General features: G+C 47.5%; 4 protein-coding genes across 4 annotated transcripts; 1 reads left to right on the plus strand and 3 right to left on the minus strand.

Moving 5' to 3' along the window:
- Nucleotides 1–8071: 8071 nt before the first annotated feature.
- LOC125943435 (spidroin-2-like) lies at nucleotides 8072–10502 on the minus strand. Its single transcript, XM_049662750.1, has 3 exons — nucleotides 10423–10502; nucleotides 9265–9411; nucleotides 8072–8638 (listed from the first exon to the last, which is right to left on the minus strand). The coding sequence occupies exons 1-3, from the start codon at nucleotides 10432–10434 to the stop codon at nucleotides 8072–8074; spliced, it is 726 nt and encodes a 241-aa protein (XP_049518707.1). The 5' UTR covers nucleotides 10435–10502.
- A 28812-nt stretch (nucleotides 10503–39314) lies between these two features.
- LOC119440101 (spidroin-2) lies at nucleotides 39315–58648 on the minus strand. The gene is made up of 4 exons (XM_049662751.1): nucleotides 58625–58648; nucleotides 50086–50232; nucleotides 49003–49545; nucleotides 39315–39413 (listed from the first exon to the last, which is right to left on the minus strand). The coding sequence occupies exons 1-4, from the start codon at nucleotides 58646–58648 to the stop codon at nucleotides 39315–39317; spliced, it is 813 nt and encodes a 270-aa protein (XP_049518708.1).
- Nucleotides 58649–72314: 13666 nt separating this feature from the next.
- On the minus strand, nucleotides 72315–73715 carry LOC125943436 (protein tramtrack, beta isoform-like). Its single transcript, XM_049662752.1, has 2 exons — nucleotides 73057–73715; nucleotides 72315–72413 (listed from the first exon to the last, which is right to left on the minus strand). The coding sequence occupies exons 1-2, from the start codon at nucleotides 73579–73581 to the stop codon at nucleotides 72315–72317; spliced, it is 624 nt and encodes a 207-aa protein (XP_049518709.1). The 5' UTR covers nucleotides 73582–73715.
- Nucleotides 73716–73889: 174 nt separating this feature from the next.
- LOC125943437 (spidroin-2-like) lies at nucleotides 73890–97910 on the plus strand. The gene is made up of 3 exons (XM_049662753.1): nucleotides 73890–73895; nucleotides 94382–94528; nucleotides 97359–97910. The coding sequence occupies exons 1-3, from the start codon at nucleotides 73890–73892 to the stop codon at nucleotides 97908–97910; spliced, it is 705 nt and encodes a 234-aa protein (XP_049518710.1).
- Nucleotides 97911–144179: the final 46269 nt, after the last annotated feature.

A 144179-nucleotide genomic window follows, 5' to 3' on the forward strand; every position in this document is an offset into this window, starting at 1 on the left:
AAAATCAAGGCAAGGTGCTATGAGAACTAAAATTAAAAAAAGAAAGACGAACCAAGAGGAAGAGTTTGCGACTCATCTCAACTGAATTATGGGCTGCACTGTTTGGATCCGTTATTGCCTAACGTAAATTTCTTTTTCGCTATAAATGCTTTATTTAGCCTGTAGGTAGTAGTGGATGGTAGCTAAAGTTGGGTTTAGCCTGGAGATCTAGGCCGTTTCACTTGAGCGTCTCTTGCAGTGTCGAAGGGGCATATTACCAAACGTAAAACACGTCAGTGGTTTCTATGAAACAAAAGAGGACGTGTAACTTCACTGGGAGATGTATAATTGTTCCGCCTCGAAACACAATGTAATGCAGCAAGCCCGCAGCCAGGAATGTTTTTTTTTTTTTTTTGGGGGGGGGGGGGGGGCTTGACCTAGAGAAGGCCTTCGACAACATATCACACCGACATATTCTGAAATCCATCTCGGATCTTAACTTAGGACAAGCCTTTCACGGTTACGTAAGATCATTCCTGGAGAACCGCTAAGCCACGTTAAAGCTTGGAGACCACAAATCAGAAGGGTATTCACTCGGACCCAAAGGCACGCCTCAGGGAGCAGTGCTATCGCCCTTGTTGTTCAACCTAGCCCTCAGACAACTGTCGATATCCCTGTCGGGAATCGAAAGAGTTCACCACACGATATACGCCGATGACATCACTATCTGGTGCACCGGCGGCAGCGAAGGGCAAGTGGAATCGAGCCTACAAGAAGCAGTCGACCGTACTGAAACCTTCCTCGATGGCACAGGCCTACGATGCTCGACAACGAAGTCTGAACTACTACTCTACAGACCGGTCCGCAAAGGTCCTAAACCCAGGGGTTGGATGCCCCTGGACGAAGTTGACATAGAACTACACACCAAAAGCGGGGCGAGCATTCCTAGGGTCGACACGCTAAAGGTGCTGGGAATGTTCATCGAGTCTACCGGAGGTAACATCACGACGCTCAGAAAAATCACGGCCAAGACGGAGTGCATGATTGGATTAATCAATAGAATCTCCAACAAGAGGAGCGGTCTAAAGGAGGACAATCTCCTACGGCTATTCCACGCATTCTTAATGAGTCACATAATTTACGTGGCTGCAATGCACAAGTGGTACGCTTCTGAAAGGCACAAGCTGGACACGCTCATCCGTAAAAGCATCAAAAAAAGTGATAGGAGTACCAATGAACGCCAGAACGAACCGCCTTCTTCAACTAGGTGTACATAATACACTCGATGAAATCATCGAAGCTCAGGAAACGGCTCAAGTATCACGACTCTCTAGCACCCCTGCGGGGAGGGAGATTCTCGCGGTCTTAGGAATCGGCTCCACTGTAGCGATGGAACGCACATGTGAAATGTCAGATTACCTACGGGACAACATTTCGGTTGCTCCTTTTCCCAAAAACGTGCATCCACAACAGAATGCGAGCAGGCGCCAAGCTAGGTCTGTGGCATTGCTCCGGAGGATAAAAGCCTCGCCTCACACGGTTACATTCGTTGACGCGGCCCTGTACGAGCACACATCAGACTTCGTCGCAACGGTAGTCAATCACGACGGACACGTCACTTGTGCGGCCTCCATCAGAGACAGCACCCCGGCTAGGGCAGAGCAGGCTGCGATCGCTCTTGCACTTCTCGACGATGAGAGAGCTGAAATATTTACTGACTCGAGGGCGGCGGTTCGGGCATTTGCCTCTGGTGCCATCGCCAAGGAAGCTCATCGAATTCTCAAAGGCAAAGTCATCCAGCCACATACAATCACGTGGTTCCCGGCCCATCTCGAGCCCCAACTCGACTCCCTCCGCAACCTCAATGACATCGCACACGTCCAAGCGCGCGAACTAACCCTCCGCGCTGACGCCACTGCAAGTCGAGGCTCCGTCGATTCTAGGCTCGTCGAGTTCCGTGACACTCTCTCCACCTTCAACGAGGTTACCAAACACTACTACCTTGGTAGAAGACTATACCCTCCCCCACACGGGACACTAACCAGACCTCAAGCTGTCACACTACGCATGCTTTAGACGGGATCATATCCCAACCTGAATTTATTTCACTACATCAATCCAGACTGCTTTAGTCCAGACTGCCCTAGCTGCGGACAATGTAGTACTTTGGAACACATGCTCTGGGGTTGCCCCTCGTTACAGAGGGGCCCGCATCGATGCACTGCATAGGAGTCCAGTTCTGCTCTTCGGAGCTCCGACCAGTCACGCCAATTTTGGGCTGTCCAGAGAGCCCACGATGCGGCGCTGGAGCTTGGTCTCCCCGTCCCGACGTGGGTGTGGCCCGCGGCTTCGTCGCCTCCCTGAGAGGGGGCAACAGAGCTTCTCAGGACCTTCATTAAAGTTCTTTGTCTGTCTGTCTGGGGGCGGGGGGCGCACATGCTGAAGGTCTTGACTGTTTGAGGAAGCACCTATTTTTGAGTAATTATTTTCGCTAAAAATCGCAGTATGTAAACGATGTGACTGTTTAAATACTATTTTATAAGTAGTTTTATATTTTATTGCGATAGCAATTATATGGACACTCCAAAGCAGATTTCTGCCGTCGGCGTCGCCGTCGTCGTCGCCGTGAGGTTCCATATGACGTCAATGGAGATGAAATCGTCGCCGCGCGCCGCCGAACGCTGTATGTGCGAGTGAAAGGGCGCGATGGACGCTTTTTCTCGGGGAGTGAACGCACGGCGGAGAACAAACGCGCGTTCTGTGCCGTGCTCCCTTAAGGGCTGCAAAAGTAGGCGTCTCTTTCCTCCTTTACAATCACCATATATGTAGAGCAAACGCGCCTTCTTCCGAGGCGCGAAAGGCCGGGGGGGGGGGAGGGGGAGGGAAGGGAGGCGACGTTTAGCTGCGGCACCAAGTGCCTATTTATATCAGAGGCTCCGGCAACAGTCACCAACGCCGCACGCATTTTGTGCGAACGCGGGCAAAACGCTGACGGCGTCGACAACAGTTCTGCGTGTTGCCGGTGCTGCTGCATGTCCAAGTTTATACAGCTGATAAAACTACTATCATTACTCCGTCTGGCTCTCTACAAATTTGCTATCGCAATTGATGCTTCGCCTTTCAGGTGAAATTGCGACAACATTTTAGTTTTCAGATGAATCTTCCTAATAGTATAATATTTTTATACGGACGATTCGGCTTGATAGGTTTCATTATTCAAAAAATGTCGCAGCTTCGCCCGAAAGGCGAAGCATCCATTGCGATGGCAAATTATTAGAGAGCTATTCGGAGTAGGGATAGTAGCTTTATCGGCTGCATAAACTTGGCCACATTCGCTTACTAACTCAATTAACAAGCGTGGTGTCAGCACGCACAAGCAAACATGAATAGATCACACTGAATGACCGCAGACAACGACTGTCAAAATGCTGGCAGCAAGCGCAGCCGCTGCAGCGGGCGAAGGTGCGTGCGGCCTATCGCTTCAACGGAAACTGAGCGGCGAATGCACAGCGCATTCAAAGGGCAGAGCCGTGTGGAGATAAGAGACGGTGCGGGCGACCGCCACTGCCCCCCCTCCCTCCCGCGCTGCGTTCCCGCTTTCTTGCTTTCGCGTGGGAGATTGATTGGCCAGTTCCCCTTGCGCCCGGTTGCAAGGTACGCATTTGGTGCCGTAGCACAGCGTTGCCCCGCCTGCCTCCCTCCCTCCCACACCCCCACGGCCTTTCGCGCGACGGTCGCGTTTGCTTTCCGCCGTGCGCTCGCTCTCGTGATAGCGCGCGTCCCCCGCGCGCTTTCACTCGCGCATACGGCGCGCGGCGATGATTTCATCGCCCTTGGAGTCTATACGGATCCTCACGGCGACGGCGACGCCGACGGCAGAAATCCGGTTGAAGTGTCCATATAATTGCTATCGCAATAAAGGAATATTGGAAATACCTCTTCGACGACTCGGCCTGCACTTCACAAAGCCAGTTATGGCCTCCACTTTGGGATTCATCCACGTGGACGTTCGCTCCGCTGTCCAAAGATTTCACATGGAATCCCACCGAATGCTCTACTAAATCCTATATTTTCTTTTTTTTTTGTGTACATTTAAATTATTTTATTGCGATAACAATTATATGCACACTCCAAGCGGATTTCTGCCGTCGCCGTCGCCATGGGGTTCCGTATAGAGTCTAACGGCGATGAAATTGTCGCCGCGTGCCGTATGCTGTATGTGCGAATGAAAGCGCGCGCGGGACGCGCGCTTTCACGGGGAGCGAACGCACGGCGGAGAGCAAACGCGACTTCTGTCGCGCGAAATATCGTGGATGGACAGGACGCAGGGAGGGGAGGCGACGTTTAGCTACGGCACCAAATGCGTATTTATATAAAAACGTTGCGAGGCGAGAAGGTGGTAAACACTTCCGACGCTGCTCGACGAGTGTCCCGTCCTGATCTCGTCCAAAACTTCCTAGCCGCCGCCAGAGGCACCGGCAACAGTCACCAACGCCGCGCGCGTTCGGTGCGAACGCGGGCAAAACGCCGACGGCGTCGACAACAGTTCTGCGCGTTGCTGGCGCTGCTGCATGTCCAAGTTTATACAGCTGATAAAACTACTATCCTTACTACGTATAGCTCTCTACTAATTTGCTATCGCAATTGATGCTTCGCTTCGCCTTTCGGGTGCAAGTGCGACATTTTTTATTCATTCGATCTGACTTTACTGATTTTACTTTAACAGGTAATGTTACGTTCTCCAACGCTAAGTCCATAGATATTCGTAACTTTATTCTTTATTACAAATTGGAATAATCATCCATTTCTTGGTCAATGCCCCATAGTGGGTAGGAGCCGAATACTTGATAGCAAACAACAACTACTACCATGAAGCAGTGCTATAGTGAAACACAAGCGGACATTTTGAGAGCGTCATTTCATCGCGAAACAGCCACTGCTATCCTTGACAATTCAACAGAGATAGCATGTGTAGGTAGTCGCGTCTTGAAGTTTGCATGACATGTCACGCGAAAAAATTTCATGCACATTATACAACGCGTTAGATTAGCAATACGTGAAATTTGACTCATACATGTCATCTCAAACAACGCAGAGAAGCGCCGGGGTATGCGACTAGCCTTCCGTAATGGTGGTGGGCTGGCCGGCCACTCACCATTTTTTCTGACATGTAAATAGTTTATTTTATATCGGTATTGTGAAATCTACAAGTAACTTAAAAGCAGCCTTTTTTTCTCACCCAAATTGCTTATCCTGAAGCGAAACACGCGCCTGTAATGGGCACACAAAGTGAGCGGCAATGCTTAAGGCTAACTTCTACTAAACGAGACCGGCATCGTATGTGGAACTCGCAATTGTTGGAGTCTGCACAATCGAGAGAAAGAGACAAAGTTTATATCTTAACGACTCTTAGTCTGAGTCGTCGCTGTCGGCGTCCAGTTGATTCCCCAGTCTTGGTGGTGACTCCGTTTATCTCGATGTATTGATGCATTTCATGTGGGCCTCCACCAGTGGCCATATTGTTGGGCGCATCTCTTACGGTGAAGTTGCCCCCTCCTGCCTGGTGTAGTGAAGGGAGGTATAAATAAGTGGTGTAAAGAAGGGGAGAGTGCGCTGCGGTAGTCCCAGTGAGCATGTTGGGATATTTGCCACATACTTAACACGCTGGTGTACCGCATCTGTTCTCAATGTGGTGTTGGATAGCATCATCGGGCAGCGTGATTGTTTATGCTTGGCGGATACACCAGCGTCCTCTCTGGCGTATGTGCGTGTGTTTGCGATAGCGATTCTAAGAGGAGTACGTTGTTTTTGTATTCCTTAAGCTGATTAAGGCGTTGTTTCCCATGTTCGGCACTGACGCCTCTGGTGCAATAGGTTTTGAGCGTCTGAATGCGGTTTCTCGGTGTGATTGGATCGTGAGGTAAGCCATGAACTCGTCCATTGCCCTCTATTTCGTGGTGATCTGGTACCCACGCCCACACAGCCTGTTTTTGTAGGGTGTTTGTGCATGCCTTTGCTCAATGTTGTTCGGATATGATCTCGAAGTTCATTTTTTGTAAAACCACGTAATGCTCCCTCAATATTCGAACTGATTCGAGGATCAGAAACTTGGTACGATGAATTCTGAGGGCCAGATTTTTAAATACAAGCGCTGAAACTTTGACAGACTAGGCAGAAGCGCTGTCAGGTTTACTCGGTTGCGCATCCTCTGGGTATACCGGTGTATTGACCGTACGCATTAGAGCCGTTTGCAAGGAGGATCATCCTATTGCTAGAGCTTTCGGGCATTGTTGCGTCGGCAATGTAGTCTACCCTAAATGAGGAGCTCTACTTTCAGTAGTACGTTTTCCAACAAATCGACAGACCGTTGGCGTCGTATCGTTACTGTTTTGTACGTGGTGCTTCCACCAAGACGGGTTCATTTCTCCAATCTTTGGCAGAGAACCTTCTGCCAGAGGACGCGGGGGGCAGTGTTATCAAGTGGCAAACATGGGGCAATTCATGACGATCGCTTTATTTGCAGAGCTTATATTGGTTATAGGCTACAAAGTACGAAAGAATGCAGCGAACACGTAAAGCGTGTTCGTTGTATTCTTTTTTTACTGCAAGAGAGTGGTGCCTCATAATAAGATGGTGGTTTTCGTGCGTAAAACCCGATAATTTTTAAGAGAGTGCGACTTTTAAGCTGAAAGCTCGTGTCGTGGGCTCGCTTGGATCGTGTTGTCTGCTGGTATGCAAATGCTAGCGTGCCTGTCTGCTGGAATACACAAATAAAGCTAATGACATATCACTAGGACCATCCATTGCCATCAATACGATTCACTGCAGATAATGATGATGACCGCCAACAGACACCTGGATCATAGCTGTGACGTTGAATTCACACGTTGGGGATTCTGGCAGAACACATCTGGCGATGAATGTCAACAATAATGCGATTAGGATTAAAGCAATGTAGCAACGTACCATATTATCACCGACGACACTCATCATGTATGAGACGCATATGGAACGAGACGAGGTCTCCTCTGCCCTCTTCGAGCTCCCGCTACTGCTTTTGGCAGTGTACAGCTTGGCCAATGTACATTTAGTACAACGGAGGAGAATCTCCTAGATTAGTTCTGGAGCACAGCATATGAATGTTACGATGTGTAATGCTAACCGTATTAACGTCGACAGCAATCTTGTTCGAAGAATTCTGCTGCTTGCGGACAACAAGTAATAGTGATCTAAGTGGGCGTCAGCGAGGTTGATTGAAGAGCAGCGCACACCCATTGGCACATACGTACTCACCCAAATTTGCCTCAGATAGGATTATTGAAGTTCGGCACATATCGCTGGAACATACCAGGTGACCCTAGTTAGCGTGAAAGAGGTTCACTGAAGATCGGTCAAAACTCAGTGATACATATATATACCCATCCGGTGACTCAAGTCAGTCTATCGGTTAGTTTTTAACCCGGTTCCCCCTCCGTACAACAGATATATTCTGCCCATAAACTATGGCATATCCTGTGACCCAAGTTGGCGGGAAAACGCGGTTAGGCCTGGACAAAGACGTACGCCAAATTGGGGGAGTTCGCAAAGAATGCTAATGGCATTGAAGAAGTTATGCAAACCCCATCGACAATAACTGTCAATGTAAGTGAAGAGTCCAAACGGACGAACCAAAAAACGAATGTTTTCCTCGCCGAGCGCTCCACTGCCGTATCTGAACTTTCAGGCATATTAAAGCTCAAGCGCAATAGCACACGTGCGTAAAATAGCTATAAAGTTGGCCTTCAGCAACGAATGCGCCCCAGAACTGGGTTGTGTGAGAACACGCGGCCTTCGCAACAGCGCCCCATGGCAAGTCCGACCACCGACCTCCGACAAGCCACGAAAACGAACGAAAGAGGCAAAGAAATCTATTCGCCTTGAAGCTTTACAAGAGCCACCATGACAATCCCACAATTAACATGTGCTTTCAATTTTTTTATTTTCTTCTTCAAGTAGTATGTTCGAGATACTGTACGTCGTGACCGTCAATTCACCACAGTCCTCGTGCTGCTTTTTGTTACGCGTGCTGCACTTGGCGTTCTTGCCGCGTTTCTTAGCGACGGCGGTAGCCCCGATGGGCGGCAGGTCGGCTTCCATACCCGGCCTGTTCACCATTAACACCAGGAGTGTAGCCGGCAGTGTAGCCAGCAGGACCATAGGGATAGCTGCTGTAAGCTTGCCCACCGAGAGACGCCTGACTGGATCCATAGCCGTAACCTCCGTACGGAGTGTACTCGAAAGCGCCAGCAGTTAGTGCATACGGGTTGGGTGCTGGCTGCCCATAAGCACGATAACCTCCAGCGTTAGGTGCCGCAGGCCTTGGACCGTACGCTGCAGCTGCAGCCTCCTGGGCAGATGCTGTGGGAACAGGGCGGACGATAGGCGCTGCATTGAAAACCGCGTCACGGGTGACGCCAGGCGCAGTGCCTGGCACGGTGGCGCGGAAGCGTTGTACGGCGTCCACGTAGTTCATCTGGCGGTAGAGACCGATGGCGTCTGGGTAGCCGTACAAGCCGGCCTCGGCAAAGTTAGAGCGGCCCTGCCCCGCGCCGAACTGCCGATTGTTGTACTCGCCCGCCGATTCGTAGCCGAAACTGTACTGTGCCGGAGTCTGGAAAAACTAGAGGTAACAACACTAATAGCTTCGACTATTTTCCGTAATGGTTGATACTTCACAGGCATTCATTGACTCTTCCTTCTATGATTGCCGGTAAAAACAATTAAGGCTTGATTTCCCTCCTCATTGACATTCGAAGCTTGCTTGTTATTCTTGTATACGAAGATAAACTTAGTTTTATAGGCGATGTAAACCATCTGAAATGGCGTTGAACTTCTAGCAAACTATGAAAAGCCATCCTCAATGAATTCGTATTGGCGCATATTCGGAATCATCAGATAGATTCCAATGAAGGAAAAATATGACATGATTAGCCAGTGCTTCTCCTATTTTATATGGGAGTTGCTACTAAGCACACCACTCCGATTGGTCCTTCGCACAATCAGCCATTAACAGTCGTTACGATTTGTACATTTAATTTATTGAATACCTCCGCAATCATATAATAAGAATCAAAGACGACCACCAGCTGTGCTAAAGAGCTTAATCGGAGAGGTCATGCGAATCTCAAATGTGCTTTCACTGGTCTGCGCACCTAAGTGCAAACGTCTAAGCTCACAAATCTAGAACACCGTTACCTCAATATAATATTGCGGAGTGGTTGCATAGGCACCGTAGTTTACACTCACAGAGGCGTAGGCATCGTATCCTCCTCCGTAAGGGGCTGCAGGAGCAGGGTAGTTTGGGACTCCGACGCCTCGTTGTGCGGATTGAGTCGGCTGGTTGTGGTGTTGCGCGTAGGCTTCACCAACGAGCCAGACAAGCAGCACTTGTACCTGGTGTTTGAGAGAGACAACAATATTGTGCAGCAAGAACAGTGCATATCCCTTTGTTCATATGAAGATAGCTGTCTGGTTGTTATAATAAATATATGTGTAACTGATCAGTTCGAGATGAAAGAAGAGCGTACGAGAGGTGGTTTTACTATGAAGGAAATGGGAGCACTGTTTACACGCTAGAAGTCAAGCCCTTACAAAGGGTTTCGCGTATTGTATACTGTTTTTTTTTTTTTTTTAGCGATGACTACGCCATCTTGCACTCCTTTAGGTAGACGACGGTTGACATTTAAAGGAAAGCCGGAAGACGTAGATAGAGGAATCCTACTCTCGTGGAATCGTCGTGGAGTCGCCCAGTTAAGTTATTATACGTTAAAAGAAATGCATTGAACAAACCTTCTAAAATATCAACAAAAGTGCACGCGTTGCGGGTATACGGGCCGAAAGCGTTCGCTTAGCATAACGTAGGATACAATACCTAATTGCGATAACATATTCGCACTCTATGAAAATCTAGAATTCCCATTATCGACTTCCGACATTCGAGTGTACTTCCACTCTTGTTTGTTTAGGCAATGAAAAAAAACCATGTTAGCACGCTATCGCAGAGCAGGGAGCTTACAAACAATACCGACGGCGCTATGGCCTAAACCACTTCCAGTTAACTTGCAATGCACGTCGCTGCGCTGCAATTCTTGAAATTACTGAACTAATTGACTTTGCAGAGAAATGTAACTAAAAAAGTTCAATTGTTATTCGTAGCTGCTCCCACGTGCAAGAAAGTATGATAAGCAAGAGTGCTATGAAAGGGGCTCCCGTTGGGGGCTCTTCATACTTGCTCATGCACTAGCACGTTACTAAAAGCGCATACAGTGCTCCGTGCCTGTGCTTTTAGTAACGTACTAGCGCATGAGCAAGTATGATAACCAAGGAAAAAAAAAAGGCTGAGCTATGAGTAGATAAAGCTCGTGAGTTTCGTTGACGTATAAAGAGCGCCACACTGTGTCTCACCGCAGGAAACATTTCGAGTCTTATGAAGCTCCCACTTCTGTGCAGAGACGCTGTTTTCCACCAAACAACGCTGAAGCGATGGCGAATGACTTCTGCTGTCTCCCTGCCGACCGCAGCCACCTTTTATACTCTCGCCAACGACGCCTGTGAACTTGATGCGCATACGTAACGCACATTCCAACCCGTTGCTTTTTATTACTGTACACTTTGCTACCGCTACTTGCAGAACCACAATGTATTGTGTTGTGTCGACTGAAGTCGTTTATCACGAAAAACGTGCGTTTCACGTGAAAAGCATTTCGCATCCGCTACGCGAGCGTGTACGTTTAAGCGGGAGGGGGGGGGGGGGGGGGGGGCGTTAAACGGGATTGCAAGCACTTCGGAGCTTCTTACCAGTTGTAGTAGTTTCACAGGACGGCTGATATACCCTTCCGTTTTCCAAGCAGTGTCGTTGAATTGGTCGCAGCCTCTCTCGCAAACATATTCTTGCGGTATTGTACATAAATTTAATGATGCAATTTTTAGTTAAAAAGGCCCAAGGTCAGTATGTAAGTTTTTTGGTTTTTTTTTTTTTTTTTTGTTGGGGGTGGGGGGCAAATGCCTGTAGGTATTTTTGATGGCACGTATCGCTCAATGTACCGAAATAATGTTTTCAGAATGGGTTTTGGGTAAACAGAAGCAGAAATAAAAAGGAGTGTTTATTAATGTCGTATCCTTCTTCAGTTATTTATTTTGTAATGTGCTTTTCTTACTGCTCTAGATACTCCAAGAATTTTATGGCCGAAAACATTTATTGTATTTCCTATTTTGTATGTCCACATGCCGCTTTCTAACCATTGCGTTCATATAAATCGGTCCTTGTACTTTTTCTTTCTAGTTGTCAAATTAGCAGAATATATTGCAGTATTTGCTGAACAAATTTGATTCTGCTACATTTATTTGTAAATGTAGGACAATTAGCTTTGCGTTTAGTGTTCAAGTTTATTGAAAACTAGCTACGTTGTAGTTGTACCTGCGTAATATATCAGACTCGCGCACAGCTGGATTTTGTTACTTTTGTATTTTTGTCTTCTGGTGCGTGTGTTCCTGCTTGTGCTAGCTACTTAAGTACCCTTTATGATGTCCTACAAACAAGCCAGCATGACAGCTGATTTCGAACAGTGCACCATACGGCGTGAACTCTCGGCAACTTTGAGCATTAGAGGGCGAGATGTAGTTATGTTGCCGTTTTATGTGTGTTTTGTACAAAATATGTTTTATGCTTCTTTGGGATTCGTAGTGTTTGCAGTCAACCTTAGGATGTGGTGAGCTCATGATCAATGGCGTTCTCGTGTAAAGAAAAAATGCACCGACGATTCGATACTCCCTAAAGCGAAATTTGACTGCAGCAGTGTACGTGTTTTCATTTCGCGATATATTGGCTGGCAAGGACAATCTGTCTCGTGTGGTAACTTGCAAACGGAGCGAAGTGTGGAGCGACTGCCTCGCTAACCGGGAGATATCGAAAGGCAGCGCGTGGGTGACGCGTGGGCGCGAGTCACAGCAGCCGTCGCAGACAGACCTCCGCTCATTCAGCGCTTTGTTTCCATATATGGTATCGTTGGACACGCTCACCGCATGTCATATCGGGGAATAGATGACGGCGCGCTCCTCTGGCGCCATCTCGTGGCGGTCGTCGCCGCAAAGCCCGTCTTGCGCTGTTCGAGAAGAATTACGCTGTTCTCACACTTTCGCCATACCCTCCTCCTCCGCTTTCCTCGTTGCGCTCTCTTCGCTAACGCCGTCTTTCATTTCCTGCTGCGCTCCGCGTTCGCTTTTATATTTCGCTGTGCTCATTCGCTCGGTTACGAGGCACAACACGGATGCTCGCCGTAGGCACGGGCGCCTAAGGCCGAACCACACGCAGCTAGTCGTATGCGCCTGGCTACGAGTCACCCGTCTGTGAATCCGTGCGCGCTTGTCCTATACGCATCTTAATAGGGGAGACGCGCAGCCCGCGTGCGCGTCAGGCAGGATTTTGAGCGTCAGGTTGAACGTGCGCGACTGAAGTCGCAGCCTGTGCGCCGTCGTCACGTGGCCGGCATGTAAACTTCCGGAGCGGGTTTGGAAACGGGTTGTTGTTGGTTAGAAATTGTGCTGAGACTCCGGGAGGGACCGCTGGTTCCGTGTGCACAAAAACAACGAACGCTATCAATAATGAACTGGTCGCCTGGTCGCCGGTCTTGACGCTCTGACTACACTTGCGAACCACGTGCATCATAAGAATAAGCATATGGCTATGTGCTTGTTGGCCGAGAAGACGAGAAATGGGATGCCCAACGCTGCGGTAACAGCCAAGTGCTCAATTGTTTATACTGGTGTCATACGCGGACCAGTTTCAATCGTGATCGAGCTCGATTGGTATGATATTTCTGCAAATAAAGTGCTTTCTCTCTCTCTCTTCATCGCGATTGCCTCTTTTGCGCAAGATAAGAATAAATTTCTTTAAATTTTAGTCGCTATAAATTTTAGTCGCTGAAGTCACGTGGCATCGTTCCATGCTCCTTTCGAGGGTTCAGAAGAACAGTCTTTTCTATGATTTATGTCATCATATTACGTTTTACAGCGCGAGTGAGGTTGTCGAGCGATCAATTTAAAATTTCATACAGACATCTGAACTAAACGGCGCAGCTAACTCAATACTAGTAACACGCGTACCTGTTCGTCTTTTTGCGGTGACCATTTATCACCTCCTAAGAACAGTTAAAGGGGCCCTGAATTACTTTTATCGAAGTGGAGAAAGGCATTTGAAGTGAAAATAGGCTATTTCAGGAATACATTACCGCAAAAAGTACTTAAATGCGTTCAGCAGTTATTGGCTCTGAAACACGGTCTCCGCTGTGCTCCCGTTCCTTGTTCAATTCCTTGCTCTGCGAAGGATAAGGCGGATTGGGGCGTGCCTACAACGCTCCGGCTTCGAAAAGTCATCGTGGCGCGCAGTTCAAATTTCATTTTGGATGTTAACGTAGACGCCACGATTTCCGAATTTGGTGCCTACGTCGCTCTAAACGTAAGCCAAACGCAGTTGTTATCAAGCCGTAGTGCGCTTAGCCAGTGGACTCCAGGCGGCACCCCGCGGCGGCCGTCGTGTAGCCGACCGCAAAGACCAATAGCAGTCACGTATGGGAATCCGCTTTTCAAGCGAAGCTTGTATTGCGTTACAGATTTCGGTGGTGTCGTAGTCACGCAAAAAGGCACGTGTGGCGCATACCCGCATTGAATATACGAGTATGAGCCAGGGATATGCGGGTATGCGCCAGGGACAAGAAATAAACAGAGAAAGAAGGAAGGAAAGAAAGAAAGGAAGAAAGGAAGAGCAGGTGCGGGGAAAGCTGCGCCGGCGCCAGATCACGTGTCGCGCGCGACCGATCAGGTTCGTTTGGTGTGTCGCGGGGAGGTAGAGATAAGGAAAGGGGGTTGGCGCGCGCTTCGACGGGCTTCCCTCGCCTCAGATCAGTCTCGACGTCCGAATAGGAAGGGCGCGCGTGGTGCGTTCCGCCGAGAAGCAGGTTGCGTTTGATGAACGGCGCCGTGAACTCGCTCGGGAAAGGGCTTGTCGTCGATGTGCCGATTCAAGCATGAGGGATTCCGAAGCCCAGGCGAAACGTCAGCGGAGAGCCGCTGAGCCCCAAGTTGCGGGAGCGCGATGGTGAGGCCAAACGTCAGCGAAGGGCCACCGACCCTGCGTTAGGGCAAACAAAGCGGAACGCCTGCGACATTGTCGTCTTGCTACAATCTTCGCTTACCGCCATTTCCTCGACAGGGGAAGGGCTCGGAATTTTATTACGAAATGATGCGTCCAGAAAAACGTGCGGATCAGGACTTCCGTTGAAAAGAGAGCGTTTGTTGTCGAAGGCCATGGTGCCAAATTTGTAGAAAACACATTCAGGCCGACCGTCTCTGCTTTCTGTAAATAGGTTTTTCTCTCTCACAGCCATTACACGTTTTCGCCGGCTTTCCTTAAGGCTTGAAAAAAAAAAACTTTTATGCAGCCCGCATTGACAACAGAAATCTGAATCGGAAACTTTTAACGATGATCTACAAGTTCCTCTTTGATACTTTTTGTCTGAACTTGTATTTAATGAAGTTGATTCATTATTTATAACTAAATATCTATAGATATAGGCCAAATACAAAAAAAAATAGTCTGACTTGCTCCAAGTGACGGTAAACAACATTACCTTGGTTCTTGTACAGCTACGTGGAACTTGCGCATGTTTTTATAATTTGGTACAAGTTATGTGGGACACCTTGCATAAGATTTCGCAACAACACAGGCGTGTGTGACAGGTGTCATACTTACGAAGGATGTTCTGTTTTGTACCACCAGCAGCCGAGCTCTAACGACGCATCTATGCAAGTAGCGTTATTTTAAGGGGTTGAAACTTCGACGCTGTCACAGGTTCTTTGCGTAACCGTTTAAATTATCGCGCCATCAAGCCACATGCCTTTGCGCCATTCTGTAGTTTGTTGTACAGTTGATGGAGTTCATGAAGTTATTACAGCAAAGCTGTTATAGGCTAGTTTCCAGGAGATCACTGCCGGGCAACAGACGGAAGTAGCTGAACAATTCCAGATGTGTCGCGCCCCCTTGTGTCGTCGTATGAGAACGTCGGGATGGCGGCGTTTTTAAACTTCGGCACCACACCGCGCTTTTCGCAGGACTTTATGTTTGCTTATTCATTACGCCAGGAAGCTCACCCTGGCGGCCACGTGAGCGCGTCAGCGCTAGTACGCGCGCTGCGATTGGCGTATCCATCTTTAATAACAAATGTCATAGCCTCTCCTATATCGTGTGTCGGTGCTTTGTGCATTAGCGCACATCGCTCCGGAGCGTCGCGACGCTAGCCCTTGCGGCGCCGATAGCACCTTGCGATAGTAGACGATAGCTCCTTGCGGCGCCGGCTAGAGTACGCCGGCTGAAAGTTGCATCGCTCCAAAGCGTAGCGCCACCTTGCGGTGCCCACTGAAATCTCCGGGGTTTTCGTATAACGTGAGGTAGCTTCCCCCCTGGCGGCCGCGCGTGTGTCCCGCTAGTACGCACACCGCGATTGGGTAGGCAGACTCAAATAAATTAAAACAGTCTGTCTTCTACAATCGTGGATGTATGTGAAGTTTGCGTTGAGCGCCGTTGTACATGGCTCTAAAGTCCCTTGATAATTTCAAAGTACCGACATTCTTTGAACTCTGCCGCCGCGCCAAAGACCCTCGCACGCCCTCCTCTCCCGCCTCTCGAATAGGTGCTTTTCTGAGCGATGATTAGCCCCTCGGGCCGTTGCCAGGGAAACGCGCCGCGAAATGACGCTTTGTTCGTGTTTTCATTTTTCGTCGGCGCCATTAGCGGGCCGCCTCCCTCTGTGGCCAGTCAAGCTCCGTCGGAGTACGGGGAGTACGCTCGGACTCTTGAAGGTCTTCTTTTTATCTGCGTTTTGTTATGCCCGGGTGCAGACAGCAAGTGAGGAAGCAAGAGTATTGGGATGCGTGCTGCGGTATCCAGAATACGGAAGCACCTTCGAATCCTTCCTATTGATGCTGATGCGTATGGTTGTAAGGCAGCGCGTGTCCCCAGCCAGGGTTCCACAAGTTTCTTCTGCAACTGCCTTTTGCCTAACACCTTTTATTTCCCTATGCCTTCCTTTATTTTCCCGTATGTTTCTCGTGCAAAGCTCCAGGAGGCACCTCAAATAAAAAGTGCACCTGAGCAGTTGTGAGTTGTCGTTTTATTGCGGTTGTGCAAACGATGCTCCAGGCTGGTACTCGGGATTCGAAATTTGTTTTGGCAGCGCTGTATATTTTCTACCAGTACCTGAACAAACAGGGAAAATGTCAAAACCCTGCAGCTCTCTCTCGGCCGGTGCTGTCAGCCTTTTATGCTCCCACTAGCAGTTTTACGGGTGACTTGCAAGAGAAATGGCACCTGGATGAATCAGTAAGACGATAGTTTGGAAGAATAGACCGAATAAATCCGCAAAGGATGACCAGAACATAGCGAAACGGATCTTTACACATTTTGTAACATAGCTATGTGCATCTGTTTAAACCGATGACGGCCTTCGCTCCACCGTCGCGGCACCACAACGCTAGCGCTCTTCTGATATCTAGCGTCATGTAAGAAGGAAGTCAGAGAAATGCCTTTTCCCGCGAGCCTTGACTCGCTGCAGGTGAGCTGCAAACAAGGGGAGGGAACTGAGACCCTCGTTATTGACAATGACTTTATTTCCAACAAACATTGTTGGGGGTCCTCCAGGCGAAAAGCTGCGATATACAGCTTGAATGTGCCTGAAGGCCCTCACATGGCAGCAGTAAGTCCCCTATCGGCATACGTACGACATATCAAACACTCCTTTGTTACGATAAACAATTAAAGTGTAGCAGAAAAAATGGAACATGTAAAGCAACATTCATCCTTTCAGATAGTTATATAGCTTTTATTAAAAATAATGAATTACGCTAAGTGAACAACAAAGCTAAGACGTATTTTGTATTATACATCCCAAATGACGTCTATCAAATTTGAAAAATAAGCACAACAATCAACATGTATAGGATACACCACATTATGATACATAGGATTATGAAACACAGTGCAAACGCATATTACATACACTAAAGAATGTAAAAAATAAATCTCTTTTTGCTTTCTTTATTGTGTATTCAGTCCAGTTTACAAAAATATCCTGTAATTTGTTTTCGAGTCAGTTATGACATACACGTGAAGGAAACCATAAGTCGGCGAAACCCAACTTACCCAAGGCAAGCATAGGGGAGTGTTTCTATTTTTTCTTTTTAAGTTGTGTTAAATAGTTCGAAATTGATTGTGTAATCATTCATGACAGGAATATTTTATTAAAAAGTAGAATAAAAAAAATAACCATGCGTCGCCGGTGGGATCCGACCCACGACCTCCGAATTTCGCGTCTGGTGCACTACCAACTGAGCTACGGCGACGGCTGTCGAATCGTCAACTTTTCTGGGTATTTATGTCTAGTGTAAGCTAATCTCGAGAGCGTTGACCAGCGCCACCCTCCTCCATAGTGGCGGACGTGGTACGTCCTGTATTACTGCGGGTGTCACGTGTACCATGATAGAACTTTCTAATCAATTATTTCTTTCATAAATGATTGCAATTACAAATTCGAAGTATTCAACACCACAACTTTAAAAAAAGGTTGAAACACTGCCCTATGCTTGCCTTGGTATTGCCGACTTTTGGTTTCCTTCACAGGTGATCTGAGTTATACATACACTGCAATATATTTGAAAAATATTTCCAGATTCATGACCTCGGTAATTTAGAAAATGGTACGAATTATTTCCGTCCAGCTATAATTCGCAAAATGACTACGTCCTTTATGGTGAGGCTTTACAGCGCTCAGTATTGATTCGACTCGGGTACTTGAAGGCCTCCTAAAGTGCCATCGAGGGACAAGCCTAGATACTTCATGCAGAGAACGTAATATTTCCATAACTTAATCTAATTATCTGTTGGCGTCAGTAATCATCCAGAGATTTCAAGTCAAACCCTTGGCCTGGCCACTTCTCCAAATGGTTGGTAAAATTGTTTCTCCCTCGACATCATGAATAAAATTTTATTGTCTTTCAAGCAGCTGTGATTGTTTTTATTCAACAAGTAATGAAGCAGCTGCATGAAAATCACTCCGAGGCACCAAGAAACTTCCTGCCTCTAAAACCACTCGGGAGAAGGTTCATAAACCGCATTCCTGCGAAAATCCTGCACTAGATAAAATCTACATTTAGCATAACGTCACTGGGCGGAAAAATATTGAGGAATGTAGAAATATATAACGTAAATGTTCTACCATTAAAATTGTGCACTATTAATACGACCGTTATTAAAATGCCAAAACCTATGTGGGCTATAATAGTACGCAGTTATTGTTCATGTCGCAAGCATTACCACTTAATGCTTTCATTGCGCAAACGAGAAGATGATTAAGGGGCCTCATGGTAGGGTCAAGCATGTCCTACCACTTTCTCGTATTTTTGTTTTATAGTAGAACGTAAAAAAAAATGTCAACTTAGGCGCGCTCGCGGGCGCCAGCCAACGCATAGGGCCGTCGCCCGCACGGTGGCCTTCTCAGCGTGCCGTGCGCATAGCGCGCAGCCGGCCGGAAGAGGATGTCGAGAAGGATAGCGTGGGAGTGGAGGAGAGTTTCCTACTTTCTATTGACCCTTTTTGCTGCGATCCCGTGGGCGCTGCCATGTTTGATCACGTGGTGACGCGTCCATTGCTTGCCTCAACTGCCTGCGTTGCCTCCTTGTTTACAATGTAAGTGTATGACGCCGGCGCGGCTTAGAAAACCGCTGTTTTCGGAGATATCGTGGACGGTGACTATGTGGACGACACGATGCTTTGATCACAGCTTCATAGAACATGCAAAAGCGATTTCGAAGCTGATAAGGCTATGTCCAAACGGCGCAAGCAGCGTATATGGTGCTTGTTCTAAAAGCGGGGCTAAATATGTGTTCTAAGCTATCCAAGCTTTCCGATTATGAATTCAGTCAGGATTTTGCTCTTTGTTCCTTATTCGGCAAATATTTTGAAGCAGTGACTGGTCAGTTTCTGACTCAGTGAAGTTCCTCTTCCTCGGTGCGGCCACTCTCTGCTTATTTTCTGCCTAATCGCTCGATCGCGGGTGCGCTCAGCTCCGATAGATTTGTTCTTGCTGCGCTCAAGGCCTGAAACATAGCTGTTTTGTACATTGAGTACCTTGTAGCAAATATATTACAGCTAGTAACTCGCATACTCTTGTGGACCGTCACGAAACATTCAGCTTCGACCATTCGTGCACCATAGGTGTAGTCCGTCATTTATTGTGCGTATACGGTGCGCATATATTCAAGTGTGCGCCCATTCACTTATTATTGATACGTGGGCGATAGAGTGGGCGTAAGTTTTCCTGCCATTTGGGACAGATGTGTATATATAGATAACGTGCGCGAAACTTACTGTAACAGGAAGCGGCGCTACTCCCTTTGTCATTGTTTAACGAGTGGTACTCACTCTTGCCGACGTTCTGGAGATGAGGCCCTTTTTTTGAAGGTTAGCAATACAAGGCTAGCGGATGAGCAAATTTCTGTATCCTCGAGGAAAGCCGTACGTACATCACGAAGTGCCGGTAACACGTTCGGACAGTTGCAGCAGCGGTCCGCGAACTAGGCCACGCAGATTCATTCTATTCCTTAACATGCCAGTCACTATTTTTGCAGCCAACTATTGCACACGTCTTCAATCCACATGATTCAATCTAGCATGATTGGAGCACAGTGTGTTAGCGAAAACTCAGTTGCACTTCCGACAGCTGATCGCACAGAAGCAAGGTAGAAGCGGTAATGGTTTCGTATTCGTGCGCAGTCACTGAGGAGAGCTATGGCGCGCCGCCGTGAGCGCCGTCTCGTTTCTCTAAAACAAACTGCTCCGCGAAAAGGGTCAATATTAAGGGGCTTTACATGGCTCCGGAGCGTAGCGCCACCTTGCGGCGGCTACTGAAGTCTCCGAGGTTTCTCGGAGAAAAGGGAATGGGCGCGGCGGCGGCGGAAACAGACCGCCGACGATGAGCGCGCCGCGGACGCCAAGCTGTAAGCGTGCTGCCGGCCAGGACCGCGAGGCGGAAGGAAATGCGGTCCGTCCATGTGGCCCCGGTCCCGCAAACTTGGAACGTTTCACCGGAGCGACGGTCAATCACCACATACACAGCTTCGCTGGTCATCCACCTTCCCAAAATGGAATGTCAATAATTTTTTCATGGCCATTCGGTGCACTGCAGCCAAAAAGCTGCTACATAGGTCGCTTTTCTACTCTTTATTATTTCAAGCCAAATGCACTAGCCGGTTACTAGACCCTCTCCAATTTCTCTTTTGAACATCGTGGACAATTTCTTGATCTAAATAATTGCATTCGCAAAATATTTTCTGTGAGGAAATTTGTAGAATAAAATATAATTGAAAAAAATTTCAATCAGTGAAAGCGGACATTTCGTCTCAATACCTTACAGACGTAGTGTTGTACTATACACTCTGCTTTGCACAGACCTCGACTTTGTGTTTAATATAATAATGCGGGAAAAAGTCGTGACTGCGGCATTTTTTTCGATTTTTATACGAACTTTAGATTCATCCATAGTTATTTTGTTTACTATTCTTGCCAGCCTTATGTCCGAATAATTGGCTAGATTTTCTCGGCATGCAACAGCGACGAATATTACAGAAAAGTATCCCAAATTTGTAAAAATCACCTTTTTGTTAAGTTTTCATTTGTAAGTTTCCAATTGAGGCGGTCAAACTAAACAATATGAGAGGTTGCGTGTTTCATAGAAGTACACCTCACAAATGTTTTAGAAATTTTGATCAGAGTAATTCTTGTTTTAGGCGAGAACAATGTTTTTTAAAAATAAATTCGGTTCCTCCTCTATACAGCGCGGTTGACCAGCAGTGCGCGTTCACTGTACTACATGCCTCGGAGTTGGGAAGACACTTTACGCACACCGTGTTTCTCTAAGCAGGGTGTATCAAACGTGCTTGAGAATGCCGTGTGTCCGTGTGTCCGTTCACCTCCAAATCCTGTGACGATGAGTAGTAAGTCAGCCCTGCGCAGATCACGGATAGTGACGATGGTTGGAAGTGGTAGAGTAGTGGTGTTCCTGTGACTGACACAGCTCTTTGGCAACATGGCGAGTTTGATTTTTAACAGCGGAGTTGTTTAAGCCTGCCGTAAGTTGTGCCGCGAGCCGCAAAACCTCGCCGAGCTATGACGTCGCTGTTGTGCCTAGCAACCCCATACCAGCTGTGCGATAGCTTCGCGGAGCTGCGGGAGAGAAAGCTGAGAGAGAATGAAAGCAGAGATAAAAACAGCATCGCGCCGCATAGCCGATGCGAGGTGGAGCGGAGGGTGAGAGATATGGTAGTGGGGCGTGTAAAGCTGCTGCCGACGCCAATCGCCTTTCCCCGCGTTGTCCATTATTGCTTGGTGTCCGGACTGCTTAGAATCACCTGGTGTCCGTGACTGCTTTTTTGTGTCCCCAAACATTAAGAAAGTTAAAAAATAAAATGGAGAAGCCCGCACCACCAGATAGGTACAGCCTGCGTGAGTGCCAATAGTAAAATAAATAAAAAGAGGATGCAGCAGCATCCCAAAGGAATTTGAAAGAAAAGCCAATTATTAAAAGGAAGAGCGGAGGCAATTAAGCCTGAAGTATATGCCTATGGCCTCTGGCGGCGGCTCGGTAGGTTTCGACCAGAGAACTGGGGTGCTATGCAGGATGCGCCGAGTTTCTTGTTCACCTGAGTTTTACCTGAGTTTGCTCGATTGCAGTCAGGGAACGAAGATAGCAAGGAACGTGCAATAACAGCAGGCAAAAAGAAATGTCGAGATAAAGCCGCGTATGACAACATGAGCGCACACTGCACGGCACAGTGCTTCCGCGCTTCAAGCACAGAAGACTGCGCAACAAAACGCACCAGCGCCGCGTATTGTTATCAACGTATTATCACAATTTAGCAATACCGTCAGTCTCCCGCTTTCTATCTGTACACTTGCCGTGAGCAGCTTGCCACGCCTTTTTCGGCCGCATCAAGGGCGTGCCTCCTCTTTCGAGCATTATCTTTCTATCCTCCGTTCAATGCGAACCGGGAACATGCGGTGCATGCTTGCACCTACACTTTCCCACAATCGAATACATCGAAATACAAGTAAACTAAAATAACAAATACTTTATTTCTTAAAGTATCGGTTTTTCGTTTTGAATGCTTTCGGCGATCGTCGATCGTCGGCGGAATGTTTCGGCGATCGTCGAAATCTGATCCGCGGGTGAAGCACGTCGGCTACTTTAATTATCACTTGTCGAAGGTTCCAGCGTAGTCGGTGGTGCTCGCGTGCCTTCCAGAGTTTCAACATTATTCGCGTTGATAATACAGTTGAGAATGTTTCGGTACACGCAAGAGCGTTTTGAGCTGACCGATAACATTAACATTTGTTAGCAGGTGACAAACGGTCACCGAAAAAAGACAATCGCGCGTGTCACTATTGTAGAGTGAGCAACGCCGTTTACTTCAGATGTTTGTGTGACATTATAAATTGATCGCTGGACAATCGCCCTCGCGCTGTAAGACGTAATAAGACGATGACATAAATCATCGAAGGCGTGCTCTATGGAACCCTCGAAAGGAGCACGCAACGATGCCACTTGACTTTAGCGGTTAAAATTTTACTTTGCAGCGCGTACAGGTCAGTCCAGTGAACACGTGAGCGCGTGGCTCACGCTCCGCGCAGCGCCATGCACAGGAAGCGGCGAAAACTAAGCGCATGCGCGGAACCGCGCAGGGGCGGCGCATGCCGCGCGTCGTCTGCTTCTCCCCATTGCTTCCCCTGCGCGCGGTGTGAGGCGCGGCTGGACGACCACACGTCTTGAGCCGCGGTTACGATTAACGCAGTCAAAAGGAGCAAAGTTGCGCTTGACTTGCCAGCCAGCTGCGCGCTAAGAACATAGCAATGTTCGACTGAGCTTTCAATGTTTAACTGAGCTTTCAGAACATTAAAGGCGATATGAAGCGTTGTTTCTCTAGAGGAAACTTCGCGTTCCAACTTTATAGCACGGCAGATCGAAACACGTTCACTTCGTGGATGGAGCGTGGCGATTGACCTAACGAAACCAGCGCGAGTCACACCGCAGTTTATTTTCGGAACTGTTGTGCGCGGCATCTTTCAGTAATGTCTGGCTATGACGCGCTCAGTCTGTCTAGTTGCTGGGAGATACGAAACACCGTGTAACGCTACCGTTGGGGAATCAAGTGCAGCCACGACCGGTCGTGAGCGCAGCGCATGGATGGAGTAAATTGAGAAAGAAAGCTGCTCCTCCATCGTGCAGCGTAATGCGCTGCTTGTAGGCGGCCGGTTGAGAACATGCGTGCAATCATGGATGGACGCAGTGCCATATTTCAACCGCGTGGCGAATTATCTTATCTTACCAGTCATTGTTTTACCAATTCGCCTTTGAAGAATCAGCAAGTCGTGAACGCGTTTGCACCGCGCTGAAAGCATTAATTACATTGATTTAGGTAAATAATACAATGACACCCTTTGGTTTGAGGCAACTTCGGTTTTTCTGAACTTTTATATTTTGTTCACACAGCGCAAAATACGACGGAAGAAGAAAAGGGAAGTGCACAGGAGTAGCACTGCTAGGTTCCAGCTGCGCCGGGGCAACAGGCTCTTCAGAGTCGAGACGCGCGAGGATAACTCGCTGCACGTTACATGCGCACCACCAGCCCGGCCCGGGCCCGCGTCAAAATACCTGAGCCCGGCCCGGGCGCGGGTCAAAAAGCACATGCCGTGCCCGAGCCCGGCCCGAGCCCGTGAAAAAACTGGCCTACACGGCCCGGCCCGGGAATTCGGGTAAGCCCGTGCAGTGCTCTAAAGCTCACGCACAAATAGTACACGTCTATGAACAGCTATAAAGTTGGCCTTCAGCAACGAATGCGCCCGAGAACTCGGATGTGTTAGAGCACGTGACCTTCGCACCAGCGCCCTATGGCAAGTCCGTCCAGCGACCTCCGACAAGCCACGAAACGAACGAAAGAGGCAAAGAAATATGTTCGCCTTGAAGCTTCACAAGAGCCCCCATGACAATCCAATAATGAACATGTGCCTTCAATTTTGTTTTTTATTTTCTCCTTCAAGTAGTATGTTCCAGATAGAGTACATTGTGACCGTCAATTGACCACAGTTCTCGTGCTACTTGTTACTTGTGCTGCGTGTTTCTTAGCGACGGCGGTAGCCCCGATGGGTGGCAGGCTGGCTTCCATAACCGGCCTGTTCATCATTAACGCCAGGATTGTAGCCGGCAGTGTAGCCAGCAGGACCATAGGGATAGCTGCCGTAAGCTTGCCCACCGAGAGCCGCCCGACTGGATCCATAGCCGTAACCTCCGTACGGAGTGTACTCGAAAGCGCCAGCAGCGTACGGGTTGGGTGCTGGCTGCCCATAAGCACGATAACCTCCAGCGTTAGGTGCCGCAGGCCTTGGACCGTACGCTGCAGCTGCAGCCTCCTGGGCAGATGCTGTGGGAACAGGGCGGACGATAGGCGCTGCATTGAAAACCGCGTCACGGGTGACGCCAGGCGCAGTGCCTGGCACGGTGGCGCGGAAGCGTTGTACCGCGTCCACGTAGTTCATCTGGCGGTAGAAGCCGCTGGCATCTGGGTAGCCGAGGAAGCCGGCCTTGGCAAATTTAGAGCCGTCCTGCCCCTCGCCGAACTGCCGAGTGTTGTATTCGCCCGCCGTTTCGTAGCCGAAACCGTACTGTGCCGGAGTCTGGAAAAGCTAGTGAACACAAAACTAATAGCTTCGACGATTTTCCGTTATGGTACAGATCACAGGCATTCATTGACTGTTTCCTTCTATGACAGCAGGTAACAAATAATAAGGCTTGATTTCCGTCCTTATTGAAGATTGTAGAATTAGAAGCATCCTTGTTAAACTTGTATACGAAGATAAACTTAGTTTTATAGGCGATGTAAACCATCTGAAATGGCGTTCAATTTCTAGCAAACTATGAAAAGCGATCCTCAACGAATTGGTATTTTGCGCATACTCGGAATCATCAGATAGATTCGAATGAAGGAAATATGCGACATGGTTAGCCAGTGCTTCTACTATTTTAACTGAGTTGCTGCTAGCCACACAACGCCGGTTGGTCGTTCACACAATGAGCCAAGAACACTCGTTACGATGTGTATTTGTAATTTATTGAATACCTCCGCAATCATATAAGAACGAAAAACGACTACCAGCTGTGCTAAAGAGCTTAACCCGAGAGGTTATGCAAATCTCAAATGTTGCGTTTGCTGGGCAGCGTATCTAAGTACAAACGTCTAAGCTCACAAATCTAAAACACCGTTACCTCAATATGCTATTGCGGAGTGGTTGCATAGGTACCGTAGTTTACACTCACAGAGGCGTAGGCATCGTATCCTCCTCCGTAAGGGGCTGCAGGAGCAGGGTAGTTTTGGAAGCCGACGCCTCGTTGTGCGGATTGAGTCGGCTGGTTGTGGTGTTGCGCGTAGGCTTCACCAACGAGCCAGACGAGCAGCACTTGTACCTGGTGTTTCAGAGAGACAACAATAATGTGCAGCAAGAACAGTATCCCTCCTTTTCATATGAAGATAGCTGTCTGCTTGTTACAATAAATAGGTGTGACTGATGAGTTCGAGATGAAAGAAGAGTGTAAGAGAGGTGCTTTCACTATGAAGGAATAGGGAGCATTGTTTACTCGCTAGAAGTCACGCCCTTGCAAAAGGTTTCGCGTATTGGATACTGTTTTTGTTTTTTCGCAACGACTACGCCATCTTACACCCCTTAGGTAGACGACGGTTGATATTTTAAAGAAAAGCCGGAAGGCGTAGATAGAGGAATCCAACTCTCGTGGAATCGTGGTGGAGTCGCCCCGCTAAGTCATTATACGTTAAAAGAAATACGTTGCAGAAACCTTTTCTTCTAAAATATCAACAAAAGTGCAGTCGTTGCGGGTATACGGACCGAAAGCTTTCGTATAGCATAACCTAGGATATAATAGCTCATTGCGATAAGATATTTCCACTCTCTGAAAATCTAGGATTCCCATTATCGACTTCGGACATTCGAGTGTACTTCCACTATTGCCCGTTTAGGCAACGAAAAAACCACGTTTACACGCTACCGCAGAGCAGAGAGCTTACAAACAATACCAATGGTGATATGGCCTAAGTCACTTCCAGTTAACTTGCAATGCACGTCGCCGTACTGCAGTTACTGCAATTACTGAACTGTTTGACTTATCGCAGAAATGTAACTAAAAAAGTACAATTTTTATGCGTAGCTGCTCCCACGTGCAAGCAAGTATGATAAGCAAGAGTGCTATGAAAGGGGCTCGATGGGGGCTTTTCATACTTGCTCATGCGCTAGCACGTTACTAAAAGCACATGCAGTGTTCCGTGCCTGTGCTTTTAGTAACGTACTAGCGCATGAGCAAGTCTAATAACTAAGGAAAAAAGAGGCTGAGCTATGAGTAGATACAGCTCAGGAGTTTCGTTGACGTATTAAGAGCGCCACCCTGTGCCTCACCGCAGGAAACATTTCGAGTCTTATGAAGCTCCCACTTCTGTGCAGAGACGCTGTATTACACCAAACAACGCTGAAGCGATGGCGAATGACTTCTGCTGGCTCCTTGACAACCCCAGCTAGCTTTTATACTATCGCCAACGACGCCTGTGAACTTGATGTGCATACGTAACGCACATTCCAACCCGTTGTTTTTTGTTACTGTACGCGTTGCTACCACTGCTGGCAGAACCACAATGTATTGTGTTGTGTCGACGCAAGTCGTTTATCACGAAAAACGTGCGTTCGACGTGAAGACCATTTCACATCCGCTACGGGAGCGCGTACGTTTAAGCGGGAGGGGGGGGGGGGGTTAAACGGGATTGCAAGCACTTCGGAGCTTCTTACCTGTTGTAATAGTTTCACGGGAAGGCTGATATACCCTGCCGTTTCCCAAGCAGTGTCGTTGTATTGGTCGCAGCCTCTCTCGAAAACATATACTTGATGTATTGTACATAAGTTTAATGTTGCAATTTTTAGTTAAAAAGGCCCAAGGTCAGTATGTAAGCTTTTTTTTTTCTTTTCTTTTTTTTTTGGGGGGGGGGGGGGGGCAAATGCCTGTAGGTATTTGTGATGGCACGTATCGCTCAGTGTACCGAGATAATGTTTTCAGAATGGGTTTTAGGTAAACATAAGCAGAAATAAAAGGGAGTGTTTAGTAATGTCGTCTCCGTCATCAGTTATTGATTTCGTGATGTATTTTTCTTAGTGCTCTAGGTATTCCAAGAATTTGATGGCTCAAGGCATTTATTGTGTCTATGACTTTGTATGTCGGCATGCCATTTTCTAGCCATTGCGTTCATATAAATTAGTTCTTGTACTTTTCTGTTAATGGCTGTCAAATTAGCATAATATTTTGCAGTATTTGGTGAGCAAATTTGATTCTGCTACATTTAGTTCTAAATGCAGCCCAATCAGCTGTCATTAGTGCTAAAGTTTATTGCAAACTAGCTAAGTTGTACTTGTACCGCCATAATATAACAGTCACGCACAGCCGTATTTTGTTGCGTGTATTTGCGTCTTCTGATGCATGTGTTCCTGCTTGTGCTACTTAAGTACCTTATGATGTCGTACAAGCAAGCCAACATGACAGCTTGTTTCGGACAATCCACCATACGACGTGAACTTTCGGCAATTTTCATCAATAGAGGGCTTTATGTAATCATGTTGCCGTTTTATGTATGTTTTGTACACAATCTGTTTTATGCTCCTTTGGGCCTCGTAGTGTTTGCAACCAATCTTAGGATGAAATCAATCTTCCAAATTTACTGGAGCAATGAATGACCTCAGGTTAGATTTGAAGAAACGTAATTGCTCGAACAGTGCCATAAAAGCTGAGCTGACATCCCTAAAGATGTCAATGAGCTTTATAAATACGAGTTTTGAAGAATTTAAGGAGGAAATCAAGTCGCTTCGACAAGAACTGACTGAAGTAAAAAAAGAAAATCTTGAGCACCAGATAGAAAACAAGAAATTAAGCAGTGACATAAAAGAAATCAGGAAAGAACTCACAGAACTAAAACAGTATGCAAGGAGGAAAAATGTCGAATTGAAGGGTGTTCCGGTTGCGGAAAACGAAAACATGCGCGACACATTTGAAAAGGTTGCGAAATGCTTGCGCATTGCACACTCCGACCACGACATTGACGCTGCACATCGTGTTCCCACAAAAGGCAGCACGCCCCCAAATATTGTCCTAAGATTCGCCTCAAGAACCTCCAGAGATAACTTCTTAAGAGCAGCCAAGAAGCACCGACTGAATAGTTCAATGCTTCGTTTTGAAGATAACACGCCCGTATACGTCAATGAACATTTGTGTCCTGAGAACAAGGTATTGCTGGGAAAAGCCTTCCAGGCAAAACGAGAGAAGAACTGGAAGTTTGCATGGGTAGCCGATAGAAAGATACTAATCGCTGGACCGGCGTAAAGTCATCGGCAATAGAAGAATCAAACACATCACTGGACGGTCCCTCACAGGCAGAAATAGCGGTGAGCGCGCTAGGACTAGCGCAGTAATTTTCATCTGGCACGTCCATAACTTGCACGTCTTCAATCGCTTCGACATTGCCTAGACATTCCCGTCGGAGCAGCATGACAGGGTATGGGAACGGGTTGCAAACGAAAATGGTGCGGTAGCCCTGCTTGATGTCCACTGTCGCAAAAGGTAGCAGCAGGCCTGTCCGAGTAAGGAAGCGGTCAGATGGAGACAGCAGCGCAACAGCGTCTGAGATTCCGCTGCAGTACATGGGCACGACTGTTGACGCGCGGGGAGGAACGTGGGTGTCGTCGTGGACAATTAGCTTGCTCGACAGGGAAGTATTGTCGGTGATCGGCAAATCTAACAGTGGCGAGAGTTCCATCTCGGCCCGTGCAAAATTGATAACGGCATTGTGGCGCGAGAGGAAATCCCAGCCGAGGATAACGTCGTGAGAACACGAGCTGAGGATTATGAATTCTATGGCGTACAGAACGTCGTCAATAACAACACGAGCAGTGCAAGCCGCTAAGGGGTGGACATGCTGAGCACTGGCTGTGCGGAGGGACAGTCCAGAAAGGGGCGTCGTGACTTTCCGAAGTAGGCGGCAAAGCTTAGCGTCCATAACACATACGGCGGCTCCAGTGTCCACGAGTGCAGATGCGCGAACACCGTCAACAAACACTTCAATCACATTTGAATGACTGCGTTGAGGACTTTCACGTTTCGACGGCGCCGCAGCCCTTGCCTCTTGGACTGCGACGATTAGTTTTCCTCGTCCCGAGTTACGAGACGGGGTCGCATCGGCGACACTGAGCGACGGCGTGGAAATGGTGAACGGCGGGTAGTTGGCGTCGGGCGCGAAGTCGGTGACATAGGCGAATGGGATTCGTAATATGGACGGTTGAACTGGCTTGTCACGGATGATGCAGCGCTAGGCGGCTGAGCGCGATTACAATAACGAGCGATGTGACCGGCATAGCCGCACGCAAAGCATATCGGCAGGTTTTCGGAAGTACGCCATCGGTTCGCTGGGGCAGGTCCCATCCACGTAAGAGGTCGCGTTGTACAGGGCGGATGCTGGTATGATGGCATGGCGGGCTGCGGTCGGGGCCTAGCCGCAACGTCGCCATAACGGAGAGGCACACTCGGAGAGAGTGGTTGAGACCTCGCGACGACTTCAGCGTAGCTGAGTGGTGCAACCGTCGGAACATGTTAGGGCGTCGCGACGACATCGGCGTAGCTTAGTGGAGCAGCCGCAGGACGATGGTGATGCTGGTCTGGCAAGACCTCGGCGATTTCCTGCTCGATCACGCGACGGAGCGTGGGCATGACATTCGTTGCGGGCTGTTGCACATGCAGGTGGCTGAGCGAAGGTTAGCAAGGAGAGCTGGTGTGCAACTTCCTCCCGAACGAACGCTTTCACTTCTGTCAGCAGTGCTGTCTGGTCGGAGATGGTGACCAAACCAGCAATGTGTCCGTCACGCGATGAAGGGCGACGTGTCAAGGAGCGCTGCCTTCGTAGCTCCTCGTAGCTTTGGCATAGAGTGACGATGTCAGTCACGGACTGAGGACTCTTCGCAAGCAGCATGTTGAACGCATCGTCTTCAATCCCTTTCATGACATTTCTTATTTTGTCGGATTCCAACATCGTCGCGTTGACTCGTCTGCAGAAGTCCAGAACATCTTCGATGTTGCTGGTAAATGATTCACCCGGCTGCTGTGCACGTTCTCGCAAACGCGATTCCGCTCGCAGCTTGCGCACCGCAGGGCGACCAAACACCGCCACCAATAAAGTCTTGAACGAGGAGCACGTCGGAAAATCGGTCTCATGGTTGCTGTACCAGAGACTGGCGACACCCGCGAGATAGAAGATAACATTGCTTAGCTTTGCGGGGTCGTCCCATTTGTTGTGACGGCTGACCCTCTCATACGTTGTCAGCCAATTCTCCACGTCGGTTCCGTCCGCGCCACTGAAGATGGCAGGGTCCCTGTGGCGAGGCACACCAGAGCACATGACAGACGGAGGAGGCGCTTGCTGGGATGGAGTAGGTGGCACTTGCTGGGATGCGTCTTCTGGCATGGTTGAGCGAAGGCTACGGGATCGAAGCTCCAGGATTCACGCTGTAGGCAGAAGCACCTCCACCACTTGTAAAGGCGTTTATTAGGCACCAGCCTTTTGGACCGACCGTTAGTTCAAGGCCCGAAATCTCAGCACGAGCGGCGTTTCTCGAGGAGAGCGCAGGAGGGATCGACCTACTAGAAAGGGCTGGAGAGCATGACCCACTATGGGGTTCGTATCCTTCGCTACGATATAAATGATATCACAACTATACATGGATCCCCGCAATTAATAATGCATGCAGACGATACTAATGTTTCTTTCACCGGAGAAACCATGCAATGTTTAGAGACCTCTGTCAATGACTACTTATTACAGTTATCTGCATGGCTTCATAGAAATTGTTTGAGTCTAAATATCAATAAAACAAAGTACGTCATTTTTAAGCCAATTAATAAATCTGACTGCTACCCAGTTAACATTAGTTTTGAAGGACGTTTGCTGGAACAGGTTACTGAACAAAAGTTTTTAGGTGTCTGGTTTAGCCACAACCTCCCATGGAATACTCACGTTCATCAACTAAAATCAAGCCTGTCTCGCACCATTGGGTGCATTTACAAAGTACATCTAATACCCAAACGTTTAAAACAAGTACTATACTACTTACTAACTGGTTTACTCTAGAATGAGCTATGGAATCTTGACTTGGGGAACAACAACAGTTACTAACTACCACAAACTTAATGTATTACAAAAGCAAATATTGTGCATACTGGAAGATTTTAAAGGTAACAAGCAGTTATTGAGAACAGAGCCGTTATTTAAGAAATATAACATGTTAAAGGCCGAACAGGTGTACTACTTTAAGCTATTGCAATGCAGTATTGCAATCAATATTGCAATGCAATGCAATATTGCAATGAAATATTGCAATGCAATATCCATACATACAAGTTACACATTTCCACAGTGCCCAGCTCAAGTTCATACAGTACCCGAAACCCAAAACGAAAAATGCCGCAAGTTAGAACCAACTATGGAAGGCAAGCATTATCTTTTCAAATAACCAATGCTCTAAACAGAAAAGACATGCAGGTAGACTTTACTAAAGCTGTACATACATTTAATAAATACGGTAGGAAGTTTCTTGTGAACAGTGACATTATGTTTTCATTACTATAAATTACCTCAAAAAGTGCGCTTTGTTCTCCCTTGCCATGCTCCTCTCAGCTTCTGCAATTTGATAACACGGCTGTGAAATTGTGCTTTGTTCTTGTGTCTTGGTTCTTGTGATGAGTGCCATGGCTATGAATGATGGTGTTGAATGTGCTAAATTGCTGTGCTCTGTATTTATGTTGCAGACATTATGCTGCGTATGTAAATAGTTTGTACTAATTATTTGCTGTGATGAGTTCAAATCCCAGCAGTGACTAGTCCCCTTTTAATATTGCCCACTGTCTGAACCTATGATGTCTGTCTGACTGAACTTTGTTATTGTATCTTGTCTGTGTATATTGTGCAAGGGGGCCGGGGCCCTAGTCAGGTGCTCTGTCGCCTTAAGCCTCGGCCCCCTCTTAGACTGTGTCTGAGGAAACAATACAGAAAGAAAGAAAGAAAGAAAGTAAGAAAGAAAGAAAGACAGAAAGAAACTGTCCTTACAAATTACGCATTTTGTGCAGATACATGGCATTACACTTTTCGCGTGACGGGGCTGGGGTACTCTAAAGAATGTTTGTACATGTAAAAAAAAAAAAAAAAACATGGTCCAGGTTAGGTTATGGACCTGCGGAGTTCGGTTGTGTCACTTGTGACGAACGAACACCATAGGTTTCATGATTGCATTTTGTAACATGTTTATTCCTTGATTATTTTTATTTGAACAGCTTGGCTAGCGTTAACTGGAACACACAGGATAATGGGTAGCATCCGTGCTACCCAATGACGCCGCAATGACGCGCACTGACGCAACATGAAATGACAACATGAATGAAAGCACTAAGGAATATTACGCAGGAAATAAAAAAAACACACACGTTTACGATATTTCCCTGATGCGAAATTGGAGCGCAGGTATTTTTGTGTTTTGATTTCGCAATATATTGGCTGGCTCGAACAATGTCTCGTACGGCACGTTCCACACGGAGCGAAATGTGGCGCGTCTGCCTCGCTGATCGGGAGGTCGCAAGAGGCAGGCGCCGCAGACAGGCATCAGGTCCATGCAGCGCTTAGTTTCTGTACAGACGACGCGCGCTACTCTGGCGCGAAATCGTAGCCAGCCGTCGCCGCACAGCTCGTCTTGCGTGGCACCACGCTTTCCTTATTATATTTTCGTTCCACTAACTGACAAAGCAGGCCCTCCGCCGCGGGGAAGTCGTGCCACCAGTGTCAGCAGCGACAACACCCAAGAGAGCGTCACATGGGCTCTTCGTAGCCGCGCGCCATCGTCCCTTGCAGGAGCAGTGATCCCCGTCATATAGCCCCGAGAACGACCTACAGGGGCACTGCGAGCGCCGCTCGCGTGACGTCAGGGCACGGACTCGCGCCTGTCGTCTGCTGCCGCTCGGGCATTGTCCGGGCGGCGTATTATTGCGATAGCAATTATATGGACACTTCAACCGGATTTCTGCCGTCGGCGTCGCCGTCGTCGTCGCCGTCGCCATGAGGTTCCGTATAGATAAAATCTTCGCCGCGCGCCGTATGCCCCAGCGGAAGCGTGCGGGGACACGCGCTATCACGGAGAGCGAACGCACTCAATCTCCCACGCGCAAGCAAGGAAGCGGAAAGCCAGCGCCGGAGGGAGCAGGGGGGGGGGAGCGCACTTCTACGCTGCCAACAACCGCGATCGTCGCTCGCTCGCACCGTCTCTTATCTCCACACGGCTCTGACCTTTATGCGTTCAGTTTCCGTTGAAGCGATAGACCGCACGTACGTTCGCCGCTGCGGCGTATCCGCTTGCTGCCAGAGTTTTGACGGTCGTTGTCTGCAGTCATTCCGTGTGATCTATTCATGTTTGTTTGTGCGCGCTCACACCACGCTTGTTCATTCAGTTAGTAATAGTCGGGCCACATTTTCCAACGCACGCTACACATGCAATGCTGCCCGGATCGGCAGTGCAGCGCTACAGATGTGTCCCTTCGCACGCGCTGCCCACGGGAAGCGCTTCTCATCAACACCACCGTTTCACACGCGCCTTCTCGTGGTCATCCGAGTCTCTCGTCATGTCGGTCTACTTACGCCGCAACACACCTCCTTACTTAATCAGCTCATGTTTACTACAATTCATATTGCTACCAAAGCCGCTCACCTTACTTCGTATGACATTGCTGTGTTGCTATCGCATTCATTGCTTCGCCCTTAGGGCGAAACTGTGACATTTTTCTATTTGCGCCCCCGTACAGCACTCGACCGCTGGCGCCGCGCTGCGCCGCTCGCGCGTACCACGTTTCTAGCCGCCGCCGTCGGAACGGAGGAGGCGTTGACGGAGAACACGCTGGGTTGGGGGTGACTAGCCTGCTGTTAGGGGATCGGTGGTATTCCTAAATAAGCGCGTCACTGTTTTGATGATCCAAATATAATCTCACTATCAGGGAGGGAGCAGTCTACCTGACTGGAGCAGTATTTTTTTATTTGTTGCAGACATAGTGAAATGCTCGTTGCACCAGTGCAGATATGGTATCATAACTGGATTCTTATGTGCTATGTTTATGCGTTTATGCTTTTATTAGTCCCGTGCTATTAATGATTTTTTATGTTGGGTGTTTGATTTTTATGTTGGGATTTTTTACGTAGGGTGTTGCTACGCTGCGCTCCGCAACACTCCAACGACCGCCGCTTCGCGTCGGCGCCCGGCACCACGGCTTCCGCCGTGGCGCCGGGGTTCAAACGACCGCGCTGGCAAACAGACAGGAAAACAAAAGGAAAAGCGTGATATTAAACTTTGAAAAAAAAAACGAGCTAAGGCAGGATTCGAACCCGCGTACACATAATCCCGAAGCGAGCGCCGTAACCACTCGGTCATGCAAACCATATCCTTGCGTTCTTGGCAAGCTCGGCAAGCATGCAAACCATATCCTTGCGTTCGAGCGCCCTCGGCGAAAGCAACCACCTAAAAACGCGGTACGCGCGAGCGGCGCAGCGTGGCGCCAGCGGTCGAGCGCTGTACGGGGGCGCAAATAGTAATACGCGTCCGGGCGCTTTCTGCAGAGTTTCCGTTCGTTCGCAGTCGTTCCTTGTGCTTGGATACTTATGACGGTCATCTCAAATACATTTTATTGCGATAGCAATTATATGGACACTCAAAAGCAGATTTCTGCCGTCGGCGTCGCCGTCGCCGTCGCCGTCGCCGTCGCCGTGAGGTTCCGTATGACGTCAATGGAGATGAAATCGTGGCCGCGCGCCGCCGAACGCTGTATGTGCGAGTGAAAGGGCGCGAGGGACGCGCTCTTTCACGGGGAGTGAACGCACGGCGGAGAACAAACGCGCGTTCTGCGCCGTGCTTCCTTAAGGGCTGCAGAAGTAGGCGTCTCTTTCCTCCTTTACAATCACCATATATGTAGAGCAAACGCGCCTTCTTCCGATGCGCGACAACTTTTTTACGACGTCATCATTCGCGCAAATTTATTCAAAGAGCTTATTTACTAGACGACAATGTATTTCTCGAGGGCAAAGCTGCAGTGCCAGCCGAAGAACTCAGACCAGCCCATTGCGTGTTTTTCATGCGCGCATCTAGACTTTGCAGATTGAGGGACTAATAAAAAATCATTAATAGCACGGGACTAATAAAAGCATATACGCATAAACATAGCACATAAGAATCCAGTTATGATACCATATCTGCACTGGTGCAACGAGCATTTCACTATGTCTGCTACATATGACTGCTACATTTACCTTGAATTTAGCCCATTAAAACGTGTTTGCTTATGACGAGTAGCTCATGGTATAATATATAATTTTTCATTTCTTCACAGAAACGCTCGGCAGTACCACGAGGACCTGACACTACAGTTTGGAGTCAACCAGCACCACTTATTCCTTTAACTCCTTCTCAAAATTAGGCTGTTCTTCCCCGGTTAAACTCAAGTGGCGGTAATTTGAAGTAAATCTAATTGAGGCTCACAGCCATTTGCAGAATACGTAAAGGAATGTAAAAATATTTATTCACTGTTCCGTGCTACACGTTCAACTCACTTGTGCAATTTACTGCTGCTTGTTTCTTGAGGAACAGACATCACGAATCTGTTTGGTGAACTGACACACGCTGCTCGGCCGAAATTTTTTAGTGAAATATGCCTTTTGAACCGTGTGGCTGCAGCTAGAAAGAAGCCGATGCCTTATTCTTTAGAAGTATGAGGCTTATTCAAGATCTCATTATTCCCCTGTGGAGGTCAAAAGTCAAGTGAATTCATTTGAGGCTTGTGGTGTCTTCTCTATGAGGCGGGTATGTGAGGTTCTCTTTTATGTACTCACGAAGCGAATTGTTCTCAGTTTGTGTAGTTAAACAATGCAAGATCCAGACATGGTGAGGCAGAATGCGATTGAATTTTCCTCATCAGCGCAGCCTAAGCTGCGCTGTTTAGCCTCGAGTATACCTTAGGCATTGAAATTGGCGCTTAACGAACTGCTTCATGGTTTCAATTCGAAATTGTAGTAAACTGATGGGTTTCGCGAATAATGCGTGCCTCGCCATAACCACAGTCGGTAGATTTAGTTGCGTAAGGGCTGTGCCAGTATGTCGATATAGCCAACTGAGGGTCACTATGAAACATTTTCTCGCGTGCAATTGATAGGCTCTCGATCTTAACCACGAAACTGTTCTTTCAGGTGATTGCTGTTATGGTATTCGTGAAGTATATACATACTATACGTGACGCGCCGTCGTGTTAACAGCCATGAAAAATGCGTTTTCTTGGTGCCTGTTTCAGAGAACGGTGAAAGTATTAGCAAACGTTTTCATGCAAAATGCGCGCCTAACCCTTCCTTTTATGCTATAATAAAGTTGCCATATTTGACTACAACGATTCACCATAGTAATAAAAATCATCATAAAAGATTCGCTGGGCAGTTTCCTTCTAACACGCATTTATAATATTGACATCAAATACCAATACTAAGATGTTTCTTCCTCGTAAATTGCAATGTTTCTCATAGCTAAGCACTAAGGGTATGTTAGGTGTTTTCCGGAGCATCATACACATCTTCGTGTGTTGAAATTGCAGACATTATTTTCACGCAAAGTTTATGGACAGACACTGGGCATATACGCATTGCAAAACCAGTAGACCACTTCAATGCTACATAGCTTGCGATATCCACGCCGCAAATTTTCCCGACTCGCGGTTTTGAAGAAGAGACTGCCGTTGGGGCATGACAGTAAAAAGAAGCCGACATATCCTTCAATAAGTACGGCTCGAGCCACGAGTTCCCAAGCATGCACGAAGGGAACGAGCGCGCGCAGCAGCCGAGCGAGCGCCGTCCTGGCCGTGACGTCACTCGTAGAGGGCGCCACTCCAACTTATCGCCGCTCATTACCGCGGACTAGAGTGTACTAGATTCTAGCACACTCTACCGCGGACTTACCTCAGGAGCTGACGCCGCGGACGAGGGACTTCCCTACCTCACGGCACCCTGGTATCCCCTTGGAAGCGAAGATGAGATCGCCCACGAGGCTGCGTATGCCGTGGGTGCGACTTTTTTCACAACAAATCCGTGTAGGGGCGGGGCCTCGCCTCCGATGTCGTATCACCATTTTCTTTTTATTGCGATAGCAATTATATGGACACTCAAAAGCAGATTTCTGCCGTCGGCGTCGCCGTCGCCGTGAGGTTCCGTATGACGTCATTTGGAGAAGAAATCGTCGCCGCGCGCCGAACGCTGTATGTGCGAGTGAAAGGGCGCGAGGGGCGCGTCTTTCACGGGTAGTGAACGCACGGCGGAGAACAAACGCGCGTTCTGCGCCGTGCTCGCTTAAGGGCTGCAGAAGTAGGCGTCTCTTTTCTCCTTTACAATCACTATATATGTAGAGCAAACGCGCCTTCTTCAGACGCGTGAGAGGCCGTGGGGGAGGGGGAGGGAAGGGAGGCGACGTTTAGCTGCGGCACCAAGTGCCTATTTATATCAGAGGCTCCAGCAACAGTCACCAACGCCGCACGCATTTTGAGCTAACGCGGGCAAAACGCCAATGGCGTCGACAACAGTTCTGCGTGTTGTTGCTACCAAAGCCGCTCACCTTACTTCGTATGACATTGCTGTGTTGCTATCGCATTCATTGCTTCGCCCTTAGGGCGAAACTGTGACAATTTTTTCCCTCTCTGTCTGGCGGCGCAGTCGGTGTGCGGCGCCTCAGTTCGGATCAGCTCATTTCACGTGAGCGAGAACGTGGCGCGCGTATCGCAATCGCGGCGTGCGTTGTTTTGTTTCGCTTGTGAAAGCGCGGAATGCAACAATGAGCGAGCCACCTGACCGACAGAGGGTGATCGAAAAGTACCTCCAAGGGCTACATCATCATGAAGACGGCTACTCCCATGGATTCCTGAAGTCAGACGATGAGCTTAATGTTTTTGAGAGGTCCTTGGCTGCCGTCAACGAGAGTTAGGCTGTGCGGACATCAAGAGACCTGAACAAGCCGTCTAAATGTACAAATATATCGACCGCTTCTTAATGTTTCGCTCTTCGCGTAGATTTATCATTGAAAAACGCAGTAGTAATTTTAACTAGGCACTCAACCCGGCAGAATGGCTTGTTTACAGTTGCGGTTAGTGCGCAACACTAGACAATTGATTTATCTTGATTCTTCTTTTTGAAGATCGGGTTATCATTGCTCTGGTTACCAGTTCAGAGTTCCCCTGGCACCCTTTTATTTCGGTTTGAGTGGAGTATTGTTCTTGTGACCGCGACATGACCCGATCCTCAGAAATTTTGATAAACGTAAAAATAACTGAACTGTTATTTTTTGGTTTCAGTCATGATTATAACCACGCATCCAAGCTAATTGCGACTTCAAAAATGAGAAAGTCAGCCCCTGTGTTCTCTACATAAATGCTTCAGATCTGCGCTTGGGCGTTTGTTTTGTAAGCATCTGCGCGTGTTTTTTTAACATTGAATTCGATACATTCATTGAATACATTAATTGAACATTGAATTCAATTCAAGTCATTGAAAATTGAATTTTTTTAACATTGAACAGTTCAACTTTAGGCCTATGCCTTGTAGCAGGACCACGGATGGCACACACGGCCGTGTCACTACATGGAGTACAGCTATGGTGGCCCTTCTAGCCACCATAGTACAGCCCCACCGCAATTCGTGTCTAGTGTTGCGCGTGTTGCGCACGATTGCTTGTTCAAGGTTAAAAAAAAGAAAAAAACATGCGCAGAGAACAGATTGATAGAAAAGCAGAGAAAAGATTGATAGAACCGTAGCATCGCAAGTGCAGGTACCGTACGTTCGCTCCGCGTGAAAGCGTGCGTCCCTCGCGCGCTTATACTACTAATGGTAAAATACAGAGATAGAGGTTTGAAATACTACTTTAAGATCGAGAACACATACGCGAAAGCTACGTAGCGATAGATGAAAAACCTGATTAAATAAAGCAGGTTATAGGACTATTTCTCCCTGCCCCGTTGCAAAGAGCATGCGAACAAACATCATCATCAACATCGCGGCTAGAGCAGGCCTTCAAGCCGTACAAAGACCACTTCACGACCCACTACCAGGTCTTCGAAGAGGTGAAGGAAAAAGTGAAAGTGATGGTCTTCTGTGTACTAAAACAGGTTGTAGCAAAAAACTATGCAGAAACTCCACTGGAGTTGTCTAAGTATGCGTTAGAATACCGTTGCGCTCGCGCGCATGCGTCTCTTTTCACCAAGAGCTGAAGCAGGGCGAACCTGTTCGGCGTGATAATGCGCCGCCGCGCATGATTGTTATCTAAGAGGCGGTTGTGTTTCCCTCTCCTTTTGTCACGGCGAGGCTTTGAAAAGGGATAGCGAAGCCACGCTGAGTGCATCCTAAGTATCCTCCGGTGGTAGTTCGGCAGGATTAAAAGAAATTCACCGACGATTGCAATACTCCCTAATGGGAAATTAGAGTGCAGCTCTATACGTGTTTTCATTTCGCGATATATTGGCTGGCGCGGACTATCTGTCTCGTACGACACGTTACAAAAGGAGCGAAAGGGGGTGCGACGGATTCGCTAATCGGGAGACCGCGAGAGGCAGCGCGCGGATGACGCGTGGGCGATTGAGAGTAGTCGCCGCAGACAGACCTCCGCGCATGCAGCGCTTTGTTTTGATGCGCTCGCAGCATGCCTTATCAATGGCGTCATCGGTGAAAAGACGACGCGTGCTACTCTGGCGCTATCCCGGAGCGATCGTCGCCGCAGAAAGCCCCATACACACTAGCGGTAAAGCGCGTGCGGCACGACGCCGGCGTTAAAACGCAGCTGCGCCAGAGCGACCACACCAACTGGCGGCGAGCCTAGCGTCAGTCACGTGACAGCACAAAAATCTCGCCTCCTTTCTTTAAGTGCGAGATGTCGCGTGCTTTTTCCTTCTTTTGCTGACAGGTCGGCCCTGTATTTACGTCTTGGTCCTTCGTTTTTAACGCGAGTCATGTGTTATGAAGAAGACGACGTCGTTGCCACTGGTAATAATCATGTTAGTGTCCTCTTTCTAGTGCGGCGAAGCCGCGTTCCAAAGTCAAGGACAATGAGGTACCGGGTGACGCCTCCGCGTCCTTGTATTCAGGGTCCGTCTTGTGCAGAATCGGGTAAGCACACGTCTCCAAAAACCTTTCCATCAGGACGTGTTGGTTTAAACTCATCATTGTTAAAAAAATGTGAACAATTGCACTAGTGGTGCAAGGCTCGAGCAAACAGCGGAGCTGTTGATCGACCCAGCTTCTTCCAGGTTTTACTAGGCTTGGCTAAGTTTGCTAGGAAATGCTAAGTGCTGCTAGGCACGCTATTCCGAATTGGCTAGCAGCCGACGCGCAGATTCTCGTTTGGCCGCGCGACGCGCTTCAAGATGAGCGGCTTCTTTTCCGTGCGTTCGGATATTCTTTGGTCGTTCCATGTCAAGGCTACATGTACTCGCCACAGAGTCAACTAAAAGCTTTGCCGCCGTTGCGGTGGCTCCGACCTTCAGCTCCCCATTGACGTCACGGCCAAGCTATGTTACGTTTGGCCGAGTTCGGTTCCAAGCCGGGAGAAGAAGACGCCGGGAGAAGGAAGAACGTAGTTTTAATGCGGCATGCTTGCCGAAATAAGGTGTACAAAAGAAGCCGCCAACGGCGTGATCCGCAGTCCTTTATAAAGGAACGCCGTGATCAAAGGGCGAGGGAAAACATCAGCGCACATGCGCGAAACAGATTATCGTCCGGAACAGATGAGCCAGACTTGGGCGCCGGCTGATAAGCGGTGCGCAACGCAACAGCCCCTCCCCACGGAAGAGCACCAAGGGGGTAAAGAAGGCTTCACACGCACTGGTTTTTGCGAAAGGTTCATCGAAGACTTCGATGTAACGGCACTTTCGGAGATTTTCGCCAGTTCAGCCGGCTGCGCGCTTGATGGTCAGGTCCGAGGTGCAGAGAAGCGCCAAAGTACTTGGCGACCGATGTTCAAGGATCCGGCGAAGTGACGTCTGACCGTCCGAGGACAGATGACTCGGTGCTCGGTTTTCAAGTCGAAGGATGCGTCCTTTACGGACGCGCGCAGGGTCCGGTGGTCTCTCAGGCCGATGTGCGGAAATGTGGAGTGCATGGCGTGGCAGGAAACTGCAGGCGACGCCGAGGGCACGAATCCCGGGCCAGGGTCCTGGGCATAGGCGATACAGCAAGCACCGCCGCAAACACCGCAAACAACTGCCGAGTGCGGCCAGGCTAGACCCTCATACGCAGAGTGTTTTGGAAACCTTCCAATCGGAACAAAATTGGCTGTCGAGGACTTGCGACAGTTACGGTTCTATGCGAATACTGAATCAAGGCTTTGGTGCCACTAGGCCGACCGGCGCCGAGGGAGAGAAAGCCCTGCTGAGACCATCTGCATTTGCGTGCAGCGATCCTCTCTTATGTTTAACCGTAAACGCGTACGGTTGCAAACTGAGGCTCCAACGTAACAACCTGCCATTTTTGTTGGACATCTGTTGAAGCCACGTGAGCGGACGATGATCTGTAATGAAAATGAATTCTGCTCCAGCCAAATAACAGGAAAGTTTTTCTACAGCCCAAACGAGGCATGCGCATTCCTTTTCTATGGTACTGTAAGCTTGTTCACGAGCAGACAGCTTTCGGTTGGCATACAAAATGGGATGCTCATGCCCGTGCTCGTCTTCCTGACTCAAAACTACACCTATCCCCTTTTCGCTTGCGTCACACTGCACAAGAAAAGGTTTCGAATGGTCTGGGCTCGCCAGGACGGGCTTTGCGGTGAGAGCTACCTTCAAAGAATTAAAGGCCGCTTGTTTTGCTTCGTCCCATTGCACACGTGTAGGAGCGTCTTTTTTCAGCGAATCTGTAAGGGGGCTAGCAACCTGCGAGAAACACTTGATATAGTGTTGGTAGTAGCCTACCATCCCTAAGAAAGTACGGAGCTCAGTTTTCGTTTTCGGCTGAGGGAATTCCTTGATTGGCAGAACCTTTAAATCAAGTGGACTTCGACGTCCTTGACCTAATCTGTGACCTAGGTAGCAGACTTCTGAGCGACCTAACTTGCACTTCTGGGCTTTTAAAGTTAGGCCAGCCTCGCCAAGGAGACTTAGAACCTCCTGCAAATGGTTCACGTACTCCGGCCAAGTATTTGAGAATACTGCGATGTCGTCGAGATACGGTAGTGCGAATGCCTCCGCTCCAGCTAGCACTTGATCCATGAGTCTCGAAAAGGCGAAGGGGGCATTTTTAAGACCGAAGGGAAGAACCAAAGGCCGGAACGTGCCGAAAGGCGTCACGAAGGCAGCCAATTCACTCGCTCGCTCTGTTAGCGGCACTTGCCAGTACCCCCGCACTAAATCGAGCGTAGAGATAAACTTAGCTTTGCTCACCTTTTCAAGGCAGTCTTCTATGTGCGGTAAGGGGTACACTTTGGTAACAGTTACAGAGTTAAGCTTACGGTAATCGATACACGGCCGCGGTTCTTTACCGTTAGCTTCTACAATTATCATTGGGGACATGAAGCTTCCTTCACCTCGTTCGGCCACTTTAAGCTCTAGCATTTGATCAACTGCCTCCCTCATCAATTTTTCATGGCGCGGTGAACATCTGTAAGCTTTACATCTCCTGTTGTGCAACGTTGGGTTGTTCGCTTCTGGTGTAAGCTCAATATCATGAGTCGTCAGAGTGCTACGACCGGGTACCTTTGAGAACACGTGTCTGTGCTCAGCTATCAAATTTGTTAAATCGTCAAGCTGGCTTTCACTTAGAGCAGCACTGTCTGCTGTCAAATTAAGGATTTCATCCACAGAAAAACAAGTCATGTCACGGGGAATGTCAGGAAGTTCAGCTTCTACTTCTTCAGGTTGATTTAACACCAAATTCACAACCGGCACACGTTCTACATAGGGCTTCATGAGGTTGCTGTGATAGATACGTATTTCTTTCCTACGACCTGGCAGTTTAACAACGTAAGTTGTGTCTGAAAGTTTGTGTTGTATCGTACCGGGGCCTTCCCAGTGTACCTCCAACTTGTTAGCTTTAGAAGTACGCAACATGAGCACCTTCTGCCCTTCGTGAAACTGGCGCACACTGCTGTTTTTGTCGTAGCGTTTTTTTGCTTTTGTCTGAGCTTCAAGCATATTAGCTTCCACTAGAGCCTGCGTGTCGTATAGGCGCTGCAGTAGGTTTCAAACGTACTCGACCACAGTCGGGTCGCTACCCTTCTCTTCCCAGTTTTCACGAACTAGCCTAAGCGGGGAGCGCAGCGCCCTCCCGTACACGAGCTCCGCTGGGCTAAAACCTGTCGATTCATGTGCCACCGAACGTAAGGCAAAAAGCATAGCTGGTAACGCGGCGTCCCATTCTTTTTTTTTCTCATAGCACAAAGCCCGCAATACCCGCTTCATTACAGAATGAACCCTCTCTACACTGTTGCTTTGCGGATGTTGAATAGAACTGTGGTGTATCTTGATACCGCACCTGTTAAGAAAGGTCGTTGTTAACTCGCTCGTGAAGAAACTGCCGAGATCCGACTGTATTTCACTCGGAAAACCCACGCGGGAAAATATCAAAAGGAGGGCGTCTACTATTTCTGCTGATGCAAGACAGCGCAGCGGCATTGCCTCAGGAAATTTAGTTGCAGGGCACACCATCGTTAAAAGATATTTATATCCCGACTTCGTCACTGGCAAGGGCCCCACAATGTCCACTACGACTCGACGAAACGGCTCAGTAATAATAGGAACTGCAGTCATAGGGGCCTTGTGTTTCTCGTGTGGTCTCCCAGTTCGCTGACAAACGTCACAACTACGAACAAACTCCTCCACATCTTTAAAACAGCCTGGCCAGTAATACTCGCTTAGCAGCCTCGCTTTTGTCTTGGTAATTCCGAGATGACCAGACCAGCCTGCCCGATGGGAAAGTTCCAGTATGTTCTCGCGGTACTTTAGAGGGACCACGATTTGGTCAGCGCTTGCGCCTTTCTTGCCCCGAAAGTCGCGGTACAAAACGCCATTTCTTTCATGGAACGAGCCACTGCCTGCACCTTGCTTAGCGACGCATTGACGGCATTTTGTCAAGGTTAAATCCGTTTTCTGTTCTTCGATCAACGTGGCTTTGTCGACGGTAGATAACGCCTGAAAATCGCAACTCGTGGGTGGAATGAAACACGGTGCCTGTTCGCCTTCCTCGTGGGCGGATTCATGCGTGTCTGAGCTTGCCTCATCGCCATTATCTGATTGACCCCGTTTTTGATCCTCGGCACTGACAACGCGTGACGACGGCTCTTGGTGAGCGGCAGTTTCTTTCGCCATCGACCTCGTGACAACCATTACAGGGTTCATATCAAGTGTTACGCCTGCATTCAGCAATTCGTTTGCCGTTCTGTTTGATAGCAAATATGGACACTGAGGCATTACGTTATCCGAGACAGCTGCTTCGGTCTTAATTTCACCGAACGCCCCTTTCAAAGTTACGTTTGCTACTGGCAAGCTCAGGGTGCCTTCTTCCAAGGCTTGCCTTAAGCACACGTAATCACCTGTGAAGTCACCAGAATTTACTAGGGAAGAGTGCACCACGTCATACGTTGCACCTGTGTCGCGCAAGACCTTACATTCTCGGCCGTTAACTTCCATGTCATGTAGGTAAGGTTGCAGTAAATCTTCGCCCTGCCCCATAACGAACTGTATCGGCGATACCTTTGGAACGCGACACCCCGCAGCTACGTGTCCTGGTTTCTGGCATTTAAAACACACGATAGGCTTCCGCGCCTCAAAAGATTGGTTTAACTGTGAATCCAAAGATTCCTGCTTTGTGGTATTGTTATCTTTCTTCTCAGATTTTCTAAATTCCTTCTGCTCTGCTGTAGAGCCTCGTGCGCCTCGCATGTTTCTTTCTGCGTCAAAAGAACGGCGTTTTGCGCAGTAGTCATCTGCATACTCTGCTGCCTTGCGGGCCGTCCTCACATCTGGCTTATCGAGAATCCATTCCCTCAGTTTTTCAGGAAGCGTCGAGCAAAATTGCTCTAGGCAGATTTCCTCAAACATTTTTGCCTTGTCCTCGAACGCGTCAGCACCTTTTAGCCAATTTTCTTGGAAGCTTGCTAGCCTGTACGCGAACTCTGAGTAGCTTTCATTCGGCTTCTTAACCGATTTCCTAAACTTAAGCCGGAAAGCTTCAGGCGACAACTTGTACTTTGCTAACAAGGCCCTTTTTACGTCCTGGTAACATTCCGCTTCTTCGGCATTTAACCTAGCTAGAATTTCTGCGGCTTCCGCCGGCAACAACTTTCCGCGCTTGCGCGTGAGCTAACATTGATGCAGTGGAATTCATCTGATTTCACAAGTGCACGCCTTCATGCCCTGGACCCTAATTTACAGTTCCGTATTCCGTTCAACCTTCGACGACGCGACTGTACACTTCTAGTCCGTATATGGCTTGGAGTAGCATTTTCAAATGCGAACTCTTTTCTTATTGGAATTTACAATAGCCCACTTTGTAAATTCTGCGGTTGCAACGAAACAATCGCACACCTACTTTGTGAGTGCCCTCGTTTCTACCCGCAGAGAGCAGCACTCTCAGCGACGATTGATCAACTGGACAAACGCCCAATAGCAGCAAAGAACATCCTTGATAACTGGCCTACACAAACAACGGCGCGAGCCGCCCTGAAGGCACTGCTGCGTTATTTAAAAGACACCGGACTCAGTGACAAATTGTGACTCTGCACTGTGTTACGTAGGATAGAACGTTGACACTATGCAACACGAGAACGCCTTCGCAGACTGCGTGACAGTGCCCACAGAAACGGTTCTGTTTTGTGTGTGTGTGTGTGTGATTTTCATTTGTTTCTTTTCTGTTTTTTTTTTACATTTACTTATTTTTCTCTCTCTCTCCTTTCGCATCCCTTTACCCCTCCCCCGGTGCAGGGTAGCCAAACGGATAAAACCTCTGGTTAACCTCCCTGTCTTTCCTTTACCTTTTTTTTCTCTCTCTCTACAACGCAAGCACACGGGCGTTTTTGTATTTCGCCTCCATCGAAATGCGGGCGCCGCGGCCGGGATTCGATCCCGCTACCTCGTGCTCAGCAGCGCAACGCCTTAGCTGACTGAGCCACCCCGGCGGGCATGAGAAAATTGTAGACCATCGTAAAAGGTTTCCGATTGAGATTTCTGTTGCTCAACACGGGCTGCATAAAAGTTTTTAAAGCCTGAAGGAAAGTCCGCAAAAATGTTTAATGTGAAAGTATGTGTGAGAGAGATAGAAATCTATTTACATAGAGGCAGAGAGGTCAGCCTGAATATGTTTTCTACGAAGTGGGCACTGTGGCCTTCGATGAGAAGTCATTATGATGAGGTCAAGGCATATTCAATTGTATTTTTGCGGGATATTAAAGACACCAGAGATACGCCAGTTCGTGTCACATGAGGGTGGAAAACACTGTGTTTTGTTGAAATAGATCCGCGGGAGCGATTGAAAAGCGTTTTCGAAAAGTGTTTCCTTCTCCCTAATGCGAATTTTTATGAACACGTATGAAAGGGGTCAAACCGGTTTCATCCGTTATACTGCTGCTCCGGAGATGAACCTGAACCGAAGCGGAAAATGTGCTGAAAGCTGAACCCGAACTGAACCCGAAAACTTTTCGGTTCGAAATGCCGGCGGGGAGCACGGTCGGCGATCGTCGAAATGTGATCCGCGCGTGAGGCACGTCGGCTATTTCATATATAACTTGTCCAAGGTTCCAGCGCAGTCTGTGGTGGTCGTGTGTCTTCCAGAATTTTCCACATTATTCGCGTTGAGAATGCAGTTGAGAATGTTCCGGTAAACGCAAGCGCCCTTTGAGCCGACCGATAACATTAACAGTTGTTAGCGGGTGATAAATGGTCACCGAAAAAAGACAAACAATCACGTGTGTCACTATTAGAGAGTGAGCAACGCCGTTTACTTCAGATGTTTGTGCGACATTATAAATTGATCGCTGGACAATCGCCCTCGCGCTGTAAGACGTAATAGGACGATGACATAAATCACAGAAAGGCGTGCTCTTTGGAACCCTCGAAAGGAGCCCGCAACGATGCAACTTGCATTCAGCGGTTAAAGTTTTGCTTTGCAGCACGTGCAGGTCAGTCCACTGTTAGAGGGGACATGCGAGTGCGTGGCTCACGTAAAGCCCCTTGATAGGCTCACGCTCCGCGCAGCGCCATGCACAGGAAGCGGAGAAAACCAACGCATCCGCGGAACCGTGCAGGGGCGGCGCATGCCGCGCGTCGTCTGCTTCCCCCCATCGCTTCGCCTGCGCGCGACGTGAGGCGCGGCTGGACGACCACACGTCTTGAGCCGCGGTTGCGATTAACGTAATCAAAAGGAGCAAAGTTGCGCTTGACTTGCCAGACAGCTGCGTGCTAAGAACAGCAATGCTAGAGCTTTCAGAACATTAAAGGCGATATGAAGCGCTGTTTCTCTAGAGGAAACTTCGCGTTCCAACGTTATAGCACGGCAGATCGAAACACGTTCACTTCGTGGATGGAGCGTGGCGATTGACCTAACGAAACCAGCGCGAGTCACACCGCAGTTTATTTTCGGAACTGTTGTGCGCGGCATCTTTCAGTAATGTCTGGCTACGAGGCGCTCAGTCTATCTAGTTGCTGGGAGATACGAAACACCATGTAACGCTACCGTCGGGGAATCAAGTGTAGCCACGCCCGGTCGGGAGCGCAGCGCATAGATGGAGTAAATGGAGAAAGAAAGCTTCTCCTCCATGGTGCAGCGTAATGCGCTGCTGCTAGGCGGCCGTTTGAGAACATGCGTGCAATCATGGATCGACGCAGTGCCATATTTCAGCCGCGTGACGAATTATCTTATCTTACCAGTCATCGTTTTACCATTTGCCTTTGAAGAATCAGCAAGTCGTGAACGCGCTTGCACTGCGCTGAAAGCGTTTAGTACATTGATTTAGGTAAGGAATACAATGGCATCCTTTTGCTTGAGGCGACTTCGGTTTTTCTGGACTTTTATATTTTGTTCAAACAGCGCAAAATACGACGGAAGCAGAAAAGGGAAGTACACAGGAGTAGCACTGCTAGCTTCCAGCTGCACCGGGGCAACAGGTTTTTCAGAGTCGAGACGCGCGACGATAACTCGCTGCACGTTACATGCACACCACCAGAAAGTCCGAGCCTGGCCCGGGCCCGCGACAAAATGCGCTAGCCCGGCCCGGGCCCGAGTCAAAAAGCACATGCCGTGCCCGAGCCCTGCCCGAGCCCTTGAAAAAACTGCCCTACACGGCCCGGCGCGGGCTTTCGGCTAAGCCCGTGCAGTGCTCTAAAGCTCACGCACAATAGTGCACGTCTATGAACAGCTATAAAGTTGGCCTTCAGCAACGAAAGCGCCCCAGAACTCGGATGTCCGAGAGCACATGACCTTCGCACCAGCGCCACATGGCAAGTCCGACCAGCGACCTCCGACAAGCCACGAAAACGAACGAAAGAGGCAAAGAAATATGTTCGCCTTGAAGCTTTACACGATCCAACATGACAATCCCATAATGAACATGTGCCTTCATTGTTTTTATTTTCTCGTTCAAGTAGTGTGTTCCAGATACAGGACATTGCGACCGTCAATTGACCGCAGTTCTCGTGCTACTTGTTACGCGTGCTGCGTGTTTCTTAGCGACGGCGGTAGCCCCGATGGACGGCAGGCTGGCCTCCATACCCAGGCCTGTTCACCATTAACGCCAGGATTGTAGCCGGCAGTGTAGCCAGCAGGACCATAGGGATAGCTGCTGTAAGCTTGCCCACCGAGAGCCGCCCGACTGGATCCATAGCCGTAACCTCCGTACGGAGCGTACTCGAAAGCGCCAGCAGCGAGTGCGTACGGGTTGGGTGCTGGCTGCCCATAAGCACGATAACCTCCAGCGTTAGGTGCCGCAGGCCTTGGACCGTACGCTGCAGCTGCAGCCTCCTGGGCAGATGCTGTGGGAACAGGACGGACGATAGGCGCAGCGTTGAAGACCGGGTGACGGGTGACGCCAGGGGCAGTGCCTGGCACGTTGGTACCCGCGGAGCCCACGCTGGCCCGGGCACGTTGTACGGCGTCCACATAGTTCATCTGGCGGTAGAGGCCGCTGGCGTCTGGGTAGCCGTAGAAGCCGGCCTTGGCAAAGTTAGAGCCGTCTTGCCCCGCGCCGAACTGCTGAGTGTTGTACTCGCCCGCCGTATTGTAGCCGAAGCCGTACTGTGCCGGAGTCTGGAAAAGCTACGGAACACAACACTAATAGGTTCGACGATTTTCTGTAATGGTTCATACTTCACAGGTATTCATTGACTGTTTCCTTCTATGACTGCAGATAACAAAATTCAATACTTGATTCTCCTCATTATTCTGTATTGTAGCATTTGTAGCATGCCTGCTAATGATGTATAGGAAGGGTGAAAGGGCGTTAAATTTCTAGCAAACTATGGAAAAGCATCCCCAGTGAATTGATGCTAGCGCATATTTGGAATCATACGGTAGATGCGAATGAACAAAAAATATAGCCACACAACTTCGGTTGGTCGTTCACACAATGAGCGATAAACACTCATTACGATTTATATATTTAATTTATTGAATGCCTTCGCAATCATACAATAAGAATGAAAATAACCCCCAGCTGTGCTAAAGAGCATATCGGACGAGGTGATGCAAATCTAAAATGTTGTTTTCACTGGGCAGCGCATCTAAGTGCAAACGCCTAAGCTCACAAATCTAAACACACCATTACGTCATTGCATAGGTACCATAGTTTACACTCACAGAGGCGTAGGCATCGTATCCTCCTCCGTAAGGGGCTGCAGGAGCAGGGTAGTTTTGGAAACCGACGCCTCGTTGTGCGGATTGAGTCGGCTGGTTGTGGTGTTGCGCGTAGGCTTCACCAACGAGCCAGACAAGCAGCACTTGCACCTGGTGTTTGAGAGAGACAACAATATTCTGCAGCAAGAACAGTGCGTATGACTACGCCATCTTGCACTCCTTAGGTAGACGACGGTTGACATTTAAAGGAAAGCCGGAAGACGTAGACAGAGGAATACTAATCTCGTCGAATCGTCGTGGAGTCGGCCCGCTAAGTCATTATACGTTACAAGAAATGCGTTGCACAAACCTTTTGTTCTAAAATATTAACAAAAGTGCACGCGTTGCAGGTATACGGGCCCGAAGCGTTCGTATAGCATTACGTATGACATAATAGCTAATCGCGATAAGATATTTGCACTCTCTAAAAATCTAGAATTCCCATTATCGACTTACGACATTCGAGTGTACTTCCACTCTTGTACTTTAGGCAATCAAAAAAGCACGTTAATATGCTATCGCACAGCTTGGAGCTTAGAAACAATACCGACGGCGCTGTGGCCTAAGGCGCTTCAGGATTTGGACGCCTGGCGCCTTCCCACTGGTACTCCCGATAGACGGCGCCTTATATTCGAGTATTTACTTCAGTTGTTACAAGAGTCGAAAATGATGAATAATATTTGAACTAACCTCCTACTTTATCCTTCCCCCGCCCTGATGGATCCACTTCCTGGGGGCGGAAACTTTTTATGATTATTTTAATAAACGTTCTAACAACAACAACAACAACAACACTTCCTAACTTGCAGTGCACGTCTCCGTACTGCAATTACTGCAATTACTGAACAGATTGACTTAGCACAGCAATGTAACTAAAAGAGCACAACTTTCATGCGTAGCTGCTCCCACGTGACAGCAATAGTGCTATGATAAGCAAGAGTGCTATGAAAGGGGCTCCCGTTGGGGGCTCTTCATACAGCTCATGCTCTAACACGTTACTAAAAGCACATACAGTGTTCCGTGCCTGTGCTTTTAGTAACGTACTAGCGCATGATCAAGTATGAAAACCAAGGAAAAAAGGCTGAGCTATGAGTAGATACAGCTGAGGAGTTTCGTTGACGGATAACGAGCGCCACTTTGTGTCTCACCGCAGGAAACATTTCGAGTCTTCTGAAGCTCCCGCTTCTGTGTAGAGACGCTGTTTTCCACCAAACAACGATGAAGCGATGGCGAATGACTTCTGCTGGCTCCTTGCCCACCCCAGCTAGCTTTTATACTCTCGCCAACGACGCCTGTGAACTTGATGCGCATACGTAACGCACATTCCAACCCGTTGTTTTTTATTACTGTACACTTTGCTACCACTGCCTGCAGAACTACAATGCATTGTGTTGTGTCGACTCAAGGCGCTGATCACGACAAACGTGCGTTTGACGTGAAAAGCATTTCACATCCGCTACGCGAGCGCGTACGTTGAAGCAAGGCGGGAGGGGGGGGGGGGGGGGGGGGCGTTAAACGGGATTGCAAGCACTTCGGAGTTTCTTACCTTCTGTAATAGTTGCACAGGAAGGCTGGTATACCGTTTCGTTTCCCACGCAGTGTCTCTCTATTGATCGCAGCCTCTCTCGACAATATTTTCTTGCTGTATTGTGAATCAATTTATTGCTGCAACGTTTTGTTAGAAAGTCCCAAGGTCAATATATAAAGTATTATTGGGGGGGGGGGGGGGCAAACTCCTGTTGGTATTTTTGATGGCACGTAACGCTCAATCTACAATGCTAGCGTGTTCAGAATGGGTTTTGGGTAAACAGGAGCAGAAATAACAGGGAGTGTTTAATAATGTCCTATCTTTCATCAGTTATAGATTTCGTGATGTATTTTTCTTACTGCTTAAGATACTCCAAGAATTTGATGGCTCAAAGCATTTATTGCGTCTATTATTTTGTATGTCGACATGCCACTTTCTAGCCATTACGTTCCTATAAATTAGTTTTTGTACTTTTCTGTTGATGGCTGTCAAATTAGCATAATATATTGCAGTATTTGATGAGGAAATTTGATTCCGCTACATTTAGTTCTAAATGCAGCCCAACCAGCTCTCATTAGTGTTAAAGTTTTTTGCAAACTAGCTAAGTTGTACTTGCACCTGCGTAATATATCAGAGTCGCGCACAGCCAAATTTTGTCACGTGTGTATTTGCGTCTTCTGGTGCATGTGTTCCTGCTTGTGCTACTTAAGTACCCTTATGATGTCGTACAAACAAGCCAACATGACAGCTTATTTCGCACAATCCACCATACGACGTGAACTCTTGGCAATTTTCACCAATAGAGGGCTAGATGTAATCATGTTGCCGTTTTATGTATGTTTTGTACAAAATCTGATTTATGCTTCTTTGGGTAGCGTTTGCAATCAATCTTAGGTTGCGGTGAGCTCACAAACAATGGAGTTCACGATAAAAAATATATACCGACGATTACGATACTCCCTAATTCTAAATTTGACCACAGCTCTATACCTGTTTTCATTTCGCGATATATTGGCTGTCAAGGACAATCTGTCTCGTGTGGTAAGTTGCAAACGGAGTGGAGTGTGGAGCGGCTGCCTCGCTAGTCGGGAGATCTCGAAAGGCCGCGCGGGGGTGACGCGTGGGCGCGATTCACAGCAGCCGCCGGAGACAGACCTCCACTCATGCTGCTCTTTGTTTCCATATATGGTATCGTTGGACGTGCTCACCGTACGTTATCGGTGAACAGACGATGGCGCGCTGCTCTGGCGCCATCTCGTAGCGGTTCGCAAAGCCTGTCTTGCGCGGCACTAAGCTGTCCTTCTCACGCTTTCGCGATATCCCCCTCCTGTGCTTTCTGTCTCATGGTTCCGCTACACCCTCCTCCTTTGCTTGCACTCTCTTCGCTATCGCCGTCTTTCATCTCCCGCTACGCTCCGCTTTCATATTTCGCTGTGCTCATTCGCTCGGTTACGACGCCGATGCTCGCCGCACGAACGGGCACCTAAGGCCGAACCACACGCAGCTAATGGAATGCACTTGGCTACGAGTCACGCGACTGCCAAGCCGTGTGTGCTTGTTCTATATATGTGCCTTGATAGGGGAGACGCGCAGCCGACGCGCGCGTCACGCAGGGCTTGATTTTCAGTGTCTTTTTAAGCGTAAACGACGGAAGGGCAAACCTGTGCGCCGTCATCGCGTGGCCGGCATGTAACTTCAGGCGTGGGTTTGGAAACAGGTTGTTGTTGGTTTGGAATCGTGCTGAGAGTCCGGGAGTCACCGCTGGTTCCGTGTCGCACAAAGACGATGAACGCTATCAATAAAGAACCACTGGTCGCCTGCGTTGACGCTCTGCCTGCACTTGCGAAGCACACACACCATAAAAATAAGCACGTGACTATGTCCTTGTTGGCTGAGATGACGAGAAATGTGATTACCAACGCTGCCGTAACAGCCAGGTGCTCCAAACTTTATATACTGGCGTCACTCGCGGGGCAGTTTCAATCGTGATCGAGCTCAATGGGTATAAGTTTTCTCGATCGCATTGCCTCTTTTGCGCAAGTTAAGAATAAATTTCTTTCCACACACCCAAAATAATTAGGGGCACGTTCAGACTAAGTGGTGCGAGGACTGGGCAAACAGCGAAGCTAGTGGCCCTTCTCTAGCTTTAACTTTGCTTTCATTTGCTTAACTTAGCTTGGCTTGGCTGGTTCTTAGCTAAACTTAACCGACCCCGAGTATCGAGACGATACTCGGAGTCTGCGCGCAGTCTTCTAAAGGCCACTTTATAGTCCGACATAGCGGTGACGCGCGAGCGCACTCGGCACGGGGATGCCACGGTAGCGAAAGCGCAGCACTACATAGTCCGGCGCGAGGCGTGGCCGACGTATCCGCCGTTCGTCGGCGTGCCCCGGCTGCAGCCGGCGTCGCGATGCATGCTGCATTCCGCGCCGGCCTCGTCACCCAGAATGGACCGCATCCGCGTCTCATCGAGCAAGATGGACTGATGGATGCTGGTGGCGGCACGTGCAGCGAGTTCGCAGTTTCATATCATCCTGAAACTCCTAGTTTCGTATAAAATGCGCATGCGTCTAGGCCGCGCGGTGCGGCGCACACGTTATTATAGAGAGGTCGGTTTTCGCTCCTTCCATAATCACGGATATCCACCAGCCCATCATGCTCGACGAGACGCGGATGCGGTCCATGCAACGCCTCACAGCAACGCCTCGCACCAGCTGGTGCGAGGCGTTGCTGGCGCTAGGCAAAGGGTTAGGCAAGGAGACACAATCTCTTCAATGCTATTCACTGCATACTTAGAAGAAGTATTCAAGCTCTTAAACTGGGATGGCTTAGGAGTGAGGATCAGCGGCGAATATCTCAGCAACCTTCGGTTTGTAGATCACATTGTCCTATTCAGCAACAATGGGGACGAATTACAAAAAATGATTGAGGACCTTAACCGAGAAAGAGTAAGAGTGGGGTTGAAGATTAATATGCAGAAGACAAAGATAATGTTAAATAGCCTGGCCAGGAAACAACAATTCAGGATCGCCAGTCAGCCTCTAGAGTCTGTACATGAGTACGTTTATCTTGGTCACTTACTCAGTGGGGACCCTGATCACGAGAAAAATTTGCAAAAGAATAAAATTGGGTTGGAGGGCATACGGCAGCCATTGCCAAATCCTGACTGGAGCTTACCACTGTCGTTGAAAAGAAACATGCACAATCATTGCTTTCTACTGGTGCTAACATTATCTTCATCAACATCGGCCTATATTTATGTCCACTGCAGGACGATGGCCTGCAGTGGACATAAACATGGAGCAGAAACTTGGAGGGTAACAAAGAATCTCGAGAACAAGTTAAGGGCATAGGGTAGGCCCTACACCTCCCACGCATTTTTGACCATGTTGAGGAACCTTTTTCTGAGCAACTAAAAAAGGTATATATCATTTTCTTCTAAATTTCACGCTCTTTTAACTCTACCAGAATTATTAAACTCTGACTAAAATTGCTGCTTTGGTGAAATTGTTCAATATAGTATCCAAATTCTGGCCTTATTTGCATATTCAAAAATTTGTAACACTAAAACCGTTCAGTGCATATTTTCAATTCTGGCACAGTAGTTCCCTACACTTATACAGATGACAGGGAAATGAAATCAACTGGTTATACTGGAACACATACGAAATAATGGTACTTATGTAATAAAGATATGGTTTTGAGATAAATGAGTAAAGAAAATAGCTGAAAAACACATATTTTTTTGCCACAAACACCGTTAAAGTCATATCTAGAGTAGCCACCCGTTTGGTAATAATTGCCGAAGTGATTTTTTCGATTTTCAGCCTGTCGTCTTGCTTGCCTTGCCTCTTTTGTGAGCTGTGGTGCAGGTCTCTCCATTCCATTCCTTTATTTCAGCATTCATCTTTGAATGTACAAATCCTAGGACAGGAGCAAAAAGCCGCTATTTTAAGCGGCTTGACAAAGGCCCCTGCCCCTACATTATTTGGCAGCCGACATTTTGTGAACTCTTTTCACGCAACAATACATGGATACATAAAATATATTTTGAAAAACATACACTATAACCATTTTTTACCAACAATACACGCCTTTTCTTAACAGAAATTATAGATTTATGTAACGTGATGAAGCAATACATTTTTCCAGGTACATAAGAATAGATAAAAGCAGTTTCACATACAAGACCAAATACAGAATTATTCCAAGCATGAAAAGCAAACGCAAATAACAACATACACTATTTACATGCAATCGCACGGCTAATGAAATATTCCTTCAGAATTCGACGTGAAACAGTCCTAAGATCCATGTTTTCTTTTTCAAGGCTGTTTAGTAATGCCGATATTCGGCACGATAGTCTGTCCTTTCCATGATTAGTTCGTGAAAAAGGCACGGCCCAAGTTTCTCGCTCCCGAATGTCGTATTTGATGCGATGAGGTTTGCTTAGATTACAAAGATCAGTAAATCACGTGTGGCCTCGTTTTACGCTTTCTTTATATTTCATAGCAAGATTAAAGAGATAATTGTAATAAAATTGGAGATCATTAAACTTAGAAAAGAAGTTCCTTGTATGACTGTCGTAAGAAATACAAGCAACATGGCGCAATGCTTTTTTTGTAAAACAGATAAAGTCTGAATATCTTTTGTGACGTTGTCCCCCATACAAGACTACAATAATTTGCATGAGAAATAAACATTGTGATATACAGCAATAGCCGTAGTTTTAACGGAAGAACATCTCGAAGCCCACAAAGCGCACCGCATGCTTTTGCCATACTTGCTGCCACGCGTTCTAGGTGCTTATCCCACCTTAAATGCTGATCAAAAATTACTCCCAGTGTTTTCACGTCCGCGGTGACGTCAATTCGTTCTGATCGATAGAATATGCTTAGATTACAATTTATATGTCTTTGGGCGGGTGCAAAAAGAACAGCTTTGGTTTTTTTAGAGTTATTATGTAAACAATTTGCTTTATTCCACCAATATAGTTTATCAAGGACAGTGTTTGCTAGTTGTGATAAGTTATCAGCATTACATGATTGGAAGAAAAGACTGGTATCATCTGCGTATACTATATAGTGTGGTAAGTTACTGATGTTTGTTAAATCATTTACATAGAGGTTGAAAAGTATAGGCCCTAATATGCTCCCTTGGGGAACACCAGCTTCTAAATTCCGGGAGTCTGAGTATTCTCCCGAGATGCAAACACATTGTTTCCTATGGGTTAAGTACGACTTTAGAATGTCCAGGGGTAACCCACGGAATTCGTAATGTTCGAGTTTTTTTAGTAGAGTAATATTGTTACGCGAAGGACGAGTCAGTAAGACGAGCAACTATTTACCGGTTATATTTTTAACAGCGGCTGCAGCTGATGATGATGATGATGCCTCAATTACTGGCACAACCCACTGAGGGGGATAGGCCACGAACCGGTTGGTATTATGATAGAAATTTAAAATAAGTTAATTTATAAATAAATAATTAATAAAAATAAAAATAAATAAGTAATTGAAAATGACGAATAAAGCAATAATAAAATAATTAAGTAGTCTATACTAAGTTAGTCAGCCTTGCCAGAATGGGAATAGTAATATGAATTTAATAATAAATTAAATACAGCAAAGGATAGACGTAAATTTTGAATTGTGAATATTTTGAATATTTTAATTGCGGTTTTCTGACTTTACTTTTTTGAATTTGCTAAATCTATAATTTATTGAAGCGCTGACCGGTTAGATCCACAGCGCGAGCCCAGCTCGTTCTTCCTCTTCTTTTATCGAGTGATCGCACCCGCGCGCCTCGTTTAAACAGTCCAATACCACACGCGTGTAGCATAATCCCCCGGTGGCAGAAGCGACGTCCCGGAGCTTCTAAATGTCATCACTGGGAGGGTGATACTGCTTCAGTCGTGTAACCTGCACTATATCACTGGATTGGGAAGCAGATGGGGCGTCAGGGGCGATCTCGTAGGTGACGGGAGTCATGGCACGAAGCACTCGGTAGGGGCCTGTGTAACGAGACAGCAGTTTTTCTGACAGGCCGACCTGACGCGACGGAGACCATAGAAGCACTAAAGAGCCAGCCGGGAAGTGCACGTCTCGGTGTCACCGGTCGGACAAACGCCTTTGACTCTCTTGGGAGTTCAGAAGGCAGTCACGGGCACTTTCCCTTGCGTGGGCAGCGCGGGCGACGGCATCAAGTGTATATTCACTTGTGGGTGCCGCCTGAACAGGGAGGGTTGTGTCGAGGGCCAGTGCTGGTTCTCGGCCGAACAGAAGGAAAAATTTGGAATAACCAGCTGTGTCGTAGGGCGACGAATTATACGCAAACGTGACAAACGGTAGAGCGAGGTCCCAGTCAGTGTGGTCTGAAGAGACATACTTCACGAGCATGCCTGCGAGAGTGCGATTAAGACGCTCCGGGAGGCCATTTGTTTGCGAATGGTAGGACGTGGATAGCTTGTGCCTCGTGGCACAGGACTGCAGGATGTCCGCGATAACCTTTGACAGGAATGTCCGGCCACGGTCTGTGAGAAATTGTCGCGGAGCTCCATGCAATAAAATCACGTCGCGCAGAAGAAAATCGGCAACATCTGTGGCGCAGCTTGTAGGAAGCGCTCGGGTGATGGCGTAGCGCGTGGCGTAATCTGTGGCCACAGCGATCCACCTGTTCCCAGAGGTAGAAAGAGGAAAGGGACAAAGTAAATCTAAACCAACCCGAAAGAATGGCTCCGCGGGAATGTCGATTGGTTGAAGGTACCCAGCAGGGAGCGTCGATGGTGTCTTGCGTCGCTGGCATTTGTGCCTCGAGGAAGCTCGAGGCACAGCGTACCGGTGAAACAGTCGATGAGGGCAGAATGCGTCGTCAGAAACTCGAGCCCGAAGATTAGGTCATGAGGGCAACTGGTCAGCACAGTGAACAGGACTGGAACTTGGCGGCCAGCAATTCATATGCCAGGAGTGCACATACCTCTGACGGCAACACTGGTGCCATTGGCGACTCGTACGGCTCGAGTGATGGCAGGCGTAAAAACTTTTTTGAGGCGACGACATTGGTTAGCACTCATTATGGACACTTGGGCTACAGTATCAATCAGTGCCGTGAATGGAACACCATCTACGTCTACTGCCATTAGGTTCGCGTTCGTGAGCTGGAGCGTCAATGGAGGATTTGGACAGGAGGAACGTGATGCAGCACTACCTACAAGAGCTGCATGGCCTAGTCTTCCGTCCAGCGGTTTGGCGAGGAAAAGCGGCGAGGTTGGGGTGACGGCGAGCGTCCGCGTATGGGCGAGGAGCAGGGAATGAGCTCCAGTACGGCGGCATCCAGGTGGTGCGGCAGTGGCGGGATACATGACCAACTCGGTGGCAGCGGAAGAAGATCGGTTTGTCGTCTGGAGTTCGTCATTCAGCAGGATCGCGTGGTATGGGAGCGGAATACTGGTCATGAAAGGTTGTGGACATGGGAACGGGTGCCGAATCAGGTCGGGAAACCGAGCAGGCGGTAGGGATGCCAAGGTTTGCAATTTCTTGCAGTACAACTGCTTGTATAACGGAATTAGTGGGTTCCGCTTGGTCAAAGATACCGTCGAGGGGTCGTGGATGAAGGGGGGCCGGACTCGCCGCTTCAATCTCACGGCGAACGATACGCGTCACGTTCTCTTGAAATGGTCGTGTGGCAGTAAGAGCGGAGCAAGAGGACGTGGCAGGGATGTTTGGGAGCCGGGAAAACTGTGGGACGACGCGGCGGCTTTTGGCTACCTCGAAGCGGCGGCACGCTTTGACGATGGCGTCGACAGTAGTAACGTCGTTATAGACGAGCAAATTGAAGGCGTCGTCCGCGATGCCTTTTAGGATATGGCCCACCTTGTCAACCTCGGTCATGTGCTCGTCGACTTTCGGGCAAAGCGCAAGCTCTTCCTGTATGTAGGAGACATACGATTCTGTCGACGACTGGACACGGGTAGCAAGCTCTTTTCGCGCAGCCTGTTGGCGACCTGACGGGTTGCCAAATAGGTCGCGAAGCCTCTCTTTGAAAATGTCCCAGCTCAATAGCTAAAACACATGGGTGCGAAACCAGACACGCGGTGTCCCGTCCGGATAAATGATCACATTGGCATGCCTGATACTTAGCTTGATGGCGGCGAGTCCGGCCCCCCTTCATCCACGACCCCTCGACGGTATGTTAGCTAAGTATGTGAGCTTCAGCTCTAAACATAGCTGTACTCGAAACCAGGTCAAACAACCTTGAGAGTCGTGTGACGTTTTGCGAGAGAAGAGCGGAGAGCCGGAGTTTTTTCAGCCTCAAACAATGAACGCAGTTTGAATTTTTGCCAATTAAACGTTTTTCAACCTTTCTGCCCGCTTCCTCCGCTCACACATGGCGCAGTCGACATCCGCAACCTGCCACAGCCACTTCGCCCGCCAAGTAAGCCGCCGTGCCCTCGATTGAGCGCTGTTGAACGCCAAACCATTCCTAAGCCTACCCAGCCCGGCGTGTCAACGATGTCGTTCATCAACTGGCGTGTTGCCACCGCAGAAGACCTCGCCACGTTGAATGCACAATTGATTAAAATTGAGCTGCAACGCCGAAACCTCTCCACAACCGGCAACAAGGAGGAACTAATCGACCGACTTTTGGTTGATACCGCGAAAGACCCACCGCCAAACCACGAACCCGCGCCATGCGTGCCCGAGATTGCAACGTCGTTCCCGACCATGCCAGTGCCTACGACGTCATTCCCAGCGATGCCAGCCTTCACGTCAGACCCAGCAGAGAACATGCAGCGCATGGCAGCTTTTCTTCACCAAAACATGGCCATTATGATGACCACGATAGCAAGTCACGCGAACCCAGTGCACGTGACAACGCTACCAGACCTCTCAGCTTCGCTGCCTACCTTCAACGGAAGTGGCACCCCTACTTTCAAGCATTGGATCGAAGAGCTCGAGCGCATTCAACGACTTGCACGATGGGAAGACCCAACTCTCCTCGCCATTGCACAAGGAAAGCTACGTGGAGTCGCAGCAGACTGGCATGCCTCAACAGGGCGACAGCTTACCACATGGACCATCTGGAAGGCCGGACTCCAAGAACAATTCGTCGAGCAACTTTCCATGATACAGTGGCAACAGAAGGTCACAGCCCTCACACAAAAAGCCGGAGAGAGCCTGCAGCAGTACACCTTTGCAAAGCTCAAGACCATGTCACGTTGTCCAGTTCCCATTACTGACAAGGAACGCATCGAATACCTCGTTCAAGGCATTCGGGACGACCAGGTAGCCACATCCATCGCTGTTCAGCGACCCCGTACCGTGGACGACTTCTTCAGCATTGTATCCGAAGTGGATAGAGCAGTGGACCACGCCCGCCTGATCCGATCTCCACAGCCAGCAGAGAAATTCGCAAGACAGCCGGGACGCCTCCAGCTCCAGAGTGCTACTGCCAGAACTGACAGTACTGTGAACTCCTCACAGACTGCTCGACCATCTACGTTCCAGCAAACCACACGCATGACACTGCCTCCTCGTATTAACAGCCTACCACCTGCGGACCAAGAGTCGAGGTACGAAGCCATTTCAGCTAAGTATAGTGCCCCAGCATACAGAAAAGGACAAGACTTGAAAGATGCGGTGTGCTACAACTGTCAAGAGAAGGGTCACCTAGCAAGTAAATGTACTACACCAAAGCAACCTTCGGGTGACAACAAGCCGACAGTCCCCAAAGCACCAACAGCCTTTGTTGGCCGTGTCGATGACACCCTGCATGGATCCAAGTTCAGATGTGCCGTTGCTACTGCTCACGTCAAAGGACTGGGAGAGATCAGTGCTTTCCCAGACAGCGGTTCAAACGTCACCATTCTTGCAGCAAGCTTAGCATCAAACCTCAACATCGAACCGTGGACCAAGCCACCTTTGCTTGTCGTCGGCGGAAGCTCCGTCATGCCGAAAGGATCTGTCTTTTTGAGGATCACTATTGGGTCTCTATCCGCAGTTGTCGAAGCAGCCATCCTTGAACGGAACGCCCTTCCCCTCATTCTGGGAGAGGATTGGTTTTACGCAGCTCAAGCTGAACTCCACTTCAAACCTCCAAAGCTGCCTGTGATCTGCCAGCCATCTACCAACGTTGTCGTGCAGTGCAAAGAGAAACTATTGCCAAGAATGTCAAATGCAGTAATTTTGACAACATCTGCATTGTCACGTTTTGATCCCTTGCAGCCCACGGCAGAGCCACTTCAATTCGAGTACGAGCCAGACGAGAATGAACCCTTGTGGAGCCAGCTCAACAAGGCGGCCCTAGTTCAACTGGAAACAACATGCCCCACAAGCCCACTCCAGACAAGCTCTTCCAGCCCATTGCCTTCAGACCCACTTGCTAACGTCCCTGACGATCCCCTGAATGACATCTGCCTTGGAGCTCAGCTGAATCATGAAGAACAAGCAGCCGTAAAACGCATTGTACAACGTCATGCTGGTCTTTTCAGCACAAGCCCTGAAGACATCGGTCTCTATGAAGGCATCGAACACGAGATCAAGCTGGTGCCTGACGCCAAGCCCTACGGTCGAAAGTCGTACCGTTACACAGCCAGTGATAGACAATTTCTCAAGCGTCAGACAGCGACTCTGCTTGAGAGTGACATCATCCGACCATCCTATGGCCCATGGGGCTTTCCAGCGGTGGTAGTGACGCAAAACAACAAAAAGAGGCTGTGTGTGAATTACATACCTCTGAACAATATGACAGTGAATGTTCTGCAGCCACTTCCCCGGGCTGACGACATTTTTGATGACCTTGCTGGCAGCTCCCTGTTCGCGGTCTTGGATTTGTGCTGTACATACTGGCAACTCAGAGTGAAAGAGGAAGACCAGGAGAAAACCACATTCATCACGCACCAGGGTACTTTCAAATGGACGCAAATGCCTTTTCGGTTGAAGAATGCACCATCCACCTTTGAAGACTTCTCGCCCGGTGTCACGTAGTGCAGAAACTGCATCTGCTTTGACGCTGAACGATCGGTGCCCAGTCAGACAGCCCAGACTGCCCGCCCACCCATCTACAAGACTATGTGGCCTGTCAATGCAACAGTAGCTTTTCTTTTCCAAGTGGACTTGGACTTCTAAGTGGGGTGGGATGTGAGCTTCAGCTCTAAACATAGCTGTACTCGAAACCAGGTCAAGCAACCTTGAGAGTCGTGTGACGTTTTGCGAGAGGAGAGCGGAGAGCCGGAGTTTTTTCAGCCTCAAACAATGAACGCAGTTTGAATTTTTGCCAATTAAACGTTTTTCAACCTTTCTGCCCGCTTCCTCCGCTCACAGATGGTAGGGTCCCAGTGGTGGCTTCGGCTAACACGCTCATACATGCTGAGCCAGTCGTCGACGTCAACGCCATTTTGGGCGAATGTCCCAGGATCACGGAGACTAGGAACCGTAACGTACGTTGTGGTTGGCGCCGCAAGTGTAGGTGGCGACGGGGTGTTTCCATCGGAAGGCATGGCTGAGAAGACGACGGTGCGGCCGCTTCGGAGCTCCGTGGCGAGGACGGGAAACGTTCCATCTCCACCACAATGTTACGCGAAGGACGAGTCAGTAAGACGGGCAACTATTTACAGGTTATATTTACAAAAGCGGCTGCAGCGCTGACCGGTTAGTGATGATGATGATGATGCACCTTCGTTATGGCTCGCACCCACTAAGGGGGATAGGCCAAGAATCGGGCGGCAGTGGGAATGCTAAAGAAAATTCATATTTTAAAACAAGAAAACAAGAAATGCCAAGTAAAAGACAAAAAAGACAGATGTCGCAATAACCAGATTAGCACGCGAGCGAGCAGTCAGACTGACTGAAAAAGGTGAAAGTGAAGAGTTGTTACAATCAGAGGGAGGTAATATTAACAAAACAATTTGGAGAAATCAATTTAGGTGATATGAATGCATCTGATGTGTAGAATACAAATACAATAATTAGCAGGGTAATCGTTTTGTTTCAGTTAAGAAATTAAATACTGCGCAACACACGTCTCTGTGACTATAGCCTGGTACTGAAGCCCCCAATGATAACAATACTGGTATGTTTAAACCTAATCCAATTTTGTAAAGTGGAGCTTCTAGTAATAACTTTCTGTGGCGTGAATATCGTCTGCATGATAAAAAGTAATGTTCTATTGATTCAATTTCCTTACAGTTTTGACATAGAGGGGACATCGTGAGACCAGCTCTATGTAAATAAAAATTCAATTGCGGGATGCGACAGCGTAGTCTGGTGTAAGTAACTTCCAACTGCCGCGAAGAGCACCACTGTTTATTCCAGCAAAAACCTAGATGCTGAAAGTCTGTAGATGGTTTCAGCGGTAAGTTGCTTAAATCATTTTGCAAACAAAATTTTCTGTATCTCGGTTAGATTCACAGTGCGAGCCCAGCTCATTCTTCCTCTTCTTTACTCGAGTGATGGCGCCCGCGCTCCTCGTTCAAACAGTCAAATACCACACGCGTGTAGCAATATGATTGATCCTCTCAAAGGCTTTGGAAAAATCAATGAATACGCCTAAGGTTAATTTTTTTCTTCACAGCCGTTCGAGAATAAATCCTTCTGTGTTAATAGGCCTAATTCAGTCGATTGGCCCCTACGAAACCCAAATTGATGCGGTGATAATAATTGACATTTTTCAGAAAACGACACAACCCTTTTACAGATAACCTCCTCTAAGCCTTTTGATATGACAGGAAGCATTGACACCGGCCGATAATTTGACATGTCATTTCTGTCCCCTGATTTGAACACAGCAGTAACCTTTGCCTGTTGCATTTTTGTAGGGAAGACGCCAGTAGACAAGCAAATATTGAATACGTGGGTAAACGCGGGCACGATTGCAAATTTATTGGTTTAATCTGAAGATCATCAATGTCACATGCCTTACTGTTCTTTAAGGATATAAAAGCAGAGTAAACCTCGTCAGGTGTCGTAGGTTCAAAAAACGCTGTATTTACACTGGGCGCACCCAAAAAATTGAGAGCATCTATATTGTGTGCGCTAATCACTAAATTTGTAAAGTGTTCATTGAGACGATTTGCTAATTCTATACCCTTTCGCTGCTTTCCATTCTCTGTAATCTCGAGCTCTTCATAACGACTTCTGTCGCGATTTAGGAAAATTTTCAGTTTTTTTTTCGGCTGATTAATGCACTCTTTTCGCATACACGTCACGTTGACGTGGTGAGTTTTCGCGGTTTTGTGAGGTCGCGTGACAGGCGAAATGGGCGTAGTCCGAATGCATTGGACCAATAACAGAGGCCTAATGGAGAAAAGGCATCGCATAAGAATGATTATTTTTCTTTTGTGCGCGGTTTAATTCATGCATAATCAGTGTGTACACGTTATATCAGATGGAGAGCTATCGCGGTTTTCGTGACGTCGTGTGACAGACAGCTGAAGTTGGAAGTGGCCCGAAAATGTTTTGACCAATCGTGGAGGCTGATTGCAGAAATTGGAATCAAAACAGTTTGGAATCATTTTACGTTAGAGCATCCCAGGTTCAGGTTTCCGCATATTTTCTGATTAGGTTCAGGGTCATCTTGAGAGCAGAAATATAATGCTTCAAACCGGTTTAAACCGTTTCGCACGCGTTCATAAAAATCTAAATTAGGGAGAATGAAAATCCTTTAGAAAACGATTTTTAGTCTCACCCAGGGATCCATTTCAGCGAAACGCAGTTTTATTCTACCCTCACGTGACACCGACTGACGACCCGCCTTCGTTGTTTAGCGATTACGGTATTGAGTTGCTAAGCACCAGGTTGCGGGATCAAATTTCGGCCACGGCTGCCGCATTTCGATGGGGGCGAAATGCGAAAACACCCGTGTACTTAGATTTAGGTGCACGTTAACGAGCCCCAAATGCTCCAAATTATTCCAGAGTGCCACACTACGGCATGCCTCATAATCAGATCGTGATTCTGGCACGTAAAACCTCATAATCAAAATTTTTAAATTATTTCTAATTGTAACGTCCCGCAAAAATACAATTGGATACACTGTGACCTATTCGATGCGCGCGCGGGCACGCGCGCAGGCATAATGTGATTTCTTGTCGAAGGCCACAGTGCCCAATTCGTAGAAAACATATTCAGGCCTATCTCTCTGCCTCTTTGTAAATAGATTTCTATCGCTCTCACACATACTAACAATAAACATTTTTGCGGGCTTTCCTTCAGGCTTTAAAAAAACTTTTATGCAGCCCGTGTTCAGGAGCAGAAATCTCAATAGGAAAATTTTTACGATGGTCTACAATTTTCTCATTGATACTTTTAGTCTATGACGTAATAGTTCAGCGGAAATCCGTCTCAGTTTCCGTTTAATTACTTTTAGTCTAGCAACTAAATATGTAATTAGGCCAAATACAAAAAGACGGCAGATCCCTGGACTTGTGGGAATCGATTTTATGCGAAGCAGTGTGCGGCGAGCCTACCAAGTTAACGAAACGACCATGAGAGCACCAAGACGTAGGCGGCTGTTTCGTGACCTACATGACACGCACGTCATGACATTCATGTCATGAGTCCTTAGGAGTCCCTTCAGCTGCACCATTAAGACCTTAAAGCGAATGCCTTAATCATGCTCATGACTATGACTCCGACCATCAACGTTCAGCCTTTTCCTTCATTAAGTACCACATCCGTACCCATTCCATTGGTTTTTGAGTGTTAATCTTTTTTCGCTGAGCCATTCTCATTTTTGCTTAGTCATGGTCATGACTATGACTTCTACCAGAAATTTTAGTGTTTCCTTCACTTATTGCTCAAGTCCGAACCCATTTAAGTGGTTTTTGAGTATAAATCTTTTTTCGCTGAGTCAGTCATCTTTTCTGAGTCATGGCGATGATTATGACTTCTATTATCATCCTTTAGGGTTTACTTCACTTAGTGCCCACGTCCTAACCCATTCCAGTGGTTTTTGAGTGTTAATGATTTTTTTGCTGAGTAACTGTCATTTTTGCTTTACCTTTTGTTTTTGTATAAGAAATTTATATTATTGATAATAATACGAGTTTGGTCTCCTATGTCGGATTGATTATTCTTGTGAATATTTGTTGTTATTCTATTTGTTCCCACGCTTTCGATTATTTTTCGTATATTCAATAATTACCATTGCAATTAACCTATGTATCCAATTACCTGTTATAGATCATCAACTTACCTAATTATTATTATTATCATTGCTCACGTGACCATACTTGTTTGCTGTTTTGTATAATAACCCTATTTCTGTAATTATAGCAGGTCCCCCTGACAGTTTGCTCAAAGCTCTGGGACCTCCTGCTGTAATACTGTCACCATGTAACTCCAACATGGCTGTTGCAATAAATTTGACGACTTTACTTCCCTCATGCTGATGACTGTGACATCTACCACCATCCTTTAGTGATTTCTTCACTTAGTGCCCACGTCCGAACCCATTTCAGTGGTTTCTGACTTAATCTTTTTTCGCTGAATTATTGTCATTTTTTCTCAGTCATGGTCATGACTATGACTTCTACCATCAACCTTTAGCCTTTACCTTCACTTACTACCACATCTGAACCCATTCCATTGGTTTTTGAGTGCAAATATTTTTTTCGCTGAGTCATAGACATTTATGCTGAGTCATGCTCATGACTACGACTTCTACCAGCATCTTTTAGTGTTTCCTTCACTTAGTACCCACGTCCGAACCCACATCAGTGGTTTTTGAGTGTTGATCTTTTTTTGCTGGGTCATTGTCATAACCTACATGACACACATGTCATGACATTTATGTCATGAGCTATCACTTATGTTCGTCATACACTCCTGGCATACTATGCAAATTTTGGTACCTACCAAGGTATCGAAACGACCATGAGAGCACCAAAACGTAGGCGGCTGTTTTATGACCTACACGACACGCATGTCATGACATTCATGTCATGACATATCATTTATGATCGTCATATACTATTGTTAGAGTATGGCAATTTTGGTACATACGAAGTTAACGAAACGACCATAAGAGCACAAAGACCTAGGCGGCTAGATAGAAAGATAGATAGATAGATAGATAGATAGATAGATAGATAGATAGATAGATAGATAGTGTCAAAGTAGCAAATGTTCGCCAAGAAACGCTTCGCATTTAAAATAGTCTGACTTGCTCGAAGCGACGGCAAACAATATTAGCTTGGTTCTGTCCAGTTACGCAGTACTCGCTCATGTTTTAAATGCGAAGCATTTCTTGGCGAACATTTGCTACTTTTGCAGTATCTATCTATCTATCTATCTATCTATCTATCTATCTATCTATCTATCTATCTATCTATCTAGCCCCCTACTACTATCTACACCATCGATACAGGAGTCGCAGGTAGCTAAAACATTCAGGCAGAAATCACCATTGATGACTATCTATGTCATGTGAAGCACATTTCTGAAAAGTATAGACGACGGAAATGTTTGAGAAAACTCTTTATTTTCTACGTGCCATTTGTAAGTGCTTTCAGTGACGTTTCTTCAGCCGCACGGATGCTACCTCCTATACCGTGTGTTCCAGCTAACGTTAGCCAAGCTGCTAAACTAAAAAAAAATTGACAAAAAATCACGTTGCAAAATACAACTTTAAGACCTACGGTGTCCATTAGTCAAAGGTGAGACAAGCGAACACCGTAGGTCTCATAAACTTATCTTGCTCGGTTTTTTTTTTAATTTTTTCTTATAAGATCTTGGCTAACGTTTGATGGGACACACTATAGATAGCAGCGACCTATAGGTTCACTGAAGTACGAGACGCGCTCGCAAGTGGCTAGATCAATCCATTTGGTGAAGACGTGGTCGATGACACCACCACGCTGGTTGGGTTTGATCTCTTCTAGCTTTGTTCAATAGAGCCAGAGCGAGTGCAATGCTGTCGCGTGTGGCCGCAAAGAGCTTCCAAGAACGAGTCTCCAGCGAGTGGCAATTCTGTCGCGTGGCCGCAAAGAGCTTCCAAGAACGAGTCTCCATCGTCACAGCCATGGGTTGATGACGCGATGTCGACAATGGAATGGCAACGATGGAATGAAGACGATGGCTCGAAGACGACGTGATGAAGACAATATGACTACGCCATTATAACAACAATGTAAAACGGCGGCGCGCGATATCTACCATCTTACATATGGTGCGGTCAAACAATACTAATCGCCGGATAGCATAGCACGGGCACAGCTGCTTCTGAAGGCTGTTTCCATTATGAGCCTCTGAAGGCTGTCCTCTGAAGGCTGTGTGACATTATGAGCGAAGCAAAGTATGCTCAGATACACCGGAACCATGCTAGGACAGTTCCCTTCAACAAGAAACGCAGCAAATTGAGCGAATAAAGACCGCATCCGTACGCCATACAGATGCCTACGCTGTCACCAGTGCCTAGCGAGTGCTGCTCTTAGTACGTAGAAGTAGCATTAAACTGCCGATCCTCATTCCGTCGCGTTTGCTTATTGGGACCAATATATATTAGCTCCCCCCCTCCCTTCCCCCCTCTCTTCCCTAGATATTATTTCTGTATTAATAAAGGAAAGCTTTATGCGTCTCTTCACCCCGGTTTTCGGACGCTGGCTTCTCTCTTGCACGATTGGCCGGTCCCGGTGATTTGCTGCGAATAGAGACTTGCCTGCGAATGAGGCTGTTGTACGCAAGCTCAGCAGTTTGCTATACACAAGAAAACAAGGTCATATTCATTTCGGCGCTTCCATTCAATAGTTATTATTTTTTTTTTCTTGTCACGCCATCTACGTCAATCCGTGGTCCTCATGCACTCGTCGGAACATGTGTCGTCGTAATGCCTTCATCGTCATGCCATTTTCGTCTTTCCGTTGTCGTCATAATGACGTCGTTGTTCCGTCTTCGCCATTTCATGCACCACCGACAACGCTGGACTTATTCACGTTTGGTAATTTTCTTACAGTTTAGTGCTCCTACATACATTTTCGGGGGCCTCCCATTTTCGTCATCATCGCACGTATGTTTCTACAGTGCTCCCAGATCGCCGCCTTTCATGTGAAGTGGGAGCAATTTCATTAAGTGATGACTACATGGTAATTACCCGGTTGCGAGTAATATTCGCACTAATTTCAGTCCGAAGTGAGCACTGTCACCGTTTCATTCTGTCTTAATTAGCTACAAAGATTTCGTATCTTCTGTGCGTTCAATGTTACCGTCTATCTTTTATAAGAATTTGCATGCATTGCCTGCGGTAGAGCAATTGTAATTAGTTCTATCGTCTTAGATCGTCTTTTAAAAAGTGCAATAATAATTTTTTGCAGAAAGATTCTTATGACCTTCATGAGCTGCAGTCAGAATCGCATGGTGTATGTATAGATGCAATCGCTTTTACTAAGAGCTATGTTCAAATCCATGGCACAGAACGCTATAGAGATTCCCGTATTCGCTCACGTACACATCGTGCCTTACGTACACATTTTGCGGAGCCGACAGTCAAGCATTACCGGACGAGCGCCGCTATGCAAATTCCATGCGTATTACAGCAATATATTCTAGCGGAACCCTCGTCACCAACACCTTTAGGGATATTACACATCACTGTTCAATTCCGTTCGTAACCCCAATGCTGATGTTGCAGAGAAATTTTCGATCCTTGGAAATCCACTGTCAGGAGATAATATTTGTATGATAAGTGAACATTTTACTGAAAAACTAATTGAAGTAACCACCACGGTGTAAGAAGATAGGTGTTCCGACGGCGCGCCCGCGCTGGGGCGAGAGAGCGGCCACTTCGTGTGACCGGAAGTGAGCGCCGCCGCAAGGGGCAGCACGTGTTCAGGAGGCCTTGGAGAAGCGGCACAACAGTGAATAATTTACGACCTCCATCAGCATTTAAACACCCATACCTAAAGATATGCAATTTTTCGTTATTTAGACGCCAAATTATGAGCAGGTAGAAGGTTTCATGCCACTTACAGTCAAAATACCGTCATTTCGAACACGAGAGAGACGCCTCGTCTGCTCGAGCAGAGCGCTGCGCTTACCGCTGCTCGCCGCGTCGGAGCCAATCGGAATGTCGGCAGAAATATAAAGGAACGTTCCTCCAACCAAGTAGAGTCGTTTTAAGCAGGCGAACGACATATATTCATCGAAATAAAGCACTTCTGCCACGCGTGCCCATAAAAGCACCAGCAAAGCGAGCGAAAAAGTGGCCCCCAGAACAGATGCTGTCCCTTGCGGCAGCGGCGTGCGTAGAGTCACACTAAGTGGCCGCGCCTCGCGCCGCCGTCGGATCACCTTCATTTTTTACACCGTGGTAGCAACTGATCACTTACCGCTTTCGAAAACAGCAGGATTGTCAACAGAATTTTTCAATCGTTAATTTTATATCAGGCATATTTTATTGTCAGCTTAGGTGAACGGGGCTCTCTCTATCATTCACAAATAGTCATATTATCTTAATTTATAGACGCGGTAATGAAAAAAATACTTTCTGTAGACGGCTATATACAAGTTACATTGTCGAATTTAGTTTGGAAAATTTATACAATAGTCTTGTGTTGTAGACTCCAGTTCGCAATGTTTCTCAACCACTCCGCAGATAAATTTACCGAATCTGGAGAGCGCGATCACGCTGCTAGCTGCGATCATTGCCTGACGCCACACTCAGCAGCTGACCTAAAGCAGCTCCGAGGGGGAAAGAGCCTAAACCAAGCTAGCTGTAAATTGGGAAGGCAGGATATGAAAGAACAGCAAGAAATAGCCGTGTGTTTCCGCGTCACCAAAGGAGTGCGCCACCTTCACAATGATTGGTTTCCTTATTCTTTACAGCAGGGTATCGTAAAGCGCACATCTGCGAATGTTTACTCCAACCAATACGGCTTACAAAACTGCGCGAGACTCACTGAGTATAATATATTGCCATTCCGCTGATGCTACAACATATAATTCTAACGTGGATAGAGGGCTAGTGAGAGAAGATAAGCGAATCGGGCGATAAATTCCCCATTGCGGACCATGGCCAATCCCCCCTACTGGGTTCATGGCATATGTTCAAGGCGAGAACAACAACACTAAGCGAAGGACGAGATAGGAAAGACAAGAACGAGCCGTATCGCTTTTCCACTACAATGGAGCCTCTCGTGCAATACAGCGGAATGCCGCCTCCTCAAAGGGAAATTACGCGAGAAATCTGCTTCTCGAAAGCAGATTTCTCGTGCCAACCTCCAAATATTTACTCTATACGACACAACGCGAAAACGTGCGAGACATACATTGCGCAGTACTGCGTCTTCTGCGTTAAGTATGACGTACTGCTTCGCAAGGCCGGCGAAACTGTAATTTTATTATTGCAGATCAGATGCAAGGAAGCCGATGAGCGATGTCTGGGGCATGTCGCTTCCCAAAATTTTGTATCTTTTGAACACTGAATGTTGCCTATTGCACTTCGGTCCTACTTTGCCGCAAGCGCAGACCTTTGTAGAGTGGCTGGTAACCCTTTGCTTATTTTAGCTGTTTCGCCAGCCGTGCAGCCCTGCTTCTTGTTATCGGGCCACTCCAGGATGTTTCTGCTGTCTGCTCGTCAATGGATGTCAGTGGTTCGTTGCCCGTTGAAAGGGAGCGATATTTTCGTTTCTTTGCTTTAGGAGAGCTGAGTTGTCCAGTACTTGACAAAGGCGTCACGTCTTCAGGGCACTCTGCACAAGTCTTTTCAGAGCCAGAGCTTGAACCCTCGCCGCTTGATGGTGAACTTGGCCTACCAGGAGCTGACGTTGGCTCTTGTTGCACAGAGTCATGATTGCACATATCAGTTATTACGGGTGCACTCGATATGTTTTCCTGTGGCATTAACACTTTCGAGGAACACTCCACGCTGGATACAGCGGCACCGGAAGCACAACCATTGTTCATGACAGTCTTGTTATCAGTGACGAGGGAAGGTGAGGGAAGTTTTGTTAGCGGCTGTTCCATGTCAGAAATGTTCGACAACGATGGCTTTCCTGCTGCTTCTTCATGCTCAGAACAGGCGGATATTAGAGAAGCTTTGACAGGAACTACTCTTGTCCCGTCAAACGTAGACAATTCCCCATCTGAAAGTCTGGACTCATTCACTGGTGTTAATGCTTCAGTGGGCATGCTAACTTTCACAGTGGCTGTGTCGAGTATCTTAAGGCCAGTGTCAAAATGGCAAGCTTCACCGCCTTTTGCACTATGGTTCACCGACTCCGTGACTTGATACACGGTGGCTGGAAGCTTCGGGCCAGTGGTAAGAAAATCAACGGAGTCATCCGACGGCGCGACACATGAAGGCGGTGCAGTCGCAGGCGTAGTCTCTCTCGCCGTAGACGCGACCGGAAAATCACGTAAAGCGTCAAGCGCCAAGGTAATATCCTGCGCATTCTCTGCGGATTCAGATGCTACCGCGCCTGTCTGGTCGATGGAGGCATTTACTTTTCCGGTGGTGATTTGGAACTCGCTACGAAGAGCTTGCTGAACTACAGGTGGCATTTGACGTCCGTAGTAAGTCATGCACGGGAACGCGCTGTAACCGACGTTCGTGCTCAGCGGCACTTGATTCGTACCGTCGTTCCGAGCGAACATAAATCTTCCTTCCACCTTGAATGTACTGGCCGCCTTGGCGAGCGAGTAAAGCTGCTGATGCGGCACGATCACTTCACCTCGATATATAAACTCGACCACCATTGTCAGGTCCGCGTAGCGCACTCCATGCGGTATCACCACGGTGTCGCTGCCGGGATTCGCTGCGAAGAGCTCGTGGAAAAAAGGACTGAAAGCTGCAAGCACTGTCTTGTGGGCCGTTAGGCACATGCCATCGCACAGAAGCGCCACGTCCTGCTTAGCTTCATCGATGTGAAGCTGCACTGGCACGCCGACTTCAGACAGCTGGTTTCTTTTCCACTTGAGGCAGAACTTTCGCGATGTCATACTGGGCTGATCGTAGGGATGTTGCTCTAGCGCTGACCACGCTGATTAAAACTGCTGCGAGAGCGTGCTCACCGTTGATACCGCCAGCCGATGTTCAGGCCTCGCTTCTGTGTCGTCGCTCTTCGGCGGCCACCAGCGATAAAAAAGATGATGATGATGATGATGGACCTCTGTCATGGCTCGGACCCACTAAGGGGGATAGGCCAAGAATCGGGTGACAGTGGGTATGCTAAAGAAAATTTGTATTTGAAAACAAGAAACGCAAAGTAAAAGACAAAAAAAGCAGATGTTGCAATAACTAGATTGTCATGCAAGTGAGCAGTCAGACTAACTGGAAAGGTGCAAGTGAAAAGCTGTTACAACCAGGGAGAGGTAATAATAACAAACAATTTGGAGAAACCAATTTAGGGGATATGAATGTATCTGATGTGTAGAATACAAATACAATAATTAGCAGGATAATCGTTTTGTTTGTGTTAAAAAATGAAATACTGCGCAACACACGTCTATGTGACTATAGCCTAGTGCTGACGCCCCAAATGATAACAATACTGGTATGTTTAACCTAATCAAATTTTGTAGAAAAGAGCAGCACACCGGCTTGCGCTCTTGCTTCTCCTTGGCGGTTGCCCACTACGGGGGATTGGCTAAGGAGCCGGAGGAAAAAGGGAAGAGAGGAGAGAAATGTTAGAGATAATGTAGGGCAAGAGAAGGTGGAAGTTTAACTGATAATATAGAAAGAGGCTAATCTTAAACATTGATTTTTGTTAAGAGGGCGTATTATTTACACAAAAAGGAAATTTGGCGTTAATAAATTCGTTGCAAATACAATCTGCAATTTTATGAAGGATACAATTATTGATTGAGATAATTACGGGCCGTTCCCTCAACTTTATCTAGTAAAGTTGTAGCGCTGTTGACTCGGCTCACTCACTAAGCTTTACACATTTGCTCATAATCACCGGCATTTGTGTTCTGTCTCCAGTCTAACACACGTGCGTGAGCCAAGCATGTTCAGTCATGTCCACTTTCATTCGCGTTCACACACATTTCCACTTGCACTTACTCACGTTCATACTCTCATCCGCTCACGGAAAATCAGTCACGTTTACGCCCTCCTCTACTAACATTATCAGCTACTCACGTCAGCCCACAGGTGAACTTGGAGAACGCTTATGAGGAATTCACGCATGCAACGGCGCTTGCGCAAAACCTATCGCGCGGCGGGCACAAACGTTGGCAAATGTGTATACACAAGGGCCAGCGAAATTTTCCAGTGGAAAGAATGACTGCTTTGTACCTGGAAAACGCCCCAAAGCTGCAAAGGTGAGTGTTTCTTGAAGCGCTCATTGAAAATTCTTGGCTAAGCCCTTTGGGTGATACATACACTTCTTCAAGATGTGGTGCGACAGGTGTTCGGTCCGCTGACTTCATCATTCAACATCCAATAAAATTATTTCATCCAGATCCCAGCTTTTACTCCGGGTTTGAAGAAGCCATACGGTCTGAAGAAGTTGAATCACTAAAGATACAACGCGCACCAGCATCGATCCTGAAAGGGGTCCTGAACCGCCACTCGGGCTTGATGAAAAGACATCTTCCGCGGATAACTTACGCTGATGTGAACATCTCAGTCAAATTTTGCAGTCGTGCGATATGTGTGGTTTAGAAGCCGAGTACGAAGCTACCTTTTCCTCGAACATCCTTTTTTTTTAACCAGAGGCCTGCTCTTCACCCATTTCGGAGCTGCCTGCGACTCACATGTCATCATATGCAAGATTCCCATAGATGGCTGGTATTGGCCGATAACTGACATCCATAAAAAAGTTTCACCCAGCTTGAAAGCAGATGTAAACAAGCTCTTATATAAGAAAAAAGGAAGGCAAAAGAATGCAGAAACTCCACTGGAGTTGTGTAAGTATGCGTAAGCGTACCTCTAAATATAAGTTGGCCCACCCCCAAATTTCAGTTGGCGCAAGCTCAAATTTCTAATTGGCTCACCCCCAAATTTAAGTTGGCCCACTCCTACTATCAGCTTCCTCATGCATTTTCTAAGGAGCCCTATGCATCCGTATGGTTATTCTCTTGCTATTTATTGTGGTTTAAATTGTTCTTTATCGCTTATAAACCTACCAATCATCTACGCTATTACAACGATTAACTGTCCTTGCAAATTAGGCATTTTTGGGCAAGTACAAGGCATTACACTTATCGCGTGACGGGGCTGGGGTACTCTAAACAATGTTTACACATGTAGAAAAAAAAAACATGGTGGAGGTTAGGTTATAGACCTGCGGAGTTCGGTTGTGTTACTTGTGACGAACGAACACCGTAGGTTTCATGATTGCATTTTGTAACATGTTTAATCCTTGATTGTTTTTATTTTAACAGCTTGGCTAACGTTAACTGGAACACACGGTATATTGGGTAGGATCCGTGCGGTTCTAGAAACATCAATGAAAGCACTTAGGGATATTACGCAGGAAATAAAAAAAAATACTAACGTTTACGATATTTCCTTCATACGAAATTGTAGCGCAGCTCTTCTTGTGTTTTTATTTCGTGATATATTGGCTGGCTCGAACAATGTCTCGTACGACACGTTCCAAACGGAGCGAAATCTGGCGCGTCTGCCTCGCTGATCGGGAGGTCGCAAGAGGCAGCGCGTGGGTGTGATTCACAGCAGCCGCCACAGACCGACATGAGGTCATGCAGCGCTTTGTGTCCATACAGACGACGCGCGCTACTCTGGCGCCATATCGTAGCCACCGTCGCCGCACAGCTCGTCTTGCGCGGCACCACGCTTTTTTTATCACATTTTCGTACCACCAACGACGAAAGAGGCCCTCCGTCGCGGGGAAGTCGTGCCACCAGTGTCAGCAGCGACAACACACAAGAGAGCGTCACATGGACTCTTCGAAGCCGCGCGCCATCAACCCTTGCAGGAGCAGTGATCCCCGCCACGCCCGCTATTACCGTGGACTGAATAGGGTGCCTCGATGCCAGCGCCGACGAGGCACCCTAGGACTGAACTAGAGTGTACTAGACAATGGTCATATTCTAGTACACTCTAGACTGAACTCAGGAGTTGACGCCGCGGACGAGCGGCTTCCCCATGTCACGGCACCCTGGTACCCCCTTGGAAGCGAAGATGAGATCGTCCACGCGGCTGCGTATGCCGGCAACTCCGCGCATGCGTAGCGGCTCTCTCTTCCACTCCTCCGCTTTCCGCCTCAAGGTTGCGCTCACGGTGTAAGGTAAGTGGTTCTTGAGGGAAAGGGAAAGGTTGGCGCTATCTTCTGCAGCCGGTGTAAGAATCGCTGCATCCTCCTCCCGCGCTTTCCTCCTCCTCTCTTCGCTATCAGCTTTCTTTCATTCTTCGCCACGCTCGTTCACTCGGTTACGTCGACGCTCGCCGTAGGGAAGGGCTATGGGGCTTCTGCGTTGCCCAGAGGGCGCTGCGAAAATGGTGCTAAAAAGCGCCCTCAATCCGAAACTGGGTAGTACCAAGCTCGGTCGTCTGCTTCGGAAAGCACGTTTACAATATGGCCCGCCACTTTGGGTTGTGTTGTACCACGGCTTGCAGCGAATATCGGGCGCCGAAGATTTTTCCATGGGTGGGACGCTGCGTAAAGGCAAGAAATTATGCAACGCCGAATACGTGTACGCCGTTCAAGAAATAAGCGGCGAAGTTTCAGTGCGGTGTCAATCGGAAGTGAAGTAAGTCGCGTACAAAGTTGAACTTCAGGTAAGGTTTGCACGCTGCTATATTCAGGCGCTAAATCGCGAGGAAATGCTTGCCTATAAATGAATTCACAGCAGCAATAAGCAGAGATGACGTGTACGGAATTACTTGAGCGCACGACGGTACGCGCCGCGACGGCAGCGGTCTTTCAGCATGCCGCCAAACGGCGGGCCTCCTGCAATCTTTGTTGACTGCATGCCGCTAGACAAGTACTTATGCCTGCGCTGTAGTAGCGGCCATCTGTCCCTTCAGCAACTGAAATAACTGGTGCAATGCATATGTGCTCGCAGTAACGTACGTACGTGCGAATCGCGCACTGCAGCGCGAGCTCGTGCGCTGCTCGCTTGATGTAGCTCTTAATGACAGCGCTCGAGCATCGATGTGCAGTAATAAATACTGCCTTGGTGCGCTGCGTTAACATATTGGCTTGAGATCAAAGATGATCACATTTAACTCTCGAACCTGTGTTGCTCGCAGTGGGGTACTGAAGTTATCCAGCGCGCCCGACACTCCGCTGCGCGAGGCCTTGGAGGAAAACGGTAGTATCCGATGTTAGGATTCATGCCTTCTTGTTCATGACAGCCCACGATGCAGCAGTAACGACGGTGACGCTTTTTCGAGGCTGAGCTAGGTCTCTTCGGATCAGCGTCGCCGATATCTTCTGCTTCCCGCATTACGTCCCACGGCACACGGAGAGTCCGTTTTCGTTAAACTATAGGCTACGGCCAGCTCGCAGCTTGGTCGGCGTGGTCTGTGAGAAGTGACGAGCCATTTCGCACTCGAAACAGGGCAGAAAAAAGTGCGGATCGACGCAAAACTCGGGCTCGAAACGTGCTTCGCCACAGCCAGGGCTCAGTACTACCAGGGTCCTTCAATACTTTCTTCTGGTCATGAAACTCCCGCCGAAGTTTCATATAGGGACAAAAGCTGCCACCAGAGGCGCCGCCGTGAGTAGAAGGGCACCGATCTGCCGCGCTTGGAAGGGCAGTCGCGCGTTCGCGTGAATGTTTGCCATGGAAAACACCTTGCCCACATTTTTATTTCACTGTGTCCGCTAACTGAACATAGCAGTGCTTACTACTGACCAAATAAGATAGCATGCGAGTTGTTTACTACTTCAAGTCATTGATTGTTAGTAATGGTTCACCCAAGGCTGCCCGTCAAGTGTTGCAATTTCGCTTGTGCTCGTACCTATACCTACGTTTCTTGATTCCTGTGTAGGTGATTAAAATCGTGCTTAAATTACACAGTGCGCCATGACTAAGCCTAGCTGACCCACAGATTAACGTTGCTTGCGCAAGAAGTTATGGTGCGCCCTACTGCGCGCTGGCGGTCCGCGCAGCGCTTATTCTCCTGTTAATTGTCTGTTTATTCTGGGGCATCGCGAACCTGCCAATGGGAATTTCGCGCGCAGAGCAGGTACGTCATCTTGGCACAAATTGCAGCAGCAGCAGCTGGGAACTGCGCATGCTAGGTATAGGCAATATGTGTGGTTTCTAAGCGAAAGTTCTTGCATTTACGCATACAAATTTAAACATGAGTTGAAACCTGCGCGAGTGTATTTTTTTCAACCCTTCACATTTAATGTCGCAGTGACCATCAGTTCAAGGTTGGCGTTTTACTTAGTCGCCCGAAAATACTACTCGAGTCTTTTTATAAAAATTCCAGCGCAGATTGAAACCAGCTCAGAGCTTCCATTGTGACTAGGTCATTCAAGACTACATTTAGCGATGGAACTGAATAACTATATTATTTTTGCATGTTTCTCTTGTTTTTCTTTATACTCAGTTTTCTTAATCCAACTAGAGCCAAATTTTTTGTATTTTTTTTTCTGCCTAACAGAAAACAAGCATGCGCAGGTCTATGTGGATAGCATTTTGACTTGTGATAACCACGCTACCCCTTGCAGGACGGTGTCTATTTGGAGCTCATGGTATACGATTATTAGGGAGTAATTACTAGCAAGCGTCAAGAATGCAAAAGTGCCGCAAGCACTAGTCCACATATGGTTGCAATTACGATTGCGTTTGATAGACTGGCAGAAAAGTTGGTGGATAGAGGGAATGAGACAAAACACCAGGAAAAATAATTTGTCACTGCTTTCCTCTCTCCTGTGGCTGGACAGGCTGAACGAGCACCCGCATGAAATAGTCTGTTCCTTTCGCGTGTAAAAAATGCAAACGGCACTTGATAAAAAAAAAGTCCACACCTTCAGCCGTAGTGCGTACAAAATGTGTTGCGCAGCCAACACTGGCCGATGAAGTACGGTCGTCCAGCAGGATGTCTTCAGCCATGTTTATGTAGACATTGGCACAGGCTATATTGTCCAGAGTGCACACTTCTAGGTGCTCGTCCACAATTTGCAGAAGGCAAAGCAGCTGGTCTGATGGCACTTGCAAAAATCCCCTAGTCTTTATTTCGGTCAGTGCACTTGGCTCTCGGGAGGTGCTCCTGCAGTGTTTGGAGGCAGTCTTTGCAGCTTATTTTAGCAAACTTTCTTGCAATCTAGCCACCAAGGTAGTCCAAAATGCAGTCCTTCGTTGACTCCGGACGATTGATATCTTGCATGCACTCAGCCGGCTCCAGTAATTTATCGTCCAAAAGAACTGCCAGGGTATCAATCTGAAAAACAAATATCTTGCTCTATCACTCAGTGAATGACATGAGTGAGAACTTTTAAGCATCAGAAAGCATAATAGATCTTCACTGCATTTAAAACGAGACGTGTTTGCGATTAGAATCAAATGGCTAGACAATAATTATCACATTTCTATACAGTGCACAGCTACTGTGCAAGTTGTTTTGGTGTGTGTTATTAAAAGGTTTACCTGGTTAGCAGTATGTTCTTTATGCTGAAAGATATCTTGCATTTTTAAGAGTAGGCGTGGCCCATATTCATTTTAGTCAGCGCTATCACTTCTTCGTTTGGATCACTACGCAAAAGGTAAGAACGTTCATTGCAAATGCCGCGCTTCAAGTAAACATCTAAAACACAGACACTGTCGCGGCTTATAAAAAAAAATCAGGAATGGGGGCTTACCGCACTGAATTCGGGGACTTCATGTTTGCCTTCATGATGCATTGATCTATAATGAGCATCTCGCGGCCCGATAGCTTCTGAATGGTTTCCTGCATGCCACGTTTTTCATTTGCCTGCACCTCCGCTTTTGCGAGCTTCCGCTGACACGAATGAAGTTGTTGCTTCACACTGCGAAGTTGGGCCTTCACCCTTTGCAGCTCTGAGGCAAAGCAAACGGCGTGCTCTGTTAGGCACTCTGCATCAGCACCGCCAAGGCGATTCACAATTCGTACTTCATCTGCAAAGAGTGACCAAGAAAGAATATCGTAATGAGAGTAATGCCAGTTTGCCTGCGTAGTGAGCAAGTAGCATACTCCAAAGGTGTGTACCAGACTTACCGTGAATTTGTTCTTCGGCTGCATCGGAGACGTCTGCAGTTGGGACGGCCGCAACTTCGGCTTCAGCGCAGTTTGAAGATACCGCTCGCCGCCTTTTTGCAGATGGGCGCGGTGTCGGTGCATGCGAACGTTCTTTGGGCTTAGACAAGTACACAGGTACGCCTTGGAAAATCCCCGGAATGGCGTCTTCTACCAGTTTGGGTCGATCGCGTGGCAGTGACACAACGTATCCATTCACTGTACACACGTCCGGACGAATAATGTCTCCGGCATCAACATGTGTTTCGCACACCGGAAAGTACTTCGATTCAAACGAGAACCCGGCAGTCTCTTGTCACGGGATTGCCCGCTTCCACCTGTCGCGTAGTTCCGGGTTGGCTGGTAAACAGACGAGGGAGACTTTTCGTCGACGCCCTTGTATCCGGAGCGGCAGCCTCGCTCACAACAAGTGTTAGGCATCACTGCTATGGTGAATTACGAAGCGTCGGTGTCACTACATAGAGAGACACGTTCAGACGAAACAAAAACAACCACGCACAACAGCACGCCGCGCTGACACTCCGGTTTCCGGCGGCAGCGGCCGCCTTCCCGGTCGCCCTTCTAGCGACGCCAGCGCCGCGGCGCCGCAACTGCGGGCGCTATATGAAGCTCTCCCATAGCGTTACGCGGGAGTTTCATGACCAGGAGAAAAGTATTGAAGGACCCTGGTACTACCCAAGCTGGTACTACCCAGATGATGTTTTTCGCCGCCACCAGGCGCCGCTACTATACCTCAAACTCCAGCGCAAGACGCCCATTAAGAGCTGGTATCTAAAAATTTCCCAAGCAATTTTTAGAGCTGGGCTCTAAAGATCTGCCCACACATTTGCGTCGTCTATGCTTTTCAGACATGCTTGGCATGACATATTAAGTCAGGTAATATTTGAAAGTTAGTCCATTATTTAATGACCAAGCAGCAACGAAAATAGATCCGGCAGGAAGAATATATTATCGATAAAGGAGTGGTCATTGTCGCTGTGGCATTTGCCGAAATTACGTACGCAATATTTTCCACTAGATGACGGAACAAGCCACCGTCGATACAATAGTCTACTAATTCATTTCAGATGAAAGCTACCGATGAAGCATCTCTTAAATCATGTGTGATGATGACAGAGCACGTAGATTACGTCAAAGAATTTGTGTCAGCCTTCCAAGGTAAATTCCTCGAGATTTCCAAACAGTTTTCCAGAATTATGAAAGCTCCACCGCCTTACCTGTGAGGTCTCGTTCCGATAGAAAATTCACAATTATTTTTTGAACCTCTTCTGCCATGAACATGACTAGTCTTTGGGGAAGTAAACTTTTTGCGGCTTCGCACAGTAAAATGCTTACGATGACGTTTGCGGTGCTCTCATGCGCTTATAGTGGCATGTCTACCTCCAATGAGCGTTGGGATTCGAAGATGGAAAGATTACCAGGTCAACAGTCCATGTAAATAAGAGGCAACTAGAGTATCGGTGGAAGAAAAGCAGAGAACAGATTGATAGAACCGGAGTCATCGCAAGTGCGGGTACTAATGGTAGAATACAGAGATAGAGGTTCGAAATACGATTTTCAGATCGAGATCACACACGCGAAAGGCTAGATAGTGATAGATGAAAAACCTGATTACATAAAGCAGGTTATGGGACTATTTCTGCCTGCCCCGTTTCAAAGAGCATGCGAACAAACATCATCTTCAACATCACGGCTAGAGCAGGCCTTCAAGCCGTACAGAGACCACATCACGACCCACTACCAGGTCTCCGAATAGGAGCAAGAGAAAGTGAAAGAAGTCATGGTCTTCGGTGTACTGAAATAGGTTGTAGCAAAAAAGTATGCAGAAACTCCACTGGAGTTGTCCAAGTATGCGGTAGAATACTGTTGCGCTCGCGCGCATGCGAAGCGCCTCTTCACGAACCGCCGAAACAGGGCGAACCTTTTCGGCGTGATAATGTGCCGCCACGCAGGATTGTTATCTACCAGGCGGTTGTGTTTCCCTCTCCTTTCGTCACGGCGAGGCTTTGAAAAGGGATAGCGAAGCCACGCCGAGAGCATTCTGGGTATCTTCCGGCGGTAGTTAGACCGCAATAAAGAAAATCACAGGCCTGCGCGGCACACGCAGCACAGTCACAGCGTAAGCTGGTGGAGCGGCTTAAGAGTAGCAATTTCGGCCCCATGCACAACAGGGTCTTCGCGGCAAAGTTTCTTCGCCTCGTTATGACGAGTGTGGTATCAACTGTCCGCCCGGTGTCGACGGCGAGCTGCGGTTTGTAATGCTCTCTGCAAGCAGTCTGCTGAGCCCGATGATGCTTGGTTGTAGCCGCGCACGTAGCTCTACGATTCGCTTCTTCAGCAGCGGTTCGTACCTTGCGTCGAAACGCCATAACGTGTACCGAAGAGGTACCGAAAATACGTGGCGCACATCTCACATGGGGATCGCCTTTATTGCGCGCCTCGTCTGAATCGCATCTCGTGGTCTGTGCCTGTGCACGCGGCTTTTGCAGGCGCCTTAACTAGAAGGCACCACCATACTGGCGGAGGCTCGGGTCGTCAGCGCCTGCGCACCTGCCTAGGGCCTTTTTCTGACGCTGGTAGCACGCGCTTGCGTGGCTCAGTGGTAACGTACCCGACTCCCACGCAGCGGATATATATATATATATATATATATATATATATATATGTCTGGCTGATTGCAAAGAACTAAATGCCGTTTGCCTTCAATTGTTCACCTGGCGTTTTGTGTTTACGCCACGAAATTTTCCGACCAACGAGAGGAGCACAGTTACGCTGTAAAAATAGACGTAGCTCTGCTACCGCAAACACCAGAGACCAGCGGAGCTATCGAAAGCCTAGTAAAGTTTTGGCAAACCACACACTTAGTTTCCTGGCGCTCAGGATTTCTTCGCGATGTTCTGCGTAGTATCGCGATGATTTCAACCGGCGACGTTCACAAGCCTCCGGATCTTCATTTCTTCGCCTACGCGAACTCTCTGCTTCGTCCATCTAAACTCAGGATGTTCTCTTCTGGGACGCTTGGTTTCAGCTTCCCCAACTCTCGCTTTGGTCTTTCGGAAGCAACTAGTGTCCAGTTCTTTGGTCGAAACCTGCCGAGCCGCCGCCAGAGGCATCGGCTGCAGTCACGGACACCCGGCGCCTTCGGCGCGAACGCGGGAAAACGCGATCGGCGCCGGCAGCAGCTCTACGCGTCCAACTACCACATGCCTCACACCTCCTATCCACCTCGCATCCGCTATGCTCTTTAGTCCAGGTGGTTTTGCTATGACGCGTGCTGCTATTTTTATACACTGCTTTCACTCTCTCTTAGCTATCTCTCCCCCTATTCGGCGAAGCTATAGCACAGGTGGTATGGGGTATGTCGTTTTGTGTTTGCGCCACGAAATTTTCCCACCAACGAGATGTATACAGCCTCGCTATAAAAAAAGAAGAAAAAAATTAGGGACAGATTCACACTAGTGGTGCAAGGACTGGGCAAACAGCGAAGCTGGCGACACCACCTAGCGTTATCTCGGTTCCGCAAGTTTTTGCGAGGTTATGCTTCGAGACTCGGCCAAGTTTTGAGCAAGATCACCCCGCAGCCCAAGGAGCAACGAACACTCAGTCATTAAAGTATCGGGACGCTTCCGGACGCTCAAACGCTTTTGCTCGGTTTCGCGGGCTCGTAACACCGGATCCTCTGCGAATCGCCGACGTTTCTCCGCCGCTTCGGCGGCACAATACTCGGCATATATACTCCGCACAGTGCAGTGACGTCATGGCTCTGCAAAGCTAAGGCGAAGCGATGCGGCGCGCGCGATGGCGTCACGGCTCACGCAGCTGTGGCGAGGCTTGGTGCGGTCGGCGCAGCTAGGGCGAAGCGCTGCTAGGCGAGGCATAGTGACGTCATTTTCAGGTGGAGGTTTTGCGGCGTACACTCGACGGACAATCCTCGAGCACCTTCCCTAGTTCACAGGTTTATGTGCCATTGCTCTTGGACCCTTTCTGCACTACAGGCAGGATCGGCCCACATTTTCTGTCGGCAGGAAACGGACTTACGAAAAGCTTAACAGCTCCGCTCTAAAATTCACCGACGATTACCATACTTCCTAATGCGAAATTTGAGCGCCGCTCTATAGACGAGGCAACCTAACGTTTGCCCGCGCGACACCAGCGCCAATACTCTCCTGGCGGAAGGATGGAAGTATCAAAGGTCGCCGCTGGGCCAGCGCGCGCCCGTGTTCTCTATGGCGCAAGCGATCGTTCGCGTTCTTTTCGCAACGGCGAACGCGACCTCATCAACCAGGAAAGGTGGCATGCAATGCTGCTGTGTTGTTGATTGCCACAAGAGCCTCGAAAGGTCGAAAGCCGCTCGTGCAGTCCTACAAAATTCCGGGGAGGTGGCACGAGAAGGACAGACGACAAACGTGGATAACTGCGGGGCGCCGAGTCAAGTAAGTGACGTACAGTCAACCACAAAAGTTTGCGGACCACGCGAGCGCGTGGCCAAGAGCCTCTTCGCGACACTTCCGCTACGTCACCAGCGATCGACAGCAGCGCTACGTTCAAGACGCATCCCTCCTTAAATCTATGGCCTGTCTATTTTCGCACTGTGCGCAAATATTTTCTACCTATCTCTTTCAACGTGACGCGCTCTTTGTTAGCCAGGGCTACTTGCTTATATTTTGAGAGCAGAATATCAGCACAAGTAATCAGACAGCGTATTCTTCGGCTGTTATCAGTTCTATTTTCGCGTAGCCACGCTGTTTTTTTTTTTCGTGAGTGCGTGAGTGAGCGGTGAGGCAGCCATGGGACACAGATGCTTAGACAGTAGGCAGAATTTTTCCGTTCCTCCCCCATCGCTAAGTGACAGTAGCGGCCGGGATTTGATCGCCTGCGCCCAGGTTTTGCTGCGCAAAGCCCGAACCACCGCGCTGCTATAGTGGTTACATTTAGAAAAATAAGAAATAATCGGGTGCGATGACTCTTTTTATAATCCTTTGCGACACGGCGTCCTCGTTTGGGGACTCGAACTTCGGAGGCGCGTCCCACGCCACGTGTTTCTTCAAATGACCTAAAACTCAGTGTACACATTCGTGTCCGCTTCCTGATGGGACAACTAGCGGTCAGTTAACTTCATTGTCCTGCGTATTGCTGCAGATGATCACTTTGCTGGAGACACTACCATGTTAGACAATCGTTCGACGTGCCGCGTTCCAAGACCAATGTCAAGAGTATTTTTTTTTCTCCGGTCGACACGAATACAACCGAAAAAGCAAGTGTGCATGCGTTTCGGGCCTAATAGTTGATTCTTTTTATGCAAGCATTGAAGCTGACGGATTTCAGAATAATTATATAATTTAGTTATACGCTAATTAATTTTTTTTACTGTAACTCGCACAAAACAGCACATTGCTTCGTCTTCTTTCTTGGAATGTAATAGTGAGCGTCTTGAAATGATGCCATGCGCATTTGACGCATTTGCAGACAGTGCATTATAATTCGTGTCTGAAGGGGATGAATTTATTCACAAGACATTTACAGAAGTGTCATGAAACATAGGTCTCTCAATGATCTAGTAGGAAGTGAAATGTCCGCCGTTTTCTAGCACCTTATTGATGCGTGTGGGCATCGACTCGTACAAAGATTCAGTAATCTGCGGTCGACCGCGCAGGCTTTCCCATTCTTGTGCGATCGCTTGCCACAGCGTATCGGCCGTGCGGCCGCGGTTGGCTCGTGTGGACAGCCGTTTCTTCAACATGCCCCAGACATTTTCTATGGGATTCAAGTCGGCGCCACATGGAGGCCACTCAAGCTGGCAAACAGCATGTTCTTCTAGCAATGACTGGACGATACGTGCTTTATGGATCGGGCTGCGGTCGTGTTGAAAAAAATAACAGCCGTCGCTGAAGGGACCGTCCAGCGCATACGGAACGAGGTGTCTAGTGATGACGTCGCAGTACCGTGACGCAGTGAAGGGCCCTTCCAGACGCACAAGGGGACCAAGGCCATCTTTGCTGATTGCTCCCCACACGCTCACGGAACACCGTCCACTGGATAGAACACTCTGTGTGTAATTAGGCAGATATCTGCAAGAAATAGCATACAATTGGGTTCCAGCGGCGCGTCTAAAAATGTTGTGATTCCTCTTGCGTATGAACTTTATAATGCTGTTATAGAGTTGCAATAGAAAACGTGCAAACATCATTAGATAGTACTGAAAGACCCACTGGCAGCTTTTAATTAGCTTCAGAGTAAGTAGTACTATGAAACAATCGTTAATGTTTTCAACATAATACCACTACAGAAAAATCTCGTAATGTCCAAAAGCTCATTTTACGTGAAACATGTTGTGATGCAGAATTAGCTTCGTGAATTAACTGCCAATACACTGTAAACACACCTGCAGTTTAGTGGACGCCAAACCCGCTTCCGTTGGTCCCAGCGCGTGGAAAAAGTTGACTCGTCGCTAAAGATGACATCGCCCCATTTCTCTGTTGTCCAATCTTTCATTGCTATAGCGAACATGAGTCGTTCTTGTAGCTGGCTGTCTGAGAGGCAGGGCTTCTGTGCTGCTACGAAAGACTGCAGGCCAAGCTCACTCAGCCTTCTTCTTACAGTCTCAGACGATACCGTGAGCGAGAGCGCTTCTCGGATATCCTCTGCACTTTGAAAAGGATCAGCCACGATGGCGGCCGTAATCAGGCGGTCCTCTTCCTCAGTCGTGGCCCTTCGACGCCCACTGCGCTCCATATCTGTGAATCTGTCATCGTCGCGGAAAGCTTGAATAATCCTATTCACGGCAGTCCGGCTCCTGTTGGTTCGGCGGCAGATTTCGCGCTGAGGTATTCCCTCTATAAATAAACGCACAATGTGCCTTCTTTCGTCAAGTGGAACACGCAGCGGCATCTTTCCAAATAGGCAATCACCACGTGGCCTGAAGCAAGTCTACTACGTTTTCAGCGACTGATGCGAAGATGCGCCTATGTGTGAAAGAAAATTTTCTATGCATCCGCTTTTTCCTAATTTTTGATGACAGTGAAACACCTCCCTACCCTTTCTCTCAAGACGCAGAAGCAGCAACACTCATTGGACCAAGATGCTGCCAACCAAAGTGCGCCAGTAAACGTCGCGTAAAAAAATCGTCGCAGCGCTTCGTGAAACTTATCTACCCACTGGCACACCAGTCGACAAAGGTTGCAGTGATTGCTCCGATACTGCTAGCTATCAAGCCAGATATGTGGCGGTCTTATCGCAGACAGCGCTCTGCGTCAACACAACGAACTAACAATGTCATGCACGGGAATAAAAAATTAACAGGCAGGCGAGTACCAAGAGGGCTCATATCCGGGAGAGCGCCCCTGTCGCCGCTAGGTGGCGTACCGCTAGGTGGCGCGGATAGGCAGTCTGGCACGCGCTCGCGTGGTCCGCAAACTTTTGTGGTTGACTGTACATTCGCATTCACGTGCGATATCACGGCCGCTCGATAAAAACGCAATAGTAATGTGCCTGTATTTAGCGCATGACCATTTGTTTAGACGTGTCGCGTAGTTGAATCGTACAGTGACATCCGTCGTGTTAGCTTAGCGGTAAATGCATACGTGTGGCGCCGCTAAGCTCGACGACGCGAGCTCGATTCCCGGCCACGGCGGGAGGATAGTAGTTTATCGGCCATATAAACTTGTAAACATAGGCATACTGACTAAATGAAGAAGCATGGTGTCACGCCCGCACAAGTAAACATGAACAGATCTCTCTCGATCACAGTTGAAACTTGCTGTCAAACGCTGGGGTGAGGAAGCGCGACAGAAGCAGCCAGCGAATGACCTTTGTGCTGCGTTTCCCATCATCGCGAACTAAGCAGCAAAAACACAGCTCACGGCGGCCTGTGTTCCTGACGCAGATGGCTTTCAAGAAACAGCGGTCCGGGCAGGCCGCCGCCGGGGCCACCCGGAGTAGAACGCGCCCGCTACCCAACCTGCCGTGCCCCCGGAGCGTTGCGCCCGACGGAAGACAGCGCGCTTCCTTCCCGTTTCCGTCCCTTGCGTGCGGGAGATTGAGCCGCGATCGGCGGCTCGCCCTCGCACGCTGTGATTCCCACATAGAGCATGCGGCACGCGGCGAAGATGTTATCTCCCTTGGACTTTATACGTAACCTCACAAAGACGGCAGAAAGGTGCCTGGTGTGTCCATATTAGAGCACTGCACCGGCCGATTTTTTCAACCCGGGCCCGGCCCGGGCCCGATTTTACATCGGGCTGCCCGCCCGAGCCCGACCAAAAGTTTTATGGCCAGACCCGGGCCCGGCCCGAGCCCGGAAATAATCTACGTTACCCGCCCGCCGTCCCGCCACCCCTTTACCTAAGGCCCGAACCCGGCCCAAGACCGAAAAAGACCACCGAGTGGCATTAAAAAAATAAAATAATAAAGAGAATGAAAGGAATTTATTCTTAAGGCATAAATACAAGTCATATGCGATTATGAACACCATTTTAGTGGTCTCAACGCAAATACCAGCGCGCAAAGTAGTACGAATGACCCTGCCGTGCAGTATCGCCAGCCGTTTCCACCGGCGCGACTTTTATGCGGCCCAATCGACTTCTATCGCCACCCGCCGCGGTGGCTCAGTCAGCTAAGGCGTTGCGCTGCTGAGCACGAGATCGCGGGATCGAATCCCAGCCGCGGCGGCCGCATTTCGATGGAGGCGAAATGCAAAAACGCCCGTGTGCTTGCGTTGTAGTGCACGTGAAAGAACCCCATGTGGTCAAAATTAATCCGGAGCCCTCCACTACAGCGTGCCTCATAAACAGAAGTGGTTTTCGCATGTTAAACTCCAGAAAGATGAAGATGAGTTCTATCGCAGCGCCGCCGCAATATTTTTCCACGTCGGGCGCCTCACTTCAAAGCATACGCCGCCCCAGCCGCTTGCTCCACTCAACCGTATTCTAGTACACTCTAGCCGAAGCGCCGCTACGACCGGTCGTGAGCGCAGCGCATGGATGGAGTAAATGGAGAAACAATGCTTCAAGTTACTCCATGGTGCTACGTAATGCGCTGCTGCTAGGCGGCCGTTTGAGAACATGCTTGCAATCATGGAGGGACGCAGTGCCATATTTCACCCGCGTGACGAATTGTCTTATTTTACCAGTCATCGTTTTACCAATTCGCCTTTGAAGAATCAGCAAGTCGTGAACGTGCTTACACCGCGCTGCAAGCATTAATTACATTGATTTAGGTAGAGAATACAATCACATCCTTTGGTTTGAGGCGACTTCGGTCTTTCTGGACTTTTACATTCTGTTGAAACAGCGCAAAATATGACGGAAGAAGAAAAGGGAAGTACACAGGAGTAGCACTGCTAGCTTCCAGCTGCGCGCCGGGGCAAGTGGTTTTTCAGAGTCGAGACGCGTGAGGATAACTCGCTGCACGTTACATGCACACCACCAGAAAGTCCGAGCCCGGCCCGGGCCCGCGTCGAAATACCCGAACCCGGCCCGGGCCCGGGTCAAAAAGCCCATGCCGTGCCCGAGCCCGGCCCGAGCCCGGCCCGAGCCTGTGAAAAAACTGCCCTACCCGGCCCGACTCAGCCCACGGGCCGGGCCGGGCCCGGGCTTTCAGGTAAGCCCAAGCCCTTGCAGTGCTCTAGTCCATATAATGGCGTTCACAATAAAAATATTAGGCACAATAAATGCTTTGGGCTCTCAAATTCCAGACGTTTCTCGAGCAGTAAGAAAATTGCATCCCGAAGTCAATAACTGATAAAGTATTGAACATGAATAAATACTCCCTCTTATTTCAGCTGCTTTGGCGCGATCGGAGATCGTTGTTCGAAACGCGCGTTCACTTTGCGTCCAGTTTGGACTCACGCGATTGGCCTAGGCCACGCGACGCTTTCAGGCGCGCCCGGCGTCTTACAGCGTCGGGTGGGGGGAGAGGCTAGGCAATCGTGTGGGGCAAAACTGGACGCAAACTGAACGCGCATTTAGTTCACTGAAAACACATTCTGGAAACGATGTTTTGGCACATTGAGTGTTATGTGCCATCAGACATCATTATATCATGCAGGCCTCTCCCTGTGATTTCCAATTACCCATGTCTTGCACTAGCTGATTCCAACTTGCGCCTGCAAATTTCCTAACTTCATCGCCCCACCTAGTTTTCTGCCATCCTCGGCTGCGCTTCCCTTCTCTTGCTATCCATTCTGTAACTCTAATCATCGACCGGTTATCCATCCTACGCATTACATGGCCTGCCCAGCTCCATTTTTTTCCACTTACGGTTATCCATCCTACGCATTACATGGCCTGCCCAGCTCCATTTTTTTCCACTTGCGGTTATCCATCCTACGCATTACATGGCCTGCCCAGCTCCATTTTTTCCCACTTACGGTTATCCATCCTACGCATTACATGGCCTGCCCAGCTCCATTTTTTCCACCTAATGGCAGCTAGAATATCGGCTATACCCGATTGTTCTGTGATCCACACCGCTCTCTCCCTGTACCTTAACGTTAGACCTAACATTTTTTGTTCTATCGCTCTTTGTGCGGTCCTTAACTTGTTCTCGAACTTTTTTGTTACCCTACAAGTTTATGTCCCATATGTTAGCACCGGTAAAATGCAATGTATGGAATAACAGTTCCTTCATTTAAAGAGGGTGTGGGTCGCTTGGTTTGCAGATAAACGTACTCCTTTACAGACTCTGGAGGCCGAGTGGCGATCCTGAATTATTGTTCCCTTGCCAGGCTGTTGAAGATTATCTTTGTCTTCTGCATATTAGTCTTCAACCCCACTCTTACACTTTCTCGGTTAAGATCCTCAATCATTTGGTGTAATTCGTCTCCATTGTTGCTGAATACGACAATGTCAACTGCAAATCGAAGGTAGCTGAGATATTCGCCGTTGATCCTCACTCCTAAGCCTTCCCAGTCTAAGAACTTGAATGCTTCTTCGAAGCATGCAGTGAATAGCATTGGAGAGATTGTGTCTCCTTGCCTGACCCCTTTCTTGATACATATATTTTTACTTTTCTTATGGATAACCAAGGTAGCTGTGGAATCTTTGTATATATTTGCGAAAATATTCACGTAGGCCTCCTGTACTCTTTGGTTGCGCCATGCCTCTATGACTGCTGGTATCTCTACACAATCAAATGCGTTTTCTTAATCTATGAAAGCCATTTACAGAGTTTGATTGTACTCCGTAGATTTCTCGATTCATCAGAAATACCTACAGGCATTTGCCAAAAAACTTAGATATAGATATTGACCTTGGGTCTTTTTAAAGAAAAATTGCAACAATAAAGATATACACAAAAAAGCAAGAATAGGTTTTCGAAAGAGGCCGTGACCAATGGAAAGACATAGTGTAGGAGACGCAACGGTACACCAGCCCTTCTGTGAAACTATTACATCAGGTAAGATAGCTCCGAAGCGCGTGCAATCCCGTTTAGCGCCTCCCGCTTAAACGTACGCGCCCATGGAGCGGATGTGAAATTCTTTTCACGTCAAGTGCACGTTTGTCGTGATAAACGACTTCAGTCTAAACAACACAAGACATTGCAATTCTGCAAGTAGTGGCAGCAAAGCGTTAAAGGGATAAGAAACAACAGACTGGAATGTGTGTTACGTATGCGCGTGAAGTTCACAGGCGTCGTTGACGAGAGTATAAAAGCTCGCTCGGTTCGGCAAGGAGCCAGCAGAAGTCATTCGCCATCGCCTCAGCGTCGTTTGCTGGAGAGCTACGTCCCTGCACAGAAGTGGGAGCTTCACAAGGACTTGAAATGTTTCCTGCGGTGAGACACAAAGTGTCGTTTTTTATCTGTCAACGAACCCGCTCAGCAGTATCCATACTTTTAAGCATGTAATGCTTTTAGCTCCCGTTTCCGGCGACCTTCAAGTGACCTTGATCCAAAAGTCAGAGCCGTTATCCGGGCACTCAAACGAGAACAAAACGAGATCATCTGGGCAACAAGTCAAAAGTTAAGAAAATCTGGTCTTTGGCCCCCAACCCTTTCTTCAGGACCGCATTACATACGCCAGTTACTGCCCAAACAAGTTACAAAAAAAATCATGCTTCCGAATTCTTCCTAATGTTTGTTCACAGTATCACTGAAGCTGTAACTTCTAGTAGGCTGAAGTTTTATTTTGCAATTGCAATAGCGTCGTTCAAAAGGCAGATGCAGGGCACCGTACACTTGATTACCTTCTTTTGGCCCTGAGACAGGGTTGCCTGTGCTCTTTTAAATGCCCGCGGTCCGCGAGTTTTGCGGTTGCGGGTTGTACGCTGCCTCGTTCGAGAAAATCCTCTACGCTGCGTGACCAGACCGGCATAAAGTCCCTATATAAGAAAAGTACCGCCATCCTTTGATAAACGCCGCTTCTCTCTCTCCTGTATCTCCGATTGAACGAGGATAGCGCGCGCTTTTCACTTCATTATATTTTTTTTTTCGCTTCAGAGCCATGTTCAAAGTCCTCTGCGCAGCCGCAGTCGCCGGCGGCGGCGGCGGCGCGCGCCCGGCCAGAAAGCTTCAACGTAGACTTTCTAGGTGCGCCACCGTCGACTTGGCTTTCGCAAGCAAAAAATAAAGAAAAAAGCAAGCGCTTTAGGAAAGGAGGCTGCGGAGGAAAGAGTAGATGGCGGTACTTTTCTTATATAGGGACTTTGGACCGGCAGTCTCCGGCGCGCCGCGGATGGTTGTTTGGCCGAGACGAGAATTGCAACAAGGTTCAGTTCAAAACAGGTTCACTCAGCCTCAATAAGCTGCACCAATCTACTTTTCCGGTACCAATTTCATGCTTACATCTACTCTCGAATTGGGGAAAGCCAGTATTTTTTTCCTTATGCAGGCTTTCTTACACGGGGTTGGGGCGCAGCTACGCATAAGCACTATACTTCTAGTTACATTTCTGTACTAAGTGGATAGGTTGAGTAAATTCAGTAACTTCAGTACGGCGACATTGCATTGCAAGGTGCATTGCAATGCATTGCAATGCGACAGTGCGACAGTGCATTGCAAGGTAACCGTAAGTGATTTCGGCCAAAGCACCGTAGGTATTGTTTCTAAGTTCTGCGTTCGACAATAGCGTGTTAGCGTTTCTTTCTCGTTTTTTTTTTCTCATTGCCTATACGGACAAGTGTGGAAGTACACTTGATTGTCGGAAGTCAATAATGGGAATCCCAGATTTGCAGAGCGTGCAAATCTCTTATCGCAATTAACTATTATATCCGACGTTTTGCTATACGAACGATTTCGGCCTGTATACCTGGAACGTGTGCATTTTTGTTGATATCTTAGAACAGAAAGTCTGTGCAAGCATCTTTTTGGACGGTTCATGGCTAGGTTACTCAGGAGACGACTCCACGAGAGTAGCCTTCCCCCATGTACGTCTTCCGGCTTTCGTTTAAATGTCAACCGTCGTGTACCTAAAGGAGTGCAAGATGGCGCAGTCTTCGCGAAAACACTGTCCGATGTGCGAAACCCTTTGTAAGTGTTCGACTCCCAGAGAGCAAACAATGCTACCATTTCCTTCATCGTAAAGAACCTCTCGTACGCTCTTGCTTCACCTCGAATTGATGTTTCGATTGAGTTGATATTAATGTTGTCTCTCTCAAACACAAGGTGCAAGTGCTGCTTTTCTGGCTCGTTGGTGAAGCCTACGCGCAACACCACAACCAGGCGACTCAACCCACACAGCGAGGCGTCGATTTCCAAAACTACCCTGCTCCTGCAGCCCCCTACGGAGGAGGATACGATGCCTACGCCTCTGTGAGTGTAAACTATGGTACCTATGCAACTCCTCCGCAATAGCATTTCGACGTAACGGTGTGTTTGGATTTGTGAGCTTAGGCGTTTGCACTTGGATGCGCTGCCCAGTGAAAGCAACATTTGGGATTTGCCTCACCTTGTCCGATAAGCTCTTAAGCACAGCTGGTGGTTATTTTTTATTCTTATTGCATGATTGCGAAGGTATTCAGTAAGTTCAAGAAACAATTTTTAAGTCCCAGTGGTACAGATGTTAACGCAGCCTATGCAAAGTTTGCATCATTACTCCAAGCAAGATGCGTTCATGTAGAGCACGAATCTCGCAGAGCAGCGTACCTGTCCGTGCCAATTTTCCCTTGGATGAACGAGGCAATACTACGAGAACGAGAACACTGGCTGACCAAAATGAAGCAAAATAAAGATAACAGCTATTAACGGGAACTGTACAGAAGCACACGCAATCTATCGTTATCGATGATGAGAAAATGGAAAAAAGAATATTACAGTAACCTAATCGTGAAAGCTAATGGTAATAGAAAGGAAATTTGGCGTATAATAAAGGCAGGCACCAAACCGGAACCGTAACAACTTCTTTTACCTGACTTAAATGTTATCGGTTGTAATGAAAGGGAACTTGCAGAACTATGCAATGATTATTTCGTAACCATAGAAAAATAGTTGGCCACCTTTACAAGCGAAGAATATGACTCACCATTCCCTACTATTCACAATAATACTTTCGTTTTTCGAGAAATTACAGAAGCCGAAATCATTGCAGTAGCACGTCAGATGTCATCCGACAAGGTCATGGGTCATGATGGAATACCAGTTAAGATACTGAAGCACAATATTGAAACCTTATGCAAACCTCTTGCAGTAAATTTCAACCAGTCATTCGTGACAGGTGTGTACCCCGAAGAGCTTAAGATAGGGAGGGTGACACCACTACACAAAGGAGAATGTCCCGACAGCATAGCAAATTACCGTCCCATAAGAATTTTATCATGCGTGAACACTCTTTTTGCGAAACTGGTAGCCAAAAGAATGATTGACTTTATTACAAAATACAGTATCCTAACTCCGAATCAACATGGCGTTAGAAAGGAATACTGCACAGCTACTGCAGTAAATTTTGTGGCAGAAACAGTAAACTGTGCTTTAAACAATAACCAAATCATCATAGGTATCTTCCTAGATATAAAAAAGGCATTTGATTCAGTGAACCACAATATTTTGTTGTACAAGCTCGAACGCTATGGATTTAAAGGGATAGCTTCAGAATTTTTTCGCAGCTATTTGACTCAGCGGACTCAGTTCATACAAATAGTTGGCAACAAATCAGACCGGAAACTAGTTGAAACGGGAGTACCACAAGGTTCAGTACTTGGACCGATCTTGTTTTCCCTGTTTATCAATGATTATCTTCTCTCCTTGACCCACACGCAAGCAGCTCTGTATGCAGATGACACTGCCCTACCTGTAGCACACCACTCTCTTCAGGAAGCAGAATTGCTCGCTAATAATTAACTAGAAGTAACTTTTCAGTGGTTTAAACGAAACAAATTACTACTAAACTCAAAGAAAACTAAGTATGTTGTTTTCGCCTCTAACCGAAAAGTGGTACCTGAAACATGTGGGCTATACACTGGAGGAAATGCTATTGAGAAGCTAAACGCACATACTTACCTTGACGCGACTCTCGATTCATCATTCCATTGGGAAACTCATATTGATCATCTTTGCAAAAAACTAAGCTTTCGATGCTTCACGTTATTTAAGGCTCGAAAATATTTCAATTTACAGACACTCCGTATATTATATTTTAACGTATTTCACTCTCACCTAACATACTGCATAGAATCATGGGGCTTCACGTATGATTCGTATTGTTCGGTAGTTAGCATCCTTCAAAAAAAAATAATACTGTACTAGCCATCGCATCAGCGCCCAAGAACACACAGGCTTTCACAGGGCTTTTCAAAAACCTCAACCTAATGCAATTTAATGTCGTTAGGCCATATAAAAGTGCTACATTAGTACAGAAAATAATTTACAAGAACCTACCCTTTAGTAAAACCCAGGTGTAACACTCAACAGGCGGAAAAAAATCTTAATCTGCCGGTAATCCACCATGCTTACGGCCGTCGAACAATATCCTATGTTGGCGCCAAAATTTGGTACAATATACCTACCTTGATGAAATATCTGCCAAATATTGCGCCGTCGCTCAAGGGACTCTTTCTTTCCGGTAGCTACCAGTCACCATATTATTATTGTACTTGCAAACTGCTGCTGATATTATATACATGCCGCATTGATGCTGTAATTTTCATGCTAACATTGTACTCGCTAATTGATTCTGTACTTCCTGAACCTTTTTGTGATGAATCAATATCGGCTATGGATCCAGATGCTGTCACAGTCATTGTTTTGCATATCTTTTTAGCGCAATAAAACATTCTTCTAAATTAAATATACAAATCGTAACGAGTGTTCATCGCTAATGTGTGAACGACCAACCGGAGTTGTGTGGCTAACCACATTTTTTTTCTTCATTCGCACCTACCATATGCAATATGCACTAACATCAATTCATTGGGGATGCTTTTTCATAGTTTGCTATAAATTTAACGCCATTTTGCCCTTCCTATACAAGATTAGCAGGCATGCTCCAAATGCTACAAACTGAATAATGACGGGAATCAAGTCTTGAATTTTGTTATCTGCAGTCAGAAGGAAACAGTCAATGAATGCCTGTGAAGTATGAACCATTACGGAAAATCGTCGAAGCTATTAGTGTTGTGTTCTGTAGCGTTTCCAGACTCCGGCACAGTACGGTTTCGGCTACGATACGGCGGGCGAGTACAACAATCGGCAGTACGGCGCGGGGCAGGGCCGCTCTAACTTTGTCAAGGCCGGCTTGTACGGCTACCCAGACGCCGTCGGTCTCTACCGCCAGATGAACTACGCGGACGCCGTACAACGCTTCCGAGCCACCCCTGGCTCCGTGGGCACTGCCCCTGGCGTCAGCCGTGACGCGGTCTTCAATGCGGCGCCGATTATCCTCCCTGGTTCCGCTGGATCTGCCCAGGAGGCTGCATCTGCAGCCTACGGTCCAAGGCCTGCGGCACCTAACGCTGGAGGTTATCGTGCTTATGGGCAGCCAGCACCCAACCCGTATGCACTCGCTGCTGGCGCTTTCGAGTACACTCCGTACGGAGGTTACGGCTATGGATTCAGTCAGGCGGCTCTCGGTGGGCAAGCCTACAGCAGCTATCCATATGGTCCTGCTGGCTACGCTGCCGGCTACACTCCTGGCATTAATGGTGAACAGGCCGGGTATGGAAGCCGGCCTGCCGCCCATCGGGGCTACCGCCGTCGCTAAGAAGCGCGCAGCACGCGTAACAAGTAGCACGAGAACTGTGGTCAATCGACGGTCACAATGTACTGTATCTCAAACATACTTCTTGAAGGAGAAAATAAAAGAAGTCCGAAGCAGGTGCTGATCATTGGATTGTCGTTGTGGTTCTTGTGAAGCTTCAAAGCGAATAGTTTTCTTTTCCTCTTTCGTGTGTTTTCGTGGGTTCTCGGAGGTCAGTGGCTGGACTTGCCATAAGGAGCCACTGCAAAGCGCGCGTGCACTCGCGCATCTAGGCCCCGCACACTCTCAAGTTCAACAAATGAACACATAGGGCGGTAGAATCGACGGCACGGCGCTGCGAATAAACCAAGCAAACCAAGCATAGTAGGTCGTCAGTAAGTTGCCCCCGTGAGCAAATTATCTCCCGCTAGAGGTGCCGTAGTAGGCGCAATTTCATCCTACAAACTTTCTCCAACACTAATCGAAGCGTTTTTATTACATGACAACGAGTAAAAGATTACTGTTCCTAAGTATACATTTACTCTTGAGTACTCACTCTGCTTTTGTTTTGTCATTATAAACGCAAATTAACGTTCAGCATCATCGACCACCCATGTGACCTCTGGCTTGGATTTAAATTTTTATCGGTATGTTCGCGTGCACGGCAGCCACGGATTCATTGGTTCGTACACTTAAGCTGGTCGCTTATTTTGTGCTAAAAACAGTATATTGCGCTTCGGTACCTCGCGTTATCTAACTTGGGGCGAAGTGACGTGTTTGCGAGTGGAGATATAAGTCCGAAAGCTAGATTTCGGTCGTGAGCTATACGGAACACGTCTGCATCGAAACGGGAGCCGGATTTTGCTGTGACTGAGGACGGCAATACCGGTGAGTGATTTAACATTGCTGCTTGCATCAAGGAATATGTAAACTGGTAGCATAGCTTCCATAGAAGCCCACATGTCAAGAAAATGGCGGCTCATTGCAACCGTCGCCTTCTTCGTATCTGTGGGGACAACTAAGAGCAAGCAAAAAACAAAAATTAAACAGTGACGTCACAACCGGAAATGGCAGTGACGTCAAGATGTTATTCTGCGTAGTGCGAATATTTTAATTTCTTCAGCGTCCTGCATTGCGATCGCTACGCCAGCAGCTCTTTTTCTTTTGAGGCTGAGGCGAGCTTGCCACTCGCCTCAGCTGAAGCGCCAGCGTGTCATTAAACTATAGTAGTGGCGTATGTCTTAATGTGATCATAATTAGGGTGTTATTGACGGCAATTGCTTCCTGCACGTTCTTTAGGAAGGTCAGCGAATAGGATGCAAAAAATGACAGTGCCACAGCGGTTTCAAAAGCAACTTCACATTTATTTGTCGGTAATAATACAACCAATACACTAGACCAAACACAACATATGTTGCATGGATGAAAAGTGTTATGGCCAGCACACAGTCGTAATGTATACCAACATATGCGAAAGCTTTTCACAGAATCATTCGCAGTTCCGGGAGACACCATGTATTCATATCCAACAGTTATCAGACAAGACAACGTTGCCCCAAATTATCATTTAGAAAACATTTGACTTACTAATTTTGCTTCCCGCCAGACACTAAGAGACTGTGTTACAAAAAGCGAACGAACATAGCGCGACGTTTCTTCACGGAGCCTTCCGCATTTATCGTCACGACGAGACACAGCGCGTCGCATGCCGCAGGGTGAACTTGCACGATAACGAAAAACCTTCACTCACACCTTTCGCCAATCAATGCTGTGCGCTAGGCCACGCAAAACTTGAAGTGAAGCGCACGCTACACTTTCAAAAAACACGCAAGGAAAATAAATTGCATGAAGCCGCCGCGCTCTAGTGAGCAACGCCATTCCGCAGGACATAATAGCTGATTTGCACAGCCTTGTCAAGTCTTGCGCCAGAATCACTGGTTTGTAGGAGTCACCAAGAACGAACTAATAAATTGTGAAATAGAAACAAAATTAACATCTGTTGTTTTAGTCCAGCAAAAATATTTGAAACGGAATATTTGCTTGTATGACAGTATTCTGATTAAAAATTTTCGAACATTTTTTTTCACATGGGTTTCCAAGTTTCAGTGTTACACCAATGTAATATTCGTCTCGTTATTTCACAGGCGGAGAAAAGTGAACGAGCTAGATCCTGAATTACACAAGTGTAATCAGGACCCTTCGTTGCTGTTTCTGAAATAAACAATTAGTTGCGAGGCCGTCGTTATACACATAATCAAGAAAGAGAGAGGGATATCGAAACGCGCGTTACATTTTTCCGCACGTTGTAGCCGTGGCCATAGGCGACTGAGTAGCCTTATCAATGCATCTTTTTTTTTTTCGAGGCCGCCGGAAACTTCTCTCGTCCACAAAACCGAATACCCTGTAGTAAATTGAAGTGGCCGTAGTGAATTTATTGTAATAAATAATTGCACGCATGATAATTCCTTCATATTTATACGTGTTGGTTCCAAATGTTCTTGCTGTTTGGTTTGGTTTACATTAGGGCAATTATTTTTGCAGTAGGGAAGCGGTGCATCCCGTTCGTGCAGAAAACGAATGCATCAGTTCTAATAGCTTCATCTCTTTCATGCATTTGCTTGTGGAACCAGCAGTGTGATAACGTCTAGTGTATAAATGAGCGCAAAAATGTTCTCATTTGGGATTCTCGTAATACTTAAGCTGTGGACACGCATTGTAGTTAGGCAGATATCAATTTTATGGAAAGTACCAAAATTGAATTAGCATGCTGCTCAAGCACCCTAGAACAAACTGTGTACATTTGTATGTGTTCTGCAGTCACAAACCACTACAATATATTTACCATAACTTTTTGCATTTAATATTGCAAAATTGTGTTTTTTTCAATTTCTGATGCAGTCAAATGTTCTGTTCCAGACAGGCAGTACAGAGGACGGCACCAGTGTAAAGCAACACACTGCACACACTAAAGAGAAGCTACTGCCTGTTACAAGACCATCGTGTGGACTTTTGCTGCTACTACAAGGTAAACACCACTTGATTCAGAAATAAATATGCTTGATATATCCTGTATTGGCTTGCTAGTCTTGAGATACATGTCATTTGTTTGTAGCGGATCATATGAATGTTTGTTAATATTTACGGTTCAGCATAGTTGGTTCAAACATAAAAGAAGACACCACATGGGTTTGGCTAATCTGTGCTGTATGTGATGTTTTCGTGTTCTGCCCCAATAGAGTCTGCACCAAGCACATCTTGGTCCTCATCACAGGAACCCCCATCTGCACCAACAGGAAGCGGTTGAAAACGAATTCACGAGGCTTTTACACCACGAACAAAGAAGCGGATCCAGAAGTATTTGGATGAGATATCAAACCTACCGATGACTTCGTCAAGACTGAAAAGAGCCTCAGCCATCATTCCACCAGCACCAGTACTGGATCCCGGTACCTCAACAAAATAAATTCTTCGTGCTTAGATGCGCCTGCAGCTTCTCAACAAGCATGGACGACGCTGGCCAAAAGAGTACCGTCAATTTGCCCTTCCTTAATCAGCTTCCTGGCCTTGTCAAATTCCATTTGTGCCAAGTGCAATTTTTTTTCTATGAATGCAAGCTTTTTCATTCCCCATTATTGTTAGAGATCATTCTTCTTCCTTACCCAAACATAGATATCAACCAATTCTTCGCTTATATTTAATACCCAACATTGTCTAGTAGCATAAGCTATCTATAGCAGAATTTTCTACTGTACGTTGCCATGTTCAATTATTCTCCTGAAATAGCGGATGCGGCATCGGCATGTGTCTTGCATTGACCTTTACTCCGTGTGCTATGTATAATTTGACTTTCTTAATGTTTTTGGCCTTCAGTGCTTGCAGAGCAGAGTGGCGTCTTTCTTGAATGCAAGCTTTCTCATTCCCATATTTATTTCCTAGTCTCGTTCACGATTGCTCTTCTTGCTCAATAGCCTGCGTTTTTGCGCGAGCAATACTGAAGTGATTGATTGCAGAATCTAGTTTCGCCGCTGACCCATTTGGTCATGGTCACCGTCTTACGTTTCTGGGATGTGGGGGCCTGGTCAATTGCATTGGCAAACAGTTTCTCGAGGTAAGCACTTGCTCCTGCAGTCCACGCAGCGACATAGACTCAATTTACACGCACCGTGATTGGTGTTCCCGGTTCCGTCCTTTCTTGCTGCAGCCATGTGCGAATTTTGCTTGTGGCCTTCGTTGGCCAGAATTTGGCGTGAACAGAGACCAGCATACATGCTTACATGGTCGGAGGTGTATGAAGTTGCTAGCCACATGGGTGGAAAAGCCCACAAAAGTGGCTGCCGAAGTTTATGCATAAGAAAGTGACTTGTCCATATTGCGACAAAGTGGGTCACCAAGTGTGAGCCGCATATTAGCAGCCCCCGAAAGAAAAGAAACATGCAGGTTGGAAAGGAGTTAATGCTAGAATGCCGGGTAGTCCATGCCGCTATGTTGGCTCCGGCAGGAGGTGAGTGCGTCACCCGATTGCATCGCAAAATAAGTTGCTCATCCTCAACGGCGACTGTCGGTGCAAACAGGTGGGAGACTCCGTGCAATCTGCTTGCGCTGCTGGTTGTCACTCGTTACCAGACCACCATGTGCGACGAAGGCAAGCACTATGCCTGTAGTCAGACGGCTGAATGTGCCGTAAGCGACCCATGTGCGTGAATGCTCACTATTGTCATGTGGATCTTAGCCAATGTAGAGTGTATAGTCTGAACGTTATGTGAGAGGTAGGCTGAAGTGATTTGATTGCAAAGTCTCGTTTCAACGCTCTCCCACTTGGTCAGGGTTGTCGTGTTACATTTCTCGGATGTGGCGGCCTGGTCACTTGCATTGGGCAACATTCTCTCGAGGTAAGCATCTGCTCCTGCATTCCGCACAGCGACTTCGAATCCACGTTTACATGCACCGTGATTGGTGCTACCCGTTCGCCCTTTCCAGCTGCAGCCTTTGGCAAAATGTTCGTGTGACCTTGCTCGGCCGTGATTTCGCATGAACAGAGAATAGCATACGTGCTTACATGGTTCGAAGTGCATTAAGTTGATAGCAACGTGGGTGGAAAGGCCTGCAAAAGTGGCTGCAACATGTTGATGCGCATAAAACCAACCATGTTAATATTGAGAGAACGTGGGGCACCAAGTGTGCGCGACACATTAGCGGCCTCCGAAAGAATAAAAAGAAACGTGCGGTTTGGAATGGATGTAACGATAAAATGCCGAGTAGTCAATGTCGCTATGTTGGGTGCTGTAGCAGATGCCTGCGTCACCCGATTGTGTTCGCAATGGAAGTTGCAGATCTTCAACGACGACTGTCGTTACAAACAGGTGGGACAATGTGCAATCTTCTTACGCTGCTGGTTGTCGTCTGTTACCAGACTGAAATGTGCGACGAGGAAAGTGAACAGTTTACGAGCTCGCGTTTATGCTTTCAGCGTATGTCGGCATGCAAATTTTATTGCTGCTCTTGTGCGAGAAGGTGCTCTGCTTGTCTTCTGCTGATAAGGTCGCACGTCCAGTTCACTCACTCGTGGCTTGTTTGTATGGGTGTCAGTAGGGGGAGGCTCTATGGTGTCTTGGCGACAGCCAAGGCACTGAGGCATGCCGCAAAGCCAGCAGGGCGAGCGCTGCGCGTACCAGCGTACGCTACCGGTAAAAAGCAGCCATATTAGATTTTGCATTTAAAATATTGCATTTCCGTTTCCTGTTTATGCAGCGCCATCTGCAGGGTCCTCCAGGAAGTACCATGCGCTGGCGCTTCTTATTTTCGTACCAATGTGGAAGGTAGATAATAAATTTCATTGTCTGCCTGCCTGTGGAAGGTGGAGCTTCCCTTCTCTAAAGTTCTTTATTCTATGGCGCAACTGAGTTGCGGGGTGCATTCGTTGCCGAAGGCCAACTTGACAACTGTTTTATACACGCGGTCTATTGCGTGGGATCTTTGATATGTCTGAAAGTTTAGATGCGGTACTGGAGTGCCCGACAAGGAAAATGATCGTCTCTTCTTTCGTCCGTTCGGGCTCTTTGGTTTCATTGGCAGTCACTGTCGATGGTTCTTGCACAATTTTTTTATTGTGAGTAGCATTCTTTGCAAACTCACCCAGTTTGCGGAATGTCTCCTTGCCTGTCCGCTTGTTCACGCATAACTGTTTTCCCGGCAACTTTGGTCACTGAGTATAGTCCATAGTCTATGGGAACAATTTGGCTGTTTGTTATACAGAGGGTACCGGTTTCAAAACTAACCGACAGACCCACTTCGGTAACCGACTATGTAAACATATATGTGCTTGATTATACATCATGTTTTAGACAGAACCCTGGCCAACAGTTACAGCTTGCCCTTAAATGCCACAAGAGTAGTCATTATCACAAATTCTCATTCTGTATGCAGCACACTTAACGCATCTACAAGTTCAACCACTTCGAACACATTTTATTCATTAGCTCCACCTTACTTACGTTAAGTTCATTTAGTTTAGGTACCAGGCCACAAAGAAATTCATTTTAATCAAAAAACTGCTTCACTTGCACGTGTCTGTATACATGGTCAAGTGAGCTCTGTGCTGCCGACTACTGCTAATAGCAGTGCGGCGCATAATACTCGAAATTTATGCATCTACATTATTCTTGGAACTTACAGTGGACTTCTAAACGAATATTAGAAGTTTCATTTAAAAGGCTGCGTTGCCATGTCCCACCGCTTCACGTTTGCTTAGAGATATTTGATATGGCCGTTTATGAGCAATGGCCGTTTATCCACAATGAGCCTAAATCAATCGACCCTTTTTTACTATCTTCCTAGCGGTTTTTGACCCAACGAAAACAATTCTGATAAATTCCTCTTCGTACTCTCAGACTGACTTCACGTAGCACTCCTGTACTCGATGTTCGAATACCGTCACCGGAACATATTTGCCGAGCCATTTATAATTATCTCCGCGAAGCAGAAACATTACTCTAATATTATTCCCTAGTTTCTACTATTAATTTATTTCTTCTTAAATAAATTATAAAATTCAAAAATAAAAAGAGAAATTCAGTGATATTCCGAATAATATTCCAAATTTAAAATACTGTTTAGCTCGTTAATTTCTTTTGCTTTAAGCATTATTAATATTTGTAAGTTATTTTTGTACTTCTACCTTTTATGCAAGGCTTACAGCCTATTACGGGCTAATTTATTTATTATTCATTCTTTCATACAATCATTTCATTTGCTCTGATTGTGAAACGCCGGAAATTATGTAGTTTCTGTAGTAATCGGCTAGACCCGGCAAGGAACGCAAGTCGGTCTTTATTTTCTGCAAATTAAGGTTAGTGATAGCCTCAATGTTAATACCTGACGGGCGCCGCTTGAACTTCGTAATGAACTTCCGTGGTAGCAAGACGTTGGTTACTCATTTTGGCAGGGAAGGTCGAGTTGCGCAATCTAAGAAACACCTCATTCATGTGTGACATGTGCTGCTGCGGGTTGCTAGAAGAGACGGCAATGTCATCGAGGGCAGGAACTGCTAAAGACTCGGTAGCTGAAAGCACTTGGATCATTAGCTTGGAAAATACATACGGCGCGTTCTTGAGCCCGCACGTGAGCACAAGCGGGCTAAATGTGCTGACCGGAGTAACAGAAAGCTAGCTTTCTGAAGGTTTCAGAGAGAGGCAATGGCCAGAATCCACGTACCAGGTCGAACGTTGATACATTGTGTGCCGCGGAAACGTTTTCAAACAAGGCTTCAACATTAGAAAACGCGAGTTTTTGTCGTTGTTATGGTGTCTAGTTTATCGTATAGTCAATTATGAGTCGACGTTTGTTACTCGCAGTGACAGAAATAAACCCCGCAGAAATATATCCACTATCTTCTGAAACTATTGCCGATAGCGCCATGTTTTGAAGTGCATCGTATAACTGCTTTTCCTACCGGGCGGGAACCTAAGGATCCTTGTCCGGAACAGCTGGTCTGAACTAAAATCAGTGTCATGTTCTAACCCACGGGCGCTGTAACGTAAAATGACTCCAAAATGTTTTGATTCCAATTTCTGCAATAAGCCTCCACGATTGGTCGGAACATTTTCGGGCCACTCCCAACTTCGCCTGTCTGTCAAGCAACGTCACGAAAACCGCAAAAGTTCCCCATCTGATATAACGTGCACACACTCATTATGCATGATTAAACCGCACAAAAGAAAAATAATCATTCCTGATTCGACGCCTTTTCACCAATAGCCTTCTGCGATTGGTCCAATGTTTTCTGGCTACGCCAACTTCGCCTGTCTGCCACGACATCACAAAACCGCGAAAACTCATCACGTCAAAAGCGAAAAAATGCATTAATATGCCGAAAAATCTGAAAACTTTTTTGAATAACCATAGACTGCCCCGTTCCGAAAGAAATAGAAGATGGCTGCCCGCCGATCGCTCAAGTCTTCGCGACTCGTACCTGCCGGTGAGCATGTATTTATTTGGGCATGATAAACCTTATTGCTTGGTAGTAAAACGTTATCGAGCCCTTTCGGCATGCATAAGACATCGCTCGGCCAACGATTTCTTGCTGAGGATCCGGTTTAGCGGCATTCTTTTCCTTGCGTTGCACGTCGCTGCGATTTTCGACCAGCCACTGCAAGCTAAGTTAGGCGAACCGGGCCAATCGGAAAAGCCGGCACCACCCTCTTCATGCGGTTATCTATTTTCACTGTGCTGGCTCGGCCCCATCGAAACCATCTCCACTAGAGCGTGTTCCTGGCCTCTTGTCAGCCAATTAGATAAGAAAAACCGCTCAGTGTAGACAATGTTATTGGTTTTGAACGCGAACGAAGGTGATCTCCTATAATTGAGGAGAGGGTTTGGTAGGGTTGTTCAGACAACGCTGCGGTCACCGCCCGCTGCTTGCGGCGGTGATTACGTAAATTTGACGTCAGGAGTTTGGAATCAAAACAGTTTTGAATCATTGTACGGTATAGCGCCCATGTGTCCTACCAGCACGCGGAGTGAACAAGTCGGTAAAAACTGCTACAAATTTCTTTAACTATTTTATTGTTCAGCTGGCAAAAATGGACCTTTGATTGCTATTTGAATAATTTCTACACATATGGAAGCGACTTGTCACACACCCCGTGAACGAGGGGCCAACGCCGGACCAAATTACAAAGCCTACTTATCCGCTTCCGAAAATAACCTCACAACCACAGACAATTAATAAGAGGCCTTCTTTGCGCCAGTGAACGTCGGGTATGGTCCAAAGGCCGAGTCAGAGCGCAGAGTTGTGAAACCACAACAAAATATATTCTTCGAATAAGGCAGTTACATACACACATGCACACTTCCGCTAGGCAGATCACAATGCAATTCAGATGGGTGTTAACGAAACTCTGGAAAATATTGAACGACAAGTACTATGAGTTCCACACGTGCAGTGCAGAATAAACAGGAGCACAAAGTGTCCACTCGTATTCACCCATGCTGGCCTTGAGGAGGACGATCTCGGCTAGCTCGAGGGAAATATCGAAGAAGGAACTCCTTCCGAAAATGCAGAAGCTCGAAGAAGTCATCGACTAGCTTGCCGGGGAATCCCCTTCTTCTGCAGACGGTCAGTTTTCAGGTCACATCTCATCACCGGCGCGGTGTGATCCCGTACTGATTCCCGCACGGCGTTTTTATCGCCTTTGCCGGTGTTTCTGAAAGTTGCTGACGGATTCGTGCTTCCATAGCATGAACAAAGCCCGGGAATCTTCTAGACATTTCTCGCGTATTCGGTCGCGGCCGCCGAAGAGTCTTCGAGGAGGTTGGTCACTCATCTGTCGGCGTACGTTCGGGCTGTCGTAGTCCCCTCTCTGCTCGCTGTGAGTCGGGGTCTGAGAGGGTGTTTCGTGCGCGCCCTCTCTCTCGATACCTTAACCTTCGCGCATCTTGTCGAAGCTTGTAGTCTCCTTTGATCGCGTCGGCTGTCTGGGGCGTATGCGCTCTCTCCCTCTGTCGAAGCTGCCGCGGAGCCGAGGTGCTACTTCGCTGGCTTGTGTGACACGCGGTGCGCGCTTTGATTTAGCGCGCTTTTGTGACACGAATACACCATTGGTGCTCGTGGAACTGAGACACTTATTTTCTCCGGTTCGTTTAAAAACATACTCACTGCCTCTGTGTGCTCAATGAACTGATTCATTAAGCTACAATAGTAGATTGTCACATCGTTTCGTTTAACAGAAGTGGTGATCGAAGAACGGATTCATCAGGCTACAGTGGTAGCCACATCATTTCGCTTACCAGCAGCGGTTACCAAGCACATTGTGCAAGAGAGCTTTTGCCTAGTGTTACTGGACCATTCCACGCTACTTCTAGCTTATTCGCCTTTGAAGAGCCCAAAATTATGACATTTTCTCATTTGAGCATTCGCGTGCGTGCTGTCCCGTCGTAGTAAGTTCTTTTACGCATCTGCACGTTTTCTATATGAATCCGGGCCAACTCCTGCGATTATCGCAAACTCTTATACAAGGTCATAACGTACTCGACAACTCTTTTGTTTGCGAATTTATCTTCTCCTTTTTCATTTGGGAAGGTCGGTGGAGACCTCAGTGCACATCCGTGAACTAGTTTCGCCAAACTAAATAAACCCAGTCACTTGGTGGGTGAAAAAGCGCAAAGCAGAAATCATTGCAGGGAGCGTTGTCTGCTGCCCTCTCGTAACCCCGTAACAGGGCGCGTGGAATGCGCTTCACAGCAGAGTGCAGTTTCTCTAATGAATGAATTTGAGCGTGGTGTTTGAGAGTGCAGTTTCTCTAATTAAAGCTGCGGGGAATAACAATTCAGCATTTTTCTAAGCATGTCGTAGCCAACGCACCAGTCAAGCCCGAACCATGATTGCATTGTATTTCACTGTGGAATCATATCCTAGAAAATTAAAAAAATAGAGGCGTGTGCATGTTGGTGAGTCATAGAAAAACAAGCAAAGCGCAATACAAGTTGACCAAGTTAGAAACTACTCATGGCGCTGACCCCCAACAAGATTATTTTAATGTGTTAGCATTTTTGGGGTACTTCACGGGCTTTCCTGTTATGTATATGTATGTATGTATGTATGTATGTATGTATGTATGTATGTATGTATGTATGTATGTATGTATGTATGTATGTATGTATGTATGTATGTATGTATGTATGTATGTATGTATGTATGTATGTATGTATGTATGTATGTATGTATGTAACCGTTCTTGCGCCTACCTCGGTCCGTGGTCGAATAGTTAGCGCATCCTTCTGCTGTGGTGAGGCAACAGGGTTTGAAACCTGCCCCCATCAACTTGGGTCGCTGAGTATTCGCCTATACATAATTCATCGCAACGAAGCTCATTCACGCCTACATGGGTCACTGTAACTGCAGGACTGGGTAGGAATAAACTATTTGGGTATGTGTCCTCGGTCTGTGATGGTTATGTCAATAAACTGTTGGGTGTGTAAGCGCTGGGCATGTGTGCCTCGGTATGTGCTGGTCTTCAAAGAACATCTCTGATGCCGACTTTGTGCCATAGGGTATGTGCCAGGAGGTGTGTGCCGCTCTTCAGTGAACATTCATGACGCCAACTTGGGTAACTAGCTATGTGCTACTGCCGCTTTACGATGTCGAAAAAAAAAAAAGCGGCGGATCCCAAATCACGATGACGGTTGACGTTAATGCGTTAGCAGTGAATCATTATAGCGAGGGTGCCTTCAGTCAGGGCACTTCATCGGCTTGCTAGAAAGCAAGACGCAAGTACTGTAGAATTTTTTGATTGCCTCCAACTGCCGACTGCGTAAGCTACGGCTACAAGTGCCAACCAGCTGTTCCCGCTGCGAAGTAACGTTGCTCAGAGTGGCGATTACGAAGGCTTGCTCCTACCGTAATGAACATACTGATAGCCCGACGTGTGACTCCTGTGGGTGCGAAGAAACCATCTAGTGCCTGCTTTGTATCCGTCCTCGCTACTACGTCTGACGCCTCTCTCTCGTGACAACTTTAAAGCGGATGGACTGGACACCATATTCCAAGTCAAAAATACCCGAACTGTGGCCACATTCGTCTCTCGCGCGAAAGGCGATCTGTCCATTGGGACAGTTCTTGAAGTGAACCGGCCTAAGTGACGGCTTACAGTCCTGTAAATCATTGTGTGTTGGCACAGCATTCACTCTCTCTGTTTTTCGATTGCATGTTTTCTTTACCCCAGTGTGGGGTAGCAAACCGGAAGCTCCTGCACTTCACCTTCCTACATTTCCTCACCGTCATTTATATCTATTCCCAATGGGAATGAGGTGATTTTGTTTTTTGCAACTACATAACTTCTACCGCGTTTTCCTACCAAAACTCTACATCGGTACCTTCAGTTTCATTTTAAATTTAAATATGGAACGTAGGGCTTCGCACATCCCGCGCCCGCGAACTTGAGTGTTGATTGAACTAGTGCAACGTTCTCAGTCACAAAACTTAAAAATATAAACCGGGCTGACACAGAAATTCAATGTAGACAGCCACAGACCCTCTTTTCTGCTTCTCTCTTGACTCACGGCATCGTAAATTAAGTTTGTCATGATGTATGGTCGCGAATTCACAGTGCGACACACGGGTCTGTCCGAGGTCTGCCTTATGTGAAAGCTGCCCATGGAGCAGCTTAAGTTTGTCATTCTTATTGAAGACGACAAGGAATAATACTGTTAAAGCGTTGGCGTGAAAGGCGTTCACGAAAGAGCGACACTTACCCAGTGAATTTGTGGCGCAGACTGCTAAAGCGTATGGTTGCTATCCTCGAGGAACCCTTGTGACGTCGATTCGATTCCGCTCAGCGTCCGATAAACTGTAAGGATTTTTCTCGTAACACGATGGTTGGTTTGAAACCCTGTTACCTGAACAGAACAGTCCGATGCGCGACCCATGGAACCACTGACTACCCAGTGACCCATGTATCTGAGAAAACGGTTATATACAAACATACATAGATACATTGATAGATAGATACATCCATAGATAGACAGACTCCGGAAAGTGTGTGAAGTACCCTAAGAATTCTCACGCATTAAAGCGCGGTATTAGCATTGTATACTCAGGCTCGAACAACACAAAACAACATGGTGTTAAAGGGACACTAAAGAGAAACAGGAAGTTCAGCTGGAATAAAAGAGGGACCTTCAGGAATGCATGAGGTTTTTGTTGGGTGCAAAATATGAGTTATTAGCGGAGAAATTCGTAAACAAAGACCAAACATCTCTTCCTCAATTTCTCTCACCCCAGATTTGGCACTGAAGCAGTGTCGTCACAGATTTCATTGCTCTCAGCGAATCAGAATGCGCCATGATACGTCACCGCTTGCGTAAACGGCCGAGGCACTGGATGCATCATGGCTGCATGCATGGTCGCTGTGTTTGCGTTCACCGCGATGGATACCGTTGCTGCCGCTGAACCTTGCAACGAAGAGCTCGCCAGGGAAGCAGGACTGCATTTCAGCGATATTCAGTGAAACGGAGCGCGAAATGATCCTCCGTGCTCGAGCGGTAGGGTAGGTGTTTCCGCGTGCGATTGCGGTGAGCCGCCGGCCTAGCTGGCGGAAAGCAGAGCTTCGTTTTCGACGACGGAGAGCGAAGCGTCCGGTCCGCCAGGCGACGATGTTCCCGACAGAACAAGCGTTGAAAGTTGCGCACGTACTCAGTATGATTATTTCGTGGCTTTATTTAATGACATTCAGCACTCACCGAGCCGCCAGTTTGCTGCTGCAGGGGCACCGGTAGGGGGTTTGATGAAGGCCGCATTGAGGGAACAGCTGCTCGAGAAAGAACTGGCCTCTGGGGCACGCCAAGATACTTTCCGAGGGCAGGATTATACACATAATCCGAGGGCGAGAAATGCAGAGAGCACACCATCGGTTTCTCTGGCTCTTTTGCCGTTTTATCATCAGCAGAGCACCGAGCCATTGCGAACGCCGGGGAGCCGGGGCTCACCTCGCGACACCACATGAAAGGACACAATCGAGTCAAGACTGCCGCTGCCCCTCAGCAAGCGCCTTGGGCCATTTATACAGCCCTCAACACTACACACACGAGGCATTTTCTGGCTGTTTCCCGCGAAGTCAACGTTTTTCGAGCCACGCAACACGCAACCAAACATCGTAGAGCGGAACAGGCGCGCGCGAGGATGCATTGACCAAAAACGAAACTACGAAACTATCACGACCGGATGTATCGCCATGCCATTTTTTCTTATTTATTTAATTTTGTGCTAAACTTGTACTTCCTCGCTTGAAACGGTTTTAAAAGTTGGCAACTGCTGTTTATGTACGTTTAAGGTGTATTTCATTTTGCGTTTTATTAACAGCGATAAATCGCTCTCGACCAATCGCGACCGGCCTGCATTTGTAATCTCCGACGTCACGAACGTGTAGTGCGGGAAATTCGAAGGGGCGTCAGCACCTATCCTTCAGTTTTTCGCTATTTTCTCGCTTATTAAACATCTGTTTGCAGTAAGAATGGTATGGCTGTGATCGTGAAAGGATAATCTACCATTTAAGCTCAACTTCCGGTTTCTCTTTAGTGTACCTTTAAGCCACAAAGGAAGTGTGCAGCACAAGGAACCATAGTGTGGAGAAGAGGCAAGGGCTTTTTTACGTATTGTGCACCTAATTTTTCCTACACCCATCTTTCCCAATAAATGTCCTTTCAAGATAATTGAACGGAGTGCGTCTGTGAACTGCTGACAGAGATTGCCAGCTACCCAGTGTTTTTTCGCCACCACCAGTCGATTCATGGACGTTGAACTCAGAAGATTATTGCCGCATTCAGTGGCAAGAATATGTGTTCCTGCGCGTACTTTGGGGATGCATCCGTATCCGAGATTGCAATCAATGCAGCTGGTTTTGCAGCGTCTTAATGCGTCTGCGAGTGGAGCGAAGAGGGGTCTGGTCTTTTCGTCACCTTGAGCCATAGAACCTCCACTTTCGATGCACGGAGCAGCCTTCAGGGCAACAAAACGCTTTACCAAATTTTTCTTTGTCTTTACTTCAGCCGGGAATTCTGGGACACTTCTAGACGCGGTGATGCTACTCTGCACGTAGCTTCTAACAAAAAACATCTACCACAAAAATGCACCCAGAGCAAGCCTGGGACCCCTAGTAACTACGTGCGGTGTTTGAGAATTTTGGGCTACAAGAGCGCTGAGAAAGAATTTAGTCATAGTGCTCGCGCGCACGCGATTCCGTGAACGCATCACTCTTTAAACATGAAGGACTACGATGACACCGACATAGAGCCACGCCAAGCAAAGGCAGCAGGGTAAAAGGCACATCCACGAATCATCGAACGATGGTGTCATGCATCTTCCTGCAGCGGCGCAGAAGCACAGAAATAAACCGAGTAGAAGGCGCATCTATAGAAGACGGAGTACGCCGCACTCTCTTCTACCAGGAGTGCAAAACAAACTCAACCTCCTTGTCCAAGAGAAGAACCGCGCCATCGACAGTGGAGCACATCGCTTTCACAGGGCTGTTGGCGGCGACATAAGCATGCAGAAGACGTAACCCAACGGGAAATATGAGTTCCAAGGCGCGCAGGACAGCGGGCTCATAAGTAGCGTAACCTGTTTTTTATCTTTTTTTTTGCACATATTCACCCGCTTTTCGTGGAACGTATAGCGCAATATTTTATCCTTCGATACTTTTCTCCCTCTGTGAATCCAACAAAGATTTGCGTTTGCGGCATCAACGTTCTCGTTCGGATGTTACATGACTTGTAGCCGCCGAAAGATGCGCTGATGGCCTTGTCGGTCGCAGTGATTATCTGGCGAGAATGATTTTCTAGTACTTCTCTGTGGTTGTGCAGAGCGAAAATCCAATAAACATTCGAGTAGGACTTCTCCAACACTCTACAATACTCAATATACTTTCCGGCACGTGATCATGCTGTGGTATAGCGAAGCTAGGATGTTGTAAAATGTTCTTGCTGTGAAACGTAGCTGACGAAGTTGTTGTAGGAAGTCCTATTCCTCTCGAGAAAATGCCAGAGAGACACGGGGATCGGGTACCTTTGGTGGCTGTTACTTATCGCTACCGCCTTATCTCTCGCTCTTATGAGGACCACTGGTGAACCGGTACATTTTGATAGTGTCTTCACTGTGCTGGGAATGTATTCCGCGACGATCACTTTCGGCGATAGTATCGGGGTGAGGCGCGCGCTGATTGGCTAGTTGAGCCGAATCGGATGAATTGGTTTTCTCGTTGACCACTACGTCACGCGAAGGCCATAGTATCGCCGAGGAGATCGTCGCAGTATACGCCCCTTGATTAGCATTTCACGGTAATGCGTTGACCCAACTTTGATGTCAAGGCTTAATAATAAATAAATAAATAAATAAATAAATAAATAAATAAATAAATAAATAAATAAATAAATAAATAAATACGCGATATTGGAGTGGCTATCACTGATACAAAGTTTTTGTTGCCCATGTTATAAAGATGTCAGCCCTTCCACGGGGGTGGAGATGGAAAACCAGCGAAGCTGTACTATGGTGGGAAATATGTATTTACAATTATGACTATTAACATGTGATGGTGTAATTAATTGGTTATTTGAACTAATAAAGTATGAGAAATATAAATGTTCCGGTGGTCTTCATTTATTTAGTAACCACAGGGACCATGGCCTTATGGTCGCTACGGTACACCGCCATAGGGTGTGCGGCGAAGGTTGGCACGTTCTTCATAAACACATCACCAACGCCGCGCGCGTTCGGTGCGAACGCGGGCAAAGCATGCACCGCCGCCGTCGACAACAGTTCTGCGCGTTGTTGGTGCTGCTCCCCTCCCTCCCTCCCTCCCATCCCCCCACGGCCTGTCGCGCGACGGAAGAAGTCGCGTTGGCTCTCCGCCGTGAGTTCGCTTCCCGTGAAAAGGCGAAAGATTAATGCGTGGATTTGAGCAGAGACCTGAGCGTGAAGAGACGCTATAGGTGGCGTAGAGGAGTGCGGAAGCACTCAGATCGCGCTTCGCAGTTACATGTTTTTTGGTGTGTTCGGCCCTAAACACCCAGGAAAGTTCGACTCCATTTGACTCGTGAAGTCACCCGGAATCCGTGGACACCAGTTTTGTGACCCGGGAGCCGTTATTTACACCGCCACGTCAGAAGAAGCCCTCCACTACGTGGCAGCCGCGCCAAGCCTACCGATAGGTAGGAGACGCTGGCAGCTGCGCCGGTAGTGCCGGCAACGCAGACGCTGACGATGGCCGAGGCGTCTGCGCTCGACACAAAGAACGCCGACGGGCGTTCCTCTGCTACGACGGAAGAGGACATGGACCTTACCGGACCTTCGACGAGCAAGACCGACGGCATCAAGCCAACGACAACTCACTGTGAAACTATTGAAAGAACGACCACCGAGGACGACTGGCACACCGTCCTCACTTTGCGGCAAAGAAAACAACAAGCGAGAGAGAAGAAACAGGGACTAAGAAGACCCGAAGAACGGAAACCAGAGGAAAACCCACTGCGAACTCAAAGGAAAAGGAAGGGGATCAAATACCCGCCGTTTCCGAAAGACGACTTCAAGATAGTGATTCGACCCCACCAGGGCTTACCACTACGAACAATCACCATCCCGGAGATGGCTGCGGCAGTCTCATCCGCCTGCCAACACACCGTAACAGGTGAGCACTTTCTGTTACGGATAAAGCCGCGATCGAAGATAGTTATCATATCAACCTCAGAACAAGAAGTGGCTGAGCGAATTCGTCGCATAACCACGCTCACACTAAATGGTCGCAATCATGCCGTAAACGTGTACGCGGCGACTGGCGAAGAAGCCCTCAGGGGAGTGGTGCACGGGATACCAGCCAGCACACCTACTGAAACGCTCATGGCCAACTTGCGGGTGAGAACGCAAGGGGTGGAAATAATACATGCACGCATGATGGGGGAAACGAAGAGTGCAGCGATCACCTTCTGTGGCCCGACTCTCCCGCGCTTTGTGTATTACTGTGGAGGAGAACTAGCCTGCCACCCGTATAGAGCAACGGTGCAGGTGTGCAAGACCTGGTACAGCAAGGGGCACCGTACAGATGTGTGCCCCCAACCTCACACTCGCGTCTGCCGCATATGTGGTACGAGGGACCCGTTTGACGGACATATGTGCGCGCCAAAGTGTGCCTCGTGCGAGGGGGAACACGTCACAGGTGACCGCAGCTGTACACAGCGACTCAGACAGCCGAGAACACCCGCCAGGCAACCAAGAAAGCGCTCGCCTAGCCCAAAGGGTAGGGCGATCCGATGGTTTACATCTGAGGAAGAGGAATCGGAACTTTGCAACCAAGTGAAGTCGCGATCGCCAAGCCGACACAGGACTCCGTCACCCAACGATCGAAGTAGAGTCCGAGCACGCTCCAAGACACCGCCTCCACCCCGACGCGGATCGAGCTCAACGTCCAGGCCTTCACCGACAAACAACAGCCCGAAACATCAAGCAGGCGGATCGCAGCTGCCCACTCGACCCACCACGGAACCGGCGGGACAGAAGTCGCGGCTCCCAAGACCACCCCAATAATACAAAGTGAGGAATATCAGAGAATAATCGCAGAAAATAAGCAACTTAAATCCAGTCTTGCTGAACTACAGGCCGAACTCGCAGCACTCAAACAACATCTAGCAACTACGACCCAAAGCCAGAACACACAAAACCAAGCAACACAAATGCACACGGACACGACACAATACGCTACCACCGCGGCGCAACCCGGGGAGGGACAGCTACGCAACATAGAAACCCAGCTCAAACTTCTCTTTGTGGAGATAGGAAATCTCAAGCAATATGTCGACGACTCCATCAAAGGGGTCAAAAAAACACGGAAACGGGGAAACACAAGCCCCGGAGGCCGCGATCCCAATGTCTTGTTAACGACTGACACGGAGACAAATTTTGAGAGCTCCTATGATGGCTAAACAAAACACACGCAGTCAAGAGAATCTCGAGTTGTGGCAGTGGAACTGCCGTTCCCTGCACAACAAAGAAGCTGCACTGACACAATTCGTGGAAGCAGCGGCAATTGCGCCAGATCTTATATGCTTGCAAGAAGCCGGCAAACCGAAACGCTCAATAAGAGGATACACACTCCATAAAAACACCGATCACACGGGGACGGCAATATTGGTTAGGAAGGATCTCGAGGTGAGCATCGAAACTATACCGGGCATTGAAATACCGCATCAAATAGCCCCGGCATGGCCGGTAAAGCGAGGTCGCCCGAAGAACATCGTAGCAAATGTATACAGCTCGCCACGAGATCACAAGGCGGACTTCACACCAATTATCTTACACATCATGAACACCGCGAAACGAGGCGATAGAGTAGTATTGCTAGGGGATTTCAACGCCTGGCACACGGAGTGGGGTTACAGAAGGGACACGGCCAAAGGTACCAGCCTACTGAAGGCAACTCAGACTCACGATCTGATCCTCGTCACGGAGCCTGACTCACCTACCAGACTGGGAAATAGCGTGTCAACAGATACGGCCCCTGACCTCACTTTCGTAAGCGATGAACGAGGAGTCACTTTGACTAACCTAGACGAGACATTGGGGAGTGACCATTACATTCTCAGTATCTCCATTCAAACGGCAAAAATAAGACATCCGATCGGCACGGCCCGTCTGACAGACTGGAAGAAATTTAGGGAATGCCAAACTGAGGCCCCGAACTTCAACACGATACGAGATTTGACGGGGTATTTACGGGACGCGGCGGAAAAAGCCTCCAGACAATTTCAAACCACACAGAAAACCCCAGTGGTCGACAACCATTTAAGCCATCTTTGGGAAGCAAGAAGAAGCCTGACTAAAAGATGGAAGAAACAGCGACACAACCGAAAGCTTAGAGAGCGCGTCGCACAACTCACGGAGGCAGCCAATGCGTACTCGCAAGAGCTGTGCACTACGAACTGGAGGAATTTCTGTGACTCTCTCCGCGGCACTCTAAGCACGAAGAAAACGTGGGCAATCCTTCGCAGTATGCTCACCCCTGCAACCACGCGGAGAGAAACGACGCTCGCCCTCAGGCGCATAGCTAACAACTACGCAGGCTCAGACGAGGAGCTACTGAATGAGCTCCAAAACACGTACGTGGGAGAAAGGGTGACCCCAACCACCACACCAAGTTATACGGGACCGGCTAATCCCACCCTTCACGAACCGATATCGTCTGCAGAAGTATACGCTGCAGCGCTGTCCTTTAAGAGGAACACGGCGCCCAGACCGGATCGTATCACAAACGCCATAATCAGAAACCTGGGCACCGAAGCTTTAGAGAAACTAACGCAGCTCTTCAACGACACGGTTTGGAAGATAGGAGGGTCCATACCACCTGAATGGAAAGAAGCTGAAATCATTTTAATACCTAAGCCGGGGAAACCAAAATCGCTACAGAACCTCCGACCAATCTCGTTAACCTCTTGCCTTGGCAAACTTTTCGAAAAGGTCATCCAAACACGGCTCGGGAGATACTTAGAGGGCAACGAACTCCTACCAAATTCGATGTACGGTTTCCGACATGGGGTTTCCACGCAGGACGTCTTCCTCCTACTTCGGGACGAGGTTCTCAACCCACCACCCAGAAGCATGAACAGAATCCTGCTTGCCTTGGACCTGCAGAAGGCCTTTGACAACATATCACATGACGCGATACTCACCGGCCTACAAGAAGTAGGCTGTGGGGAGAGGATCTACAGTTACGTGCACAGTTTTCTCAAAGACAGAACGGCGACCATAGGGCTGGGCCACCTACGATGCGACACGATTAACATGGCCAACAAGGGCACTCCACAAGGCTCTATACTCTCCCCACTACTTTTCAACATAGGGATGAGGAAATTGGCTCTAGCGTTGGAGGAAGACCCGGAACTTGGAGTAGCTATCTACGCGGACGACGTCACCCTTTGGGCAACTAAGGGGTCCTACGGGCACAGACAAGACACTCTACAAAGAGCGATCAACACAATTGACGAACACGCGAGAAGGGCAGGCATGAGATGTGCACCAGAAATATCTGAATTTATACAAATAAGACCTAAAAACACCCAGCAGACACGCTCCCCCATCCTCAATCTGGAGATCAACGGAAGCCAGGTAAAACAAGTGCAGGAGCTCCGGGTGCTAGGCATGCAAATTCAGGAGACGGGCAGCGTATCGTCAACGCTAAACAAACTCAAACACACATCCAGGAGCGTATCGAGACTCGTAAGAAGAATAGCCCGCAGTAAGGACGGCATGAGGGAGGACGACACCAGGAGACTGGTAGAAGCCTTCGTAATCAGCCGCATTACGTACGCTCTGCCATACCAGCTTTCACGCAGATGTGAAGCAGAGCAGGCCAACGTACTCATACGGACTGCCTACAAAGCTGCACTGGGCCTCCCTGACTGCACTGGCACAGAGCGTCTGGAGAGTCTGGGTATTTACAATACGTACGATGAACACGCCGCGGCAGTCTTGATCGCGCAGAGAGAGAGACTCAACTCGACAACCCAAGGTAGAGCTTTACTACAGAGACTTCACTACCCCTTGGCACCCCAATTCTGCGGGGAGGAGACGCACCAAATACCCAGACAAGACAGGGAACGCATACACGTGCACCCAATACCCAAGGACATGTACCCCATGTTTAACGGCCGCAGACGAGCGAGAGCGGTGGCACTCGAACGGTTACGCAACGACCCAAACACTCACTACACAGACGCAACTCCCTACCCCTCGAGGCTGAGAGCATTTGCTGCGGTCGTCACTAGAGGCAACGAAGCAATCACGTCGGCTACGATCCGTACCAAGAGCACGGCCGTGGCCGAAGCGGCGGCCATAGCACTAGTCATACGAGCGGCAGAGGGCAAGAGGCAATCTGCACACGTTCTCACGGATTCTCAAGAAGCTTGTCGACTGTTTCTCAGGGGCGTCCTCCCTCGGAGCGTCCTAGGCATTCTAGGAAACAACCTTCGAGAAGATCACATCATCACATGGTGCCCCGCTCACGAAGGTGTACAGGGAAACGAACGGGCGGACCGCCTGGCTCGAGGACTAATTTTCCGAGCCGCGGACACATCGACCCGAGAGGAATACCTCACACCTACGCTGCCGCGAGATATCCTCGACAGCCAAAGACGCGCAAGGCAGACAATGGCGCCACCCCACCCTAAACTCACACGCTGGCAATCCCAGGACTGGAGACGCCTACAAACGAATACATATCCCAATATACACACACTCAGCAAAATACACCCGTCCCAATACGATGACTGCTGTCCTTGGTGCAGCGATACACCAACCCTCATACATATCACTTGGCATTGCAAACAAAGACCAGCAGAGGGAAACTCACCCCTCGTTACACGCAACGAACTTGAAAGGTCGTGGGAGGCGCGACTCGCCCGGCAGGACCTGGGAAGCCAGCAGGCAACCTTGGACCAAGCCGAACGAGCCGCTAGAGCCAGTGGGGCCCTGGAGTATGGGCTTCACCCGCAAGAACTTCAGTGTGCTATTTTAATAAAATGTTTATTCCTCCTCCTCCTCCTCCTTCCCGTGAAGGCGCGCGTCCCCGCCATCGCGCGCTTTCACTCGCACATACAATACGGCCAATGAGAGCTTTTTTCTATTGCCGGAGGCGACCATCGAAGAGTGTGCCCTTAACAGCTTCGCTGTACAAAAGGCTTTTTTAACAGCGAAGCTGTTTAAGCCAGCCGTAAATTGTGGTGCATAGCAAGAAAGTAACCAAGAAATAAAATAATCTGTCTGGCCGAGGCGGGATTCGAGCCCGTGTACCCCCGGTCCGAAGGCGAGCATCGTAACCACTAGGCTATGCAGTCACGCCTGCAGAGCACGCATTTCTGAGAACCTTAGGATTGCGTTCGAGCGTCGTCGTCTTGCGCATTTGACGACTTGGAATTAGCCGACATCGTTCAATTCTTCGCTGAGCCAATCCTGCAGCGCTGCTAAAGTGTAGCTGGCCAAGCAGCTGCTGATCACGATTTCTCGGAGAGCCGGGTGTCGCCGATCAAACAGTCTACGACGCAGCGCACGTCCGTAGGTCCAAAAACGCGGAAATCCTCGTGTTGCGTAACTGTAACGCCGGAGAAATAACCGTCTTCTAAACATAAATGCGCCTTGTGGAGCAGTCAACTCTCAATGATGCCGGAGCCCGGCGCACCTATGAGCACATTTGCCGCTATCATGGATGGGACCTGAACACATAAATGAATAAATGAATTTATTACCAAAGAGATCTAAAGAAGTTTATACTGGTGTTATTGGATTAGGTGTCAATTTAAAGGTAATCAAGATGGCGGCTTTATTATGCCACGCGTGCTCATCCTCTTTGACGGCACTGACGCTCGGGGATGCAGCTCCCGCCGAGCGTGCGGATATAACCTCGACGGCAGGCGCATCCCACCACGCATTGCAGGGTGCACACCAGGGGTGGTGGTCGACCGCAGACGCGTGGGCATGCGGTGCCGCACTGGTTGAACACCTCGCCTGCGCGGCAGCGCCGACCGACGCTCCGAGATCCACCTGCGTAGGCAAATGCGCCGTATAAAGATACGTGCAAATGCACGACTGGTGTAATAGGTGCTTCGACAAAGATGTGCAGTTATACCATAGAGCGCCATAAAGGTGGAAAGTACGGAAACGATTTGCGTGGAAATACATTAATTGGGCGAGGTTTCGTGAGAGGGGTTTTATCAGAAGGTTGCCTGCGCGAATCACGTCGGGTCAACAATCTTGTGGCGTGCAAAATCAGCGATGGCAAAGAGCCACAATAAACAGGAGTATACATTCAGTGAACAGAAGGCTGTAGCTGACGGGCCTTCTTCTCGGCGGCAGGAATCTCCAAGGAGCCTCGCACGGGCCTGGCCGCTCGAGACATGAGCCGCGCGCCCGCTTCGCTTTTCAGGCAATGGCCTGTCCCTAGCCAGCCGCCGTTCTCATCCTCTTGGACGACGGTGCTGCGACAGGGGGAATTACATTGTAGTGCAGCGGCAGGGGCCCATATCGAACCCGCGAAGTTTTGTTCAGCAACGCAGCCCATAGCCACTGATCTACCGCGGCCGGTATTACTAGAGGGAACTCTGGCAATAATGTCTATGGATGTTGCAAGTCTGACGGTTTAGCCATCAACCGAATGGTGTGCAGTACATAGACATGCCATCCATTTCTTCCTTCTAGCTTCAAAGGTCATTGTAGCTTTCCAAATCGATCATTTTTCAAAAAATAACGTGGTATAAATCCAACATTTCGCAATAGTTGTGCATGTTAGCACGAACATCCTGCCTCACCGTGTGTCGAAAACTGTAATAATTGTAAATGTAGGGAGAGAAAGCCTAACAACACCTCAAGTACGTCTCAAGCCAGAGGCATGACGATTACACAAATCACTGCAATCGTAGTGGAACAATCGCAGTGCCACCAGTTCACTCTAATAACTTATTTATGAAACTCTATGCAAACAACATATCGAGAACAAGAGTTCGTGTGTGGATGTATGGTATCTTGCCCTTTAAGAATTACCCTCAGCAGATTCTTTCGGAAATTTTGGGTATGCACAAGAAGTTGCAAAGCATCTTCCACGGAGCGTTCTACCGCGATATTTTTTTAATCTTGCAGTAGCAGTCCAGATAGGAGAAAATAAAATGCTCGAAGGCCACGGTGCGATGAGTCGAGCTACCCTTCAAGCAGGACAAAGTTCTGACCCTCCACTCGACTTGCCCCGGAAATGACACCTCCCCCCCCCCCCCCCCCTGCCCCTGGTCTGCAGAGGAGCTGAAGGTATCCCTCAGTATCTTTTCGCGACCAGTGACGCCACGAATCACGCCTTCTTTTGTTTGGTCTCCCCTATTTTCTTCGTGTGCAGCCCATTGAACGAGGCCGTTTTGGGCGCGCTGCGTTTCGCAGGGATGTCCGGGTTTTTAGCGCTGCTGGCCGTCTGTGCACTGCAGCTGTCATGCGTATAACATGGAAGCACCACACGCGTAGTGTATTTTCGCTAGAGGGCCGAGTAGCCAGTTCGAGAAGCATTACGCGGCGGCTCTTGTTAAAATGTTCGGTTGTTCTCGGTTAAAATTTTCGGGTGTTTTCGCGGCGTGCGTCTATATAATACGATGGTCACCGCCTGATCTGCGCATGATGAGAGGTGTTATAGTGCGGAGATAAGGAGGACGAAGGACAAGCACTGACTTCTAGCTAAAATTTCCCGTAGCACCCCTAGTAAATATCCCATCTGATTGGAAGTCAGCGGTCCTCCTCCGTACTCCGTATTTCCCCGTCACAAAACCTCTCATCATGAAATATAATCAGGCTAAAACACTTCTTATGATCTACGCACCCAGGTTGTCTATGTGGAATGCCCAAACATAGCGACGGGTCCTTTAAATAACGTTATCTATTGATTTATTAGAGCGAAAGCTCTATTAAGCCATGTCTCGCAAGGTCATTCATCGCGTGGCGATGTCCTTGAGCCACGGAGGAAGATTATTTAGGAGTAGAAACTCCCGTCAGCGCGGGCGCTCGCGTGCGACCAGATAACGTCACATTAGTATGCGCCGACGGGGGCGCATGCAGTGGCGGCGCCTTGCGGCACGTCATGCAAGCAGCAGCGAAAAAAAAGAAAAGAGCAGCAGTCCGGTGGTGCTGCTCGGGCGCGTTCTCTTCGGCGGCGCCCGTGTCTCCCGCTCAAAGCAGACGACACGGGCGTTAACTTAGGCGTGCACGCCTTAACGTTGTTTTTGTGGGCTTTTAAGTGAAACAGCAACTGTTCTTGTCGGCGTTTGTTCGAGGGCCGTAATACTTACAGCGCTCACACATGCAGTGTACATGCTATCCTAAGATGGGACGCAGGTGGGACGCGTGAGTGCCCTCAGTAGAACTTGTGGAGGCGCGCGGCCGAACGGGAGCAACGTGCGCGGCCGCGAACAGGAGTAACAGCACGTGAGCGGTGGCCCTGGCAACCACGACGGCAATAATTTATTTCTCGTCCGCCAGCATGATAGTGGCTCCACGGGCTTATGACATTTTCTGGTTACCGCAATTGGCGGAGTTTCCACTCCTAAAGGTTTCTTGCTCCGTGCCCTGAGCCGCCGGAGTGCGAGCCGCCTGAGCGCAAGTGTGACAGGTGTGACGTCATGCCACGTGATCAGCTGCGGAGAGGCGTCGCAGCTGCGCTCGCTCGGAGCCTCGCCGCTGCGGTACCACGTGACTAGGCGAGGGTTTAACGGCTGCTTCGCCGGCGCTTAGTCGCTGAGTCTCGCCATGGATGGCGCAACGGCTGGGCTGTCTGTGCGTGCGCTTCAGGCCAAGTGACAGGCTGAATCCAATCATCCAGTAGATATAGCTAGACGGCAGGCTGCGAAATCTCAAGCAAAGGCAAATGCTGCTGAGGGTAAAGTAAGCAAAGTGAGGCCAGATTAGCACGTTATAGAGAAGCTAACCAAGCACGGAAGCGTTCAATAATGAAACACTGTGTGCATAGTCTTTGCGAAACCAAGCCAAACGAACCTTTCGCTCGTGATAACTAGACTTACAAGAGTTAAACCTCAGCCAATATTTGTCTATATTTTTCAGTTTGTTTATTTATATTCTCCAATTTCTTCTGCAATTTCTTCTAATGTAAGCTGGGCGATCGTAAATTCATTTATTGTACCCCACCCTCTTGTCGTCTGCAGAAAAAAGATTAAAATTAGAAAGTATTATTAGAGAAGAAAAGTTCCTAGACTACCAAGTTGTGGTTAGGAAGCACTTCTCTGCTACGGCTAAATTAAAGATTGTATGTCAGGAAGTGGAGCTCTCGTGGCAGTAAAGTAGAAGCAGACTCACCCTGTGCTTCAGCGAAACTGGCCACCAGAACAACAAGCAGGGAAGCGCGGACCACGCAATGGGCCTGCTGCATTCTGGTATCCTGCATTGGCGGAAGGTCACAAAACCTGCGTTGTTTTGTAAATTAAACATTCGACAGCTTATTGAGAGACTTTGTACCATTTACCGTACAACTTTGTACCACTTTGTAGAGGCAGCATTTCGGTTGCAACACAGTGAGGGGACAAATTCACAAAACTTTCAGTTTCTCACAGCGATTGCTTCATTGTTCGTCTGTATTCGCTAATACGTTCACTCCCACCATTGGCAGGAACGCTTGTTATTATCTCCCCTATAGCATAAGAACTTTATAAAAACGTCCCAAGAATTAAAAAAAATGCAGATAGAACACACATCTTGAAATCTACGTGAAGCGAAGATTTCATTAGCAGGTTCATGCAATAATACATATTTGTCTATTTCATTCCTGCGTTTTTACCATTTTTATCCATGCACGCGCGCCACTTTTACCCTTACAGTGGCGCGCGTGCATGTGCTCGCGCGCACCCGTGCCACGCAATGGGACACATACGGCAATCGTCTGAAAGATTCTGTCCAAATTTAATACCCCGAAATCACCATGTCCAGACGGTATCTCTGTTGACGTATTGCTCAGACACTTTGAGCACATTAAGGCTGCATTGTTGACAATTGTTCATTAATTAAATTCGGCAGTTTTACGCGTCAAAAACACTATATGATTATTAGACACGCCGTAGCGGGGGGACTCCATAATATTTTCGACCCCCTGCGGTTCTTTAACATGCACAGTACAACAAGGGCGTTATGGCATTTCGCTCCAACCGAAATGTGGCAGCCGCGGCCGCGATTTCATCCTGCACAACATGGCTTGAAAATGCCACTTCTGCTTTCTTTACATAAATGAGGAGGCAATGGAGCTCGGCAGTACTACCGCGAAGTTTTTCTACATTCAAGCATCGCAATAATACTTTAGGAACACCTTTCATTAGTAATGAACGCGTTCTTGAGCCGTCACCGCCTCTAATAACTAATATGGCTGTGAAAGATACCGAGGCACCCAGCTTGCTTTAGAAGACCTATCAGACTAAATTGAACTCCGCCATTGACATTAATAAAGTGGCTTGAGCCCTCTTTATAGAAGCTTCAAAAGCGTTCGATTCAGTGGAAATCTTAGGTAACTAAGTGAAAGCAGCTGGTGTCTCCTGGTCCGATAGTAGCATAATAATCGGTTTGCAATGTGAAGTTCCCCAAGGATGAATGTGGGCGCCGTTACTTTTGGCGTATATGTGTGAATAACCTTAGTAACTCCCATTAAGCTCTACCGCAGGCTCTAATACGCGAATGATGCGCAGTTAGTATCATGTCGCCGTATACAGTAAACTTTCAATTGTACGAACGTCGGTTTAACAAAATTTTCAAAATAACTAACTTTTAGTAAATCCCCGGTGGTTCTCCTATGCATTATATGCAAACATCTTTCAGTTAAACGAATTTCAAATAGCGAGTATTTCAGTTGAACGAACGACATCGGGCTGGTGACAGAGGTCTGTCACCAGCGGGACGTTGACATCAACACTTCGTTTGAAAACTATGTGCAGTGTCAGAGTGAGCTCGTTACATGTGCTGAACTGTCGCATCTGGAAATTGTTTCCAGTGTTCGTCCCGAAGAAGAAGAGGAGGAGGAATAAACATTTATTGATGAAATAGAAGAAAGGGAGCGGTTCAGGGTGGGTCCCTATTCCAAGACTCCAGTGGCCACCGCGGCCCGCCCAACTTGATCCAGGAGGCCCTTCTAGGCCTCGAGTTCAGCAAGAGCGAGGATGGCCTCCCAGGGCTTCCTTAGTAAGGCGAGTACCAAAGGTGAATTAAAGTGCGACGAGAAAGATGCAATGACAGAAGCAGATTCAAATCCTGTAATTGTAGCCGAGGCTGTCGGGTGCCTTGCAAAGTTGCGAGACTTCGTGTCTCACCAACAAGCTGTGCCAGAGGAAATGCACAAAAACATAGGAACTCTAGACAGCGTAGTTATTTCTTGCACTTTAAGAGCACTAGTGCGAATGAAAATCACAGATTTTTTTCAAGATGTGATGATAGGCAGGAATGTAACTGTTACGCACCATAAACCGTAACTCCATGAATTGCATTTCACATGTTTGACTCGATGTCTTCTGTGCCCTATGGTGTTCCATATTCTACGGAATATTCGCTTTAGTGAACTTTCAGTTAAGAGAACTATTCTGTCCTGTCCTGTCCTACTCTGTTTTGCCTTGTCGATTTAAGCACTCTGCCCTGTCCGAGTTCGTAAGCAGATTCGTTTCGCTCTTGGCTGCAGTTTGTTGAGATACAGCACTTGTTGCTTGTATTATTATTCCTCCTTCTGAAGGGAGAAAGAGAACTCTGTCTTAAAAAGTATTCTGAAGGCTGTATATTATGGTATAACTATTAGAGAAGGTCCTAATGAGATTGTTGCGTAGATTGTTACGTAGATCATGCCAAACTTCTCTGCCTTTCATGACAAACTGATGTACTAAAGTATAATATATAATTATGGTGTATATGGAAATTACATATAATACAAACAATTATGTACGGCTTATTAGCATGTCCGTCAGCTTCGTTCAAGAGGAGGTTTCGTTCTAACCGTGTTAGCTCAAGATACGGGGCACACCTAAGGTATCCCTATGTACTCGCGGTGTTTATCGATTTGCCTGACAACATCTACTGTGTTGACACGCGTTAAAAAATTCGATGAGTGATTTTAGAAAAATACGTCACATGAGTTATTTTTGCGTTGAAACAGTGCCTCGATACCAACGCCTTGTAAGTCTTTGTGAAATTGTACAGTGTTATGCATAATTGATATAATATGCATGATTTGATACGCGTGATTTGAACCGTCTGAACTGCCGGGCACGGCCCGGTGACGTTGGCCGGCCCAATTTCACGGCTTTGGCAGAACCAAATTCTTGTATGATGATTTTTTCAAGAATGAAGCATTATTATTCGTAATATTATTATTATTATTATTATTATTATTATTATTATTATTATTATTATTATTATTATTATATGAAGTGCGAAATACACGTGCGATTGGGGCCTAGGTTTGATGCAACGGTTGGGCACGTAATTGAACGTTTGTAACGCTACAGCGTTAAGAGCCCCGTGTCGCAAACAAACTGCGGTGTCGGCGCCGAGCGTTGTTAGACGAAAAATCATTTTGAGCCATAACCAGGCAGTATCGCAGAGGCGATACTGAATTAATTGAATTTCTCAAAGTAAAATGCATCACGAAAATCGCAAACTGCAACTTAAAACAGAACCTACAGACATGATAGCGTCGAATTGTAATTTGAATATACGAGCAAATGTAATTCTGTTACGCGCAAGCTCAAACACAAACCCTTTCCCAGCGTTTCTACCATTCATAAAGCGGTGCCGCCTGCTCAATTTCTTTCAACACAATCCAGATGGCGCTCGCCTCCGTGTAGGCACAGCGCGAGGAGGCCAAGGTGCAGAAAAAAAAAGAAAGCTGCGATTGCCGGGAAGCGTGAGAAGCAGGCAGGGATCTTTGAATGCTATCGCGTTCCACTCTTAAAGGCGAAGCTTGAGCGTCCTCCAAATTTAGTTTTTTTAGATGTGGGATCTATTCGGAAAGACACCAGCAGCGCCCAGAAGCACGCAGCAGCCACAGTCAGGAACATGCGGGAAGGTTCTGAAAGAAAGCTTCACTTTAAAACAATATGTGCTGGAAACAATAGACTCGCCTTTAGGCACAAAATTTGGACGTGTAGCATTGGTTATACAGGGCGAGCGTTGAAAAATTAAATTGGCGGTTTAACGGTCCCGAAAGTGAACAGTGGCGTAATTAGGGACGCCGTCGCGCAAATATCAGCATTAATTTTTCACCACGCGGGTTTCTTTGCCGCGCACCGATATATAGAAAACATGATGATGGCGATGACAGTTTGGGCAGCGCTGATTGCCCATGTTAGGCGCTCGCCGTCCAAACTATCACGCCAGAGATTTGCTTTTCTTCAAAAGCGTTTTAGAAGTTGTAATATGCTACGCGTCGAAGCCACGCTAAAAGTATGTATACAGGGGGTCCCAACTATCATGCACCAAGATTTAAAAATACGGAAATGCCACGTAGCTGGACAAAGACAAGGTAATCTTGTTTGCCGTTGCTGGAGATACTCAGAGCATTTTTAACAGCGAAACTGTTTAAGCTATCCGTAAAACCGCGCTCGTGGACCGAAAAAACATCGCTGAGCGATGAGTCACCTGGGTTGCCTAGCAACCACCACGCGGAGCGGCGTGTGCTTCGCCTCCTCTCCGTGCCGTGCACAGTGTGCCTTGACATAGGACGTTAAGAAAGGAAGTAGAGCATGCGCGCGGCGTGCGCTATGCCCGGGAGCGACAAAGAGAAAATGAGAGCGAGGGAGAGAGAGAAATAAATTGTAGCAGCACCAACGAGGCAGCGCGCAGAGCTGCTGCCGACGCCATCCGCGTTTCCTCGTTTCCCGGCATTCGCGCCGAACGCGCGCGGTGTCCGTGACTGCAGCAGGCGCCTCTGGCGGTGGCTCGGCAGGTTTCGACCAGCCACGCCCCGCCAAGTGTGGAGGCACAGCTTGGCCGTAACGTCACGGGGGATATAAAGCTCGGAGCCGCCGCGACGGCGGCAGAACTCTCGTTGACTCTGTGGCGAGTACATGTACCCTTGACATGGGACGACCAAAGAGGATCTGGGCACCCGAAGAAGACGCCGCTCATCTTTAAAGCGCCTCGCGTGGCCAAGCGAGAATCTGCGCGTTGGCGGCGAGCCGATTCGGAATGCCGTGCTTAGCAATTCCTAGCGAAACTTAACCAAGGCTAGTAAAACCGGGAAGAAGTTAGGTCTATCACCAGCTCCGCTGTTTACTCCAGCCTTACACCACTAGTGCAAGCTGCCCACGTGTTTTTTGCATTCCGCCTAATTTGCATTCCGCCTAATTACATGATTAGTATGTGATAATTCATCAACTTCTCGAACATTATATTTAGATGAAAAGTGTCAAGAAACATTTGTAGAGCAACATGAAACAAAATGGTGTGGGGCTTTTCAAGTAAGGTAACTTCATTACTGTTGTGTATTGCACAAGATCCATTATCACATCTCTCATCACTTCAGCGCTCTCATCAATTCAGGGCAAGTAACCTATAGAGACATATCATTTCACACTCGCAGTTTCAGCATCATGCGATGAATAGAGGTGGCCCAAGGGAAATCATTAATGAACGCTCCTCACACACAAGTTCACGTCAAAAAGGGTCATTGAAAAACGGCACATATTCAGCAGCACATACAACAGGGAACGGCCAACATTTCTAGGCTGCACTGTCTTCTGGGCATTCATAGTGGCACATAGACTGCACTAGCTCCGGGAGCGTCACACATTATTAGAACATCCTATTTTTGGGATTGACCCACAAAAATAGCCTGATAGTAGAAGGCTAGTTGTTACAGAAATGTAAGTTGAACTCGCCAGAAATGCATAGCAACAGGATGGTAAGCTGATAAGAATGTGTTCATAAAGCTAAAATGCCGTTGAATTATAGAGAATGATAGAGCAAGGCAATGTCTTGCATTCAGTGGAAACGCCGTGAGAAGAGCCTCTCGCATCCACCACACACATAAAAAATTCACTTCTGCCATTTATCTCCATTGACGTTGCAGAACAGGTAGCCATAGCTTTGGCAATGAGGGACTCTGTGCGTCCCAATAGATACACAGACTCTCGTGCGGCCATACGTGCCTTTGCATCGGGTTCCGTCTCCCGAGAGGCTGCGGCCATCCTCAGAAATAGGGTGGTTACTGGTTTTCATTCCATTACGTGGTTTCCAGCCCACATGGGTCCGAATATTTTTATAAATCTCCCAAACCCCAATGAGCTTGCTCATAACCGTGCGCGAGATCTTACCCGCCGCGGCGGTATGGAAGCTTTTGGGGGGCCGGACTAAATTAAGCACAGCGACCCATTACTTACATTCCACGAAATAGTTTCTCACTACCAAATAGAGAAGAGGAGTTTTCCACTACCTCATCCTGAGCTTAACAGGTCTCAATCGTCGACTTTTACAATGCTCCAAACGGGGTCCTTTCCTTAGAGAGGCTTTCTAAGTCGCATCGCCCCAAATATAGAACCACACTGTCCAGATTGTGGTGTGCATTTCTGTACATTGGCTCACATGCTCTGGCAATGCCCTGCGTTACGTAACGCACTGTTAAACAAAGAAACGGACTGGGACAATACCCTCAAAAGCAGCGTACTCTCAGTCCAACTCCAGGCTGTCCAGAGGGCCTGCGAAAGGGCGGAGGACCACGGTGTTCCTGCCCCTACGTGGACGCGGCCAGCGACTACTACGGACTTCCCACAGGGGGTCCCCACGTAGTTCCTCAGGACCAAATAAAGTTCATTTCTGTCTTTCCATCTGTCTGCGGCATTTGGTGACTCATTCTGAGTGTTCCTTGTGGGCTCTGTGCATGTGAAAGGCGGGGGTGACCTTCAGACCTAGCTAACTTGCGCATTCCACGAAAACGCCAGTTTCAGATGTCTGAATAACATGCAGCCTGTTCAACCAGGTTTCCAACGCTGTAATAAATCAACGTAAGCTTGCAGCATGCTCAGCACACCATATATGCTCAGACTATTTCCTGTCGCTCTTTCACTTCAAGGAGACATAACCAGGGTTATGCAAGAAATGTTATTAACCGGTTCTAAGCTAACTCCGCGAATTGAATGTATGCAGACCCGGTTCCTGTTTGTGAAGCGCGAGCGCAGATGCCTCTAGTACTCCGCAACTGAAAGGAAGTCTTCGGTGTATGAATGCGCACACTTGCGCGCGTTACTTTATTATGGTCTTTCCTTCTCCCGTCTACTACGCTCCATCCGTACAGAAGGCTGTCAGGCAGGCAGTTCCATTAACTGGGCGTGCGCTCGGTATTAAGCACCCTCGTGCTTTTAGAAAAGCGACATTCCTGTAGACGTAAAAATGCTGGCATTGAAACATGTAGCTGTCCATATTTACCCACTATGATGTACAGGCAGAAAGTAAATGTGCAATGTTCGCCCGTGTTTTTTATCAACAGTGTCTGGTCAGTTCTGGCATGCTCAGACAAAATATCCTGTCCTTTATAGAAGAGCGGATGAACAGTTACGTTCAGAAATTGAAGAAAAAGAGACACAGTGGCCTGTAAGTTGGAGCGCTATTTCTCCCTTGAAACAGCATATTTCATCCCCATAACTCCTTTACTGTTGTTCTAAACAGGACAAAGTAAACCAGCTGGCTAAAGTTGTAAATAAATAGTAAAGCTTACGTGTAGCGCTTAAAAATAGTGCAGAAGATGCTGTGCATTACATTCGTTTCTTTAATTCACGAAGAGTAAAAAATAAAGTACTTGGACTCAACATGCCCGACTTGATGACTACGCTAAGCAGCTCCTGTGTAGTAACCCCGGTCCTACAAACGAACAAACGACTCCTTGAGAGATGTACACCTCTATACTGCGGAAAAAACAGGAGGACTGTGACGATGGCGGATTATTATGGGGGCTCCGGCTTGAACGGGCACAGACGCTGCGTATAGGCTTCACGTACTCGGGAGCTCAGACCTGAACACCGAGGCAACCTGCAGCGTGCTGTGGTAAATCATCGAAACGATGGAGTTGAATAGTACTCTTCTGCGTGCTGCTTTTGATGGCGTAGCACATTTACAAATTTCACTATACATTTAAAGTTTAGTTTCAGTCACAAATGCGATTTCACGTCTCATGGCACTACCTCTATTTATGACACAACCTCACCTTTTATGACACAACCACTTTGTGATCTTGCCATGTGAAATACAAAAAAAACTTTTCTTTTATCGCTAGCAACCCAACACTGTAGTGGAATATCCTAGTATTACATTTCTTGGTTGGAACACAAATAATGTAAAGCGGTAAGCGAAGAACAACCTTTATCATCGTCTACAAGAAAATCCGTTAGGTTTTATCATTGGGGGCTGCTGAGTCTGTGTCATTGTCACTCTACGTGGATTAGCCTAAAACCGGTAGTTAAACATAGTTGGGTAGTTAAAAGCCTAAACGATGAAGTGCGCGAAAAATTGGCACTCATGGCAATAATCTTAAAATATTATATTTATAGAGAGTCTAATATTTGCGAAAAGGCGCATGGTTTACAAAATAAAAGCAAATTAGGATGCATAAAAAGAGTTCCAATGCACATTCATCAAATTAGAGAAGCATTCATTTTCACCTGTGGTGCGTCTTTCGTAAACTTCCTTGCTGATCTTCCAGTCACGTGACCATGGACCAAAAATGAAAGGTCGGGATGAAGCGCGTTGTTCATTTGTAGCTTCTGTTGCTTAGGTTTAACCCTTCCCTTTCCAAGGGAAAAATATGTGTTTTTTGTATGTTACGGCAGATGCTTTTTTTTCTGAAGGAAATACTGCACTCAATATTTAATGTAATACATAAACAGAATGTAAAATGAATGTACTTTTCACGCATAAAAGTTTTATTAACGAAATTTATGTCATAAAAAAGATATAAATTGTTTATTCAAGATTTTGCGATAAATTTCAACGAACTGCTTGGAAAACTAATATATAGTTCTCCTCCTACACGTCCGTTAGCGCAGTATGTCCGTGAGTTGTGCGGAAAGTCTCGAAAGCGGCGTTTTAAACCATCGATAGAGTGCTAATAACCATGCCCAGTGGGCGCGGTACGGATAGAGTTAAGAGGAAAATAAATACAGAACATATTTTATGTTTTTATGCTACTTTTAATTGGAGCCGTTAAAAGCATTTCGTAGAGCCTAGTAAAGTTATAAATCAGCATATATTTTTTTATGAAGTGAGAAGACGACGAGGGAGTGTATTGAGTGCGCGATTGACTCTTGGATACATTGAAGACTCGATGTGAACCGTGAGAGAAGTGTTTTTCCGGATGCTTTATATAATGCCAAACCGCTGTTTTACTTAAGAACGGTCAAATCCACTTTGCGAACTCAGGAAAAGCGTATGTCGCTTTTTTTCTGTTTTTCTTATCGCCCCACAAATACTACGAGGTCTTATAGCAAGACTAAAGCTTCGAGTTAAAAACCACCGGATTCTCGGTTCGGATCCACGGAAATTTGTGAAATTTTTCTTAGTTTGTTTTTGTTTCCGTGGCTTCCAGCATCATGTTACAAGGTACCGTGATGTTACAAGGATATCCAGGGACCTAGGTTTACTGCTTGGCCAAGTAAACGCTCGCCTGGACCAACTTTGATTTTCCTATCCAAGTGCACGTAAAACCAGAAAGGCTTTTATGGGAAAACTACTGGAACTGTTAGAATAAAATGTGTTGCATTCGAAAGAGAAAGTTTAATTCTAGTGACTCTATAGGAAGCAGAATTTCGATTTGAGGCCAGGAGCGCTTTGCGAAAATTCTCAAAAATTGGTATGTTTCCCAAGAGTTGAAGGACGAAGTTTATAAATATGCAACTCTACACAAAAAAGATGTTGCAGTTTTGTGAACTGCAGCTGTTAGATAATCTAAAGCGCAAAAATTGGATTTCCTAATTTGCAGCTTACGTAAAAAGTTTATGTAATTGTTTACGAAGGCTTCACAAATGTCTTACTAACAAGTTATTGGCATGCTTCCGAGAGGTATATGCTACTGTATATACATACAGGGTGTTTTACTTAACTTGTCCCAAAGATTAAAAATATGCAAATGGTACGTAACTGGTCAGAACCAAGGTGATGTTGTTTGCCGTCACTTGGAGATCCTCAGATATTTTTTCATTCCGCCTAATTGGATATTTAGTCCTAATGCAATTTAAGAATCAACTTCTCAAATATCATTAGACGAAACGTGTCAATGAGAACATTGTATAGCAATATGAAAAACTACCGATACAGCTTTCTGTTGTACAATACGTGCTACATACAACTGTTTTTTCGAGCGTCAAAGAAGCCCGCGAACACACGCAAAATTGCCGCGTTACTGGCCACTCGAGGCACTTCGCGTGTATTTGTGTACTTCGCGTGTACTGCGCTTTCATGTTGCTTACAATTTTCTCATCGATACTTTTAGTTTAATTATAATATTTGAAAAGCTGATTAATTAATTAAGACTAATAATGTAATTAGGCGTAATGTAAAAATAATCTGAGTATCGCGATGGGATGGAAACAACATTACTATGGTTCTGTCCAGCAACGTGACATTTGCATATTTTGAAATCTTTGTGCACCCTGTATAATACTGCTGTTTTCTGTGCAGATGTGTGCCTGATTTTCAAGTTTGTTCCATCCTGGCTACTGATTTTTTTACAGTGCGCGTGCGGTGTATATTCCACGCCTGCATGCTTTTATCAACATTTTTCCATTGTGGGAGTGTATGAGAGTGTAAGCTTCTGGGATTGTTATCCCTTATTAAATTTATCGAGCGGATTCATGCACAATTTTTTTCGTATTGTGTCTTTGCAAAAATAAAATAAAAATAAAAGGTCTATGAGATTATTGTGTGGTGGGTGTAAGTGTATTTCTGGACACACTGTAGCATGCATTGTAATATGCTTACATGGGCACATTCTCATATGCAATTTAAGAAACAAGAAAGTCATTTTTTTTAGATCTTGCAAGAGCCACTCAGTACTCAATGGACGAAAGCCAAATGAATAATATACACGGTATATGTTAAGTCGAATTGGGATAAAGAAGGCATTTGCTCAGGTTTTCATCAGTAAACTGTATTAGTGATGCTGTAATCCAAGATAAGACGCCTGCCTTCGTCCCGCCTAATAATAGAAACTTTAATAGAAACTTTATTGTAATGGAAAAAATATTAAGGAGGGGTGGTCGGAGCCCCTCAGTCCAGGGCCCCACTGGCCTCTGCCGCCTGCCTGACCTGGCTAATTAAAGACTTTTGTCTTGCCAGGTCAGAGCGGGCGAGCTGTGCCTCCCACTGCTCCATTGTGTCACTGGTATTTGGTCTATGAGGGTGCTTAGCGCACTCCCTAGTTACATGAATTAGGGTAGGTATGCCACCGCACCAAGGACAGTTGGCCATATAACGAGTGGGATACTTGGCGTTTAGCTATTTTAAATGGGGGAATACCCCAGTCTGTATCTTACGCCAATCGGCGGCCTCTTCCCCGCTAAGTTGTGGGTGAGGCGGCGGGTATTTTCTGCGGACTCCGCGCTGATGAGCAAGGATGTCTTTTGCATTTAAATTGATGGGATTTTGTGAGGGATAGTGTGAGGGGTTGGGGTTCGAAGAGGACGCCATCGCTCGGTTAGTAGACGCTCGAGCTAAAGCGTTAGCCTGTTCGTTCCCCTGTACCCCCGCGTGGCCCGGGCACCAGAGTAGGCGATGACGGTGGTTGAAGGATTTGTGGATTATCGCGAGGCTAGCCGCAGTCACGTGCCCCTTAAGAAACATGCGACAGGTCTCCTGCGAGTCCGTGACAACGACCGAGTCCCTTTGGGAACGCTCCGCTTGAGCGAGTGCGATCGCCACTGCTAATATTTCGGCCGAGGTGGGGGATCCCACCGTGGCCGATGCGGTTATTTGCTGCTGGCAGATCACGTTCACCACTGCCAGTGCGTACCTCCTTTGATAGCGCTGCCCGGTCGCCTCTGCATACACAGCTGCGTCCGTGTAGTACGTGTTGTACCTATGGTTATTAGAGTACGTTGATTGAATGTTTTGTGCGCGTGCTTTGCGCCTTTCTTTGTTGTACTCGGGATGCATATTCTTCGGAATTGGGGCTACTGTAATTTTGGATCTCACCGAAGGATGGAGAGGTACAGTCTGTTCGGAGAGCTTGTGTTTTACATACCTGTCTTATGTATCTTTTACACCGCACTCATGTATGTGCCCTCCCTGCTATGATCTCGTGTGAGATCAGCAGTATTGTTAAATAAATAAATAAATACATGGGGTATGCTGGGATATTGAGTCTAGCCAATATTGCTCTACCAGTTTTTGTGAAGCTGAGGTGTTCCCTCTGCCGCATCAGAGTGGCCTGCCTCAGTTCTTCGAAAGTATTGTGCACTCCCAAAGCTAACATGCGCTCCGTGGAAGTACATTTAGGCAGGCCCAGAGCAGCTTTGAAAGCGGTTCGGATTGTTGTGTTGGCCTGCCTTTCCTCCTCCCTGTTCAGGATTTGGTACGGTAAGCCATACGTGATTCGACTAACCACTAAGGCCTGTACGAGCCTTAGGGTATCGCCTTCTCGCATTCCCACTTTTCGATACGTCACTAATAAATTTTCATTTGAAAGAGTTTTTACATAGCTGATGTGCAATCTCATCATAAGTTCTAACCATCAACGGTCACTTTGCATATGCAGTTCGTTGCATATCGCAAGCTTGAGCCGTTTCATTTCTCCGTTTATATCGCGGCCACACTGAATTCGTGCAACGATGCTGGAACGGTTTTCTGAGTGTGAATGGAAGCAGCGATAAGCACGAAATACAACATTTTCTGTTGCACTAGTCACTATTTTCTTCTGATCGAGGGATAGCACGTGGGCTAACGCTTTTTTTTTTTTTTTTGCTTGGATGAACGGCCAGACCGGACGAAATAAATTGTGCACGCGAGCGTAACTTGAGTGGGCTTTGAGTGCTGCCCCATCGATCCGTGTTCACGTCATTCGCGCCCTCACAAGGAACCTTCATGTTAGCGAAGCATTAAGCCTGGTAAACTTATCACTTTAATCTGAAATAACGAATTTCCTTCGCGCTTGGAGTTTTACTTACTCCACTATGAACGAAAATTTAGGGGAGGCAGAGCAATGTCAAGCCGCCGGCGCTGCTAAGCAGGGACCGCTGACCACGGCGCCATCTATCGGCTCGCAGCAGAGCTACTCGGTGCGCCCTCGCGCTGCCGAACATAATCTGGACGCTCGCGCGCGCACAGTGTCAACACCTGAATGTTCTTACACAGTGGAATAATTTTACGTTATAGCGCCCCTGGTAGCCTTTGTACTCTCCTACAAACACTCAAATTTTCCCAATGCAGACATAAAGGTTGGGGAATCTCGAGGTTTAAAACGATTGTAGATAAACCGTGCGGCCAGCCTTTGCACTTTTTTTTTCAATTTCATCTACATCGGCTGCTGTGTGCAGGTCCCATACAATACTGGCGTATTCCAGAGTTCTAACTATACATTCGTAGGCCTTTAAACGTTTTTGTGGAGGAAATGCGTAAGTTATGTTTTAGGTACCCGTTTCTTTCTAGCATGTGAGCAGGCATTATATGTTCTGACCATTTTAGTCGAGATGACACCTAAACACTTATGCTGGTCGACTTGTCTGAGGACATATGAATAAAGTGAGCTTGTTCATTTCATCCCCAGGGATGAACCCCAAAACTCCCGCGACGTAGACCACTGACGTTTACTTTTTTCATCTACATCGGCTGCTGTGTGCAGGTCCCATACAATACTGGCGTATTCCAGAGTTCTAACTATACATTCGTAGGCCTTTAAACGTTTTTGTGGAGGAAATGCGTAAGTTATGTTTTAGGTACCCGTTTCTTTCTAGCATGTGAGCAGGCATTATATGTTCTGACCATTTTAGTCGAGATGACACCTAAACACTTATGCTGGTCGACTTGTCTGAGGACATATGAATAAAGTTAGCTTGTTCATTTCATCCCCAGGGATGAACCCCAAAACTCCCGCGACGTAGACCACTGACGTTTACTTTCGATATTGCACTTTGCGCGTTTTAGATCGTTGTCTCCACCTCGCAAAATCTACACCTTCCGACATCGTCGTCACCACTATGCTCTAGCGCTCAGCAAAGGGCTTAGGATTGGCAGCGCTGCTGCAAGGTGCTATATGCGACGAAATGTGGACCGTTGTAATTCAAACGCACTACCGAAGCACCTTGGTCCTTGATTTCCCATTAAAACGGTATGGGGACGCACCACTTCATTACACTAATTGCGGTAGCACCCACTCACGTTAAGCAAGAGTGCGCCGAGTAATCCACGTAGACGCCTCGAGTTCAGTGTAAACGGCACTGACACACTGACGGCTTTTTATGCTGTCGCGACGCTTCCGTCATGTGTCGCGTTCGCCGGAGGCGTATGTTTGAGGAACAGAAAACGGAAGAGGAGGCGCGCGATTGCACTTCGCTTTCTCGCGGCCTTGAGCGAGAGAGCGAACGAACATAAAGGGGAAGAGGAGTGAAGTGGAGGGGGAGGAGAGGCGACCTTGGCCGTCTCGCCTGCATGGCGCGTGCGTAGCCGGTGCAATCGACATCTTGCAGGCACCGGTTATCCCGGTTAGTAGTACACTCTTCGGGACATCCCCCTCTTATCGACGTCAAGCGCGTGCCGGCCAGGATATCCACGAGACAAGGTGTGGCACACTGTTCGGTGCACGATTCCTATCTATGCACGAACCAGGGTAGGTAGCATTCGAGCTATGGTCTTTATTTAACTCGATTTTCTTTTCTAGTTCTCGCTGTGCCGCGGCGTCGGGGACAACCTTGCTTTAGTATAAAACACGAACATATGAGGTGCCCGATTTCATCCAACGAATTAATTCCCAGATGATAAATGTCATTTGCGCACCACTTGAAACGAGGAGTAGAAACAACAGACACAAGGGCAAGCTTTCAAATAGTTTTAATGGTAGGAAGTCGAGTGGTTTTATACATACATGTGACGAAACATGAAAAAAACATTATAAAATATGCATGTGCAATAAACCGAATAGAGTTGTACACGTACGTGCATTCGCTCTAGCAAGATAGCCGGATGAATTCTAAATAATAAGACTCAAGCCACACATATCGATGGCCTACGCGTCTGTCGCGCAGCTTTCGAAAAATTCGGCTCCGTTAAGATAACTAAGCTCTGTTTGTGATAGTTCCAACGAAACCATACTCACGCAGTTTTTCCCAAGGCGTAGAATATCTGCAGCTTCCATTATCTTCCGTGTCGTCTGATTATTGTGCCTGGCTATAAACATGCAGTCATCGAACAACGGCTGGCAACCACATCCCGACAATGTCAACCCAGATGCCCTTGCACCGTCCAATATAGATTATTGTGACATTCCCGAAGCCTATCGTTCAGGCATCTGCCCGTTTGCCGTGTGTACTTTCTCCCGCAGTCAAGCGGAATCGCATATATTAATTATTATTTTATTTACAACATACCCTGCAGCGCCGAAGCATTACAGCAGGAGAGTGGGTACAGATAATAAAAACAAACAAATAAGCAAAACAGACAAACAGTTGAAGATATTATGATTATAAAACAAGCCATTCGTAATTTCAGAAACTGTTATACAAACCATAGTACAGCTAAGTGCAAGAATAGCTCCATTAATTACAAGTTATTGGTCTGATGAGCGAAATGGACACCGTCCGCTGTGACCACCTCCTCTGGTAAAGTGTTCCATTCAGATATTGTCTTTGCGATGAAAGAGTGTTTCATGTAATTTGCACGCCATTTAATTTCTCTAATTTTACAGCTGTGATCCCTCCTGCTTGAGATGTGGAGGGGAGGTTTTATATATTTAAATTTGTCAATACGAGTTAAGTTTTTATAAATTCATGCATTAGCTTCAGCCGGTTTTCCTTCCGCCTTCTGTCAAGAGGTTTGATTACAATGCTGGCCTTAATTTGTGTGACACTAGCTCCCCGGAATATTGCTTTAGTATAAACCTCACCTTCAATTTTATCAATGAGGCATTTTTGATGGGGGTCTCACAAGCTGTATGCGTATTCTAAGTGCGGTCTTACTAGTGATCGGTACGCCGCCATTTTCAGTATTTGAGGAGCCCCATGCAGATTCCGAATAACAAAGCGAAGCATGCTGGCCGCTTTTTTTGCGGTGTTATTGATATGCTGATGAAATGAACGATCTTCCGAAAGAAGCACCCCTAGATATTTGACTTCGGGTACGTTTCGAAGCACCGTATTACCGACAATGTACCTTGTGTTCATTATGCGCTTCCTTTTGCTAAATGTTCCGTGGTAGCTTTTATCTGTGTTTAGATCTAGTTCCCATGTGCTACACCATAAGATGACGTAATCATGATCTTGTTGAAGTGATTGCATGTCACTATCTGTACTGACTGCCCTGTATATTACGAAGTCATCCGCGTATAATCTGACACTGCAAGAAATATTAGGCGCGATGTCATTGATGAAAATTAAGAATAATAATGGTCCCAATACCGAGCCTTGTGGCACACCCGAAGTCACTTTCACAAATGTAAATTGTCTTCCCCCCAGGATGACGCATTGTTTTCTGTTGTTGAGGTAATCTCCAATCCATTTCAAAATATTTTGATCAATGCTGAGAGCAGACAGTTTGTGCTTTAATAGTTCATGCGAAACAGAATCGAATGCTTTTCTAAAGTCTAAGAATATTACATCAGTCTGCAGTCTATTGTCAGCCGCAGTGGCAAGGTCATGATATAGCTCTATTAATTGGGTGGTACATGAAAAACCAGCTCGAAACCCGCGTGTTGATTTTGGAAGAAAACATTATTAGTTTCTAAATGTTTTATCATATTACTGTGCACAATATGTTCAAGTATCTTGAAAGCTATTCAGTATAAGGAAATCGGCCTCTAACTGGCTACCATAGACTTCGGGCCATTTTTTGTGAATGGGTACAACCAAAGTCGTCTTCCATTCTGCGGGGACAATTGCAGTTTCAAGCGATTTTCGGTATATTATGTACAGGTATTCAGACACAATATCAGAGCATGCCTTTAGTACTTTCGGGAATATCTGATCTGAACAAGCTGGTTTGGAATCATCTAATGAACGTAAACATGCTCTGATACCCCAATTGTGATTGTTAGAGTTGGCAATAGAATTACATCTTGTCTTTAAGAGTAGGTAATGTATAATAACGCGTTGGTTTCAAGAAAACTGATTTAAAGTAGTCACTGAAGCAGCTAGCTGTTTAAGTATTGTCTATTAAGTCTACTCCTTCATGCAAGATGCGGGGGGTACCGGTTTTTTCTTTATGCGTTTTTTAAGATAGCTCCAGAAAGCTTTTGCATTTTTTGTTATAGCCTCTGCTAGTCCAGAGAAGTAATCCTCCTTCGCCATTGATATAGCCCTTTTATACCGCACGTCCACTTGCTCCAGACGGGGCTGAATAACAGTAAGGTTTCTTTTATATTTCTGGTATAAGCGAGAGCGTTTTTTATCAGCTTTTTCACATCACTGCTTACCAGGACTTATCGACTTTGCGCTTGTCTTGCGCATACTTAGAGGGAATGTGTTTTTCAGCCAGTGCGGATAGCAAGTTTTTCAAAATGGTCCAGAGGGTACCGACGCCTTCGTCCTGGGATTTAACATTATATTGATCCAGAGATTCCTCTAGCCCATTTGTTATTGCATTATAATTTGTTCTATCATACATATATACTTTTCTGGTGTCTTGGCTTGTGGGAATTAGATGCGGAAGCATGAAGGTAGCAGTGACCATGTTGTGGTCACTAATGCCAGGAAGGACACACACTTTTTGCACAATGTTGGGGTCATTAGTAAATATCAAATGTAGCAATGTCATCCCATTGTATGTTTGATAGGTTAAAGTCTCCTGCAAGGATGATGCGGTCACCGGGAAGAGTAGCCAGAATAGAGTATAACCAGCTGTCTATTTCCCCACTGGCTCCAGGTGGACGACAGAAAGAACCTAGAGCAAGGGTACCTCCATCTGAAGTCCTCAGGTGACGCCATACCGATTCTGTTTCATTGGCGGCACTGTCAATTTCCGTACTGTGCAAGGATTCCTTAACCATTAGAAATACTCCTCCGCCACGACGACTCCTGTCGTTTCCATAAACTTCATAGTTTGAGGGAAAATTTTCACCATTCTTAATTGACGCATCTAGCCATTACTCGGTGGCAAAAACAATATCGGGACCCAGTGCCCCCAGTAGCCCGTTAATGTCATCAATTAAATTTTTTATGCTTTGACAGTTTAGTAAAAGAACTGAGCACTCTGTCACTCTGTTTATTGGATTATTAACCTGTGGTCACTTTTTGTTTATCCTAGCTACAGTCTGGGCGTCGTTGTCCCCAGTATGAGCATCACCATTTATGATCAGCTTATCATACACAAGTGAAACTTTGTCCTTTCCATTATTCTTCATTGGTTTTGCAAAGGACCACAGGTTGCGTCGGATTTCCCTCACACGTGGCGAAAAGTCTCTGGATATGCCGTAGTTAGTGTTTTTCAGTTTCCTGCCATTGCTTAAAGCTTTCTCAGTGACTTTATATGATAAGAAATTGGCGATAATGGGACGGTTGCGGTTTAAGGAATGACTCCCTATCCTATGTTCTCTCTGGATTGGTCCTATGGTGACATGCAGCTTGTCCCAGGAAAAATGGCGACGTTTCCATAGATGTTGATTGCAGAAAGCAGCAGCTGCAAAATGCAGAAAGGACCGTTTAAGCGCATTGCTGCCGCCTTTCCCACTTTTTTCTGCGCAATCTACATACTATTTCTTGTGGTTCTTTGTGCATGTCTCCTTGCTTGTTCTGCTTTCCCCCGTTAATTTACATAGTGACGCTTACTTGTGAGGCACCGTAAAAACCACTTTTACCCCGGCACGCCTTCCAATCTTTTTTAGACGGTAGGAGACGTCATGAAAGTACGGGATTACAGCAGTCCCTCGAACTCAGATCGTCTTCTCGATCTCAGATAGTGTCAGTTCAGTGCATCGCCCAGACCGCCTAACAGCCCGCAACAGACTCCGCAACAGATATAATGACATCCCCTGGGTATCCCTGCTGGAGCCGACCAACCTGAGCCTGGAAGCTACTTTCCACTACGCGGTGGCAAGACTTCCGCCGAGCATTCTTTAAGCATGTATTTGCCACCCCCCTTTTCACTAGCTTCGAATGGCTAGACTAATAGGGACACAGGGGCTTGTTTGCTCGTGACTCATACTTCAAACAAATGTGTGAACCGGAGAAAGTTGACTTTAGGTCCAGGAAACGGACGGATAGATCCATTTTCGGTTAATTTGTTAGTTAGGATCAAAAGAATCTAGCCTGACCTAAAGGTCTCCAGTACTTCAGCTACGCCACTTGAACCGTGAGTTTCCCCTCCTACCATGACCACTAAGAAACGATCCACCTAGTGGAACGCTTTTTTCACGCGGGATGCATCCAAAGAGTTAGAGGGGGTTCTGTAATATTGTGCCAACAGGATATCACTCAAAACAGGTGCAATGCACAAGCCAATACAAACACCTTGCTTTTGTGTGTACACTTGTCGTCCCACACTGCGATCATCGAGCTTAAATAAAATGAAAGAAGCTCAAGGAAGCTTTCCACATTGACTAGCGCACGCCCTGTGAATCATATGGCACCATA

The sequence above is a fragment of the Dermacentor silvarum genome, chromosome 2 (genome assembly GCF_013339745.2).
Source record: "Dermacentor silvarum isolate Dsil-2018 chromosome 2, BIME_Dsil_1.4, whole genome shotgun sequence".
Lineage (NCBI taxonomy): Eukaryota > Metazoa > Arthropoda > Arachnida > Ixodida > Ixodidae > Dermacentor > Dermacentor silvarum.

Bases quoted from the DNA above. Each gene is read 5' to 3' on its own strand.
- LOC125943435 (XM_049662750.1), bottom strand. The intron at 8,639-9,264 runs GTGAGTGTAAAC...TGTTACCTCTAG, and splicing joins GATACGATGCCTACGCCTCT to TTTTTCCAGACTCCGGCACA.
- LOC125943437 (XM_049662753.1), top strand. The intron at 94,529-97,358 runs GTGAGTGTAAAC...ACTCCGGCACAG, and splicing joins GATACGATGCCTACGCCTCT to TACGGTTTCGGCTACGATAC.
- LOC119440101 (XM_049662751.1), bottom strand. From the start codon at position 58,648: ATGGCACCAGTGTTGCCGTCAGAG. The intron at 49,546-50,085 runs GTGAGTGTAAAC...TGTGTTCCGTAG, and splicing joins GATACGATGCCTACGCCTCT to CTTTTCCAGACTCCGGCACA. The intron at 39,414-49,002 runs GTATGGAGGCCA...AACCTGTTTTAG, and splicing joins TTAATGGTGAACAGGCCTGG to TACACAGAAGACCATCACTT.
- LOC125943436 (XM_049662752.1), bottom strand. From the start codon at position 73,581: ATGACATCGCGAAAGTTCTGCCTCAAGTGGAAAAGAAACCAGCTGTCT. The intron at 72,414-73,056 runs GTAGCATCTGAA...CTGTGCAACAAG, and splicing joins CCATCGACCAGACAGGCGCG to AGCCAACGTCAGCTCCTGGT.